The 121,896-nt window shown below is 37.3% G+C and overlaps 2 protein-coding genes across 3 annotated transcripts; one reads left to right on the top strand and one right to left on the bottom strand.

Annotated features, from left to right (window-relative positions):
- Positions 1 to 2,460: 2,460 nt before the first annotated feature.
- susd2 (sushi domain containing 2) lies at positions 2,461 to 61,025 on the bottom strand. Its single transcript, XM_028824100.2, has 15 exons — positions 60,454 to 61,025; positions 59,403 to 59,610; positions 57,778 to 57,926; positions 56,268 to 56,435; positions 53,735 to 53,906; positions 51,789 to 51,990; positions 46,480 to 46,565; positions 45,691 to 45,959; positions 45,303 to 45,440; positions 35,652 to 35,792; positions 33,231 to 33,476; positions 32,406 to 32,678; positions 31,465 to 31,641; positions 10,506 to 10,602; positions 2,461 to 3,282 (listed from the first exon to the last, which is right to left on the bottom strand). Exons 1-15 carry the CDS (start codon positions 60,524 to 60,526, stop codon positions 3,246 to 3,248), a joined length of 2,436 nt encoding a protein of 811 aa, XP_028679933.2. The 5' UTR covers positions 60,527 to 61,025; the 3' UTR covers positions 2,461 to 3,245.
- Positions 61,026 to 61,362: 337 nt separating this feature from the next.
- On the top strand, positions 61,363 to 74,387 carry si:dkey-174n20.1 (uncharacterized protein LOC796174 homolog). Of its 2 annotated transcripts, XM_051921578.1 has the most exons (5): positions 61,363 to 61,547; positions 68,304 to 68,546; positions 69,197 to 69,499; positions 70,996 to 71,225; positions 74,239 to 74,387. In XM_051921578.1, exons 1-5 carry the CDS (start codon positions 61,427 to 61,429, stop codon positions 74,284 to 74,286), a joined length of 945 nt encoding a protein of 314 aa, XP_051777538.1. In that variant the 5' UTR covers positions 61,363 to 61,426; the 3' UTR covers positions 74,287 to 74,387. The 2 variants fall into 2 exon arrangements, with proteins under 2 accessions (XP_051777538.1, XP_028679934.2); XM_028824101.2 differs by lacking the exon at positions 74,239 to 74,387 and having other exon boundaries at positions 70,996 to 71,851.
- The last annotated feature ends 47,509 nt before the right edge of the window (positions 74,388 to 121,896 follow it).

Genomic DNA, 121,896 nt, shown 5'->3' with positions numbered 1-121,896 from the left:
AAATGTCCAGCTACATGCCTACAATAGAGCCTGCTTTCCTCACCAGTTTGTCCAGGCGTGAGGCGTCCTTCTTGTTAATGCTGCCTCCCCAGCACAACATGGCATAGAAGAGGGCACTCGCCACAACCGTCTGATAGAACATCTGCAGCATCTTATTGCAGATGTTGAAGGATGCCACTCTTCTAAGGAAGTATAACCGGCTCTGTCCTTTCTTACACAGAGAATCAGTATTGGCAGTCCAGTCCAATTTATCATCCAGCTGCACTCCCAGGTATTTATAGGTCTGTACCCTCTGCACACAGTCACCTCTGATGATACTTACTATATGTGATATTGTCCTGTTTTATAATGTTTTCTTCAGAATGTTTCTGTGTCTGTTACCCTGGAAAATGAATGTAAAATATCACAGTAGAACTTCTGAATGAAGTGGTATTGGTACAAAAAGGGAAAATGTAAATTGGAATTGTATTGTACAATATAATCAATATTATACCATCCATCCATCCATTTTCCAACCCGCTGAATCCAAACACAGGGTCATGGGGGTCTGCTGGAGCCAATCCCAGCCAACACAGGGCACAAGGCAGGAAACAATCCTGGGCAAGGTGCCAACCCACCGCAGGACACACACAAACACACCCACACACCAAGCACACACCAGGGCCAATTTAGAATCGCCAATCCACCTAACCTGCATGTCTTTGGAATGTGGGAGGAAACCGGAGCGCCCGGAGGAAACCCACGCAGACACGGGGAGAACATGCAAACTCCACACAGGGAGGACACGGGAATCGAACCCAGTTCCCCAGATCTCCCAACTGCGAGGCAGCAGCGCTACCCACTGCGCCACCGTGCCGCCCAATATTATACCATTATATCACAAATTTAACACATTGGACACAGCTTACCATGCTGGCTTGGTACTATTTTGAATAGCTACTGAAGAAGCTTCATAAGAAGCTTTTGAAGTTTACTTCAGGTGGAGAGAATGAAAAGAAAAAAAAATGTTCCAGGTCTTCAATCGTCCAATTAAATTACAGTCCACCTCAAAGCTTCCAGCCACAACAAGCAAGGCTGTTTGTCTTTTCAAGGTATGAAAAAATGTTCCATTAACTGCCAGTTTTTTTTTTCTTTTCTGTTTTCATAAATGTACTGTTACAATGTATTGTGCTTGTGTGTGTATATGTGTGTGTGTGTATATATATATATATATATATATATATATATATATATATATATATATATATATATATATATATATAATAATATAGTATCTCACAAAACTGAGTACACCCCTCACGTTATTGTAAATATTTTATGATAACTTTTCATGGGACTGAAGATATGACACTTTGTTACAATGTAAAGTAGTCAGTGTACAGCTTGTATAACAGTGTAAATTTACTGTCCCCCTCAAAATAATTCAGCACACAGCCATTAATGTCTAAACCGCTGGCAACAAAAGTGAGTACACCCCTAAGTGAAAAATGTCCAAATTATGCCCAATTTATATATATATATATATATATATATATATATATATATATATATATATATATATATATATATATATATATATGTATGTGTGTGTAAATGTATATATATATATATATATGTAAATGTATATGTAATATGTATAAATGTATATATATTTATACTTATGATAAAACTTTACCAAAGTTTCCATTATTTCACTTGAGAGAAACAGCCCTGCTATACTATATATTATTTTGTTGTTAAATTTCTTTGGTGCAAATTAGCACAGTATAGTGGAGAACTTCTGTACCTCAAAAGGCCACATTTTAGGTGGTCAAAACAAATGTAAATCTAATGAGGAGTTAGATCTTCAAATTCTCTTGCTGGTAGTGAGATCACTAATGTCAGCTTTCAGTGTCCTTTGGTCCTCTTTACAGTGTTGTGCACATCACCAGTTGCAAAACCATTCATCAATTTAAATTCACTCCTTCATTTTCTGAATCTTCTTATTCTGAACTCATTTAGAGACCCTGATCCATTGTAGAGCACAATCACTTGTCCAGAGTCGATTAATCTAACATGCACATCATAGTAATAGTAATGTGGGTGCACATTGTAGTGCCTGGATAAAATCCCCACAGAATGGTAACATGCAAGCTCCATACAGACAGTAACGTAGGAACTAAGAATTGAAACAGAGTCCCTGGCGCTGCAAGAGAGTAGCACTAACTATTGTGCCACTATGTCACTTAATCATTAGAATATAAACTTATAAAATGGGAAGAATATGGCACTTGGAAACAAGTGTATTGTCTTGTGTACAGAGTACATTGTTTTATCATGATAAGAAACAAAACTCTTAGGAGACTTATCTTTTCCAAGTTGAATAGGGACCCTACATTTCCTATGTATAGGATGGCTGCAATTGAAAAATGACACCCAGTCCATAGCAAACACTACAGCATAAAGGAATGAATCAAAGAATACATTTTTCTTTTTATTTTATTTCGAAATTAGAATTGCAAACATATACATATTTTAATTTCAAAACAAACTTGTATCTCAAGTTATTTTTTGGCAGATTTACAGATAATCCAGGTTAGGTAAGGATCTGTGTTATCTTCCACTCCAAAAAAAAGCATCTTCATGTAAATCAATGTATCCTACTTGTATTTGCCTCATTTTCAGTATTTATTGACAATTATGGTCATTTTAAGCAAAGGAGGAAGACATAGATATGCTCAGAACTTCCTTATGATGTGAATTAAAAAAGTTTAAAAAGACGCTTTGTTTTTCAAGTACTTGCCTTCGAGTCAAACAATGAAACAATACATAAAAGCTAGTTCTCTGATCTGGAAATAAAAAACAAACTTGTTTTGTATGCTGGTGTTGTTTAGCAAGATTTTATGGGTCAAATCTGGCAACCAAAAACTAAAAATACATTAAAGCAAAAGAAAATAATACCAACAAACAATAGAAACCAAGAAAGCTTCCCACATCATGTCTAAATTTGAAAAACACCAGGAACTGCTTATGCGTGCAGATTGACTTTTACTGATGTGTGGTTTCGCTTACAATGAAGCGGAAAACAATGCTGGTATCAATAGTCAGCATCATTTTTTTTTTAATGTCATGGAAACTTAACAGGAGACTATTAGTCCAAGGGTATTCAGCATTTAATACTGAAAGTGCATAATGAACAAGTCAAGCGGTCTGATCTGAGCTGGACCGTCTGCTGTATTTTCATTTGCTTTGCTTGGCTTTTCTTTTCACAAACCATTTTTATCTGAGTCTTTCCTGCTCCTCCTATAAAAGAACACAAAAAGCATAAAATGGATACAACCTATTTATTTAACTGCCACTCACACATCATGCATTGTAACAAGCAAAAATGAAAAGCACGCCATTACAAATTTATACCGCCCAAGGTTTTTTTTTTACTTGCAGCACTATATTTTCCACATGCAAGGGGCTGTAGCATTTGCTAGGACATTTAGTACTATCCCATGGTGGCATCGACCTCAGTGTTTGCATAATTGCTATTACCTGGCTTAGTATGAAGTAGACAAAGGAACAACATGGCAGTGGCCACCATACAGCTTGGTGAGGCACTGACTGTTTTTGTGGAAGATCCAACCAAAGAAATAAACAGTACTTGATTTTTTTTTTTTTTCTTGACTTCACCTTTTGTGTGATTACCATCCGTTACCATGAAAGAGAATGCCCAGGTCATGGGCTGATGCAGGTTGGTTATTTGGTTGATGCATGACATCAAAAGGAATTTAGGTGGATTCCCAAGGTATCATAGTGTTAAACTTACTATAAATCTGGCAACAAACACATTAAGCACTGGAAGAAGTCAAAGCGTAGTCACAGAATACTTTTTAACATTATACTGTACATGAGTATAACTGTGAGAAGAACAGGAAATGCTAACTCTGTAATCATACCAGGAGATATTAGCACTTAGATAAGCCAGAGTGAAAAGACTTGTAGTAAAAGCCTACCTAGTCATAATCTGAATGCTGAATTATTTTTGTAATTTTTGTATTTTTGTCTAATTTTGTTGTATTTGCCATGAATTGTCCAAACACGATTTTAGAAAGCAAAGTTGCTCTTAACTGTACTTGATGTACAATACCTTGGTACCTCAATGATCAGCTTTGCTGGCATGTCACCTGATCTGAGAGTATGTTTGGAGCACGTGAGTAAAGAGAAGTTCTGTCTTGTCAATTGATGAATGTTTGGAGTAAGAGTGGCTCAACTGGGTAGGGTGTCATTTCTTCTGTCCAAGATGTCTTTAACTCTCAACTTTGGAAGAGCTTCTTCCATATCTCAGGAGTGATCAAGCACGTGAGGTCTGAATAGACACCACATAAGATATCAGCAGTGGAGGTGGATGCAACAAGCTGTAGGCTAAACATGGATGGTGCCCGCCATGGAACCATCTAGAGGTGAATTGGAATAAGTGGGTTTGGCAGTGTTAGATTATAATTACTAAGGCACTTGATGAACATTGTGATTTTGTTCATATTTTTGTATTTTTAATTTTCATTTTAAAAGCAACTATATTTAAGATAGGCAATTATTCTGTCACTTGACTTTAAAACTGAAGTACATTTTCAGTTTATTTAAACTAATCAGCATTAAAGAGGATTTGCAGCTCTGTAGTAAAGTAAGTTTCTCTATATGCAGGCCCTTGTAAGAAATTATTATTTCTGTCACTATTATTACTTCAAGCGTCTTCCACTCAGTTTTAGAAAGATTTGCATAAAAAAATGTGATTATGGCATCCATCAACAGAGTCACCTCTAGATGAAGGCTTTTTCTTCTCTTTACTTTTCCAACGTGGTAAGAAATGCCCCTATCCCCGCAGCTGAATCACATCACGCCTAATCATTAAAATGGATGTTAGAATGCTGTGCTGTCCAATATAAACGTGAATGAAAAAAGCAACAAAAATAGCTTTCATTCCTGGTAGGCAGTTTGAAGTAGTGGTTAAGATGCTGGACTGTAAAACGTAAGACTGGCACCTGTAATCCCACTGTTTGACCATGATTGAGTCTCAATTGCTGATCTGGTAGTAGTACAGAAACAACTATGTTATACTGTACCTGTAAAGTAACTTGGGATTGGTGTTCACTGAGTAAAGTCACTTTTTAAAATAATGAGGGAATACAGACTCACTATGTGTCCCTGAGAAAGTCACTTAATTCATTTCTGCTCCTATTGTTAAAAGTACTTGGAAGCAATCTACCTGTTATTCTATATTTGGAATGGAATTCACTTTAGAAAGATATTATATAAAATAAAATAAAATATTTTGTATTACTTATGAAAGAATTTGAAAAAAAATGTAATAATGAAGTAAAGATATTATCAGTCATGAATTACAAAACAATAGCTGCACTTCAATTTTGTCTGGAAACATAAAATGTTTTAAGCAGATGCATTTGTTTGAAATATACCCTTATTTCCCTATCTCCCTGGTCACTGTGCTGAATTTACAAGTCCTGAGGGGCCACCTTCCCAGTCACTCCAATTTCACTGCACACCTGCCTTTGAAATTTGAACATTTTTCACTGCTGCAGACAACCAGATGGAAAATGATGCCGTTTGTCAGTGAGATAAGGGTTCAGGTGGGGCTGATCTTTCTTCTGTTTGATCTTCCATGTGGCTTCCTGGGAGAGACATAACATTCTCCTCAAATGCAGCGCCCTGGCTTGTACAGGCCTGCAGTGAAACCCAATAGTTTGGCAGGCCTGCTGTTTGGACCACACGGCTTTACCTCATCGTTTTACACAGATACTCATAATATGCACACAATAAGCACAGAAGAGACATTATTGTGTTACAATGAGACGATAAGAGGGCTATAACCATTATTTACCTTTACAGAGAAAAACCACTCACAGAGGTATGGCACGATTAAGAAACTCCCCTCGGGGACTCATTCAACGACTCAATGAGGATCTGTGGGATTTTATGGAAAGAAGTTTGAAATAACAAATAATATAAAACAGGGCTTTTGGATTTATCTTTCTTGGCCATTTAAACTAAAGGTGTCTGGTCTTTCTAAATGTTTTCTTATGTTTGCAAGTTTACAAAAGACAGCTGATTTCAAGCAGCGTTAGGAGTAGCTAACATGGTTAAGGTAAGCAGGCAGAACTGCATTATCATCCGGAAGGACTTTTGGACTAGATAATTTGCAAACGGATCATAGAGGATACTTCTTTCTGTGTGCACTTCAGTTCCCGTCTTCTTAACCATCTAATTACATTCCTCATGTTGTAGTCTAATATGTGACAGATTAAAAGAATCCTTGCATCTAGCTCTCCATTAACCCGTAATTTTCACTACTCTTTAGTATTCAAAACAATTCCTGCAGTATGTCCATTTCTGGCCTTTTTGAGAGTCACAAACCCCAAATCTTCTGCTTTAACTGAATTACTGACAGATTAATAGGTTCTTCTTGCACTTCTGAGGAAGGTGCTAATCAGCCCTCTTATAATTCTAGTTGTGCTCCACTGCAATAATTTAGTCCGTTGTTTTAGCTCTCTGCAGTATCAAATCCCAGTAATCAGGTGTCACAAATGTGACTCCTGCCGTGATAGGAGTCTTTCTGCATTCTCCATAATCTAAAATCTAGTCCTTGGGAGTCTCCAATTTTTTCCTGGCAGATTAAATGTTTTATTTTATTTATACACCCTTAAACTTTGTCCCTCAGTTCTCCCAAATTCTATCCGTCCAAAGAGGCTGCTCTCTTATTCCTCCAGATCTGTAAACCACAGTCCTGAAATATCTCCAGTTCCAAGTCTTCTATATTGAATGCAACTTATATCTAGCTGTCCTGTATTACCAGATTTTTTCCTAGAGATTCTGCAGAATCAGTTTTTGGCATTCTGCATCTAAATTCAGCCTTTATAGTCTCAGATTCCAGTCCCCTGGGGCCTCATGCATAACGCCATGTGTAGAATTCACGCTATAACATGGCGTACGGACAAAAGCGGAAATGTTCGTACGCATAAAAAAATCCAGATTCATAAATCTGTGCGAACGCCAACTTCCACGTTCTTCCGCTACATAAATCCCAGTCAGCGTGAAAAGTAACGTATGTGCACGCGCCTACTGTCCCGCCCCAACTCCTCCCAGAATTATATCTCTTTGAGTATGCAAATCAATATAAATAGCCCTTAAGCTCAGCCCTCTGTGAAAAGACAATGGAAAAGCACGGGGGAAAGTAGAAGAATTTCAGCGAATACCAAGTGGAGGGGAGGAAAAACTTACTATTTATTGGTTTAAACAGTGATATAATCAACAAAAGGAAGTTGATCGAGTGACAGAGTGTCGGAGAAACTCGAAAGCTCAAGTTCACGAAGTCACACAGTGCCCAAAATAAAAAAGAAGTTGTCAGATATCAAAGTCGTCGTGAAAAGGCGAGTCGTAGCCCACTGTCTGAATGTCATATGAAAGATTATTAGTGTACAGAGAAAAAAAAAATAGGCACACAGTGGGGGGAAAAAAGCACGAATTGTCAACTTTAATCTTGAAATTTCCACTTTAATCATGTAGTTTATTTTGTCATTAAAGTAGAACATCATAAACTTCATCTTAAAATCGTTTAATTTACTAATCCCATCGTAACTAAAGTAGCACGTTAAATGCTTTGTTTTGTATTTGATCTTCTATGTGCTCTATGTGTTTGAATCACTACATGCTTCTTAAAAGGGCTTTCTCTTCCTCCGACAGGACACAGAATCCATTACATTCGTGATATTACAGCTCTCTCAATAATTAAAATACTGAGATGTATACTTGATATCATTTTCACAATGATAGGAATTAAAGTGTGTTATTAAACATGGGAACACGGTGGCGCAGTGATTGTTGTTGCCTCACGCAAGATGCTTGCTGCGCCGTGCGCGACCTTCGATGAAATAATTTATTGCAGCAGTACTGTCTCTTTCAAACGTACTAACCCCCAATTCCTGTCCTTACTTTTCTTTCTCCAAATACCCAATCGCCACACAATCAGCTCTGTAATAGACGTTAAGCCATCTGTAAGCTGAGAATGCCGATTCCTTCAAAACGTTTAAGGAACATTGAAATATCTTTGTAGTACATGTTTAATTATTCTATCTATCTATCCTTCCAGTGTCGCGCCAGCTCCTCGCTAGTGCTGCGGCACCATGTCCTCACATGTTTAATTATTTACAATATAAATTATTTAAATGAAGTTAAAGTTTTATCTGTATAATATAATATACATATTTTGCTGCATTTCATCTTAAAAATGATATCATATGTAAATACGTGCTTTATAAAGTGGCTCAGGTTGTGCAATATTATAAACTGTATCGCAAGTTTACAGTGAGGTAATTGTACTTATAAGTACAAAGCATTCTACAAGGAGCACTTGATGGACTGATTGAGTGTATTTACAGTTCTTGGGATGAAACTTTTTTTCAACCGCGAGGTCCATACAAGGAAAGGCTCTGAAGCGTTTGCCATATGAGAGCAGTTCAATAGACAGCATGGCTGAGACAGCGTGTGCTTGATGCTATACACTGATAATCACTTTCCAATCAGCTGCTGTAGAGCTGTGATTCCCCACTCAGATAGAGTGATATAAATATTCCGAGTGGTGCAGTGAGAGTAATATGGAAAAAGATGATCCACTGTGGCAACCCCTAACAAGAGCAGCTGAAAGAAGAAGAAGAAGGTGCAGTGAGAGGAACAACGCTAAAGCAGCTATGGTATTTAGAATAGTTTGACCATTCTGTGGACCATTATATTGTTACAGGTTAATTACAATCAGATGCATTAAACTAATAAACAATATGCGGTTAATTTCAGTGTATTTATAAAGCCGCGTCAGGGATGTGGATCTAGAAAAGAAAGGGAAACTACACTGAAACGGTAGCACTGCTTTGATGGTGGGTGCCGGCAGTTTGCAAAACAGAGCGGAGAACTTGCGTACGCCAAGCATTTAGCTACCGTGAAAATGTGCGTGGCTTTGCGGCAAGTTTAGGTTTTATACATTGCAATTTGAGCGTGGAAACGGGCTTATGCAACATTTTTGTGCGTATGCACCGTTTATACATGAGGCCCCTGGTATCTACAGATTAAAGTAGTTTTTACTTCCAGCTGTCTACACCGTCCGGTTTACTGTTCCTCTGTCTTTCAAGAGTCTGAATAACTAGTCCTCAGATGCCTACACTAATACTCTTCCCTTGGTAAAGGACATTTTTCATCTAGTTTTACACACTCAAGTTGTAGCTTGTGCATGTCTAAAGAATTGTTCCTCCTAAGTTAAAAGAGATGTTGATCTAACTGTGTGGTTCTGATCCTCCTGGAATAAGGGACACTTTTTTTATATTTATTCTCAAAGACTTATGTCTCAGGTCTCTGTTTTGTTCTAGGACTCTTAAATTAAAAAACGTTCACTCTAATTCCTCAGGATCCCTTTTTTTCTAAATTAAAATTTCTTTACTCTCACAGTGTACCTTTAATAAGAAACTTTAAAAAATGGAGGGAGAACATTCTATTAGGCACATTTGGTAGCATTGTCCAAATAGATTTTTGTTAGAGCTGTAAGGAGGTCTCTGTTTATTGCTACTTTCATTCTTCTAGCCCTTCGCAGTCTCAGTCTTAATGTTTCTCTAAACGCATTCCTTCGAAATTAAACAAACTGTATAGTCTAGTACTACAGGAAGTTTTTCACATCTACCTTACAGACAGCTCATAGAGTTCTCAACCACACACCTTCAGGTCCCCAGTAGTTTTAAATTCTTTTATGCTACAAAAGACCTTAATCTAATTTCTGAGTCTCTGATTTTTTAGGGATCTAAAACATAAACCAATAAAAAATGTAACACGTTGAAATAGAGGCTCCTATTGTCTAGCCAAAACCTGATTATAAATATAATAATAAAAAATACCCTGCCCTGTTAATAGTTATCAGTGGTAGGTGAAACATAATATCCCTTAATATTCAATTTGAGTATTTCCTAAATAGCACTCTTTACAGAGGAGAGGTTAAATATAAAAAATAAAATGATTATTGAGTGGTACATTTTAATTTCTAAACATCTTGGCCCAACTTGAGGATTCTTACATGCACATTTTTTTCTGCTTAGGAATGAGGCAGATTACTTCATGTGAGAATACAAAATGAAAATGTGTACAAAATTTGGGCAGTTCTAAAATGTGTGGTTGGTGCAATTGTTCTTTTGTTAGACACCATTGTAATTAAGGTGCCACCAAAGCAATTTTAACAAGTTCCCAGACTCTTGACTGAAGCAATTTATGCTTGTTCGTGTCTGTGACTTTATGAAAATCCAGGTAATATTTGGTACTCTGCTGTTCTGTCATCCTAATACATTATTGTCTTAATAGAAATGACAAAACTTGTAAACATGAACCATGTAATAAAGCGGTTAACACAAACAGGAATTAGAGGTGCTCAGTTAGCTGGCAAAATCAAAATTACCAAAGGGGGAAGTATGTTTGTTTTAATTTTTTCTTACCTTTTCTGCTTTTTGTTATGGTAAATAATAAACACTGCCATAACTATTAGAGTAAGGGAGGCAAACACACTTCCCAAGACAATTCCAAGAGTGTTATCTAAAAAAAGAAAAATATTAAAATCAATACTATAATGTGCAAAAGGAAAAAAAAATCACACATAAATGTAATTGTTCATTTAGACATACTTAGTTGCAGTTTCTCAAATCTTCACAAAAACATATTATAACACTGTTCAAATATATATATATATGCTGGGCTACATTAGTTTCTGGTTAATGTTGGACACCTTTGCTCTGGTAAACCAGCAACCTTTGATAGTTTATGTAAACCTGGCACCCTTGCAAACTGGTTCTTATGCTTCTGTCCATCTCCACCCATTGCCTCCAGCATACATTTATATGCTGTGTCAGCAACACAACTCTGGTGAAAAGCTTTAGCCAGATAAGATCTATAATAGCACAGAAGTGGAGAGTATTATGGAATATCAGAAGGAGAGCAAATGCAAGGCTGGATGTCACCAAGCCTGGTAGTCTAGTTTTATTGCCCGACTTATTATATAGTGAACTCAACTCCAGGTAAACAGCATACATTAAGCACATGAAAAATCACAGATTATTGAATGAAATAGTAAAGCTGGGTACACAGAAGGCATTCTGCTAAAATATACAGCCTGTTTACTACAAAATCTCAGTTTACAAATATGACATCTGTACTACAAAGTACTTGAGAAGTTTTCAGATTAGGTCTTTTCCTTCTTCACCCCATTAATCTTAGAATGAACCACAGGCTCTGTAATTGTTTTATGATCCATCTTAAAACTCCCGTCTTTCTTAAGAAAGTCATACTTTATTGGAATCTGTGTAAATTGTTTGTTCTTTGTCTTTGTATAAATATAAAGCATTTATGGGCATTTTGAAGTGTAAATGTGTATATATAAATGAAGTTAACAATTATAATAAATAAAACAAATATATTAAATACTAATTAGTAAAATGTAAAAGATGCAATACATAAAAATAAAACAAATCATTTTGTACATACAGCACTCAAATAAATAAAATCTATTTTCTCATTTTTGTAACAGTTCAAGGAGATGAAGGCATGAAGTGTCCCTAGCGGGCAAACTAGTCCTTTGCACAGCACGCTCATTCACACACACACCCCCACCCCACATTATAATCACCACTTAGGTTACTTAGCTGTGCAACATAAACAAGGCCACAGAAGCTTTATGACAAACCAATACAGCAGAATACATAGCGACATTGTCTGGGAAGCTCAGCAGGTGGTATTCTCAGTGTGTCCAGGTCTGGTCAGGTCAGGTTCGGAAGCATGCATTGTTACAGCACATTGCCGCAACCCCCCAGGCTAACACATAGTCCAGTCCCACCCTCCGGAAATGACATAATGTCAAACTAGTGATACTCAAAGATTCTCCTAAGAAACACAGTACCAAATAGTCCAGTCTTTGTCTCAGGTCAGTGGATAGCGTCCATGTCTCGCAACCATATAGCAAAACAGGAAGCACCAGGACTCTAAAGACTTGGACCTTTGTCCTTTTGCAAAGATATCGGGAGTGTCACACACCCCTTTCCAGCAACTTCATGACCCCCCCCATGCTCTCCCAATCTATCTACGTACTGCATAGAAAGAGTCACCAGAGACATTAATGTCATTGCCAAAGTAAGTAAACCTCTTGACATGATCAACACTCTCTCCACAGACAAACACACTGCTGATGGCTGTGCCCAAGAGGTCATTAAAGGCCTATATCTTGGTTTTAATCCAGGACACTCGCAAGCCCAGACATTCAGACTCGACGCTCAGTCTCTCGAGTGCCCCAATCAGAACCTCCATTGACTCTTTGAAGATCACAGCATCATCAGCAAAGTCAAGATCAGTGAACTTTTCTTCATCAACAGATGCCCCACAGCTGCTGTACCCCACAACCCTGTCCAACACCAAGTCCATGAAAGCACTGGACAGGATGGTACCAAGAATACAACCCTGATGAACTCAAGGATCAGCTGGGAAAAATGCAGTGATTCTGCCTCCACCCCGCACAGCAATCACCTTATCAGTGTACAGGCTGGCCATGATATCCAGCTACTTTGGGGCAGGGATGTCCCTTGAACGCTTTACAAAAATCAACAAAGGCTGCAAAGAAACTTTGCCGATCTTGGTGTTTGTGCTCGATGTGAAAACTCAGTGCCAGGATGCAGTCGATGGTAGACTTATTAGGCATATAACCAGAGTGCCCCAGTGACTGTCCAGTTCAATTAGAGTAAATTAAGAAACCTCTAATTTTGTGGTACAATTTTAATTTCCACAACACAATACACAAAGTGCATGTGACACTGTGATGACTGCCTGCAACATCCCAGCATTGCTTTTGCACTAATGCTATAGTTTTATACTACTGCCATTCCCTTACAAAATGGCATGATTTTGGAAAAAAGAAATATAGATATTTAACCCCCATTTTTTTCTCTGTCATAAATAATATCCCAGGTACAAGTATGATAAAGCCTGATACTGAGACGACCAGTATACTGTTTAAATGTCATCCACTATTATGTTTTTTATAATTACACAAGCAGATTACTTTGCTGCAGCTCTTAAAGTGTAACACAATGGAGCAAAGACTGTCTTTGTGGCAAGACATAAGTTATTTGTCAGACTTCAGTTTTTTTTTTTTTGTTTTTTTTTGCACACTCCATAAGGATGAGGAAATATGGTAATTTGTTAGATTTAACAATGGTTGCTTTTTACACTGTTTGTGTCATAATTATAGCAATGGGATGTCCCACTACTCCCAAGTTGAGCCCTGAAAGTCTGCAGTTTTTCAGTTTTGCTTGGCAAATTAATCACCCTATCATGAAAAATATTAAACTAATTTGTGAGAAAGAGGGATCCTGAAAATGGATTACACATAATAAAATACAGAAATATGCATTTATGGTCAAAAGTAGGATTTAAAAAATAAGCAAATCATCTGAGATATTATGCATAATGAGAAATTCAATCAAGGGTGCCACTTCCCTTTGTCTTCTTCAGAGTACACTGGTGTAAGTCAATAGTTATTTTTCTGTTTGATAAATTGGTTTTATTATTGTCATACAAGGAATACTAGCAACAATACAGCAAGTGTCAGTGCTGCTAAACAATAACCATGTGATGACAATGCCCCCCAGAAACAAATGAGTTGTGCTCCGGGCACTGCACAAAGAACAAGGAAGAGTCTATCAACTAAAGGTAGAATATTTACATCATTTTAGTGGGGGCACCCTGCCTTGACTGACTACTTCCCTACTTGGCATAAACTCCATTTCCACCAGACACAACTGTTGTTTAGCAATCAATTGAGAAGGTGAACTTTTTTAAAAAATGTCTTTACAAAGTGTCAAACCCAAAAAAAAAAATTAAACTATTAATACAGGCCATGAGATAAAAATAGAAAACTTTCTATTTCAACATTTCAACATTCTTAAGATATTATAAGGAGCAAACTCCCTTCTAGCCCATTTATTGGAATTAATTATCTTTTGCTTAACACAAATCACTTCAAACCTCATGAGTTACACAGTCTACCCAAAAGTAACAGCATAAATGGGTAAATCTAAACAATTACTTAAGAAGTCATTGTGCTTGTGTAAATAAATTTGTAAACAAAACACCAAAGAAAGCCTGTTTACTTCCTTAGTTTTCAGATCTTTCAAAGATTATTTTATACAGTATAAATTACAGGTATAACACAATTATTTACATTTACTCAGGGCCACACAGTGGATTGTGAGTGAAATGGAAACTATTCAGTTTACAATTCAATGCCTTAGCCTTAGCTGCAGTACCACACTGCTTGTATGTTAGTTAAGAGAAGAACTGCAGACTGGGGAGGATCACAAATGTGTATCTGGACATAAACTGAGACAATCTGGTGCTAACCAATGTTTAAATAGTGGTCTAAAGTATGTTCCTAGTAATAGGACAAGCTCCTCTATTTCCACTTGTCACTGTTCAGTGTGAACCCTGGCCAAAGTTACTCCACTGTCATATAAAAATAAGGTGCATTGGTTTGATTGTTCTTTGCAAGTCCAGTCTGCTTAGACTGAACAGTTGGATGCATCTGACAAGAAATGCAACCACTACTAACAACCCAACTCACTCGGATTTTCAGACACACCAAATGTAGTGCTTCTTCTTGCACAGGGCAGACTACCACATGAAAGCCCCCCTTTTAAGAACAAGGCACAATTCATTTTTTGCTCTGGAAGCAGCAGTCTTTAATTATATGTAACTACCACCCTGGCTTCATACCCTCCACGCTGCATTTTTGCATTTTTTTAAAATTCTTTAAAAACAGGCACCATGTCATTTGGGTAATACAACCTCAGTGGAGGCCTTTTCCAAGGACAAAACCTGAATAGCAACTTTATTATCCCCATTCCATCCTGGAGACCTTTAATTATGAAAGTAGGCCGCCCCACTTCCATATATGTCAACAAAGTGCCTGAAACATAAACACACTTGTTTCTATGCTAAGTCACGGTGTCACCTGAGAATGAAAAGGATTTATAGACTCAGTTTTAATTTGTGAAACAGATGGATTTCCAACCATTTCACCACCCTCTCTCTCCCCTTTCTCTAAATTTCCATGAATTTCCATGCATGACTGATTAAATGACTTACGCATTCCAGTCTAGGATGCAAATTGCTTTTATGCATTCTATCTTTTCTTCACATGAAATTTCTAAAGCACAGAAAATCTGAAAATTAGCAACTTAGTGCACTTGTCAAGTAGTACTAAAACACCTTGAGCATGGGAAAGACACTATATAAATACAATGTAACAGTGACTAAGCCTCCATTGATCGCCAATTTGTACATGCTGCCAAACTTTTGTCTTTTGGGAACTTTAAGATGAACATCACTCATATAAGAATAATGTAGATGAAAACTGACCAAACTTGGAACAAATTAAATTATTTATTCCGAACAAGCTGGGGCAACAGTTACTCTAACATGTATGCTATACTTTAATTAAACTATTAATCTCTTTGGTTTTAGATACACGTGTCACTTGGGCTGTGAAAACAGTGTTAAAACCATTAGTTCTGAGTATTACTCGGGCAAATGAATAGAAGCATCTCGCGTAAACACTGGACTCGAGGATTACTTGGGCTGTGAAAGTGCTAACACCTTTTTTTTCATTGTGCTTATTACTTCTTTCTAGTGTCCAGCAAAGGGCTGTTAGGGAGCGAATGTGAGGGCACATGCAAAACTGGAAGTAAGTCTATTGACATTTTTGGAACTACACATTCTGAAGCAGTTCCGAAATAAACTGGCTTGAACTTAGCATGTTATTAGTAATACTTTACCAAAACTAGGTTTAAAGTTGCTGCTTCTTGATTTTTGCCACATAATTTGGAATACTAGTTTTTTTTTCCTCACCCACTTGTTTTGTAAGTATGATTTGGTCTTGGGAAAGTCTGAGAAGTTTAACTTTTAGTACTCTCACATACTGTATTAATTAAAATGAACACTGTTCAACATCCATCCATTTATTTTTATCCCAGAAGCATTTTGTGTAAGGCAGGAACCAGTTCTGGATGGGGTGCCAATACTGTTTGATGTCATTTTCAAATTTATTGTGAGCAATTTTCAAGGATACAATAATATACAAGAAACATCATATATAAGCATTTAATACAGTGGTATAATAATGGGCAAGTTTATATTTTTATTCCACAGACATAGGGTATTAAATAGCTGAAATACAATTTCTTTTCCCTTGATGGTGACATGAAAGCTTTCTACCTGTCCATTTTTTAAGGTAGTAAATGATAGATAACCTCTAATTAGCTTAGGCTCTGCAAAATGCCTTTCTGTATACAGAAAGATTCAAAACTGAAGGTGTGCTGTGTGGCCCTGAGTGAGTTACCTTGACTTTAATACTCCCAGTATGCAAACCAATCTTGTATGTTAGTTCTGACTTAATTGCTTTTGAGAAGAGCAACAGCTCCCCAAGAACTGTAAATGACCGTGCTGTTTGGGTTTGGGGTAACTTTTTTGTATGATGCCTTTTTTTTTTCTTTCCTTTTGAAATCTCACCACACAGTACAACAAGAGAGTTGTTTGATTTTTATGACTTTAGCTTTAATGCTAGCTCAGGGCTTATTGTTGTCTACAATTTCATAAATCCTAAACCAGTATGCTCCAGGCAAATGATGTCAACATAAAGTATTAATGACAGTGAGCAATTTAAATAGAAATATGTGTAGTTGTAGCAAAATAATTCTAACTTGTAAATATTTATTGTAAAATCAGTCAGTCATTTTCTAACACACTTAGTCCTGAACAGGGTTGCAGGGGTCTGCTGGAGCCTGTCCCAGCTAGCATAGGGTGCAAGGCAGGAACAAACCCTGGACAGGGCGCCAAGTCCATTGCAGGGCGAACACACACATACTGTACATACCAGCTCCTTGCTTAAAAATAGAATGCATCTGTGTTTAGAAGTTCTAATTCCTACAGCCACTAGGTTAAATATTCAAGAGTAAGCTACAGGTTTTTAGTAATATCACAGTTACTTGTTCCAGAATATTTTTCTCATGGTAAGCACTTTTACGTTTACTGCAGCATTCTAAATTTTAGATTCTTTTCCTAGATGACCATAACATCACATTTCATATAAAAAATGCACTTTAGTAAAAATGTCCCTGGAGATATGGTCATTTGCCAAAAATATTTATCATGGTTTGAGCCTCATAGAGCAATGGATGTAGGGCAGGAATCCAGTGAACCTAAGTTAATACAAAAGTGGGAATTTACACATATCTGAAAGCAGGTCTTTAGACTTTGAGGGGAACTTAGAGTCATTGAAGGAATCACAGAAAAGGCAGGAAATATAAATAAGTTACTAACAGTGTATTTTTTTATCCTTTGAGCTGACAGTATGACTGTACTAATGAATATTGAATTGCAAACAATCCCTCTGGTTTATTTTAGCCAAATGTTTATCTGACACTTTATTTGATCTTAGAATGCTTGACTTTGTGTACAGAGTATCCTGGATGATGTCTATATACTGGCTTCCTTAACAGGTCAATGAGATTGATGTGTAAATATTTACACAGCTCTGTCTTTACAGATGCATAAAATCTGTCAAAAGGAGCAAGGTCAGTGATTTTAACTGATAAAATAGATACAGTAGAGTCATTAGATTAGATTAGATAAATGTTATTAATCCTGTGGGGAAGTTCAGATGCATACAGCAGCAGAAACATAAAAAAACAAGGATACAGACTCACAGAATAGATAATGCAGCCAATCAGTAAGTAAAAGTACACTGTGGTCAGGTCAATACACAGCACATAATCTTATCTTCAGAAATAATTGATGCCTCTTGGGCCATGTCCTCACATAGTGCTTATTCAGAAAAAACACAAATACTCTTACTTGTTGGTTTTGTTTTTTACACTATGAGTGTAGACAAACTTAGGGCTGGTTGGAAAAAAATGAATTTAAGGATTAAGAACAAACTGAATAACTGGTGCAAGTGATCTTTGTTAGCAACTTCTTAACCTTCCAGTGTTATCTCTGATTTTACTCAATTAATAAACAAATACCTCTAGCCCATCATGACATAGAGATAAGGGATGATATGATTTCATCTTTTACACATTCCACAAAGAGCGTCAATACTGCGTATAATATGCCTGTGCAAGCTGCGTCAAGGCTGGAAGACAGTTTTGACATGTCATAGCTGATAATTTGAGATAATCTGTTTTGAAAATCACCTTGTATCCTGACCTGTCAGAGGATAACTGAAGGGCCATGAAAAGTAATCCAGGCGAGTTTAATAATGCAGCAGGTGGTGCAAAAAAAAAACAACAACACACTGCTTATACCTGTCAGTTATATAAAACTACAACCACAAATTTCAAAATGCTGTTCTCCTTTAGCTTATTGATTATTCCTTTGCGTTGTCATGAAAGTGCTTCTTCAGTGCTGTTTTGGATGATTATCTTTTAATTTATAGCAACTGTAACTTTGCCTGGCACAAGTTTGGTCTAAACACTGAATAGATTATTTGTGTCGATTGTTCTGAAACGTTACGGGAAATTCAGTACATTCAGATATACATAATGATGTACGACAACCTACTTTTTGTATGTTTACAGATTTTAAAATAAAAATTGCTACTTTAGTTAAAGTGTGGCATTTATCCTGACACATGTGGTTATCCAGCAGAATCATGGTTCTTGAAGCAGCCAAGGAGAAACGGTTCTGGTGCAATTTGTTACTGATGAACAGTTCTTAAATGTAATTTAATAAAAAACATGGTTTCTATCATTATATCACAAACATGTTCTTTATTAACATTTGTCAATATCCATGCTTTTTAAAATCCAAGTGCTTGTCAGCAGAGGCTGACTCCTTAAGAGCCGCAAACACCAACAATCCCTAGTGCTTTGCGCCTTTCCACCTTTCCTGAAGAAGAATGTAGTGTGAACTGCTACCCATCCTGAATGAGCAGAACCACCAGAATTTGTCTTTCAAATGGAATAAATAGCAGATGTCATCTTCCATATGTAATAAAGAATTGATTTCAATCAGTAATTACAGCAATGTAATCATTAATTACATTGAAGACTTTCAGTTTTTGTACTTCACAATTTCTTGGGGTTTCCTAGATTCCAGCATAGTTTAAACTAAATAGATATTTTGAATTTGTGGTATATTTCATTATTCAGAATGCTTTCTGTGTTCACTCCAGTGTCATGGTTCAATCCTTGTAACTTTTTAGATTAAACCAATTTTCTTAATATCATGTGCAAAATCAGATGCATACAGCAGCAGAAACATAAAAAAACATGGACAGGACAGATGATTCAGTCAATCAATCAAACAATTGATAAATATATAAAAACTAAACTAGTACATCAGATGGAAGAATTCAATTGCCTGATAGCAGTGGGTAAAAATGACCCAAGGAGGCACTTCTTAGCACACAGTGGTGCAAAGAGCCTGCGGCAAAAAGTGCCCCAAGACAGCACCTCTTGGAGGGGATGGAGATTTTATATGATGATATCCAATTTTGCTATCATCCTCTTTTCCACAACAGCTTCCTGTGTGTCCTGGGTTTGCCTTGTGGTGGAGCAGGCTTTCCTGATAAATTTGTTCAGGCATTGTGCTTCTTTTGAGCTTAGATTGCTTCCTAAAGACACTGCTGTGTACAACAACACGTACTACTATGGTCTGGTAGAACATTTCCAGCAGCTTTCTGCACACAGACAGACCAGTCCAGTCACTGTAACATAGAATTTACATACTCTGTTTCATTTTTAGTTTTCTATACCACTTCCAGCACTAATAAAGGTAATTTTGGTCTTTTTATTGTTCTGTTTAGGTTGTGATAAGACAGCCCCCATACACAGTCAGACACGACACCAGACATCCAGAACACACACGTTTATTTTCTTCTTCTTTAACAGCACCTCACAATGTCCTACCATCCAAACTCAGTCCCTTCTTTCCTTCACTCTCCCAGTATTTCGGCCTCCTCTACTCCTCACCTCACAAGCTCCGTCTTCTTCCTCCCAACTCCGGCTCCTCTAAAGGAGTGGGGCAGCCCCTTTTGTAATGCCCCGGATGTGCTCCAGGTGCTTCGCTATGATCTTCTGGTGGCACTTCGTGGTGTGGCAGAAGTGTCGCATGAGCACCCGGAAGCACTCTGGCAGCACTTCTGGTTGTAAGCCAACTGAGTGGCTTAGTGTAGCAGGGGGGACTGGAGCGCGCTCCTGCGGAAGTCCAGGGAGAGGCAACGGAAGATGGATGGAGTGAGGTGAGGCTTGGATTGGGAGCCCTTCAGGAAGCCATGGACAGCAGTGACTCAGGACTATAAATGAAGTTTGCCTGTACCTGTCAGTTGGGTGTCTCCTCTGCTATGAGTCCCCGTGTGGGTTAAGCAGAGGTGATGACAGTTTTAAAAATGTTGCACCTGGGACTGAGATTTTAAGAAAAGTTTCCTGCTTTAAGATTTTGACCAGATGTTAACAGATATTTATTGAACATGATTTTTAACCTCCACTTGTATAAGGACTTTACATTGGATTATTTATTGATTGAAGATTTTTTGAATCGCTGCACTAACGAACACTGTTTGGTTGATTGGTTTTAATAAAAGTTCTTGACCACTTTTGCACCTACTCCTTGCTGCATGTGTGTGTCCTCATTTGCCTTTCTCATCTTGGTTATGACTATCGACAGTTGCGGGTTCAAGAGGCTCCTAACTGAAACGGAGCAAGGAGTCAACCCACATTGTCATACGTGTGTGCTGCACAGTGCATGAGTGTTTCCACAGAAAGGGCGTTGCCCTGTCTAATGCAGATTCCCATTTTGCACCCAGGCTGTTAAATGGTTATATGTTACATCCTTAACATTTAGGGACTGGACTCAAAGACACTGTTCATATATCTGCACTATGTATGGTCTTTTTATTGGATAGTTGTTTAGAGGTTCATAGGGTCAATATTGCCAAGTGTATAGAGGACAGTGAAACTCTTACTTGTGTGTACAGTAATCCCTCGCTATATCGCGCTTCGCCTTTCGCGGCTTCACTCCATCGCGGATTTTATATGTAACCATATTTAAATATATATCGCGGATTTTTCGCTGCTTCGCGGGTTTCTGCGGACAATGGGTCTTTTAATTTCTGGTACATGCTTCCTCAGTTGGTTTGCCCAGTTGATTTCATACAAGGGACGCTATTGGCAGATGGCTGAGAAGCTACCCAGCTTACATTTCTCTTTCTCTCTTGCGCTGACTCTCTCTGATCCTGACGTAGGGGGTGTGAGCAGGGGGGCTGTTCGCACACCTAGACTATACGGACGCTCGTCTAAAAATGCTGAAAGATTATCTTCACGTGCTACCTTCTGTGTGCAGCTGCTTCATGAAGCGACATGCTGCACGGTGCTTCGCATACTTAAATCAATACGTGCCCTTTGAGCTTTTTTCTCTGTCTCTCTCTCTCTCTCCCTGCTCCTGACAGAGGGGGTGTGAGCTGCCGCCTTCAACAGCTTTGTGCCGCGGTGCTTCACATACTTAAAAGCCAAACAGCTCTATTGATTTGTTTGCTTCACTCCTTTGAAGAGGAAGATATGTTTGCATTCTTTTAATTGTGAGACGGAACTGTCATCTCTGTCTTGTCATGGAGCACAGTTTAAACTTTTGAAAAAGAGACAAATGTTTGTTTGCAGTGTTTGAATAACATTCCTGTCTCTCTACAACCTCCTGTGTTTCTGCGCAAATCTGTGACCCAAGCATGACAATATAAAAATAACCATATAAACATATGATCAGTAAGTATTACTACTTTACGTCAAACTTCTGTCTTCCTTACTTAAAGTATTTCAGAACAATATGATTGATGAAAAATATTAGTTAATTAACATTATAATTGAACTCACTGTCATTTCAAATGACCTCATTCAGCTTCAAAATGTCACAAGTTAAAAGGGTTACAAGTCAATACTGATTGCTCACATCTCCATGCTCTCAAAATATATATTAAATGTATTGTTGTTATATGAAGCTGTCAATAACAGAAACCTCTTTTTATTTTGCTGAGTTTATGTTAAACCATGTTGGTTTTTAAAATAAAGGTCATGATTCATACAACAAATGTTATGAAATGCACATAGGTTCCAGCTCCTTGTGACCCTGCTTTGGTTATAATATGTTCAGAAAAATAATGGATTGGCAGATGGATAACATGAGGGTGTGCCTTTTTAATTCTGTTGTTACAGTGTGACACTTGCATCATAACTGCAGTTTCTTTAATTGCCGGCTCACTGATTAATTATACCAGCTATCCATGCTTTTACTAGTGTATCACATATTTCTGGATTTTGCTATTTTATTATATTTTTTTACCTCGCCAACTAGCTACATTTATAAATAAACTCTCACAAAATGTGGGACATCTGTCCTACAGCCCACTTTGTGAAGAATTATAGGAAAATTAAGTAAAGTGCTTGTAGACATTGTATAGTCATACTAACAATTTAGCAGTGTTACTCAAAAACATATCCAGGCAAACAAGACTTTTTACTTTATCAAGGTGTCCAGAAAGATCTGATGGCAGTGTAACTACTAAGAAGACAGCAAAAAATGTATTTTGTGAAATAAAACTGCACCCAACATAAATGACACTTATCTAGTTCTTTTCTCTTATAAATGCCTGTTTTCTCCACATTTTCTAAGTAACATGTTTCAAAACCTGCCATACATTTTCTTGTGGAAAGCAATTGGTCTGACTTGCCATATTGTATAACTGTTTTGAATGTCTATCTTTTGTTTCACTTTTTTTGTTGAAACCTGTCCTTAACTTTGCACCTTGTCTAATCCTGCATGTCCCCCTAGGACATCTTAAGCCAGGCTTTTATTTTTCACTCTTTGCAGACCCCTGCTGCACATTATTGCCAGCGTAAATTAATACATATTTTCCCCTGCTCTGTCTGTACTTTCCATAAAGATGAGCCTCTCTGGCTCATTGGCTCTGGTGTACATTTCAACTTTTTTTTTCTTCTAACCTATCATGAACTCTGTATGGTAAATTTTAATCTAGGATTCTCACCAAGGCACAATGTTTAATAGAAGTGCAGATATACAATAGTGTGCAATTAACATACTCTCCACATGCAATGCTCAATTAGCTATCTCTGTCTCACTTTTATATAAACATAGAAATGCTAACACCTAATCAAGCCTTCTTGCCTTGTGATTACTTTATACATTACAAGATAACAAGATGCGGATATTTATACTAATCTCTCACAGAGCACATCCAGTTCAATTTCTGGTGCCACTAAAGAGACTGAGATGACTTGGGAGGCTATAAAAGACTAGTTGGACTTAATATTATATTTGGACGGTTTCATTAAGCAAGTATTGAACACACAGATCACGCTAGAATAAGATGGCCGTGAGAACCATATGACCATGCTTCTGTGATGTCACAAACATTCATTTCAATAGGACATCATAGCAATTTTAAAATGGTGACACTACATGCAACTAAATAACAGTAAAATACAAAGTTGGTTGGGTTGGGAGCATGCACTGGTACAGTGTATTGCTACACCCACCACACGACGAACCACCTCAAGATCCCAATTTAGGGCTCGAGAGCAGCTGTGCAACAAGCGACACCTCAGGACCACACTAATTCCACACTAGGACCAGTGAGAGGTTTTTACTGTGGCTGAAGTGCCAACCCTGCCACCAACCCCTGGGTTTTCCCTACAAGTTGGAGAACCTGCATGCAAGACTGGATGCAGCTTAACATAACAAAATAAACAAAAAAAAACAAAAACAACATAACGATAGCAGTATTATCATCATATAATGAAATTCACTAAGACGGCAGGATGATGCCTTGTTTAGCATATTTCCCCATTGGGATTAATAAAGTATCTATCTATCTATCTATCTATCTATCTATCTATCTATCTATCTATCTATCTGTCTGTCTGTCTGTCTGTCTGTCTGTCTGTCTGTCTGTCTGTCTGTCTGTCTGTCTGTCTGTCTGTCTGTCTGTCTCTGTCTGTCTGTGTCTGTCTGTCTGTGTCTGTCTGTCTGTCTGTCTGTCTGTCTATCTATCTATCTATCTATCTACCCCTGTGACTGTGTGGGTATTCCTTTGTTTTCTGCTTTTTTTATATTTCAAAGATGGTTAAGTTAGTTTAAGTGGTGGCTCAATGTTGTCCTGCTAGTGAGTGACAATATTATTTGATCCGCTGACTTGTCTAGGGTCAGTTTCAGCCTTGTGCCCGATGGTGTTGAGATAGGCTCTGGTTTTCCCACAACCTTGTTTTAGAATTAGTTGGGTGAGAACATTGACGTATGTGAATCATTAAACTAGCCTTTCTAATTCTTGACAAATGTTGTACAGTTTGAAGTCTTTGGAACTCTCTCTCTCTCTTGGACCACAAAGTTCTGTTGACCATAACCTTCAAGTCTGGAGTCTGTATTTCATGCTACCTAGTAGTTCTGTCAAATTAGTCAAAAAATAACATTTTCTTATTCAAATTAAAAATAAGTAAATATTCAAACTTACATAAGTTAATTATTTTGGACATTACATACAGTATATATTTGTATGTGTGTTATTATATTTATTATAGTAATGAAGAACAAACACATACAGGAAAAAGGAAAAAAAATCCTAGCTGTACTCTGACCACTGTTATTTAAATAGAAGACTTATCAAAATCATGAGCATCTGCACCAGTCTTTTTTTGCAGTCTAGTACTTAGGGTGCAAAAGTCCTTTTTGGGACAGGGAGCCATTAAATCGGCTACAAAAAGGAGCTGAAATCCTTATGAACCACACATACTGCCACTGTCCATCACTACATTATTATTAATATATTTTACTTTTTTTATGCACTACAGCTTTTTGCTGTTAAAATATACTTTTACTATATTTATACAGTTTTTTTCCCATCAGTGTATCATCTAGACATTCATAATTCTTGAGGTGTAATTATAAAATATGGATTATCATTTTAATTATGTAGTACTTGTTTCTTACAAACACTTATGCTGTATGACACACAGCAACAAATAATAAACACAGTAAAAATCTTAAAAAAAAAAAAAAAGACTATTGTTTACTAAGTAGCAATTTCAAATTCGTCTTTATCCTTTATTTTTCCAATTACAAGTAAGTAAAATGCAGTAAGCTTCTGCTTTTTAAACAAGTTTGCTGTTCAAACTCAAGCTGCGTTAGTTTTAACTTAAAGGACAAAATAAAAGTCTAAATTAATTAAAGCAGCTTTTCTTGCCATTTGTCTTATTTGCACAGGACGACTTCTCCGACTACTTTTTTCAGTTTATCACTCTGCTTTCTTTAATATAAAGGCTAATATAACAGTCACCTCTCATCCACTGATAAAATAAGCCTCCACTCACAAAAAAATACAAAAAAGGGGCATGTGGTGGCTCAACTACCATATTATCTTGTATAAAGGAGCAACTAAATTACTGTAAAGATTAGAAAAGCAGGGGCTAAAGATATTGTTTTTGTGATCGTCCTTTTTACCGACCAGCCATCAAGTCTTTATTAGTGAAAATCAGCCAGTTCCATCCGGGGGCAGATTGATGGGAGCATCCCAAGTTGTAATGAAAGGAAAATCAAAATGATCACATTTATTTTCCATTTGCTTTAATGAGAAGATGTGAGCCTTAAACAGCAGTCAGGGATCTCAGGTTTAAGAGTGAAATTATTAAATCAGATGCAAAACAATCATTTTAGAGCACAGGAGTAGCATGTTCTGAATGCACTTGTAGATCAAAGTGCAATGTAATGGGACAGAAAAGAAACACTACTTTGTGAAGGGGTTAGGCTATAAGTTTTACTATTGAAGATAACAAGCTAACCCTTCAAAAATACAAAAAGGCTCATCATGGAAGTAAAGCGCAAAAACAATCAGTACTACAGCTTTTCATAGCACATCTGGAGTAACAGATGGCCAACATTAGTGGGGGTAAAAGAGAAAACAGTTATTTGACAAAGAGAAATATTCAAATAGAATTGTTCAGTCTAACAGCCTTAGTACCTACCACACTGATGTTGACTCTGCTGTTACATTTTTATGTTCTGACTGTCAGTTGACTTGGGTTTATATTCAAATCATTATTTTATTGTCTGATTTGATATCTTGACATTTACAGGCTCTACCTTTGAAATCAGGCTCCCTGCGGCTGAGTCTGATTGACCTTCTGTACCTTCTTGTTTATTGTTTTAAGTTGTCTCTTCTAGTGTTAATTATAAGAGGTATAATAAATATAAAACAAAGACTGACTGATAGTTTGATTAATTGACAAGTTCCACAGTCCCACTTAAATAAAATGTGTGCCGTTCAAAACTGGTGCCTGTGTCTGGTGTGTTTGGGGTGGCTGGAGCCCTGAGAGGGAGACACACACATGAGTCCCTGTCTTGCTCCCCAAAACACGAGTCTCAGTACTTTACCAAAACCCCCCTTATTCGGCTTGAAACAGGAACAGCATGGTTATTTATTGTAACAGGATCTACAATTCTCCTATACACAGCAGTCAGGCAGGGTCGTGGCCAGGTTAGTGACCAAGTAATACTGTTACCTGCATTTATAGTGTTCCTTGCATCACCCATCGACGACAGGCGCTTATAGTGCGACCATGATTGGCTTGGATTTGCTAGCTCGGTGCTCTGCTTCAGCAGTGTGAGCCTGCAGTTGCCCCAGCAATGGGCAAGAAATCTTCCACAGATGCAGCAATCGCACTTTGGGACACACTTCGTTGTGTCGTCCCATTGGGGTGGGTCCTAGAAGAGCTCAGAAACCTCACAATATATATACACACACACACACACACACACACACACACACTCTGATGGTCCAACAAACATGATTTGAATAAATATTATAATTATATTATATATAGGCATATATTTTTCCCCTTGGGATTAATAAAGTATCTATCTATCTATCTATCTATCTATCTATCTATCTATCTATCTATCTATCTATCTATCTATCTATCTATCTATCTATCTATCTATCTATTAATGACAATTGATTGGATTTTGTTCCTCTTATGAGACATTTCTGGATAGTGTGGCCCCCCCACCCCCAAATGAGTCTGCCACCCATGCTGTAGAACATTCCACTCCATTGTTAAAGAACTATAATCACATGAAATAACAAGCCAAACAAGGCTATATAGAATGTACATTGATTAGGGCTTACCCAGTCTATAATAAAAACAGTTGACAAGAAGGTGCCGACAGACATACTGTAGCAGGCAACTCAGCTCTCAGTTACTTGCTCATGTGTGGTCAACAGGTGAACCGCAAGTAAAATGTCCCCATACTGAGGTGGAGGCTGGGCCTAAAAATGGAAGATGGTCAAAGTTTAAGTTCACAGGCGGTCAAACCTGTCTATGGTTTTGGATGGTGAGGTGAACAAACTGTTCTTATTTATGCAGCTGCATTTAAGACAAGGCATTTGTAAGCCGATGGATTGCTTCCAGATCAGATAGGAAGTGAATTATATTCAGTAGATTTATATCAAGAGGAAGTTTCTGGCTGAAAAGTAATAAAATATTTCATTAAAATATGAGCGCTCATCTGCAGGGCAAAGCAGATGGAAAAAATTAGCTGTAATCTTGTATGCCATGATGAGCAGCTGCTGCTAACAAGAGTATATTTATCTATATTCTTCTCATTGTCCTTGCCATGAAACACTTCCCTCTGGTGGTGACACTGCAGTGCAAAGCTTGGCAATAGGCTTTTTAATGTGTGCCAGATTGTGCAGGGGGGAAAAGTCCAAAGTAACTACTTCCATTCACGAACAAAAGACTCAGAAGACAAGCCAATCTGTAGGAAGACCCTGGCAAAGCTAAAAGTCAGCTATTTGAGATTCCAGCGGCTTCAGAGCAGACCCTCACGTTCAGATCCATTGCTCTCTCCCAAACACTTTGCGCAATGCTTCACTAAAGGGGACCAAAAGGATAATTGCTGCCAAACAGGAAAGGTAGGAGAAAAGGCTTGGTAGTAAAAATTTGAAAACGGAAAAGCTGGTTTACATAGAAACACTAGCACAAAGCTGCTTGTTTGACAATTAGGCCTTGCACGAGCATCTGCGCTGTTGCAGCAAAGCATATTCAACAGTTACATCTATAAGTATTTGGATAGTGACACAATTTCCATAATTTTGGCTCTATATGCTGCCACAATTTTAGTTTTATTCTGTCAGTGACATTCATGTGGTACAACGAACTTGCCTCTCTTACTGCACACTATACACTCTTTTTTATATTTAGTTTTTTAGATCTCCTGATGCAGATTATATGAGATCTACTCATTTTCAAACTTTGAAAGTGTATTTTTTTTAAGGAAAATCTTAATTTGTTTAATTTTTTTTTTTTTTTTATACCATTTTAGTCACTACTTGAATTGTATTAGTAACAATAATAGCGGAAATAGAGATGGAGGTATTTCCATGTATATACTGCATTTCTAAAGCACACTGTTTACAACAAATACTAAACATCTATTATAGCAATATCTCAGATCATTCACTCAATAAGCAGCATGGAAAACCTTGATAGCTCCCTGTGAGCTTAAACTGGGAGTATGCAATTTAATGTCACTTTTAGGAATAAACAGATTTTGGCAATTGAGAGACCTTAATGATGACATACTTCTAATATCTAGCTATTAAAATATCACACTGACCAGGCTAGCAATCAAACCTGACTCATGGCACTGTGTAATAAAAATATTATTATTAATACATTTTATTTTTTATAGCACCGTCAAAAACAGTCAAAGGAATGCAATGGAAATAAAAGCTAAGATGACATTGAGTTTCAAATATTTATTAAAGTTTGATATTAGTTTGTATCCTGTGTTATCAAAGTTTTGAATTAGATTAAGAAACAAGCAGGAGAAAAAAATAAAGCCATAAACAATTAACACAATTATTGTACACTTACATTTAGGAGTATAAATGTTGATGTTACAATCACCCTTGACGATAAGGTTTAAGGAACAATGAAAATGACAAGAGTGGATTTCATTACCAGTTTTACAGCCATACAATGGGGCTGACATCGACCATTCATTGGCTAATTATTTGCTAGACCTCTGCACTGCGGTAAAGTAAACACTCCGATGGATATCCCCATTTTAAAACTTTGCAATACTTTGTTATTCTGAATATATTAAAATTATTGCAGTCCATCCATTTGCTATCGATGAAACATTGAAACACTGAACATAGAGAAGTTCATCATGATAGTGTGATAAAATGTACTCTGCAACACTGAACCGCCCAAATTTAAACATCAATTCTAATAACCTGATTAAAACTTAATGTAAACATATGTGCAACTTTGGGTCAGTTGATTGCATTGACTGCATGCTATGCATGTGCTTAATCTGTCACTGCAAAGGAACCATCAATACACAACCAAGATCTGTGGGGAAATAAGGTTAAATGGCTGAAATTCCTACTTTTTGTGGTGTATAAAGATAATTTTTTTTCGGTCTAAATACCGACTGAATCTGAAGCATGGGAGTGACTATTTCCATGGCTCTAATTCAAACTGTTTAGCTGTATCTTCCAAACGTGGCATGTTTTAATTTAAGCACCTTTTTATTGAAGTTTAGGGAAGATTGCCTGCCATTCACTGACAATGGAACATCTATGACTAAAGGTCTGTTTTGGCCAATGAAATTCATAGAATAAGTCATTGACAAGTGATGAGGATTTGGTATTTGCTCTCAGTCCTAGAAGGGAAATCAGACTGGTGAATACAAAAAAACAAAAAAAGGAAAGATTCAGAAGCTAGCAGTGAGAGGTACTTGCACATCTGTACAAATGAATTTCTTGTTCCTAACAAAATTTATGACTGTGCGGACGTGTTGTAATAAATATACCGGCAACTGCATGCTCGCATATATATTATGCAAAAAGATTAGTGTGGTGAAAATTAAAATTACAAAACCTAGTTTTTCATTTAGTTATAGTTTTGAGACAGTTTGTATTTTTGTTTTAGTTAGCAAATTTTTTTTCTTTCATTCACAACATATTTTGTTTGTTTTTGTTAATGGGAGTAACACTGCACTAGAACCCAGGTATATAATTACCCAAGTCACAGTTTCTTCACTAAATGAATGTGCCCACAAATGTATGAAGAATGCTGGCAAAAATTTCAGTCAGAAGTTAGGTCATTTGGCTATTTTGTAAGCACAACAGATCCATATGCAAAATTTACTTTAACTATCTAGTTTATCTATCTATGAATGAATAAGGCCAGGAAGCAGTGGCATAGGTGGAATTTGTGCTGCTCAGGGCGGTGCGGTGCTTCAATTTGCCACCCTCCAATATATCTGAATATGTTAGCCTATTTAAATAGAAAATTAAAATGATATATAGAGAAAAATTAAGATACATTTTGCATAGATTTTTTTCATATATAGAGAAACAGCAATAATTTTTCACATATTCTTTATAAGCATCAACTAGACAAGAATACAGTATAGATGCACTGGTAGGCCGTGTTCTAATTATTAATTTAATATAATTACGCTGCAAAAACCAGAACCAGCGTAGTGTACAAGTGATAGGTGGGGATGTTTTCTGCACAGAGCAAGAACGCATTCGGATTGATAACGAAACAAAATTATAAATTGAAAATTAATTTTTTACCTTCCTAGAAATTATTATCGGTGTAATGTTTATGTTTATTTTTGTTATTGCATCATAAATTTCAACTGCTATGTCTGATGCAGTATGAAGGACCGTCTTAAAGTTATTTTTGAAGCATTTGTAGATAAAAATCAGAGAATTTTAATTTTTTCATTCATGAGTGATATTTTTCCGAACCCTGCTGCTTACACACGAATTGGCCTCTCCGCCTGCCCCTAGCTACGCCACTGCAAGGAAGCTAATAGGCAAGTGCTTGCAAACCTCATATTTTCAAAGAATCACACTGGTGACTGACTAGCATTAGAGGCAATTTAGAGCTGGGGGCTAAAAGAAGAGAATTTAGTATGCATGACAACTGACAATGTCTGCTAATACATTTAAAGCCATGAATATCACCAATTGTATGAAATTATGGTGTTTTAGACATTGTCTCCATGTGGCTATTGGTACACCAGAAAAAAAACGCCAAAGGGCAGAGCCTACCCAATCTGCATCAAACCTCTTGGGGTTGTGAACTAGTCTCAGCAGAAGTCTTTAGAGCCCCAGATAACTGTGTTATATAGATCATTACCATAGTAGGTGAAGGATGGTAGAAGATGATGACTGCTTTGTTCTTCAAAATCTCTGAAAAGACTTGATACATCTGTTTTTTCCCTGGGAATTCTCAGTGCCTATTCTTAAATTCTCATGGGACCACTTACCTGATACACAATCAGTACGGCTCCCAGACCACATTCCATTGGGCTGGCATGTGCGTTCTGTGGGTCCAGTCAGCATGTAGCCACTTTTACACGTAAAGTTCACAGTTGCACCACTGAGGTAGGTTGTCCCCTGTTTGTTGCCATTTGTAGGAGCTCCAATCCATCCACAAGACAGCACTGAAATGAAATAAATAAACTACAAAATAAAGATAATACAAATTGGATCAAGCATACTCGTACTTCACAGTGGTCAACTAATCCTTCTCACACCCCCAGTTACCACACTAGGGAAATATACACTGAGCAAAATAAAAAGTCCTACATTGATTTAATATCCTGTCAGCTAGATAAACCAGTTTATCAAGAAAGAAGGAAAACCGCTTTCCAGTTTGTTGCTTCTTCTTTGCCTTAAAGCACCATACATCTGCAAATGTCTCTCACTACAATCTCCAAAAAAATTGATATGACTGTATGAATACTCCTCACAAAACTATAACACGATGGAATGTGTCCGTCTTTCTGAATTTACTTATATTACTGAAAACAATAGTGCATAACAAAATATTAACACAAACATGATACTATTACTGTGTGGCTTGTATGTGCACACTTTTTAGAGCTAAGCTTTTGCCAAAGGATTAATAAGCTTGTTAGTTACTATCCACCTCATAACAAATCAACAGATCAAATTCCACAAGAGGTAAGCAGAAATTGAGTTTGGGTTATCTCCTGCTCATTAAATTGTATTAGAGTAGCAGTGTAGTAATTTACCAACACTAAAGAAAAATACAGGATTAAACAGTGAGTAGAGGAAGAAAATGGGCTTTAAGAGTTGAGATGATGGAACTGTGGACATCCTTGGAAGAATTTTCATGGACCTCGGCCATTAAGGAGTAAGGATAGACTTAAACACTGGACTTTTTACTGTAGTTAGTGCTCACCTGGTTCTAGGTCTTGGGTTAAAGACAGGTAATTCTCAAGGGCAATTTTAGATATATTTCCCACAGTGAAATTCCTTGAAACCAATGTGTCATATTTGCAAAAGAGATTTAAACCACACAATTTTAACATCTCTTCATAGATGGGGTCCTCCTGGGAGTCATCAACTGTGAAAACTGGTATGAAAGCCATGTCATGCTTTTCAGCAAATAAATAGTTCTTCTGCAAATCCTCAGTGTCATATGTAAAGAGGGAGGATTCATTAGTGATTGCCCCTAAAAAAGAGCAAAAATATATCCACAATGTAATGAAAACAGCAAAAGATGATATGCCCTTATCACAAGTAGAATCAATGGACAAAGAGAGGACGTATATTTAAATCAAAGTCCTGTCATACAATTCCTTTTTTTCTTATATAATTCCCATCTGCCACTATTGTTCACCTCAATCCATTACAAACGTTACGTAATAAAGCCAATAATTTTAAAGAGGGTTGCTTTTCCTTTTTCTAAAGTTAGGACACAAAATTATAAAAACTGAGACTTTGTCTACTGCAAAATGCCCATTACATTTTCAACAGAATCTGTGACTTGTTCTATAAAGCAGACATAGTATATTCAAATTGGATTGCATGTGTGGTCCTTCAGTACTTCAGGTACAACAAGCCAAGTAACTGGGCAAGCCATGCAAAGGTTGTGCTGTGACAACACTGTCTGCAGGGCAGTTTGTCTGTAAATGTGAAGTCACACAAGTATGAGAGTCAGTGATGGAAAAGGTTTAATGAGCTACATATAACAACATAAATTTCAGAACTTTTTAATACTTACAGTTGGCACCAAAATTAAAGTAGTCTTTTGGGCTATGAAGTTCTGCATTTGATCCGTTCGGATAAACAAAGTCATCTGATGAGTTGCCATTCATAGTTCCCAGAAGCCCTGATGTTTGGTTTTCAAAATCAACTGAGAGCAGGATGTTAACTGTCATCAAACCTCCTGTCTCTCGCACTTCCACACCTGCCCCAGATGGGAACATGACACTCACATTATTGAGTGAAGATGAATAGAGGAACACCCCTGAAAAAATTAAAAACACTCTTATTATTGTTCTGCGAATTAGGAACCTCCTTCATAAGGGGATTTTTTTTCCACTTTAATGTAAACAACACATAATTTTTCCATTGTGATACTGGTGGGTGTGTGGATTAGGATTTTTCTAGTTGAGCAATGTAAGCAGCATGGTTGTTATAGTTTTGCCTTTCCCTCATTCCCGGCTTTTGTCTATATTTGTTTGGTTTTTTGTTTTTCTTTGTAAATTGTTCCTTTTGTCAATGTCATTGCATATATTAATTACTTCTTTTATTTAATTGTTTTTGCATTAAGTATCCTCTTCCTCTGCTCATTACATACTACATCAAATCTCTACCCTTTTTAATGTATGCTCAAAAGGAATGAGATAAAACAAAAAATAATGATGTATGGGAAAGAGTTGCTTGTTTGTGTGATATCCCCAGTGAGGCCAAATGCATGCTTTGTATTTATTTACTGCTCCCTTTGTGTTTCTTAAAAGAGGAAAGATAAATAAAAATGTCAATGTATCTTGTACATAGAGTGTATTAAAGATTCAACACATTTTATTTTTATCAGTTTTAAAAATGATCAAATTAACCCTTCTTTTGTGAATATCACTTCAAATCACTTACAGTTCAATTTGTTTCTTGCGATTTACCCTCTAATGCTATACCGCTAGACCATGCTGCTTGACTTTACACATTGCCAAGTAAGCTTCAGGCTTCTGTGCTACAATGATTTATCTACAATGACCAATTTATTTTCATTAGAGAGTGACATGGTGTGAAAATGGAGTATTGGAGTATGCTGTAATCTCTTAGCGTCAGAGCTCTAGGTTTTAAATCCAAGCAGGCTAACTACTGCGTAGGTGCAGTTTTCATGTTACTTCCTCCCACAATCCAGTTGTTTGACTCCTTAACTGTGCCCTAGTTTCAAAGTGCATGTGTGCAGCTGTGTTTGTATGCATTCTCTAGTCTAAAGGACCATAATTCCCTCCTGCCTTGGGTTCAGTGCTGGCAGATTAGGCTCTGGCTCCATTTAACCCCAACCATACCTCATATGGGTATACTATTAAATAGTTATTTTGGTGTTCATAGGAACTCCTTATGAACATTCTGAAATCATTTCAAACTGTCCTCCGCCTCTTTACTCACCGGTATGAGAAAACACCCTCAAATTATATACCGTTTGACTCGTCTTGATGTCTAGTACTTTCCCCACTATTTTTGGCCATCTAGACCCCAAAACCCTAATATTAGGCCATTTTTATCATATTTTTTGTAGGAAATTACACCCTTATGACAGTGAGTAAACCAACCAGTGTGTTCAGCAAAAACAATCAGAAGAACCTGAAGTTGTACATGCTCTAATGATTTACACTGTAATGGGATACAAGGGTCAAAGTTACTCATTTTCACAAAAATGGGGATTGGTAATATAAGCACATGGAATGTTGTTTTATTCTATTTCAAGTTTGCTGATCATGAATATGATAATATTTTTAAAATTTGATTCTTTACATGTAGTCCTAGCCTTCTAAGTGTCACTCCCCAGAAGGTTAAAACAGACAACTTTCTAATATAACCATTTTAGACTAGGTCAGTGATCATGAAAATGTTACCTTTGGCCATTTGCTATGCAGTCTGTAAAGATATTTCTGATTCAACAAGTAATTGTTTAGGTCTCCTGTGACTTGTTTACTCAGGAGTCACACCAGCAACTGCATATGGCCTAAGAATACAACACAAGCTCACTGCTGATAATTGAAGTGCACCCCTGCGTCATCTGCACACACTGTTACCTTCAGACCCTTTCAGAGCACCTAAATGACTTTCACATTCTTTGCATTGCTTCTCCACCAGCAAAAAACAACAGTTTTATATATATATATATATATATATATATATATATATATATATATATATATATATATATATATATATATATAATATGGCTGAGGGCCAGAACGTGTTTTTCTCACTGTCTCTTTTTACTTTAACATGTGACATTTAAAGTTACTGTATCTGCACAGCCTGGAGGCTCCTGGCTTCAAAGCATTTAAAATCCATTTAATCTATGATTTTCTTTGATGTTTTCCTTGGCTGTTACAAGTGCTGAGAGGCATAACATAACTTAGTCCCTTACTTTGGCGAACAAGCTTCCTCAGCAGATTTGTCTTACCCTTCAGGTCCATCCAGTTTTGTTCAGAGAAAGAGAGGACTTCTTGGTTTAACAGGACCTCCAGATAACCAGACGTGCGCACCTCAATTATGTCAGAGCCTGCCTCCTGCATAACCACTGATGACAATCTGGTAGCATTGGCTAATGCATATGAAAGAGAGAGAGAGAATTTATTACAATAGACATAGTAAAATGTTACAAGTGTACGTCAGAAGGAATTTGTGTCCTTTCAGGATCTGGTTACTTCTTTGTACTTTGTGTAGCAGAAGTCGCCTTGAGCTCCCCAATACTGTGTAATGAATAAAACAAGGTTAGAAAATGGATTTTTGAAAATGACATTGCAATCCCACGAAAACCAATAACGATGTTGGTGAACAGGCCTAGGCTTAACAAACTTTACATTCCTATTTGCTTAATATTACTTATATTAAAATACAGAGTAATGCTAGTATAAAGTAACATAATCATTTAATTTATTTAATGTAATATATACAGTAGTATGTCTATACTATATATACACTTCTCTTTATAGTATATCAAAATATAAGCCTTAACAAACTTTACATTACCATTACTTAATATTGCCACAATTAATAATATTGAGTGAATGCTGATGTAAGTACACAATCATTTACTTAATGTGATATATAAACAGCGTAATTTAGATTAAAGTGTGTGTGTATATATATATATATATATATATATATATATATATATATATATATATATATATATATATATATATATATATATAATGTAGCTAGAGAACCACAAAGGGAGAAAATGAGTCATGTATCTTAAAATAGTTTTTTATTCTTAAGTTTTCGACAACCTGCCGGGTGTTATCATCATTGTTAAAAGCTTAGGAATAACAAACTATTTTAAGACACATGACTCATTTTCTTCCTTTGTGGATCTCTAGCTACAAATATGCAAACCGTATCACAGACCTTCATGTGTTTCCACATGCAAATAAACAATTATTGCCCAGATAATTAACTTTAAAATAATTTCCTTAGGTGGCCTATATATAAGATACAGTCAAAATATACTAAATATTGGGGACTGCATAGAAAAGATAACAGTAAATATGAATGTTTATGAAATATTGGTGCACAAGTTTTGAATGGTTTACCAGGTAGCCAGCAGATGGGAGAAAGTATATACTGCCTGATTACAGAGTTAAAATATTGTTATCAGTGTATAAACCTAAAATTTGTGTAAAACTTTCATTACCTATCATCTTTCTTTTTAAGCTGTACACATTTAACTGCCATATAATTATTGATGCATGTAATACTCTCAGCTAAAAATATTGTGAATTTGAAATTTAAAATGCATAAACTCCATAATGTACTCATACACACAGTACTGACACATAACACAACATGGTGCATTCTCTCCACGATTATCCAGCATTAAATGGTACTCTGCCAAATGATGCTAATCCACCTTTTACATCTGAAAGTCAACAAATGTCCTCCATGCAAAGGTTTGTTGATTTTGTTTTATATTGTATTTTGTATACCAATGAGTCTATGCATGTGTCGATGTTTTTGTGTCTGTATTTGAGTGTGTACAATTCTCCTAGCATGTGAATGAGAAATGTTTCTTACAAAAAACTAAAATGAACAAATTAAAATTATATAAACATACTGCAAACTGAAAGAAGGCAAAAAAAATATCACAAAACAAGAATAAATAAATGTATTAGTGGAAGTTCACTTCTCATCCTGTGGGATTTCAGGTGGGTTCTACCACTAATACAGAAGCTGTTGTACTGATTAATGGCTTTAATACCTGAAGTACTGCTTCCTGCCTTTGTGTTGTGATGACATGTTCTCTCTGTTCATGACAACTACATATAAAAGGCTTATGTTGAAGACCAGCACATCACTTTCTTAGAGCTGGGCCAGACCTTATAATGTGCATAATTCTGTATGCCTGTGACCCTGCTGAGTTTTGTTTTGCTTCTTATCTTTAACTTTTTCAGCGGAACAAATATTTAACTTTTTCACAAATGTTGGAAGAATGTTGCATAATTTAGGGTCCCTACACTAAGCGGATTTACTACTGGCGTTGTTTATAACAAAGCTGCACATTTTAAGATAGCAGGATGTATTTGACCAAAGTAAGATATCTGATACTTGGTCTAACCCCAGCTACCCATTTTGTCTGAATGTTGCCCCAGCCCCTTGCTGTCTAACATGAATTAGGTTGCAATCACATGAAGGGAAAGACACAGGTTATGAAAGTGGGAGCCTAACTAGTGGCCTTAACTGTAACATTGTGCATCTTGGCCCTGCAAAGACTTGTGCTCTAATTGTTCTAAGTTTTGTGATTTTTTTTCCCCTTTGCTTGTTTTTCCTGATTTTAATATATTGTCTCATGCTTTTGATTGTGATTATTTGTTTTGTTTGTTTGCTGCTTGTTTTTTCATTATTGTTTTTGAATTATGGATTTGTACAAGATACCAACATTTTATTATTCACTTAATTATGCCTGTTTCATTGTTGACTCATACTGGGTACACACATCTGGTCATGCTTCACAGAACGCTATGGTATGGTCAGACATGTTGACTTTTCCTCTAGAAAGGCTGCAGCTCGAAAGCTATGTAGTTTGAGTACTGATATAAACCTATTAAATAAAACTGCTTTGCAGTTTAATATCACAGAGTCCAGATATGAAAAGTTAAAGAATGCTAGTTGAATAAACCAGATGACATACATGATTTGTTTTGTCAGTGGAAAAGATTTCAATTCTTGATGAGATTAAAATGCACACAACACACACTTTAGTCACCTAGCATCAGGAGAGTGGAACAAAACAGCCAAACAGATGGAAGCAATTCAGGGACCTATGGGAGGAGTACTGACAATAGCTTGGAGGAAAGGCAAAAAAAATAAAAATTGACAGCTCAGAATCTTAAATGCTAAATATTCAAATGACATTTAGCGCTAAAAATACAGGAACTGCTCCATGGCAATCTATCAAAAAAAGTTTGTTAATGTATGCATAACATGTGTGTATAACCCGGATAAATGATATGTTTCAGTCAAGCATCTATTAGTATTTGACAGAATTAATCAGGCTATGTTATTAAAGTAATACTCAGCCCAAAAATATGTGTGTGTATGTGTGTTATGCCATGTAGTTTGTTGTGATGGCAGAGAATAACTTTTAATCTTAATGTTTTCATGCAGAATGGAAAGAACAAAGTTTATGATGTAATAGAACCCAAAGTTGCCTACTGCTGTACAACAGCAAATAATGTGAAAAATGCCCATGCAAAAAGCAAAAATAAAATCTCATATTGCATGCGTCAGTTATCACGTTCAATGCTCAAAATGTGCAAAACGCATTCATTTTTGCTAAACTATTGTTAAACACATACTTGGGGGAAAGTCATGCACATCATAAATAGGAAATACATTTACATAATACTGCACTTTGAATTGAAGAGCCACCACTCCCCTCATTCATTGGTCAAGAGTCCTATCTTCAATTCAGCACTCCTCCTTTTTATAGCATCGCCCTCACTTAGTTGTGTCTACACATTCAATCCTGAACGTTTTATTAAAATGTGATCTGAATCACCATTACCCTCAATCTAGGCTCACTACATATTAATTTGACAATCTAACCATTCATCTTCTCAAGTCTTATAGTCATCTTTTTGCACCTAACACTACAGTGCTCTGATTGAGTCAGTTCAGTGTATCTGAGCTTGTAACTCCCTCAGGCTTAAAATAAGATCACTTTTGTCCCATCTCAATTTGCCTTTTTTCTGTCTACAACACTTTGTTTCCTCTCAAGTAATCCAACAATGAAATGAAAAACATCTGTTTGAAACTGAATTCCAACTTTTGTAATATAAATGAGCTTCCTCTATAAAACAATAACCTAACACACTTTATTTTATATACCACCTTTTCACCATACCCATGCATTTTATATAGAGTATAATTATTAACTTATTTCTGCAGTAAATTTGCATTATATAGATTATATAACTTGATAATAGGGTAGTGGGTTGTACTGAACATGCATTTTATGGTTTCTCTATTAGATATTTAGCTGCTATGGCACACCAATTGTGTACAAATTTGTCTCATGATTATCTGTGCGATTTCTTTTTTTTCTGTGAATCTCTAGCACTTTGTAGAACTTGCTTTAGGTTCCTTCTCTCTCTCTCTCTGTCTCTGGTGTGGTGCCTTTAGGGTTTTCAGTCTAGAGGCAATCACTGCTGGGGACAAAGGCCCTACATGATCCTTGACCTTCAAACACTAGCATGCCAGGTGCTCTGCTACTGGTAGTGTGGTTTTCCCTATCTCCTTTCCCTCTTTCAACAAAGTATTCCAGTGGACACAATCCTGCTAGAACTTTACAATCTCAGTAACATAAACCATCTTTTGTTGAAGAGTGGTATATAGACAGCATTACTACTTACTGCAGTTCTCATCACTCCAATCCTACTTAATCACTCTCTAGTCTTGTTGAAGCCCAGTATTAGCGTGTTTCAGCTTTTGTTCTCTCTTTACTGTAGCTTTGCAATGCACCCATTGGGTAAACTTGAATACAACACATGAATTGTAGCAGGACTTAGAATATCCATTAAACTTTTAGTCTGTTGAACTCTTTCTCATAGGTGGGGGTTGATTTGATTCAAACCTAGTTTTGTAAAATTTGACTTGCTTGTATGGAATGTTATTTGATTTTAATAAATTCAATAAAATGTTAAAAAAGAATATCCATTAGACAAATGTGTAATTCAGAGAGGAAACCCTTTGCATGAAAATTTGAAGTAACATACATTTATATTATAAGAATACAAAAATCTTGTGGTCCATCTTTATACCTGAAGGTAATACTGTCACTGTAATGTTCAGTCACTTTAGTATCTGTTGACTGCACCATTTTCCTAAGGGTCCTCAAGAATTATGGCAAACTGGTGAGAAACTTCTATTAAAGAAAGTACGCGCTTCTCTCAAGATCTTTGCCACCCCACTTATGCAATATCCCTAAAGGCTGTGCATTTGTCAACACTTAACAAACGTTTGTTGAGACACCTAATTCAGCAACATAACATATACTGAAGATTCAGTGGGTGAAGCACAGACCAACTACATTATACGAAAACTTGAGAGTCACATTTCTAAAGCTGTATTTAAGATTAACTGCTTTTTATAAAGTTTTTAACACAGTGCAAAAATGTTTGATATTTTTCACTTTGATCCCTATAATATATGTTTGTGATTGCTTTGCTTTTCAGTGACTGGCCCTGGAGTATTTCATGGAAGTAAAATTGGAGACACCTTTTTTATTTATAAAGTCAGTTTCTATGTATTTTTATTGCTGTTGAAAATGCACTTTGTCATTTATTTTAGTACCTCATCCCCAAGATACTGCAATTTTGGCTATCCAGCAAGACTAACTAATGGACTACAATAAAATTGCTGCTGTTGGAAGTGTAGACACATACCCAAAATCAGAACCACCTAACTATTCAGTAGGCAGGATGGTAACAGTTTATTTTTTTCCCCACATAAACCTTAAAATTCTACCTACTTCAAAGTTATACTTCTAACAGGTCTGGGAATTTGCCCCTACTACACTTCTTTACCATTCTTCTAAGGTGAACTACAGAGTTAGTACGGATACCTTAGACAAACATAGCTAGAGGTAGAAGACTTGTCTCTCCCAAACTGCACCAAACCTTTACATGCAGTTTTAGCTTATGCATTTATTCAAAGCCACTAAGAATACATAGTACAATTGTTTCCATATTTTACTTGCCTTGCGCCCTGTGTTGGCTGGGATTGGCTCCAGCAGAACCCCATGACCCTGTAATTAGGATATAGCGGGTTGGATAATGGATGGATGGATGTAAGGCATACTGAATAAAGTGAAAAGTGTTAGTGTTGAGGATCTGACATAGCTTCCTTCTGCTTTACAGGTAATTATTTACTTGGCATGTATACTCCCAATTTTTTATCTTTTAATGAAGTATAAAGAAACAACCAAGTTAAATTTGCCACCATTTTTTGAGGGACAAATGATACATGCAGAGAAGAGGCAGGTTTTGTTATGTTTATTGATGGTGAGGACAGAAAAAAAATAAGATGTTGTACACTGCTGATTTGTGAATTTATGCTGCTGCTAGAAAAGAAGTTATACAGCCCTGATTCATGCAATATATGGTATGCTGAATATTAATAACATACTAATGATTATGTAAAAAGTGTAATTATAAATATATTGTATTGGTGTATGCAGATGAGAGCTGTGGTGTTGATATCAAATAGGCATACTCTTTAATCAGTTTTACTCTTTTTTTTATTATTGGTTTTAAATAGTGTAACTTTGGTTAATATAATGAATTGATTTATAATAATTTGTTTAATACATGTTCAGTAACCTTAGCGACTATTGATTGGATTGTCTTCATTAAGGTTTTAAAAAATTACTGTAACCTGACTGGAAACATGCAACATTTTTTTAAACTTTCACTTCTGAGTGTAACCTCATTGCAAAGGAAAGCTGCAGTTCTTCTTGTTGTATACCATCTTTGGGGTACTGAAAGATTTTGTAGAACTTAAGACCTTAACCTCCTTAGCGTTAGACTCGAACATCAGTTGGGCTGTGAAAACTGTGTTGAAAGCTTTAGTCCTAATGTGTTACTCAGGCAACTGTATAGACACATCTCACATAAGCATTAGATTCAAGGATTACTCAGGCTGTAAAAGTACAAACAGCATTAGTCCCGAGAATTACTGTAGCAACAGTATAGGCGTGTCTTAAGTACGCATCAAGTCCGAATGTTACCTGTGCAACAGTGTAGATGCATCTTCTCCTACACTCATAATGGCTTGTCGTAAGAAACGTTTTTCAGCAGCCCAGGTATTGCACGCTCTTGACAGTGATATGAGCTGTGATGTTGAGGGGCCTCTCATCAGCAATAATGACAACGTGAATCTGTCCTCATTCAGTGAAACTGAAGTGAAACCAAAAAGGGATTCTGAAAGTGATGCTTACATTTGGGTTTTTGTTGACCTTGCTGCAAATAAACCAGCACCACCTCGTTTTGATTTTATGGGGCAGACAGGAATAAAACTGAACGTTGACAGCCAAGATCCATTTACTTGAAATTATTTCTTGATGATGACGTAATTGAAAGAATTGTTGTTGAGATGAACCGTTATGCTGAACAGAGTTGGCTAGATGACAGTGTACACCTAAGCAGTTTTCCTGTACAAAGATATACCACACCAAAAACACATTTTCACAGTATATACGGTATTAGCATCATCATTAGTATTATTAATTTCATATTATTATTATTCATCATCATTATTATTATTTGTGTGATTATTGTACTTTTTATACTTCTGACTTTGTACTTTTAATGTTTTGCATGTTTTACAGTAGAAAGAGGAGATTTAATAAAAATGTAATTTTTCAAGCCAAAAAATGCAATGTTTTTTACATTTTTTTAAAAGAAAAAAAAAGAGGATGCTAGAAAGTTGTATTTGGGGTTAGGAAGTCGGCGATTGTTCAAGTAAAACTTTTGTGACACTTTATCATGTCAGTCGCTACAGTATCAAAGAAAAGATAGAAAAGATTGCATTACCACAAACAAAAGGTGAGTAATCATCAGAACCAGGTGTAATTGAAAAAATAGCAGGACAAATCGAGGTCAGAAATAAAAATCAAAGAGTAGACAACAAAGTCTTTTCGCATTTGCATCATTCAATGCACAAAACGTGGATTTACACAATAATGGATCATACGCTATGAGAATCTGTGGTCCCAAAACAGTTAAAGCAACAACAAGTTAAATTTCAAAGAATACACAATTCGGTCAGGTGTATATTGATGATTACAGAGAAGCGATGCAAATTTTAACAAGCAAAAAGACAGGTAATGTATATATTCCGCGGATAACATTACACACCAAAGGAGATTGTGATATGTCATTAGTATTAAAATGTTCACAGAGTACCGTGAGAATAGCTTTTGCTATGACAATCAGTAAATCACAGGGACAAACATTAGAAAAAGTCGGATTATTTATTAGAGAAACAGAAACAATATTCACTTACGGGCAGTTATACGTTGCATTGTCACAATGTGTCTCCAAAAAATATTGTTTTTAATGAAGCTTTAAAGTAAAAGTGCAAATAATGAAATTGAAACAATTCCAAAGAAAAAAAAAAATTAAAATTGTATATCCGATTAACCAACACAGGGGTTGGCGAGCGAAGCCCCCTAGTTTCTATTAAAAATATGAACATTTCTAGGTGATTTCAAACTTTTTAACATTGGTGTATGTGTAAAGGGGTAACAGGTTTCATTAGCATTGATTAAGTTCAAGGATCCAGTGTTCCAGTGTATGTATGGAACCTGCATGCTATGCCTCTGTCTCCATATAAATATAAAAGCACACTACCTCAGATACCTAAAATGACAATCAGGTGCAGATTGTGTACATGAGTAGCAGATTATAAGAGAGGAACTTGGATAATCCTGTTTTATTTAAACCTTAGACATTTAGTTTGGTTTGCTCTTTGCTGTTGAAGTGTGTGTTATCACCATGCTTAAATGGAGAGAGTTCTCTGAGGCCTTTACAAAGAAGATTATAGATGACTTTGGGCCGGGGAAGGGATTTTTAAAGATCCCCAACAACTAGAAAGTAACCGTTTCTCAGTGTGAAACACAATTTTACAGAAAACTCTATTCCTTTGCACTTAAACAGGTTATCAATAGTAATAATGGGAATTTTGAATATGTATGTCCACCTGCTTTGCACATGTATGATGCTGGGATAAGTTCCAGCTTCCCTGCAACCCTTCTGAACATAAAGCAGGTTTAGAAGTTGGATGAATAGATGGATTAGTAATGAGTTGTGTTTTACTTCAGCTTAGTACAAAAAGCAATGATATTTTACAGGCTGCATGCAATGAATTAAATGTTTGAAGTACTTAAATACTAAAACACATACACGGCATACTGAAATACAACCCCCCCTCCCACCACCTCCTTCAGCTTACAGCCCAGAAATTGAATTAAGCGGTTTTTGAGAATGAATATAAAAAAGTAATGGAATATAAATCTGTGTTTAATGGAACCTATCTGTAACATACCAATGAACAGATTTTTCTGTTTTATGAGGACAGTAATATGTGCCATGAAATTTTCAGTACAACATCACACCATGGTGTGAGTCAAATTAATGGTCATGTCTAGATGCTTCTTAGCAAGAAATTTACAGCATAAAACATACAAATTCACAACCTTATCAATTTCTTTACCTGTTACAGGTCTATTACAGCCAAGTCAATGTTTATTGTGTATGAGATTTAAAATATCAACATATGTTTTAACATATGTTTTATGAATTGTGGCAAGTTGGATACGGCTTTTTGTCTTGGGTCAAAGAATCCAACTCCTCCTGTATTTCTCACTACCTCCCTGGTAGCTGGGCTCAAGGTCTATAGCATACCTGATCATATGGTTAAAGATGCAGCTAAATTCTCCTAGCATTATTAGTTTGTGTTTGTGATGCAAATCTCATTCTAATATAATTATTTCAAGGATGAACAGTGCATACAACAAGAAACAGATTTTGTCTACAAAGAATGCACTTACCATCAAACAAAGTCTGAGTTCGCCCTTGAATGGTGAGGTTTTTGTGAGTAGCCTGAAGGAGATAGTACTCGCCTTTTCCATTGAATGTGAAATTGGAACCATCAAATGTTACAAAATGGGGATCTCCAAAGACAGTTCCTGCAATATCAGATATCAAAATTAAAACAATAGTTACTTAGCACAGAGAGTACATGCATCAGAAAACTGATGCAGGCATCTTAGACATATTTAACTCCTACAGCTGTCTACTGCTGCCTAGTGGTTGCTTTTCTTGATTTTTTGATACTTTAGTCACTTTCAGAAGTTCCATTCCACATTTTTTTCTTTTGAAATAAAGTCCCCACACTTCATAATATTTCTGTTGACAAAATGATTGCTAAGCACTTACCCACTCTAGGAGGCTTGTATGTCCTACAGTCACTTGACGGCCGATGTAGGAAGTATAAGTGACAGTTGTTAGACCACAGGCAGCAGTAGTAAAAACTGATGACATCGTAGAGCCAGTGGGACACCCCTGGAATTCGAGGAGGCTTTTTGAAAGGTGGTGAACCCCAGTCATGGCCTCTGTCAGGTGTGCTTCCTCCAATGGAATCTGCTGTCAATACCTGTGCTCCAGAAGCATCATAGCAGCACTGCTGTCCCGCTGCATACTTAGGGCTTGAAAGAAACAAAATGGTTTAGTGAAGTGTATGATTTATTCAGAACACCATCCATCATAATAAGAGTGAGCTATATAGAAAAGGAAGAAACTAAACATTTAGACTAACCAAATGAATGATAGGCTATTTATTTAGTTTTGTGGCTCCAAACCTGATGAACTCTGTAATAAGGTCTGTTGTAGGACTCTATCAGTTGTAGAATTTAAGGTTTGTCAGGTTTTGCAACCAGTTCATTTTTTTACACTGTTACTCTACTTACTGTTTTTTCTGATTAGAATTATTCTGTCATCTTTCCTGTTTTTGCAAAACAGCCTCCTTGTTATGACATCACTGAAGGGGCCATTGTACGTCTGGATGCTTATTTATAATATGTTTACTTACTTATAAATATGTTCCCAGGATTAAGAGACTTTAATAGCCACTGATAGACTTTATGAGAGTAAACATAAATACAGAAAAAGAAAGAAGAAAACTCAGACAGGTCTATAAAGGTGCCATACATAAACACTATCACCCACCTGGCTTGGATAGCTCTTACACAGTGTACTGCTCCTGGGTGGTATGTACACACACTGCCCTTTTCAATGTCACATCCATAGTCTGTCTGCAAAGTGACAACAAATACAGAAATAATTACTCCACAGAATTACTCAGTATTCCAGTGTAACAGGCAGAACGTACAGTCAGGTGGCCAGTTCTTCCAGCAGATGACAGAGATTTTAGGTAAGCAGCACAATTTGCAGGTCTGATTCCAGAGATTTTCAGCCTTTGGTTAATTTACTAATTTTCCATCAGTTTCCGATGGAGAATATAGTACAAACAGATCGAGCAGGAAATTCCAGGCACTATGGCAAGCTGAGAAATTCAGTTCTTTCAATTAGTGCTACATGTTTTCTTGAGTGTCCCGGTAAAGTTCCTATGAGACGTTCCCTGTAGCATTTCCGTTAAACACTCAAATCCCTCAACCATTCTCTCTTTATGCATATGGCCAGTGGCTCTGCTAAAATGTTCTACTGGATTGTCAAGCTCGTCATTCTGCAGTGAAAAATTAGACCAGCAACTTTATCCAAGAACCTCATTTTAGTCACTTGTACCTGTCACTTTAGTCAATATGTGAATGTGGCAGTGTATAGTATAAAGCAGGAAATCGACTTTGCTTTACTTCATCACAAATGTCTTGTAAAAATGCCAGTAGGACTGCCACCACTAAACTAATTCATATACTGTACGAATCTCATGATCACCCCTGCTCCCTTTAGTGGAAAAAGCCATGAGGTCCTTCAACATCTCTACCTTCACAGCTGCCATCTGACACCTGTAAACCATAAATGTTTTTTTTCCCTAACAGAGTAACTTGACCTCCTATTTTTTTTATCCTGTTACTCAAGAAATTACAGTATTAATAAGGCGTAGGGGACAATATCATGTCAAAATAGTAAGAATGTAGCCTTCCAGCCCCTGAAGTATCTGCTGTATCTAAGAAGGCAGAAAATTTTAAGTAGTTGCTGTGTATATACACACACAAACAACTATTTTTTTTTTCTGTGCAGCTGAAAGTTGCACTCATGTGACCCTGTCCTGCGGCAAACCGACAATGCCATTTAACAAACATGGCATCTTCATGCACATTCTTTTGGCTGAGCTATATGGGCCACCAGGTGCTCACCAGTGAATATAATCCTCAATATGGTCTCCAGGAATGGGTCCTAAATACAATATAAGGTGGAGCACAAGGCAAAGTCTAAAATAACATCCCATATCTTAAAAACAGTTAATCTGAAAAATGGATTTTATACTTATAAAAATAACTTGTGTATCAAGATTAACTCTCTGTGGCATTGTAACCCCAAGACTTTTTTTTGTTGTTTTTTTTTTTAAACATGCATGGCTGAACATCTGTCTGTAGCGCTTGAGAATGAACAGCAAGAACACATTCACGGCCTGGTACATGGCTGGTAAGGAAGAATTCATCATGGAAAATTAAAAATAAAAGTTGAGATCTAACTGATATTGCCACAACCAGTGAATATGTAACAGTAATGAAAGAAAAAAGTTTATCAGCAAAACTGAAGACAAAAGAAGCAGCATATGGTGTTATAAAATACAACAGGCACAGCCAATATAAGTAGCTGCCCATATACAAATGAATCCTTTACTGGCAAAGAATGCTACAATGCCAAATAAAATAACAAATACATTTAAGAACAAATGGTGCAAAAGAACATGCAAATGCAACTCAATATGAGCAAATGTATACGTCAGTCAACTCCTTTTATATTATTGTTCACTGAAATCCATGTCACATGTCAGCTGAATGATGCCTTATACAAATATAGTTTGGGAATCAGTATCTAACATAACTGAGTTGACGTGATGAATCGTGTAGTGGAGAAATAGGTTGTGTTGGACTGAGCAAGTGGACTTGTTAAAGGACAATGATTAGGTGAAACAGTGTATTCAGAGAGTGACAGTGGACAGCAAGACAACAAAGAGACTAAAAAAATGGGATGGAGGCCATAGTGGATGAAATAAGAATTGGTCTTAACACTAATAACAACATGAAATGAGGAAAATGTAGGAAGGTAATGTTGGGGAAACCAGCCTGCTTATGCAGGCCTACAAATCAGTCATCGCACAGGTTTGTGTACTGTATGTTCTGTGTCTTTTATAGGTTAACTTGATTTTTAAGACATTTGCTTGATGTATATTTTAAAATGTTACAAAACACTAGGACTTATTTTTTTGTCTGTGGTAAGTATGCAATGCTATATAATGCTCACCACAAGGATATTGGAGAAAAGAAGTATTACAGTAAACTCAACAAAGGTCACAAAACCAAAATAAATACCCTTGTGAGTCACTCTAGCCACACTGAAAAGTGGACTAGCATACATTGGGAGACCTGCTTCTTAACACTAGGATTCCTGAAACCTACAAAAAAAACTTGTAATCCTGGCCCACCTTAAATCCCTTTGCACCTCTCCATAAGCGTCTTTTGTTTTGTAAATGTATCGATCACCACAAGCAGAAAGCAGCCTGCTGTCCCATCCCCCACCTTGATGGAGCTCAAGCCCGTGCAAAATGTTCTTCCAGCTCAAACCAAGGCTCCTTATTATCTGCGTGTGAGATCTGGAGTTGTATAGGGTAAATTATACAGTATATCATTATTTGGAATACATGCATTTCATGTGTGTTCCGTGTCTACAAAGATCTGGGTAAGTGTAGGATGAATGGAAATGCGAGAAATGTAAGAACTGCTGAACACATACCTAAAGCAGAAACTAATGACGTGAAGTGTATAATATGTGAAGACTTTAGTCCAAATATCAAATAAATGTGTGCTTTTATTCAAGAATATAACCAAAGAAAAAAAAAGCTTTCAGTTTACATGTGGCTGTCAATGAGTTAAAAACTCAAGCTTAAATGTCAATCGACATTTGAGTACGCAAGCAATTCGCCATGCTAGTGTTAATAAACCAACTACATTCTACATCTGTCTTTACCTTCAAAAGTTATCTCTTCCACATAGCAGGTGTCAAAACCGATTTTGTTCATGTATAATTTTTTGGAGGGCATCTATTACTATTTGTGTTTTTGATTATTTTTATCATTTTTTTGGGTGATATCATGTCATTTTTATGTCTTATTTTTCTTTTTCTTTTTGTGGACACTACCATCTTGCCTTTCATTGGCACCTCTGTGTTGTTCATGGCAAAGATAGCCTTTGCTACTCACATGTGTTGGTGACACAGAGCATGTAACATCATTATGTTGCCAATATAAAAGAAGACAGCACACCATGTAAGAGGTCCACACTTTGAGAAATATTAGAAAAGATCATCAGACACTTTAAAATCAATATGAGAATTTTGTTTAGTTTTAACCTCATTTTGATAATAGTTTTCAGAGTGTCTTGGTTTAGTTTACTAATGACTCTAGATTTTCTGTGTACCAACCCGTTGGTAGGTCTCTGAATTTCATTTTTTTTTTATGTCCCCAAAAACAAGTTAAATCTCTGCCGCTCAAATATCCAACCAATCCATTTGGACCTTCTTTTGTCCAATATGAACTGTTTCCTGTATCTCTGTTCTCTTAATTATTTTCACTTGGCTGGAGGTTTCTGGTGGTGATTTCATTGTTAGAGGTTGTCCTCAGTTTACAGCCCCAAGTAGCACAGCCTCCTGGGGGTACCGCACATTTGATCCCCAAATGCTGCACTCTCAGTATAGGCCTGATCTATATGAAACAGGTTATTGCATCACTACCAACTCTCCACTCAGACAGCAGAGCATTCTGTCTTTATTGGTATGAAACTCAGTAATAGGCCTTTCTTCAAGTTAATGAAAGCCCACTGTCTAAATTTCATTCAAGCCTATTTTATAATTCAGCATCATTTCACAAGAATAACTTTTTAAAGACATCATTTTATTGCCTGGACTTATCTATAGCCACATAGAACTTCTTCATATATATATATATATATATATATATATATATATATATATATATATATATATATATATATATATATGATATAATGCCAGACTCTTCACAGTGATCACTGTTTAGAGTGTTTGGGGGCAGCCAAGAATGAAACAAGTTTAAAGGTGAACTCTTAAAAGTACTCCAACTAGCTAGAGACAGAAAGTGCCAAAATATCAAACCAAATCAACAACCCAAAAATCAAAGGTAGAATTTGATAAGCAAGCTCTTACTCCTTAATCTTGTTTAGTCAGTTGTATATTCTTTTTCAGATGGAGCCTTTTCTTTAAGATATTTAAAGGTTGGATGTCCTAGACCAGGGGTAGGCAACGTCGGTCCTGGTGAGCCGCAGTATGTGCAGGTTTTTGTTCCAACCCAGTTCCTTAACGAGAACTCAATTATTGCTGATGAAGCACATATTGCTTAAGTGACATTTTGATGCTTCATTTTAGTGGTCTCGCTTGTTAAGGTTCTCCAACCTTAATTGCTTATTTCAATCTTAAAGTTAAGGTTCTCCAACCTTAATTGCTTATTTCAATCTTAAACTGCTGCATTCAGTGTTTTAATTGCTCCTTATTAGCAATAAGATGTAAAAGACAAAGCAGCCAGCAGTTCTCCAGCTAGCTTTTTTCCAATTACATCTGTGTGTGTTCATCATGTACTGTTTGATTTAATAAAACACTTAATAGAAAAATGTGACAGACTGAAAATGATCTGTTTTAGGCTTCATATCATTTGGATGATATCCTTGGAAAGGAAAAAAATCTACGATATAAGAGCCTTACATTGCACAGACTAACAAGCCATAAAATTAAATAAGGTCTGAGATTGGCAATGATTGGTTTCTAATTAAGCAATTGGGTTGGATGAAAACCTGTAGCCACTGCGGCTCACCAGGACCGACGTTGCCTACCCCTGTCCTAGACAGCATAATGGCATCCTAAACAGCTGTAATACAATGATGCCAAGTGTTGTGAATGTCAGAATCACATAACTTTCAATTAGAGTTGTTGCTATAAACAACATGATGGTGTCCGTGGCAAACAGACTACAAAACAGAAGCACCTCAGTTACCAGGATGATGTCACAAAAACAGCATGGAAATAAGAAATACTTAAAAATTTAATTTTTCATGCAAAAAAATCTATAGGAATCTAGGCCTAGAAACAATTTTAGGCTGTCCCATTTTCTAAATTTCTTAAAAATTTACTTGTAAATTCTACTACTAGAGTGTTTTAAAATGGTTGCAAGCTAAGCATGGAGAGATCTGAAGTCAATTAAGTAAAAATATTTTACCTTACTAATATTAGGCCTCCTCATATGCCATATTCATAATTATACTTACATGAAACCTGCCTGTATCAGCCCGGGCCTGGGCAAGTGTACATGGACAGTCAATAATCTCGGATAGAAAGTTTGGGAGTTTCTCCTCAGCTTTGTGCCAACTGTTACACTTCTCCTGAGCCCAAGCAGCAGAATTCTTCCTAAATATTTCCTCCAAATGCCAAGCTAGAGCATGAACTGGGGACCAAATGGCAGTGACATCCCTGAGTGAAGCAAACAGTCAGATGTGAATTAAGGCTTATGTGGCAGATAGGCACTGGTGGTGGCCAGTAACTGTGAAAAATATAATAAAAATGAATGTTAAACAGAAAAGGAATGGATTTTGATTGATCCAGCTATAAAAAATGAGTAGAAACACAAATGTATATGACTGGTTAGGGATCATGTCTAGCAAATAACAGCAAATGAAAAACAAAATTTTCAGTTTTGGAGGAGGTTGGCCAGTTGGGTTTGGTCTGCTGTTCCAAATCTTGTAAACATATATTTGCACATTGGTGATGTAAAACACCTAAACAGTTTCCCATTTTGAGAATGAGTCTATTTCCCTTAAATGTAAAGTGTCCATCAAGTCTGCCAGAAAATAAATAGTATCTGAGGACAGCAACATATAGTTAACCAATGTATTTTCTAAGGTCCCATATTCAACTGAGAGTCCGTACCTGTCTTACACAAGCTGCTGTTGCAGTAGCCTGTAGCTTCCTCTGATCTGAATTGAAAAAGATTGTTCCACAAAAATAAAGGATAGCTAAAAAGCAGAATATTAATTGATTTGCATAATATGCTGTATTTTTTCCATATATACTTCGTACTAACTGTGTTACCCAGCTTCGCATGGGATACTTCATAAGACAATGGGCCTCAGTTATAGTGCTGTCGGTTAATCAATTGTATTAGAAGTACTATATAACTAACTAAGTACTTTTCTGTATACAATATTTGTAGGTTTGTTTTTTTAATCATCTACAAAAGGTTAATATTATTGGCAGGCAGGGTGGTTTAGTGATTAAGGCTTTGGATCTAGGACCTCAGACTCAGAGATTGTGAGTTCAAATTCTGGGACGGACACTGTGTGACCATGAACAAGTCACTTCACCCGTCTGTACTCAAACTGGAAAACCAAAAGAAATGAAACTGATCGTATCTCAAATGCTGTAAGTCACCTTGGATAAAGGCATCGGTAAAATAGTAATCGATAATATTATAAGGTCACTGACACCACTTACTGTTGAACATTCTATACACAATTGTTGATAAATAAATCCTTCCTGCATTAGATCATTTAGTCCTTTGGTCATTGCAAAACATAATTTTACAGGAAACTATTTTTTGAAGGGCTAATTTAACATTACCAATTAACACAGCATGAATGACTTTGGGATGCGAGAAGAAACTAGAACACAGAGAATAACTGGGTCAGGATTTGAATCAATACTTGGATTTGTTAGGGAACAACAGTGCTAATCATTGATTAATACATTATAGCTTTGATTATTACAAATAAAGCAAAAGTCCATTTAGAATATTTTTGTATGTTATAAAAACAATATACTTGCATAACAGAAATGTTATATTTAAAATGTAGACATCTTTGTTTCAGTTTATACAATGCACATCAATATGGCTTGCATAAAATTACTATACAACACATATTAAGTATTTTGTTGAGATTTTTCTTGTTACAGAGCAAATGAGCACCCTTTTAATTAACTTTGCTGTGTTTCTGTTACTGCGCAACCTTTATTGTATTTAGTGGCTTTCATAATGGACATCAACATTTTTACATAGTAGTGTGACTACTTAGAATAAATGTGCTTCAAGTAAAGAGACTGTTTAAGTACTGAACCTTAAGTCTTGTGGTTGTCACTAAAGCATCTTATATTTTAGACCACAGTTTCTATATAATAAACACAGTGCTGGTATTAAAATTAAAAACAATGTTGAATCTACCTCTCTCCATCTTCTGCTTTACTGGGGCTGAGCCTTAACACTCCAACTTCAAAGTCTGAGGAAACCTTGGCAGGTTGTGGGAAGAAAGTGAAGGAGGCATTGTTGGGGACAGCTTTTCGTAAGCTGTATAAATATTTCCATTCTGGAATCCAGTTATCTGAGTAGGGATGACCTTCACATCAGGGACACAACATGGAAACATTTATCGGTCATTTTGAGTATACAGTTTTAATGTGTGTAATTCAAAGACATAAATTTTTAAATTTGCAATTATAACAAGCAAAAACTGATGCTGCTTGGAATTATAAATGTATGCATAGCTATAAAGTAAAACCGATTAGGCAAGGAGTTTTTTCACAGACACTAATCAAACATCTGGTAATTAATAATACACTATCTGAAACATCTGTGACTGAACTGGATCACCCTTGCTTAAATGTTAATATATTAATGCATACAGGACCTGGTATTATTGAACACATTTGACTTCACGTAACATGCTAGGCCAAAACATTTCACCAGAACCACATTTATGAAGAGTGACTAGGCTGATTCCAGGCTACAGGGGAAGAATTATGAGGAAAGACTAAAAGAGTCATTTAAGCAAAAAAAGACTAAGATGAGACATGATTGAAGTGTTCAAAATTATTAAGGGAATTGGATTGAGACTGTGACTTTAAAATGAGTTCAACAAGAACACAGGGACACAGTTGGAAACTTCTTAAAGGTAAATTTTGCACAAACATTAGAACGTTTTTCATTACAAAGAGAACCATAGACTCTTGGAACATGTTACCAAGTAGTGTGGTAGACAATAGGACTTCAGCGACCTTGAAACTTTTTAAACTAAACTTGATCTTTTTTAGAAGTAGAAAGTGGATAGGACTGTGGAGCTTTATTAGGTTGAATGGCCTATTCTCGTGTAGACTGTTCTGATGTTCTAATGAGCACAATAATTGTCAGGTTCTGGAATTCTGCACAAGGGATCATTAACAAAGAACTAAGAGAAGAACTTGAGAGCTCCCGCCTTGCTCATGAAGGTGGAAAGCACTGTGTTTTTAATCAAAGTATCCTAAATACAATCAATTGAGATGAGTTTTGGTCCTTGACATCCAGATAAAAATCACACACACATGACTCTGCATACACTGAGGATGGCATTTTTTTATTGGGAGAAATACTAGAAAATATGATAAAGGTGAACACAAAATTATTAAGTGGTGATTAAAATTGAACAGTGTCTTCTGTGAATGTGAGTGCATCCAAACAAAGCTGAGATACAAAAAAGAAACCAGAAAAATGTGCTATGAAAACTACAAAATATTTAAAAAGGAGAAGTGGTAGTGTATTAAATTAACAAAGTAAAGTGCTCTGTTTACTGAGCCAGAATCTAAATACACTAAGCTATGCAAACATGTACTGTAAGCCATGTACATTTTTCAATAGCATACTTGTAGATAGCTAGATAGATAGATAGATAGATAGATAGATAGATAGATAGATAGATAGATAGATAGATAGATAGATAGATAGATAGATAGATAGATCTTTATTGTCATTGTCACTTTTACCAAGGAACAACGAAATTGAAGGTGCAATCGACTCAGTGTGAGGAATAAGAGTTAAAAAGACAAAAAGACAAGAAGAGAGAAAATAATAACAAACCTAATAGTAATAAATATACAAATTGCACTGGTTGACTTAAGGTCTATATTGCACATTGGTAGAATAATATGGAGCAGTTTTATTCTGAGTTCAGGGCCATGATTGCTTTCGGATAAAAGCTGTTTTTAAGGCGGTTTGTCCTAGTTTTCATAGCTCTGTATCTCTTGCCCGATGGCAAAAGCTGGAAGAGGCAATGACCGGGATGTGATGAATCCTGTGAAATGTCAATTGCTTTTTTGCGGCATCGGGACGTGTAGATTTGTTCCAGAGTGGGGAGGGTACAACCAATTGTTCTCTCCTCTGTCCTGACGACCCTGTGAAGCACTTTCTTTTCTGAAAGAAAGACTAGACTAACTGGCACTCTAAATAGGCCCATTGTAGATGTGTGCATGAGTGTAGCTTCCAGGTTTCTCTGCTGACATGGACCTAAATTGTCAGAGATTTTATTACAACCAACCAAGCATTAATTAGATAAATGAAAATGAGCAAATCAAATAGAGCTCCATGTAAAAGTCAACATGGGTCAGCATCCCTGTGCCACACTTTCAGTATCTCATTAAATCCATGCCCTAATGAATTCTGGTTGTTCTGAAAGCAAACAGGGGAATGAATTGCTGTTTGATAGATGTACCAAATAAAGTTGTCACACAGTATATGGGCATATCTGTGCAGAATTTCCAGTGTTGCATCCTGCCTTGTACCCATTGCTAGCTGGACAGGCTACCAACCCTAAAAACCAATTAAGCACATTCAACAATGGATGGGTGGATAGATGGATTGTATATAATGTCATTCAAGTGAACATCATACTAAGGTCACAGCAAGGAAAATGACTGCCTTAAGTCTTACACATGACATGTATACGTACCTTTTTCCCTGTAACCCCAGAGTTCCACATTCAGAGACGATTCCATGATGAATGATGAATTCCATTTTAAGGTGAGGGATCCTCCTGTACCAGGAGTCCCATAGTACTGCCATTTTGTTGAATTTTCAAGTATGCTTTTAAATTGAGAGTTCACTTTACTATGATGAACTATTGGAAACAAAGAGAAATAAGTATTGGGAGGTTATAGAAAAATAAATAATTTATTTTATAAGTAAACGTTGAAGTGTGTAAACCAGTACTAATTTTAAAGGCCAAGTTATATTAAGTTTTTTATTACTTTTGTCAATAAAATTATTTACTTTCCTATATTTAAAGTATCCTGTTTTTGCCATGCTTTACTAAAAAATTATCTGTTTGTTGTATTAATTTCTTCAGAGAGTCATCTGCCATTTCTAAAACTTAAACTGGTTCCCAATCTTAATTCAAATATAGTGTCTTAGGAAGCTTGAGTTGATATTAATATCCCAGTCAGTAAAACATACCCAATTGTTCCAATTTCTGTTGTATTTAACCATTTTAAAACTATCTGAGTATACAATGTGAAGGATGAGTTGTTTGGGTGTACAACTGCACATTATGTTTTATGGTGCAAGACCAGAGACAGGTTGTAGATTAATGATAATAATAATAATACATTTTATTTATATAGTGCCTTTCTTACCCTGACATACTATATGATTGCCAGTTCATACTGCCCTTAGGATTAGTTCATTACTGGGTCCTAAAAACCTTTACAGGACAGTGCTTCAGTGAGTACAGATCCAAGAACATTTTTGTGAACAAGCACTTGACTGACAGAAGAAAGTTAGATGAAACAGAGAAAGTTGGAAGTACAGACAGAAATTACTTTAAAAATAGTACACAAAGTTAGGCCAATGAACAAGTTACCCTGCCAGATGAACAGGACACAGAACCTGCTTCTTTGCTTGTTTTCTGCTGTGTGCAGTCTCCAAACAGCCGTTTACTCATAAGTATATTATTATTTTGCTTATGTTCCCTCAGTGTCCATATGGGTTTCCTGCAGGTGCTTCAGTTTTCTCCCACTGTTCAAAATATGCAGGTAAGCTGGACTGGTGATACTAAATTGGCCCCTGGTATGGGTGTGTGTGTATGTGTGTGTGTATGTGTTTTCACCCTTTGAACTGGCACCTGTCCAGGTTTTTGTTCATGCCTTGTACCTGATGCTTGATGGAATAGGCTCCAGCTTCCCTGCAACCTTGCTGTGTATAAGTGGGTTTGAAAGATGGAGGATGGATGGATTATTTCACTTAATTTGGCCTTTAGCATAATTTTGGGTTTGGTCATGGCTCAAGATCGCCCCCGTGTGTTTACAATAGATATTAAACATAAACGTTTTCTGTAAGTTTGTTTTCTCCTAAAAAATGCCTTTTTCTGTTTTTGTCAGATATAACTTACCAATACTTTTCTTGTTATATACAGTATATATATATATATATATATTATATATATAAATTAAAAGTAACAGTACCTGCTAACCAGGATCCACTCCTGTTATATGTTGTACCATCGGAGGAAACTTCAAAAGGAATCCAGCCAGTTTCATACAATAATGGAGAAATGCAGTGGCCTTTGCCTTCCTGGTCTACATAGCCAGTTGTTATAATTTCAGAGTTAAACCTAAAATGCACATTTATGAAGAAAGCAGACATAAGAAATTAGATATGTTATGTACAAACACTTTACCATGTACCATATACAGTAGCTTGAATTAAATGCTAAGCTAAATCCATCATATCTGTCACTGGGGGGTCTTGTCCAATGTTCCCTCTAAGGAGTAGCATATAGTGAGCAAAAAACATTGTTTATGAGCGACATTTTGTTTAAGCCAAAAATTTATGAGCACCAACTCCGACGGTCGGAGTGAGCAATCGTGCGATAAGTACGAGCGACGCCGTCGGAATGAGTGATCGTGCGGGAAGTATGAGTGACGCTCTGAATTCGTGTGAGCGATCGCTCACGTGCTTAGCTTAGAGGGAACATTGGTCTTGTCTTGGTTTTTGCTTCTCTGGCTTGAATTTAAAAGCATGCCTTTTCTAATTATTCAAGATTATTTCCCAACATTGTACAACAAAGAAACAAACAAGGAACCATTTAGACATGCGGCATATAGATGCCCATACCTCTCCTATTTACAAAAACGACAGAAATAGTGCCTATTTGGTAAAGTCATATGTGCTTTTGAAAGGAAGGTCTGACATTTGCAAGTGTACTGACTCAGCTGCAATATTTCACATTTCAAGGTGACGTGAGACCTGTCAAGAACATGTGCACCATGGAATGATGATGTGGTCAGAACAGGCTGGAATGCAGAGAAAATTCTGATGAGTACTAATACAGACAGTGGACAAAGGTTAGTGTGCAGAATATGTGTGTACCTCAGAAAAAGCATTCAACTATCCAAAGTCATGTTGGCATTTTGACAGGTGACTCTAAATTGCCTCAGTGCCTCATACACCAGACCTATTACTGCCACTACAGTAAACTGTTGATTTAGAAAATAGATGAATGATAGGAGTGTGTCCAGAACAGGAAAAAATTGGTGTTTGCTTGTCTGCTCATTTGTAAAAGCATTATGAAAACTAAGAAAAGGAATGTCCGTCCAATATATAATACACTTGCTGGTGTGAATGAGAATCCAAGTACATAAGTGCAGTGCAGTGCAGTTCTTTTTATTTGTATTGTTTCCTTCAGCTGTCAACTTTCTGTACTAGCCTACGATAAATGTAACATCAAAGGGAGTCAAAATTGATCTCAACACCCCAGTCAATGAAACTCCACAAATCCAACCTGATTGTTCACGTTAGGTTTTGGGTCATAATCTGGATATTTTCTTTAGCAACTCTGGCCCCAAAACAACCACTGAGTGGGATTCATTCATTTTCTAAACCAGCCTAATACCATACAGAGACATTGGATCTGTTCATAATGTGTTGCAGGTCACACTCACACTTACACACACCCCACATTCAGAACAAATTGATTTCCCAGTAGAGTAACACAAGGATACAATAGACGGCAAAACCCTGATACTGCACATAGTAGTCAAAAAATCTGGTGTGGACTCAGTATGAAGAGTATCTATTTGCTACTCACCTGCAGTAAACTTTACCAAGTGGAGGAAATTCAACCTGTAGGATCCTGAAATCAGTACCCCCCATGACAGTGCCAGAGTAAGGGGAAATCTGCAGGCAGAACTGCCGGTACCCTTCGCAACACTCGAACAAAGACTCGCAAGTTGTGTGGCAAGAACATGTCTCTAACCGATGGCCACATTTGTTTGCACACAAACTCTGTCCACATGCTGAAAAGAAAAGTTAATCCGGATTTAGTAAACAAGCAGGTGCCACAGATTCAGAAGAGTTGCTGTCTTGAGGACAGTCTTGTTCCTTAGCATGTTAATTCAATGACTGGTTAAACAAGGCCTTTGTATTCATAAACTGACTTCTGCACTTATCTGAGCTCATTCACTTATTTTTAAGAACTGTGAGAAAGAAAAGTATTTTGTCAAGAAATGAAAAATGGAATAGGCCTTTTATTGCTTCCCAGTATGGTGAGCCCTTGATCCTGGGGAGGTACCCCCTGACACCACATTTAGTGGATTGAATGCAGGGTGGTGGATCTACATGACACTTAATGTGATTTTAATAATTTTTAAGTGATGTTACTATTTGAAACCTTTTATTTATTCATTTAATTTTTGCATCTCCAATTCTCTGTACAGTCTATTTGCTGAAGTGATTTTTTCTTACTCTAGAACTGTTTCCTTTCCTTAAACACATAAAAGCTACTAGTACCCATACAGTCCAATGTGTGAATTTTAGGAGTTAAAGCAGTGTGTCACAGACTGATCACCTACTATTTATCTACCGATTATTTCAAGAGAATCTGAAATAGCAGGTGTAAACCTCCAAATTAGGCAAACTAATTTCCATCAACAATTGTGGGATGTCATTCAGAAAAAAAATATGGATATGGAGCAAAGGTAAGGGGGTCTTGTCTCATTTTTTTTTGCTCCACAAATAACCCATGTGACCCGGCATGTCGTTCGGTGGTAGAGACGTCGTCTATTGTTCACAGTTAATCCCACACCCACTGACCGCGATTCGTTTACGAAACACACAGGACGTTCGGCCAGCACACTTACCCAGGGCACACGAGGTGAGCAGTAGTACCACGACCGCCAGGCAGAATCTCCTAGGTACTGGCTGCTTGGACATCTGTGTTGCCGATTGGTTGCCGTTTCAGTGGACCGCTACTGCTGAAGTTGTTGGTAACAAGTACAGGTAATTGTCTCAAAGGTTACTTTGGTAGGGCTTCAATCGCTGACTCATAAGTTAAATATTAAACATCCCTTTAAACCAGAATCTGCACATCAAACTGCTGGTTCTTCGGTCGTTATCTCCCGATGAATGTCTTTTTGTTATGTTGTATTTTTACACGCACATGACACGCACATGCTGTCACCCAAGATCCATAAAACCTGACAGACAGCGGGATGGGAAAGCAAAAAGTCTCGATCAAGTGGACAGCCTAGTTTTCTTAAAACGCGTGTACACACAAAAATGGTCACATAATATTAATCTACCGTCTGATTGGTTCCCACACGTGCAACGGCAATGGTACGCACTACGAAAAATAACCTCTATCCAATACTGTACACATGCCAGAAGTTGATTTTGAAATATAGCGAACCCTGGTGCTTTTTAACTCAAGAGACTTTCCGTCGTGATGGGCGTGTCCCCCCCCCCCCGCTTCATTTATGTGAAATGTTAAAGCGTTTAAAAATAACTTTTGATCATCTATAAATAATGCTGTTTACGATCAACAAACAAAGCCTTTATACATAGATACGTAACATTTGATAACAAATGTGTACTTACTGTAAGTGTTAACATGTAGAGATGGTATTTACTATTCAATAAATGGTCTACTATTGAGAGAAGGGTCTGTCGCTACCCGATCTGTGTAAAAGGCGGGCCTGCTGGAACGGCGAGTAACCATTGGCACAGCGTCTTAATCATGTGTGTGGTGATTGGACACGTTGGACGTAGTGGGTGTTTTCTGCGTTACATCGGCTGGAGCTTCTTTGATAAACCAGCCTTCACATTTTTCCTAGTATGTATGTACTCGGTACTGTCCTTGCATCTTTAATAACATTTCTCTTTCTGAAATGGATGAAGAAAAGAAAATTTTGCGTGGATCCCAAACGGCTCGATGGAAAGACCGTGCTAATTACGGGTAAGCGCTTGTTTCAACGGCTGGCTTAGTGGGGTCAAGTGACAGCTACTTGTATGCTATCAGTATCGAAACGTACCAGTAGAATAACGTGAGTGCGAACCTATTACTGATTTAACTCGCTCATGTGACAACAGAACATATTCCCTCCAGAATTAGGTTTCATCTCAACATCAAGGGCATTGAGGCCAGCTATGACAGCAGGTTTTCATTCCTGCTACTGTCGAGTTGGTAGCCAATTACTGCTGCTTTTAGTACATATTTGTACTTTGTCACCGTGATGCAGTGTTTTTTTCATCCTTGGAGCCTTTTGAACCCGCTACCACCGTTAACGTACAGAAGGATGCAGACTGCGGATGAAGACACAATACAAAGCAAGGGGATAAGAAAGAAGCCTGCTTTCTTAAAAAAATAAGTACACAAGCACGAGTCCACGTATATCTTTTGGCAAAACGCTTCGATGTCACAAAGTGCGGTAAAAACATCATCAGCGGGCACCATGAGTCCGAAAACAAGCATGCGTTACAAAACGATGATACGCTGTGACAACCCCTAACGGGAGCAGCCTAAAGAAGATGATTTGTCATTACATCCTTGGGCTATTTATGAACCTTCATGAAACTGACCAAAACACAGACAAAAGTGAAATCTTTCACGTTTTTTTAAATAAATGCGTTAAGACATAATAAAATTCATCCCTTTTTTTACATACCTAACCTGAGCCCCCAAGGGGAATGTCTGTCACCCGACCACACTGTTTAAACATTTCTATAGCAAATAACTGGATTAAAGCAAAACGAGACACTTTATAGTTTTGTTGAATTTGCTTGCTCGTAGCACACTCTTTTCTGCTTGCCTGTGTGAACTTTGTAAAGGAGTGATGTACTTAGGGCTACCAACTCTCTTTCTCTGGAAATGAGGACATTTGGGACGAAAAATGAGGACTTTTGAGGATGCATTTTCCTATGATGTCATAATACGCCTTTACACTGTCTTATGGTTTTTTAAAATGATACAAACTTTTAGTAGCAGTTTATCAATATAATTATGATATGATGGCCACAGTCACTGGCAAACTAATATAAACCTAATGGTTTGATACACAGTGTTTGGCACTACTTGAAGACTGAGCATCTTGTCACATATGAAGGGAGCAAGTTTTTAGGGACTGGCAGGTTATTTTGCCCATGATGTTGAATGGCTTATAGGACAATTTAGGCTTCCAAGAGCCATTCTCTTAGAATGCATTAGCCAACAGGGCAGAAATATTGCAGCCAAGCTTCAGATCTGTCATGTCCGCTGTGCTGGAAGCCGTAAACCAACTGATGAGCCGCTTCATTCACATCATGACTCGGTGGCCTGATTCAACCCATGGTTCATTTATTTTGAGGCAAAATAGCATTGGCAGTTCACTTGTTAATGACGCTGTACATCAGTGGTCCCCAACCGTTTCGACACCAAGGACCGCTTTACTAGAAGCAAAGATTTCCAGAGGCCATTTTTTTTTGGGGTGGAGGATTTGGGGCTGTTTCATAGGGCAGTTTTATACACAATTTACATTAAGTTATAATATCGTAATAGAAATTATACAACTTACCATAATGCAGAATCAGCGGAAGCCCTGCAGAATACTCTGCCTCACAAAGATAGGATGTTGGAAATGGAAGCAGACTTTTCAGTGCTTTTGTGGCAACCTCAGGATATTATGTCTTGACTTTAATCCAAAACGTATGGAAATTTGAAGTTGTCTCAAACATACTTTTAAGGCCATCATTTGCAACCTCAAGCAGTTGATCTTCTTGAAGCATAGACAAAGTTGATTCACTTGGCTTATTCACAAATGGGTCACGGATCCATTCCATCCCATCTTGGGGGTCTTTTGTGGTTGGGAATAATGCTCAAACTCTATTAAAAGCTGAGATAGGTGATCATATACCTTGGTATCTTCAACAACCTCTGCTAACGTTTGAAACATATCAAAAATCCCAATGTTAACTTGTTGGCCCGATAAATCAAGTTTGAATGCGGCCACTTTATCTGCCAGCTTGAACAACAGGTATCTTCTGCCTCTGCCCCACGTGCTGCTGGCCCACCACTGCCTCAGATTTTTCTCCTCAGGCTCCTCCAGCACTCCTTCAGCCTGGCAGGATACTGAGTCTGCAGAGTGGGTAAAGGTGGGGTGCCCAATAGTGCATTTATGCCTGTTCATATTGTGAGGTTTCTGAACTCTTTTGTGATCCCCACCCAACAGGAACGTCACGCTGAAGTGCGTCCCGAAGCGTGATTTCCATGTTTGCGTAAGATTGTTTGTCCGTTGCCGGGGCAGGGCAACAACAGGCTCACAGCGCTGCAGTGAAGCACCACAGAAGAGAATCCTAAAAGATCATGGCCGCGCTGTAAGTTCCTGTCTTACATCCCAAAACACGAGACTGAATCTCAGTCCTTTAGCAAAACCAGCTTTATTCAGCTTGAAACAGGAACAGCACGGTTATTTATTGTAGTGGGATCTGCCGCTCTCCTATAAACAGACACAACAGTCAGGCAGGGTCGTGACCAGATTAGTAGCCAAGTAATCATGTTCCCTGCATTTACAATGTTCCTTGCATCACCCATTCAGATCTTTTCTGTTTGCTTTGGCGGAGAGATGCAGCAGAGCTGTGAGCCTGCTGTTGCCCCGGAAACAGATAAACAGTCTTCCACAGACGCGGTGATCGCACTTTGGGACACTCTTCAGCGTGTTGTCCCAATGACGGAGGTCCCAAGAGAGTTTATTAACCTCACATTTTCTTGAATGACTGCCGCATTAATAGGAATGTTTCTTGAACAAGCATCACTGAACCACATAAAAACTGTCTTCAAATGCAGCAGTTCGCATACATTTGCAACCTGAGATTTTTCTTCTTTTTTTTTGCATATAACAAAGGCATATGTCATTTGTCATTCCAACAGATTGCCCATCACAAACATTAACACTGTTATAATTTTTTCTTGTCTGCCATTTCTATAGGAGGGTGACAACGAGTTAAATTCCAATGAATGTTTTTCAAAGGTTGACGAGCAATAAGCAAAAGGTATCACTGAAAACCACAGAAAACAAAAACAGCAAAAAAACAGTACGATGAAAGTTCGAAAAAAGAAAATTTTTTTGCAATGTTTCTGTTTATGGATTGTTGTGCAAATGTGCACAACTGAGCTGCGACCACAGAACTAACTGCTCTGTGGATGATTCATTCAAGCATTTCAAGGTCACTTCGTTGTAATGAAAGTTTCTGCTGAATGTATTTTATAGTAACGAGATTTCTATAGACTCGTGTCATATGGGGTAACTATTGGGACCATAAAAATACTTTGTTGTAATACTCTCTCACCTCAGTCTCTCTCCTCTCTTTGTGCTGCTGCAAAGCCCTTCCCGCCTAGCATTCTGAAAAGTGTCCTCAGTGAAGGGGGCAGTCATTTTGCAGTAGCCCTTCACTGAGTGAGTCTCTATTGCTGGCAGTTCTCTCGTGGCCTGGCTGTCAGACGGCCACGGCCTGCGGACCAGGGGTTGGGGACCCCTGCTCTACATGATGCCTGGATTCATCAGGTGGGAGGCAGTTCTGCCAGTCAATGAAGGCCTGCAGCATTATAACTGCATATGTACAAGCATGGTCCATGTATGGTTGTTTCAGTGGCAACCAGGTGTAGCTTGAGGTGCTATATACATATATATATATATATATATATATATATATATATATATATATATATATATATATATATATATGCACCCTTACAAAATTATTGTGATCTATAAATGGTAAATTGTGTACAAATTTATGCAAGCCAGGTTTTCATTTTATATTTTTTGCTGTACGTGTACGCATTTTCCTTTTTTGGCATATACATACTTTCATGCTCAAGTTTTATAAATGAGATCTCTGTTCAGGAGCATTATGTGCCAAATGCTTTTCCTCCTTCACTTCTGAGGTATACATTGTTTATATTCACCTACATGATTTCCCAAAAAAAGAAAAGACATTTTAAGTGTAACACCCTTTTCTTGTTTTATTTTTTCTCCAAGCATTACCAACCACTCATCCTCTGGAGTCTTGCCTCAATAAAGGAAAAGAGGAAATCAGCCCTAAATCAAATGTGATATTTTTGGCTAGCTGAGAAAGAAAGTTGATTAGATTTGCCTTATATAGTAGGCATCTATTCAAATTGAGGGGGGAAAAAAAGGTGACAAAAAGTTGTCACCTTGTGATTCACCCTTTTTAAAAATCATTAATTACATGTTTCTCTCTCAATAAGCAAGTTTAACACATGCTATTTTATTTAATGGAGTCTGATGGATGTTGTTTGGTATTATAGAATGGTCAAGAAGGGAAGGGAGGCCATTTGGCATAGTTCAGCTCAAACATTGACTTTGTTCCTTTTGAATAAAGTTATAAATTACCATTTTTGTTTTCATCACAATAAATGGACAGATTTTCTGCTAGCAGTATTTTCTTTTACAATTAAGACAAGTATTATATATGTAAGTATCTTCATTTTTGTGGGTGTGTTAATGCGTGTAATTGTTGTATATTTACTGATTTTATACCGCTATGTTTTTAAATTGTACAATAAGTGCTTTGCATGCACCTTGACAGAGTATTGCTATTGAAGAATAATTTAATTCAGCTTTCTTTCAATCAGAAGTTATTTCTCATTTATTTTTCCATAAACTGTAAACTGAAATTATGTTCAAAATAACAATTATCCAGGCTAACAGTTTGTATGAATATGTTCTTTTTCAGCCTTTTTACAATTAAAAACTATGTGTAAATGAGAGTTTCACATAAACTACAATCTATAATATATAGAGGAGCATGGCTCTGTAGGGGATGATTCTGCTAGTGCAAAGTCCTGGTTATAAGGAATCTGCACACTTAGAATCCATTTGTGTGTTAGAATTAGAGTTGTAAATGACTCCTCCCTTAAACTGATTGTAGATTTCATTACTATTTTTTGGGATGGGATTGTGGAAGCGTCATTGAAAAATTTTATTGTACTTGAATGTTGTGTGTGGGTCACGATTAGCAGGGCAGCAAGTCTGGGACAGAGCCAGGTCTGCTGGTATATTTGGAGAGTTTGCAACTAGTAAGCTTTAGCAACTTTCTACATATTTCAGTATAGGGAAAGCAGAAGGCAGAGTGGTGGCTCTGAGGCTAGGGATCTGCACTGGCAATCGGAAGGTCACCGGTTCGAATCCCGTAAGATGCCAAAAGGGACTATGCTCTGTTGGGCCTTTGAGCAAGGCCCTTAACCTGCAATTGCTAAGTGCCTTGAGTAGTGAGAAAAGCGCTATATAAATGCAAAGAATTATTATTATTATATCTCGGTTTTGTGACAGTATTTTTATCTGCAGAATATTTTTTTTAGATTTTTACACATTTGTTTTAATTTTTATAATGCAAATAAAGCAACAAATGAAAAGTCAGTCAATCAGTCAGTCATTCTCCAACCTGCTATATCCTAACACTGGGTCATAGGGGTCTGCTGGAGCCAATCCCAACCAACACAGGGCACAAGGCAGGAACAAATCCCCGGGCAGGGTGCCAGCCCACCGCAGACCTAAGAAAAGTGATTTGGCTTATTTCTAAGTAAGTCCTTCTCAAAACGTTTTAACATTGAGACGTTGCTTAGATGTGTGCTATGTGTGTGTCAACTTTATTCCTCAAACATTACACCCACTTATGTGGAGGTACAGTGAAAAAAGCACATAAGCACAGCATCTAGAGTGGATGGGTGGCTGGCAGGCTGTCCTAGTTATACCCATTCATGAGGAGAGGATGACCTTAACTGCCAGCAAAGGTAAATAGCATGGACACATTTTATGAAATAGTGTTATGCAGCATATATTTTCTAAAGACAGTTAAGTAAAAAATGTGCTAAAATCATGGTAGCATTCACAATTGCCATTATACAGCTCCCACTTCTGATATGGACTAAATGATTTCTAATCAACAGCAGCCTTTAACTAATCACTGTGAGGAAATGGAGTGATGTCATTTGCATCTTTAGTTACTTTAAAATATTTTATTGAAAAAAAAAAAGTTTGAAATGTGAGGTTACTTCTTGCTTTGGGATATTTTACATTTTGAGTGAGCCAAAAATATAACTGTTGAAGAGGCCTGGGTGTGAATGTACAAAATGTTTACATCTAAGTTGCCTAAACCCCATTAGCAAAACTGGATTCTGCAACATCTTGTTTGTTCTCTTAGATGTCAGAAGAAAAGTTGATACACCAATGTTTGCTATCAAATATTTACATAACAACATAGAATTCTGCATAGAGCATTTCTACTTGTACTGCTCATTTTTCTGTACATCTCTTGTAAATAGTACAGGCTTCATATACCATCTCCCAATTATTGGTAATGTGTTTGTGTCTTGAGTCATAAATTGTAATTGTATGAAAATAAAACATTTGTGTCTAAGAATTGCAGTCAAGTCTGAATTACAGAGCAAATGTCTTGCATTGGATACTAAGTATTTTAAAATCTCATTCCATTTTGAACTATTGTGGTTACCTAACAGTGATTTATGCATTTCATAAATGATAAATTTCATTTTTTAGCGATGGAACTTAACATCAGATGTGATTCTAGCGTAGTTATTTCTTAATTAACCAATTCCTAATTCAAGTGTCATTTTGGCTTTTTTATACATCTTTTGAAGAGTGAATAAGAAAAGGAAAGTCACCATTATTGTATTTTATGTTTTTGATTTTTAAAGGAGGAAACTCTGGAATTGGTAAAGAGACTGCTGTTGCTTTGGCCAGGCGCGGAGCCCGGGTGATTATTGCCTGCAGAGATGCACAGAAAGCAGATGCAGCTGTGCGGGAAATCAAGAGTGAGAGTCACAGTCTCAACGTGCTCAGTATGCCTCTGGACCTGGCCAATTTACAGTCTGTCCGGGACTTCTGTCGAACTTTCCTTCAGATAGAGAAGCGACTTGATATACTGATCAATAACGCTGGTAGGAAAATTAACATAGCTATGTTTTTCTGAATTTGTAGTATCTTCCTTTCATTGTAATTTGTGATTTCTGATGGAAATGAACTTTGCTGTTGTTATTTGTGTCATCTGAGTCATCATCATATCATCATACTATCAGCATATGGTAGAATTAGCATTTGAGGACTTCCTTATTAGCTGTATACAAAACAATGGCTGATAAAGGTTTCTGTTGAAGGAATCATGGATTTGAAAGCTTGAAGAGGTATCTTCAATGGGGCTAAGGAAGAACACTAATGAAGATTTGAGGCAGAGAGAGAGGGTGACTTGGAAGGAACTGAGACACTCTTTGTTGCTGTGTAGAAACACATTTCATTGTTCGAGTTCAGAACTGATGAGAAGTGGGAGGAAGTGATTTAGTAAACCTAGTCTTAGTCTAGTAAGCCTTCATAGTAATAAATAATAATAATACACTTTATGTATAAAGCGCCTTTCCCATGCTCAAGGCACTTACAGAATATAAGAAAGAATGGCAGGGTATACAGTATATAGCATTGTACAAACCAGATAAGTAAATGAAGAAGTTTACGACAGTGAATGTAGCCTTAAGATGATTTAAAACCTCCAAACTAAAATAAGGTATTGTCGCATGTCTTCTCTGTCTCTTTTCAGGTATACAGGGTGTACTGGATTGGACGGATGATGGGTTTAGTATGTGCTTTGGTGTCAATCATTTGGGTCACTTTCTACTTACTAACCTCTTGCTTGGTCGTTTAAAAGAATGTGCCCCATGCCGTGTGATTACCCTCAGTTCTACTGTATATAAGTACCAGAAGCTGGACTTTAAAGATTTGAACTACAATATCGTGCCTTTCTTCACCTACTGCCGCAGTAAATTGGCAAATATCTACTTCACTCAGGAGCTAGCAAGACTTATGGAAGGAAAAGGAGTCGTGGCCTACTGTGTACATCCAGGTTAGTTTTCATTTTACTTACAGTGTACAGTTACTCCGTATTTGACATTTGGATTGTTTGTTAAACAAAGTGGTAGAAATACATGTCTTATTATTGGTAAGCACTGGCACACACAACTTCCTAAGTGACACCTTTTAATATTATGATGCCCTGGATTAAGTATATGAGGAGTACTTAAACATGCTTATAATGGAATGATGTGAGTACATACATAACATGGAGGAGGCTGTAGGGTGTCATCCGGCCTGCTTGGGGTGAATCTAAAAAGTTACTATTTGAGAGAGAGAACCCCACACAGAAAACCAAAGTGGTGTTTAAAGGAGGATGTAATATAACATTCTTATTCCTACTTATTCAATTCAGGGTCTTAGGCAGCTGGAGCCTATCCTGGCAGCACACTTGGCAGAAGTGAAGAATGACTCCCAGACAGTGCACCAGTCAATTTTAGGGCCCACTCACACACATAGAGGGACCAGTTCCACATAAACCTCAATATTAATTATGAGTTTGTATTGAAATATGACCATTGCACATGTGTGCTCTTATTCTGTAACTAATGTCATTCTAGGGTAAAACTTAATAAATACACTGGCAGCTACTGCATTGGACTGTCAAAAAACTGATGCCATATTCTGGTTTTGCATATGCCCAAATCTAATGGACCTAATCCTAGTTTTGGTCTAGTGGCACAGTATTCTAGCTACTAGTATTTAATCCTAAAATGATTTCAAGAAGTTGTTTTCTGCATACATTCTTAAGTTTAAAACACACACTTCTGCATCACTGTAAGAAGGCTTCAAATATGCTACCAGTTGTGTACATTCTTTTAAGATTTCCCTTTTTTTAACTCATTAAATTCTTAACCAGTGTTGTTTCCCAGTAAGATATTTTATTTGCCATTTTTTAACTACTTGTATGGTGCACAGTAGAAGTATGCTTAATACAGTTCTTTTCATTCAGTTTATAGTATACAGAGGGCTAAGTTAGAGAAGACAGAATATCTATTTATCATCTTAAAGATAATTATTAATATACTTTAATTTACATTTAGTTCTGATGGGAATACTTTCTTTAATGTTACTCTGCATACATAGTTTTCTCTGCCCAGAGGGGACTGGGCGGTCTCGTGGCCTGGAACCCCTGCAGATTTTATTTTTTTCTCCAGGCGTCTGGAGTTTTTTTTTTTGTTTTTTTCTGTCCCCCCCTGACCATCGGACCTTACTCTTTTTCTTTGTTAACTAATGTTGTCTTATTTAAATTTCTTATTTTGTCTTTTATTTTTCTTTTCTTCTTTTTGTAAAGCACTTTGAGCTACTTTTTTGTATGAAAATGTGCTATATAAATAAATGTTGTTGTTGTTGTTGTTGTTGTAGGTTTATTATTATTTTTAATAATATACAGAGGATGAAAAGTTTTTCTTGTGACTAGTCTTAGTTAGTGGGCCAAATGTTTGCTTTTACACTATAAAAATATAACCAATGTGTTTCTTTTAACAGGGTATGTCCATAGCAATTGGACCTCCAACTTCTCCATTCTTTTTCGCATAATCATGCATGTCATCATGTTGATGTTTTTTGTGTCCCCTGAAGTTGGTGCACAAACGGTTGTCCACTGTGCAGTCAGTGGCGAGGTGCTACAGCATAATGGCGGCTTCTTCTCAGACTGTCAACTTGCTAAACTGCGTCCTTTTGCTGAAGATGCAGGTGTAGCTAAGAAGCTTTGGGAAGTGAGTGAACAAATGGTGAAATTAAAATCTTAGAGTATGGCTTATGTGCTTTCAGAGTGATGGTCTTATAGTGGTTAATTTATTAAGATGGCATGATCAGTAAAAGTAATTGTATTGGTTTTATCTTAAAGCTCAAAACACATTTTATTTTTGTGATGTGGTGTCACTTGTATTACAAGTTTCTATTTGTGAATCATGAGTACAAAGAAGGGACAGTTTGAATGGTTTAATTCAGCCAGTCTCATTTCTATACTTGAATACCATGACTGGATTTACTTGGCATTCTTACAGATCACCTGAATGATGGCTGATTTGCGAAGACTCTCAGAGACTGACATGATATTTAGAATAAGGTTGGGGGTTGCCGAAAGCTTTTTAAAGAATCTCTGATGGGGTTATATTTTTCTGAGAAGGAGCTCAAAGTTGTCTTATTGAACAAAATAATGTTTTAAAAGAAACAAATCCATTGGGTGAGCCACTGTGCCAGGTAGACCTGGTTCAAGACCTGGGAAGGCCCAGATTACTTCCAGAGTTGTTTTTCTGTTCACGTTGTACTTTTATCTTTTTACTTTGTTCATCCCTCTTTATGTGGTGTATTTATTTAATAAAGGAAATACTTTTGTATATTTTTGTCTTCTTGGAATTATTCTGGATTAGGGCGTTTGTATAAAGTCCTTTCTAATACCTTTACTTAATATTTCTCAGCCTATTTACAGATTTTCTTTTTTTCAATGTTAATTCAGTTTTTCTTCTCAGATATTCTTTCCTTTTGATGTAGTGAACCTTTAGGTAAAACTCATTCATTTAAGAATTTTCTGAGTTTCTCACCTGCTTTTACCCCAGTACAGATAACATACCTGTCCTGCACAGTCTAAATAGTCCCTACTGCCGTTCCTCTTCTTATCTAACCCAAGGTTCTCTTCTCTCTTTGTTTCTTTTAATCTTATGCAATCTGCTTACTTCCCTACATATGATGCCAGCCATATGCAAGATATATATCACTTACCATTCATGTACTGAATTATTTCCTTATATCTTCATGTTCTCTTGTGCAGTCTTTTTCCATCCATCCCATTATTAAAAAGTCATTCCTATAGATTTTATTTATCTATTCACATTTTTGCCAGCCTTAATAAAATTTCTTTTCTGACATAGACCATGTGGCCCCAGTATGATCAGACTGCTGTCAAAGAATGAATCCTCCCCCTGGTCCATTGATGAGTTAAGAAAGCTTAAGACTAAGAGACAGACGGTAGCAAAGATGGAGATACATATGGTTTTCCATATTTGGACATTTCCCAAAAGTCATTGTTGTTGCCAGAGTGTTTTTGTGGTGATCTCTATGAGACAAAGCAATCTTGATGATTTTTAAACATTGCTAAAACAACTGATGGGATCAAATGAACTCATCCAAACACTGCTTGCTTTTTTTGCTTTCCAAACTAGCATTTTTTCTTAGGAATCTGTCCCACTCCTCTCTCCCAATTATTTTAGTCCTCTTCTATTTTCTAGTTTCTATTACACACATACAGTAAGTACACCCTCTCTCAGTCTGTCCTTTCCTTCACGCTGGGTTCCTGCTGTCTCAGTGTTTGAACAGCAAACCTCAGCACTTCAGTTTCTTCAACTTTTCTCTCCTCTAATCCTTCTTTCTTGATGAAAACCCTTGAATGTTTTATTTGCTTGTAGTCCTTATTTTGATTTCAACACATGGTTTATGACTTTGTAGTAAATACTGATGCTAGTTCTCATTCTTCATTCTCCTTGACCTCACTACTGCTTTTCATATAGTATGCCTCAAAAAAAACTCAGAATTGCCTGATGAGCTATGGGTCAGCTACAGTATTTGGGTTTTACCACACGTAGTTGTGTTTCTATCTCTCTGACTACATATAGCCATTTGTGGATCGCATCTTTCATGTTTCAGTGCTTTCATTATTTAAACACTTTTTCTTAAGTGTCTGTGATATTTCAGCTGCTTTATCTTATCTACCAGCCTGGCTTCATATTCTTCTTCAGTCTGATAATATCCATCTCTGCAAGAAAATTATTTGTCATTGTGTGTTGGCTGTAGACGATCTTCCCACCTGACTTAACTAACTGGATAAATGCAAAATTTATATAAGTAACTTATAACAAGGCAGAGTTGCTTCTTGTATGTTCTGAAGCACAATTCAAGACACTTGACTCTTTCAGGTCAAATGTCTGAGCAAATCAATACTGAGGGTTACAAGAGTCGACACATTTCTTGAATTCTGAAATTGTCTTCATCTGGATGTATTTAAGCCCTAATATGCCTGTTGAGTTTTGAGGCCTTAAAAGCATTCATGAATCTAACACTTCGTTCACTGAAATCAGCAAATGGTAACTGCACAAATACGACATGTTTGTATAACTCGGTGAAATGTGATTTGACTGGGGTAACCATACAGGACCTTTGGATACAATTGTGTTTTTCTTGGTTAGGAAGCAACTGCATCATTTTATTTATTAATTCTCTGAGACTCAAATCTTTATCTGCACCACCATTAGTTTAATGCCTTTGACAATAATTATGATATTTGTTTTTTATGCTTATTAAATGTATAAGTAAAATGTTGATATTGGATATGTATAAAAGGGAAAAAATGCTATTATACAAGTATAAAATGAAATGTTTAAATGCTGATAAAAACACATTTCAGAAGCCCCAAAAGAAACAGAAAACTCACATGCTAAATGTTAACTTGCATTATTTTGCCTGTCATATTGTAAAATCAGAGTTGCTCAGCATGATGGGCAATTAATTGGTTTACAACTAAACTACTGGAGAAGCAGATGGTATTTTGAGGCCGATGGAGAAAAATAAAATAAATGAGATTTTTTAACACGTTTTAGGTTTTATTTAAATGCTTTCCTGTATGTAAGATTTTATGTTTTACATTCTGCTCATGCAGTTAAATAAAGCACAATAAATGTTTTATAGGGACCAGATGTACCATATCAATGGAAACCATGTGATCTCTCCTTTTAGACAAAGCAACTGTATTGGACATGGCTGATGGTTGAAATCAGGTGGTGAATGAATACGAAGAAAGTCTACATGAAACCCTAACTCTTGCCAGGGGATTCTTGCCTTCTTTTGGCCAGTGCATTTGAATGGGCGGTGCATCGGTTAAGGTACACCTCTTCGATTAGGATGTGGTCTTATGCAAAAAGATTTTCAAACATGTCTTAAGGTGTAGGCAAGATGGAACTTTGTGTTTTAATATCTTGAAAATGTTTTTGATAATAATGTGCTTTAAGTAGCTGGGTAGATTTAATGCGTGGCGTTCTTTTTGTATTACTCCAACAAAATGTTTTGTTTTTTTTTGCCAAGCTTTTCCAAGCTGCAGCTGGAGTTGGAGTTGTATGTGAATCTTAAATCCTCTTACAGTATGTGTGCACTGCAAAGTCTGTGTTCTATTGTAATAACACCTTTGCTAACCTTCGAGAAAGTCTGTTTTAATACTTTGCTTGCTAAAGCTTTACTGCGTTGTCCTGAGTACTGCTTTTATCTTTGAGGACGCTAGATGGCAGACAATTGCCAGACAAATCATATGGTCTTATTTAATCTCCTCCATTTAAGAGGTCAAAATTGCTATATATGTTAAAGAAAGAAATGAGAGCAGGAAAGGCCTTTCATGTAGGTATTATTTTAATGCAATGCCCAAACTGTGATTTAAATAACTTTTAAAGAACAGAAGGACCCTGATGTCTATATCATAACCTTTTATCTGGTTTATGATCAAAGTCCACAGTGTGTCTTATTGTTAATTTTTAACACAGTTATTGCAACAGTTCCAAATCCAAATGTTAGTTATACTGTACTAGCAGTATAAAAAGTGTTGTTTAAGAATGGTGTCTCTGCATATTATTTTGAATCTTACAAGTAGGGGAAAGTGTGCAGAAATTGGAAGAACTTAGAAAATGGAACACCATAAAGAAATTAATTATGTCTTAGCCTCTTGACTGAAGCTTGTTTGGGTAATAAGGGACCACTTTTATCCTCAACAGAGCACTCCTTGAAAGACAGACTATAAGATAGTTTTAAACAATTCTAGTGTTATTGGCATGCATTTGGGTGGCACATTTAACAACGTTGTAGAATGAATCAGACAGTATGTCTCCATTGTGCCCTGTGTGGCTCCACAACCATCAAGGTAGAAGACAGGGAAATTCAATACATACTGTAATTTTGATGGTGATTACAAGCTGCAGAGCAACAGCTGCAAACTTTAATGGATTGGGACATCTTTTAGCCCAAAATCATCTATAGTATTTGAAAGGTTTGATTTCTTCACGTTAGGACCCCTATCCTTATGTTTTTAAGGTAAGGGTAGGGGTTGGTTTGTTGATAACCCAAATATTCACTGGGTTAGGATAGGAATAGGTCTGGTCATCTTTTAACCCAAAATACAATACTCTATTGCATCTGAGCAGATTGATTTTTTAACCTTAGGGCCTCTAAACTGAACGTTTTAAGATAAGGGTAGGGTTATGTCACAAGACAGCCTTTAGCTACTACCTGTATGACATCAGCTTTTGCTTCTAAGTTTTAGTGTGACATCTTCCTCCACTGTTTGAGCACAGATAGCCTGATATTGTTAGGCAAAAGTGACCAGTACAATAATGCAAATGCATGTAATAAGCTTTGGCTTTGTCAGGCACAGAGTGACGTACGGTGGCACAAGTCCTTGAGAACTTGCTCTTTCAAATATTATTGTCAAGAAGTATACATAGCAAGGATCTGACACTGTGGATTATAGTGATACTGTATATAACATAACAGAATCCAGTTGGTTATCTATGACATCTCAACAGCATGTCTATAGGTTAATCATTAATATTGTTGTACCCTTTATGGGCTCCAGCAAAAACTAGATACAACATCATGAGAATGCATGGCAGTACACTTCTGCTTGATTTTCTGGCGTGGATCTGTTTAAAACCAGATAATCGGAAGGTGCCTTGATTCTTGCCTAACCACAATGTTGGCTTAACTGAGTCTGACTATCAAATAAGTTAAGACAAAATCAGACTTGACTGATTTTGTTGTGGTGTACCAAAGATTGGCATGACTGAGTTGCTGGAAACATTACACTGTATGACCAGAGGTCACAGGCACATGCTGCCACTCACAATGTGTTTCTGAGATCATGTACTGTAAATGAAGGCTGCGATTGAAAATCACTAGATAAGTCAAGTAGTGTGATGCCCTGTCTTACTCATGTTGTATTCTGTGTAGAGATGGTTGAGAAGAATTTTTTTTATAGCATGTTTTCATAGAGCACAGGGATAATAGGTTTCCTGATACCAGTGCTTTCAGTGGGGTCCCAAATTGAACAATAAAACATATCAAAAGTCCATTAAAAACCTCAAATTATCCAAATTTCATGTATCCGATTTTATGCCCACCACATCCCAAACAGATGTAGTTGACCTAAAATACTGTTAAATGAGACATTTCTGGAAATTCTCTTGTGTATGACAGTGAAGTACAATCAAACGAGACAGAGTTTTGGAATTGAAGACCCACCTCTCTCGTAAAGGACTCCTACCCAGTCTAGGGTTGGTTTCTGCCTTGTGCCACAGTGTTGCCAGTATATGTTCTTGCCCCATCCCCATCATCCGGAACTGGATAAGTTTGGGAATGTTATGTTATGCTATGTCAGGAAACTACTGTACATTAGTGTTCTGCTTAAATGGCGAATTTTGTTTCATTTTTTTTCAAATTACATGTAGTTTGTTGGCAGAATGGTGACACGGTGGCATGCAGCTTCAGGTGACAGAATTTGAATTACCTCCTGGTCATTTGCTATATCAAGAGTGGTGCAGAATGAGTTTGTCTGTATGGGCAGTGGTGCAGATTAGGTTCAGTTACTCTGTAAGGAGGCTGCATGTTCTTCTCGTGTGTTTGTATGGAGTTTTCCTCTCAGTAGTCTGCAGAGACCTGTGGGTTAAGTTATCTGGTCACTCTAAATTGGCCTTGTCTGAATCAGTGTTGAGGTGTATACATATATGATGATGACTGTGAAGGAATCCTCATTGGTAACACAAATGGTGCCCTTGTGGGACAAAGAAGACTGTTCACACTCAGGTATGTTTTGTAATAATCTATGCAGCAATGGAATTTTCTTAGTAGTATTAGTAGACATTATTTTACCTTTTCCCCATGTACACCAACTATCATTTGTCTGCAGCCTTGAAATGTTTCAGGGTGTAAAATATCCTCCTTCTGCATCCTTCTATTTCTGTCTCTCTCTTTGTTATCTTATCTTCAGTTTGTTGTAGTTCCTTATCCTGGCTCATACAGGTATGCTTCAACAACAAGGATGCACAATCTTTCATCTTCATAGTTGGATATTTCCATGGTATTAAATGACAGCTTATTTGTCTGAATCATCAATAAAAATTTTAACTGAAAAAAGTATAGCTGAGTGATAATTCGACCACATAAGAAGAAAGGGAATGAAGGGTACAGTATTGACTTTGAAGTGGACATATTCAACACTTTTTGAGGTTTTTGTTATACATTAGCTCTGGTGTCCCATAAATCACCATTGCTGTGTTCACATGTTCAGACAGATGTTAAATCTGAGGTGTCAAGATGGAAATGCCACATGAATGCTTTTTCAGCCGAAATGCATTAGGAGCAATGTGGTATATACTCTCTATATTTGTCTTGCTCTTTAATTCTGCAAAATATATCACTTATCTTTAATTGCTCTTTTCTGGATAGATTGACCGGAAACCCACATGAACACGCTGAAGTGAGAAGGCGGAACGTCACAACTTGGAGCTCCAAATAGTCAGAAAGCACATGTTTGTGGCAGAATCCACTAGAGTAGACCTTATCTTTATTTTAAAAGTAATGCTTCACTCAAGACAAGGTTTTAGGGCAAATTAATGTTCACATTTATGGAAATATAAGTACACCCTAAGAAATACTTTTTCTTTTTTAATATATGTGGACATATAAAGATATAAACTTCATTTAAACAGTATCAATAGACGATAGGTGATATAACAAACATCATGCCACATTTACATTCGGTTGTCTGTTGTATAATTTAAATAAACCTGTCTTGTTTAAAACTCATTTAATTTGTTTTGCTGTTTGTTGCTAAAGTGTGAAGAGCTCTTTGTGGCCCCCAGAAAGAAGGTTATTGATGCCTATGAGCTTGGGGATTGATTTTGAAAAGAACTCCAAAGAAATGGGGTAAACATTCCACTGTCAAGAAGATCATCTACAAGTGGAAAACACATCAAACAACTGACAACTTGTTCAGGCCTGGCCTTCCCAGCGACTTCAACTTGAGAGTAGAGCACAAAGCTGAAAGAAATCTCTAAAGAACCCCAGAATTTCATCATGGGATCTTCAGGTAGCTTTTGCCACTGTTGATGTAAAAGTGCATGACTCTACCATTAGAAAGAGTATGCCCACATTTGTTCTACACAGGAGGTGTGCCAGGAAGAAACCAAGACCAGGGCAGGACTAAAGTTTGTCCATGACAACCTAGGCACAGACCAAGACTTATAGAAAAATGTGCTCTGAACAAATGATGTTAAAATGGAGTTATATGTTCACAGTACCATAAGACATGTTTGATGAAAGCCAAAATGGAATTTAAGCAGAAGAACTTGATACCAGCTGTAAAGCATAGTGGTAGAAATATTATGGTTGGAGCTACTATGCTGCATCAGAGCCTGAACAGCCCACCATCATGTCATCCACAATTAATTATTCATTGGGCCAGAGGGTTATGCAGGCAAGACTCCTCTCAAACATAATACAGCTGAAATTGATGTCCAAGACTGGTAATCACTTATAGGAACTGCCTATTTGAGGTGGAATTAACCATCTAGTAGAGCCAAGGGTGGACATGCTATTTACACAGACAATAATGGCATTTCTGTTCAGTTATCATTTAATAAATTATTGCATTGTCAATTTTTTGTTTTTTCTGTAGTTACATCACCTTTATTTATAGATACTCTTAAGTGAAGATCATCTTTTCATATGTCCATCTATGTTAAAAAGAAAAAAGAATTTAACTGGATGTGCTTACTTTTCACATCTTTATACCACAATTTGTCAAAACTAACTTTGATTTCAAGAATACCAAGCTAATCTTTTAATTAGATCAAGAGCTTTTCAAAATGGAAAGGTATAAGTCAACTCCCAGGAGTAAGAGCTGTTGCATCATTCCCAGTTATCCATAGCTGGGGGGTGCTTACCTTCTAAGGATCCTTCTGAAAGTCTCAAAATCAACATCACCTTCCTGACCCCCCACTACTCTTGTTCATATTGCTGTTATCTGCTATTGTGCCCTTATTCTGAACATTCTGGCATCATTTAGAAATTGATGCTGTGAGCACCATGTTACTTCTCAGTTGATTATTTCCAGATCATCCTGTTCATCTTAGAGAGGGTGATGATAGTGGTGGTAAATATCATAGTTTTTGTAATGATTCTTTATTAATGCATTAACTAAACCTTTCCTCATGATTCTGACTGCTACTGAAAAACAAATATTTTGTTGTTTGTTTAACTTTATCTAAGATGTCACAGATTTGTAATAGATGGCCTGAGAGATTAATTCAGTGCAAAACTGAATGAAAGAGCAACATTGACCTTATACTCTGCTTATTTCACTTTAAATCAGATAAATGTAATATAGGGCATAAAAATAAAAGAATACGAAATTAAATTGTTAAGAAAAATCATTGCTGCCTTACTTGGGTGCCTGCCCTCCATCACACAAATCTGCCCCTGTCCAGTTTTGTTGCAGCATGATGGGGACACCAGCCTTATCTATCAGAACAGACCTTTTTCTTAACAGCTCTCTGAGGAAATGCAGATTAGAGCTCTTTTAATCAAATCCGGCAAACCAAGAGGCGCCTCTCAGCCAAATGTGAATGAATTTTTTTTTTGCTCAATTCCATCAAATATTTAAGTAGAAAATGATAGAATTTCTGTTCCATCAGCTGGTTTAAAAGAAACAGTTGTGCCTTCCTTCAGTTCTGCTAAAGTGGGAGACCTACTGAGGTCCTGGCAGGTCTGCTGGCATACAGAAACAAAATTCCATTTGGGCTTTAGTTTTTAATAATGATGAGTGTGATTTTTTTTTTTTAATTTATTACATGTATATTCTTTTTCAGCTCTTGTCTAAGTGAGCTTCCACATGATGTTGGTCTGATTGTCTGGCATTGTGAATAAGGAACTGGACTGTTTTTGTTAAAGTTTCCAGTTCAAATACTGGCTCAATCCCACTGTGCATCTCTGAGTATGTCTCTTAACTTGCCTTTGAAACTGTAAAACAGTATGTGAAAGCATGCACACAATTGGTGTGAGGTAGTGCCTTGGGATGGTATCTGCTACAAAAGGATAGTTACTTAGATAGATTACACTTTATTTGTCCCAATGGAGTAATTTAGATTTTTGTGAAAGCTTAAGAAATATAATAACAAGTAACATCCCCACCCAACACACACGCAAATTACAAAAAAGAAGACAGCTACTGATTTGTGTAAAGATAACAGTTAAGTCACAATAAGGCTTTATAAAAACATATTCCCGCAGGTATAAAGACGCCCCAATAGCATTTGTTGACACAATTGTTTTGAACAGTGTGTTAGTTAGAAATCCTCAATGCTAGTGTGTCAGAGAGTAGATGTGCAGAATTATTCATTATGACCAAGTTTTGTTGTTTGTTAATTTAATAAGTTTCTTTAAACAGCATGAATTGGATTAAGGGAATTTGTGGATGTTCAGTATTAACAATAAAAATAAAATATTTGTGGTTCTATAGCTGCTCACCAGAGGGCAGCACTGTATCATTACACTGTATACTCACTGTGCCTTCTCAAGTGCACAGTTTAAGTTTTAAGAAATCGTTCAGATCAAGATTAGACATATAAATGTATATTTTATAACAGGAGATAGCTTGCGTAGAAATGTACAGAAATGTTTCCTTAACAGACCTACAAAATAATAGATAAATTAAGCTTTAGAGAATCTCAATGAAGTTCTGTGAGAAAAGATTTGTCAACAATGAGGATCCTTCAAGCCGGATTATCCTTGGGGAATCGCGCCACATGGCCGTAGTGCAGTAACTGACGCCCCCCCACAATGCAGGTAATGTGCTTCATTCAGAACTCCATGAGTAAATTCTCATTCAACTCAAATTCAAACCAGTAGTACCCAAGGATTCTCCAAAGAGACACAGTACCAAAGGAGTCCATTATTCATCTCAGGTCACTCGATAGTGTCCATGTCCCGCAACCATATAGCAAGATAGGAACCACCAGGACTCTAAAGACTTGGACCTTTGTCCTTTTGCATAGGTATCAGGAGCACCACACACCCCTTTCCAGCGACCTCATGACCCCCCCATGCTCTCGCAATCCGTATATTAACTTGATAGGAAGGGCCACCAGAGACATAAATGCCACTGCTGAGGTATTGGTGCACAATTTTACAAATTATCTCTACCTGTTTTATTTACTGTAATGTTACAGCACATTAATCACTGACAAGAAAACTGTCATCTGAAATTACTGGAAACATGGTAATTTTACTAAGTGCAGTATACATATAGTCAAAACCTTAACTTCAGTGAATCAACAAGCTGATTAAAAAAGTAAGATTCTTTGGACCCACTTTCAATAGTAGTAGTGAAGGAGAAAAAAAAACAAACATGAGTGCTATTATGAACAATGCTGCACATCATCTCTCTGACACACTAGCACTGAGAACTTCCAAGCAACAAATCATTCAGCAGAAGTGTGTCAAAAAACGCAATTGTGGCTCCTTTATACCTACAACAATATGCATTTATAATGCCTTGCTGTGACTGTTCATTTATCTCTTGCCAAGTCATAAGTTTTATTCATTTTTGTAATTCTTGTGTGTGTTTGAACTGGGCTTATATTGTGTTTTATAATACTTACATATTTCTCGAGCTTCTTTAAAAGCTAAATTTCCGCTTAGAACAAATAATGTGCTACCTAACTAATCTATTTATCTGAGACCATTTTCCAAGGCAATTTACAAGATCAGTATGTGTTACACAATTAGAGCACAGGTAGTTAAAGTAACTTACTCAGATGCAGGAACGAAACCAGGAACCTTGTTGTTTAAAGTGCAATGTCTTGGCCATTACACCAGGGGGCAGAAACGTATCCTGGCACCATGTTATGCAGTATTTAAACACAAACCCTATCAAATGTAAAGGGAAAAAGTCTAATATGGGATTATTTTTTTTAGTGTTAATTGGTTAAGAATGTACTATATTAACATGAGGTAGAATAGGTGTCCACAGAAGAGGTGCTGAGATTTACATTTAAAAATAGTGTTAGAATTAGTAAGCAACTGGTTTTATTATTTCACTCGAGGAATTCACTCTCTCATGTGGCTGTTAGCTAGCCATGAACCAGCAGTCTTTGGGATATAATAGCTAGCCATGAACCAGCAGTCTTTGGGATATAAACATATAGTCATAAGTGAGCAACAAGGAGACTCCTCTTGTTCAGCAGGCAGGAAAGTTTCTGAGCCAACAATGGAGTGTGATCTCAGGCTGAAGTCTCTCCCAGGTATCCACTCGTGTGCTCCGAGATGGTTACATCTTTGTTTGACAGTTTAAATCCACTGACTCTTTCTATAAATAAATACATTTTAAATGATACACTATAAACAAATATATTACTGTATGAATCAGATGTCCATTGTATATTAGTTAGATACCAGTAATGTAGTGAGGCTGGCCTACAGCTTCAAACCTACAAACACAGCATTTGTCAAGCCTGACAATGACAGTGTCACAAAACCAGTGGAAAAGGCCAGTATTTTTTTAATGCAATGCAAATACAAAAGTTTTACATGTTTTACTTGATCAGGTTCACGGGAGTGTATCAAAACCAAACTTAAAATTTTAAAAGTGTGAATAATTGAAATTGTAAACACTCCTGCCATGACTAATATTTGGTTTAGTTTTTTAGTTAATGTTGGTGGTAACACAGTGGTTAATGCTTCTCCCTCACTGCTCTATGGACACTGGTTTTCTCACTGAGTGGAGTTGGTCTGGTTGTCATCTCAGATCCCTAAGATATGTACAAGTGAATATGACTGGTGACAGTAAATCAGCATAGAATGAATAAGTATGAGTGTTACTGTCCTGGCCTAATTTTGCCTGTCTAGTCTGATGTATATGGTTTTCCAGGTTTATGAGATGAGGGGATGTTCGCACTACACTTTTTACACACACATATATATATATATATATATATATGAATGGAAGAGAAGGTCTGTGATACGGTTTGCATATTTGCGGTTGGAGATCCACAAAGGGAGAAAAAACGAATCACGTATCATAAAATAGTTTTATTCCTGAGCTTTCAACCCCTATCAGGGGTCTTCATCAGAGGATAATGCTTAGACTTACAAGAATCAAAGGCAATATATAGCAACACATTCAGTGGGGGGTGGGGTGGAGGTGACTAAGTCAGTATGATCAAGGGGGGGGGGGGGGGTTGTATAGTTTAATTATTGTGTACATGTCCTTCTTAAGTTGGCATATGCTGGATTTATGTCCAAGTGTCTGTTGATGGCGTTTTCATTTGATAGCCAAGACTTGGACAACTGTATACATAGGACAAACGTCAAAAAGAATCTCAACACGTGTACAGGAACATCGCAACGCCGTCAGAAGAAAGGACGCACTATCTTTGATATATGCACATACTAAATCGACAGGACACACATTCAGCTGGGACAATGTAAAAGTAAAATTTAAGGCCAGTACAAAAAGTGCCAGAGAGTTGGCCGAGTCTTGGCTATCAGATGAAAACACCATCAACAGACACTTGGACATAAATCCAGCATATGCCAACTTAAGAAGGACATGTACACAATAATTAAACTATACAACCCCCTCCCCCCTTGATCATACTGACTTAGTCACCTCCACCCCCCCCACTGAATGTGTTGCTATATATTGCCTTTGATTCTTGTAAGTCTAAGCATTATCCTCTGATGAAGACCCCTGATAGGGGTTGAAAGCTCAGGAATAAAACTATTTTATGATACGTGATTTGTTTTTTCTCCCTTTGTGGATCTCCAACTGCATATATATATATATATATATATATATATATATATATATATATATAGTGGGAAATGGCCTAGACACAGACAGACGGACATCGTGTTTGCACCCAACACACGTTTATTATACAATATGTACAACAATTATAAATGCACAACCCAGTGCCGCAGCACCAATCACCCCAATAGTCCAGGCCTCTGTCCACACTGCAAAAAATCAGTGTGAAAAAATGAGAAAAAATAAATAAAAAACAAGAAAAAGGTATTAGAATCAAGCAAAATTATCTGCCAATATAGTGAGAAAGTTTAACTTGTTAACTTGTTAAATTTTCTAAAAATGAGATTATATATCTTACACATACAAATCTACTCAAGTCAGTTATTCTTAAAATAAAAAAACAAGATCTATTATTTCTTTTCAAGATTGTCTGGCTTGTTAAGATTTCATTTTTTGCAGTGCACAATGTCTTTCCTTCAGACCGCCTCCTTCTCTCTTCTTCCAGACCTCGTCCTCTTCCACCCGACTCCAGCCTTGAATGAAGGGAGGCGGCCCCTTTTATAATCACCCGGATGTGCTCCAGATGGTTCCCGGTATTCTTCCACCGACACACCCCAGTGTGACGGAAGTGCCGGCTGCATCCCCAGAAGCACTCCGGGTGTCCTTGCTCCTCTTCCCCCCAGCACTTCCTGCTGTGGTCCAGGGCTTTCCACAGGCCCCCACAGGGTTGGGCTTCACAGCCCTGTACCCGTGGTCCCCAACACAACCAGGGCAGACCTCTTGGGCGTCCCGGCTGGGTACCACCCCCAGCCCTGTGCCACTATATATATATATATATATATATATATATATATATATATATTTATATATATATATATACACACACACACACACACACATTTTTTGTTTCCTTTTTGTATTTTTATTTACGTTCTGCTCCAAGGGTAACAAAACCCTCTAGCCCCAGCAACTTTTTTTCATCTTAAGTCATCAAATGGGGAGCCATTTTGTTAAACTAGATTCTGTTTAGAATAGATGTAAAGATAGATATATAATACTTTATTTTTCCCAAGAGTGAAATTTAATTTTACAAAAGCCCAAGAAATGTAATAACAAACAACTCCTTCAAATGCACACAAAGTATTATAAAAAAGAAAAAGAAAAATTCTGGCTTGGCTAAAGAGGAATAGCCATCTGAAATGATACTACAATGAAGTGTCTATCACTGTTTGTGTGAATTCCCAAAGACTGCCACATATTTCAGCATCAAAATGAACTTCAATTGAGAGTAGCTGCCCATCACAAGCATAAGATACAAAAGAAATAAGCAAACAGATGGGCACTTAGCAGGTAAGTTAAGAGCAACTTAAATTATTGATTTTTTTTGTCTATTTAAAATGTTTATTTTAAAAACGCCCTTGAATTGAAAGCGTCAAACATAGACGAGTGCAGGGCAATCATTTTAGATAAAGAAAATGTTGGGATAGATGGCATTGAGGTAATCGATGTGACACAGCAGACCGACAAACAATGAGACAGCTGGTATGATTCAACAGTGAAGTTTATCCATTGTGACAAGAAGGAGATGCTCTCTGCCATATCCTTTTCTAATTGTTACCTTTATTAACTCAACAAAACCCACTTGCATGAGAAACATGCAAAAAAGGTGCCATCATCAGTGTGGCCATGTGCGCACAAGTCTGCTGAGTACTGCTGATAATTAATGTGAATAATATACATTAGAACAATCGACCATAACTATTAGGTTATACTAGACTCTTCCAGAGTTACTAAAATAGAGAGGAGTGTTGGTTATCATCTTGGGCACAAGGTGCAGTCTGAATCACATCTCATTTAAAACACATTCTGCAAACATAGTAAGTTCAGCACATGTGACAACCTACTGACTGCATGTCCAGTTAGTAAGAGTAGCAGTGCTACTGGTAGTATTGTCACATATACAGAGTACAGTGAATTCCTTACTTACACATTTGACCAACATGCAATCCATAATAAACAAAATTGTATTAAAATACATAACGTTACCTTCTTTAATGCTAAAAATAAATCGACTTACCTGGTTAGCACAATCTTAAAACATTATTATTTGATATCACAACATCTAAAAAAGTTGACCTTTGCACGCTGCATACCCCTTTCCAAGTAAAGCTGCTATTGACTCCTGTCTCCCCATTTTCCCTTTAAATTCAGTGCCATTACTCTTCTCACATGAGTCCTATCATTTTTGAGAAATTTTTAGAGGCCCATTAGGATAAGCGTCTGCATGTCTGGATTGTTGGTCCTTAGATCAATGAACACCAATTGCACTAAAAATATAGATGAAGATGTGCCTATATATTTTGAGAGTCTTTGATCTTTAAGATGATGTGCAAGCAATATGCAAGAACTGTTATGATTTTATCACAGAAGGCAAGGCCAAAATCATAAAACCCTTTCAAACTTAATAACACCACTAACTGTGTATTTGTTGTAAAAACAATATCTGAATAAAACCAAATAACAAAAATATTAAAATTATGAAACCTAATTGTAACAATGAACAGATGAAATAAAAAACAATCTAAGAGACTAGAAAAATATAGCATTCATAAAGTAAGAACTAACAAAATAGCCTTCATTGACAAAGCAAATTTTTTGTGCAAATAATGAAGTCCAACAAACACAGGTAAGGATCAAAGCCAGAAATTAAACAAAGTGTAAAGGTTTTATTAATAATCCAGATTTTTAAAATGCAAGGGAAGCAATTACATATTATTATGTAATCCCAAAAACCTAACAAACCCATACAAGTAAGAATTTCAATATGTAGTACACTATATAAATGACAATACTACTGCTTATGCCACAGCAATATCTTCATATGGTAAATGTGACCTTAAAGACTGCAGCACTTAAGGGTTCAACTTTAAACAGAGGCACAACTAATGGTAAAGGATTGTGGGAAAAAAAAAGCTAAACGTAGACAGGGCAATGATAAGAGATTAGTAGGAAAAACCAAAACAGTAGAAAACTGCAAAGTACAGATGTAGTTTTGACAATTCAGTAACCTTATAGCGGATGTAGTAAAGATGCAGAGGGTAATATGTTTTTTATTTTTAGAATATTAGAAATGTATGTGCTTTGGCTTCATATGGATTTTTTCAGATGATTTAAAGCATTACCCAAAGGAGAGACTGATTATTTCATTGTAGTAAGAGACAACAAAGAAGGGTACATTGTAGATATCCATTCATTATCCAACCCGCTATATCCTAACTACAGGATCTGCTGGAGCCAATCCCAGCCAACACAGGGCACAAGGCAGGAAACAAACCCCGGGCAGGGTGCCAGCCCACCGCAGGGCCATTGTAGATATGAATAAAGATAATCTTTATTGTGTTGAGGAGTGCTATACAATAATAAATAGAATTGACTGTAAATCATATAAAGATGATGAGAACCCAGAAAATGAAGGAGATTAACAAATAAGAAGGAATATCAGCCATTCATTTAAGTTGTTTACAAAAGCATGCAACATATGTCAACAAAATACACTTTATATTATTTACTGCATGACCACCACTACCTATGCAAAATAAGGTGACATACACTTATAGAATAATGAGTAAGAACAACAAACTGTAAAGAACACAAGGGAAAAGGTGACACTGAGCCCAGTCCTCTTCTAACCTCATGATTTAGAATTAATGTGGAAACTTGAAGGTGGTCTGAGGAGATTAAGATTTTTTGGGGGGTTAACATTAATTACAGAGTAGTTCCTGAAACTTGTGAATCAAAGCCATTCTTTGTGGAATGAAACTGGTTACATCCAGTCAGTAATCTGCAGATATACTGTTATTCCTGAAGCCAATACCATTTGGAAGAAAAAAAAAACAAAAGAGATATGATCTGAAAAGAGGGAGAATACTTAAAATGATGTTTATAGAGCATTGTATTACTACTGGGTGAGTCTCCAAAAGCAAAAGACAAAAGAAATGTGGGACAGTCCTCACTTCCCCTCTTCAGCGGCACAATCCATGAGGCATCTCCATTAGACACAGTTTATGTTTAACCTGTTAAATAGAGATTTCTGTTGAGAAATTGGAGGAAGGACATTATATGCAAGAATGACAGGTCTAAGTACAAGGGCAACCTCTAGGGGTCTTTCAGCTGTCAAGGGTGAGTCTGCATGAGGAAGAGAACCAATTAATTTCTCTGTCCTCCCATTTCAGCTCCTCTTAACCCAAATCAGACCTGCAAGGGTCCCTGGGCTGCCCCTGTACTTTATCACAATTGCTCCTTGTAGTAACAAAATTTGGAATTCAGGAATTTCACTTTCAGTTCTTGGAAATAGGCTGGGAATAAGTCCTGAACCTTAAGGACACTTTTACTCATAAAATTTAAAGTCACTAATTAGTCTACTTAACATGTCTTAGGGAAAATCACAGTAGCCACAGGAAAAAACAATTCAGAAGTCGAGAGAATATGCATACCCTACGGTGGTCATGCTAGAATTCAAGCCCAATCATTCTGAACTTGTGAGGGGGGCAGCACTAACTACTCTCTCCATCATGTTCCACTATTAGTTTATATTTATCTGTGTACACGGATCCTCCCCACTGAGAGGCATATAACATCAACCATTGTATTTCGGATGACTATAACCGGCATTCACTGAGAGTGCTCATGATGGAGAAGTGATTAATTCAGGATGCAAATGATGTCAATGAATGAAATTAGCTCTGAGGCTAGGGACCTATGTTGGCAATCGGAAGGTTCTTGATCCGAATCCATTAAGTTTCAGAAGTGATTCCACTCCATTGGGCCCTTGAGCAAGACTCTTAACCTGAAATTTCTCCATCCTGGGTATGACGTTAATCTTCATCTAACTCTGCAATCAGGTCCTCCTACTTGCAGGGAAAACTTGTGAGTTGGTGGCAGCCACTGTAAAAAAAAAAAAAAATCATTACATTAAAACTAGTGTCACCCGTTGCACGGCTGCACTTGGGTCCTAATTTGGAATCATGTGGTTTGGCGTGTGGTGAGCGTGGCAACACACTGTATCAGTGCATGCATCCAACCTCTACCTCTTTTGAAGTAGTGTCAGTGAAGCAGTCCTGAATCTGTTGCCAACTTGTCTACTTGCTAAGAATGGTTATCCACCTCCTGTCTAGATGGTGCTGCTGCTTAATTAAGCCTATTTTTTTATTTCTTAATACAGTGCATGTATAACACATCCTTTAATCTTGAATCAAGAGCTTGTAATCAGTTGTGTTCGAGTCAAACGTTCATGATACTTTCCACATGTTTCCAGTGTGTCAGGAGGTTAAATCAGAATAGGGTATCATAATTCTCCCTCACTGTCAAACTTAATATACACAAGGAGAAGAAAATGAAACTGTTCTTCATCTCTTTAAGACAAAGTAGCAGTGTTAAAAAGAAAAAATAACAGACATTGGTCAGATTGTGTCCAGTACCATAGGACTGCAGGTTAAAACCATATCACTAACCCAGAATAAACAAGCCTGTGTTTCAGTTGCAGAAATCTAGAAGTGATTCTGTCATGTATGTAAAGGTACAGAAAGTTTCAAACAGTTTATTAGCTTGGCAGTTAAAGAACCATCATCCAAATACAGGGCAGGGATGCAAGCTCAAGCACCTCGTGAAGTCCTTAGTGATGTTATAGACGTGTGGAATTTACATTCTTTTGTTTGTATTTTTCCTCTCTCCTTCCCCCTCTCATATCTGACAGACTGGTTTGTCTGAAGAAGCAGACCTGTCAAATGAAGAAGCAGAGCCTAGCATTTATATACTTCAAGGCATAACAATAGTGGAAGAGAAAATGTATTTGTCTTAGAAATTAGTTTCATAAATCACCCGGCATTAGTATATCATGCAGGTTGTCTGGCATATGATTTCAATGTAGGTCACTTTGAGTAAATAAATACACAAATAAATTAAAGGGCAATAGCTTTCAGTGTGCACTGAGACACAATTTCTACTGTTTTTATTTGGCACAGGTGATGATGACCTAGAGTCAGGATAAAATGTGCATGTGTGGCTACATCTTCAGTTAGGGTTAATTCACTTCTGCCAGCAGTGTCAGATGGCAGTCATAAAAACACTGGCTGGTATGCCAGTCAGTCCATCATAGGACACACGCAAGCATACAACGTACACTGAGCCAAAGTAATGTTGTCAGTAAGTCTAACTTGTTCATTTGTGGAATACAGGAGGAAAACAAAGAATTCAGGGAGAATGTCCCAACTCCACACTGATTGAGGGTGGCACAATGTCAGAACTGTAGCAAATTCTTTTTACTTTTTTAATTAGTTTTTTGCACTTGTAGATGATGCCTACTCCAGTGCCATTTTGAGCATGATGACATCTGACACCAAGGGACATGCCCTAAATATGTGTGTATGACTTTATAGGGTGTGGTCACATGGTTTTGACAAGGCTTGTGCTCTGTATTGTTAACACTTTGTTGTAAATAAAGGAAGGACTTGTTGGCTGCAATATTTTCTGAGGGATTTTATTTTTTATGTTAGGGTTAAACTTTTTGCCTGCTTACTAATTTCCAGTTTAACTTTTCCTTTTGTTCTCGTTATTGAACTTTTGGTTATTTTGTATTAAGAACTTTTCTGTATTTTGACTGATCTCTTTACAGTAACTCTTCGGAATTTTCACTACTTACACACTACTTCTCTGTATTGATCTAGCCAATACATTGGAAAATGGTATAAAGAATCATTATTTTAAAACATATTTAAATTCTTCCAAAGTCAAGTTGAATTTTACGTACTGTAGACTCATTACAGAGTGCAAAACCAACCAGTTGCTTTGCAACAAATACTGTAGAATCCTAATCCAGTCAATGCTTTTGTGGATTTTACATATTCTGGCTATGTCTGTGGGGGTAATTTGAGTGAGTATAAATATGTGTACTGGGAAAAAATATCAACTCCAGTTGATTCTTAGGTTTGTCAGGGGTGTGTTCTTGCTCCTACCCTGTTCATTGCTTGCTTGGACTGGGTGTTGGGCAGGGTCGTGGGGTCCAAAGGCTGTGGTGGATAAATATTCACTGATCTTGACTTTCCTGATGATGCGGTGATCTTTGCAGAGTCAATGGAGTCTCTGATCGGGGCTCTCGAGAGACTGAGTGAGGATTCTGAGTGTCTGGGCTAGCTGAGTGTCCTGGATAAAAACCAAGATCCAGTCCTTTAATGACCTCTTAGGCACAGCCATCAGCAGTGTGTCTGTCTGCGGAGAGAGTGTTGACCTTGTCGAGAGGTTTACTTACCTTCATGTCTCTGGTGACTTTTCCTATGAAGACAGTAGACAGATTGGGAGAACATGGGGGGTCATGAGGTCGCTGGAAAGGGGTGTCTGGTACTTCCAATATCTTTGCAAAAGGAAGAAGGTCCAAGTCTTTAGAGTCCTGATGCTTCCTGTTTTGATATATGGTTGCAAGACATGAATGCTATCCACTGACCTGAGACAAAGACTGGACTTCTTCGGTACTGTGTTTCCTCAGAGAATCCTTGGCTACTGCTGGTTTGACAACGGTTTGAATGAGCGGTTGCTCATGGAGTCCTCAATGAGGCACATTACCTGCATTGTGAGGGAGCATCAGTTACAGCACTATGGCCATGTGGTGAGATTCCCCAAAGGTGATCCGGCTCACAGGATCCACATTGTTGAGGAACCAAGCGGCTGGACCAGGCCAAGGGTATGTCCATCTTAACACTTGGTTAAAGCAGATAGATGATCATTTCTGGGGGGTGGGACTGGACTGTGTGTCTGCCTGGGGGGTTGACAACCGGGATTCCAAGCTGTTTTGCCGTGTGGTGGGCATGGCAACGTGCTGTACCAGTGCATGCTCGCCAATCTGACCTGACCTAATGAATATGTATGATTGAACAATGCAGTGGACTTGTGTTCCATCCAGAAATGGTCTCTGCCTTGTAGTTGATACACCAAAAATAAACTTCAGAGCTCCGCAACCCTGAACTGAGTTAAATAGGTTTCAGAGAATACATTACTTAACAGAAACAGCAAGCAGACTTATTGTGGAGGACAGTTAATTGACTTTATCGGGTGCCTTTCATAATGAGAGCTCTTAAACAAATCTTTCAATCACAATATTCTACAGATGATATTAAATTAGTGCAAACTTGTCCACAAGTGTGTCTCAAGAACAGGTGGCATGCATGTGAAAAGAGGAAAACATGATGCCTGGGAAGGAGGATCTTGTGCATTGCTTATGGAAGGCAGCCACTAAAGTGAAAAAATATAGATCGGCTAAGGAGCCCTGTGATAAATGAGTTGGAAGAGGGCATCTTTTTATAGAGACTCCCAAGGTTGTGAATAATGGTATCACCAGCTTTGTAATTATTAAATGACGATGATGTTTCCTTGCATGTGACAGTGCACTATTAATCTGTATTTTTTATTTTAATCGAGTTCCCTTTTCAGCATGCTCAGACACATTTATGATAAATTTAATACTTTCTTACTTAATTTGCCTTGTGCAAAAGACAAAGCAGCTGCTGATTGATATTAACTTGAAAACTTTTCTTTGGCACTGATTTCCTCTCTGTGTCTGCTACTCAACCTAGCCTCCAACGATAAGACATGAAGTTTTTGCCAGTTTCTAGATTTTAAACAGTCAGAAATAGTAGTAGAAATAGTACTGTTTGGAGACTTAACAAACAATATTGCATTATAATGAATAATTTCATTTATTTTGTAACAAGCACAAATCATTTTATGGTGTACTCCTTATGCCTGTTTCCATAACCTTTGTTCATTAATTAGCAAATCAGATGTCCCAAATACTGTATTCTTTTGACTTTCAAAACTCTGCCTAATCTACTTTGAAACAAAGGATTTGCTTATTTAACTGATACTTCGAAGCACAGCGACATACAATTGAGAAAAGTACAGCTTGTATCGTATTTCTACAATGTACCTTGTTCAGGAACATAGACATGTCAGTGACGGGTTGACCTGGATACCTTGTGCTTGACTGTTCAATGAGTTAACCAGCAGGGGTCAACAATACATACACATTCACAACCATTGCAAGTGGAAGCCATAGTAGGGACTTGTATTAGGCATATTTTAGGGTTTGGTGGCTGAACTGGGATCACACAAATAAGATAAAGAGAGTTCACACTGCATGGATGGTCTCCCACAACTACATTGCGATTTCTATTTTCTGAGCTTTAATTAAACCACTGTATAAAGTATGTTGGTGCAACAGTGAAGATTCATTATGGATCCACCATCCTAGATTTGAATCTCAGCCTGATCACTGGCTGTATGGAGCCCCGTGTGAACATGGATTTTCTTCCCACATACCAGTGACATTTGTATTAGGCTGATTTCCATGCAGGTGTATGTGTGATGGGCCCTGTCATGGACTGGTGCCTGGACAAGGCATAATGTTGCTGTTGGGATAACCACAAGGCCCTCATGATCCTGAATTGGAATATAAAAGTTTGACACTCTCTTGAGTTTTGCTAAAGTTGTTATTGTAAATTTAGTTTCTAAAACTGATATAATTCTGTATACAGAATGGTCACCCAGAACTTAAGATACATGAATCAATGTTCCAAGCAAAAATGAGGTTTATTAATAAAAGAAATAATTGCAGAAAAGGAAAAGGAAATGCTACAGAAAAGGATAAACAAAAAAACACATGAGCCAAAGGGATTATCTACAAAATAATCTGCGTATAGTCCCTACAAAGTAATGTGCCTAATGAGCTGGTGAGGTGGCTGATCCACATACCACTGCAGTCCCCAGTCCTTCATTCACCCTCTAACACAAACCACTTTCCTTTACTAACTCTGGTCTTTCTTCCTGCCATATGAGCGATAGTCAACAACTTTCTGCCAACTCCATGCTTTTTGAAATACTATTCAGTGCTGTTCAGTACATGACCATAATCACTTCAAGGTTATGTGGAGGTCATCCAGAATCCTGGTGCTATGTGTGCATCTGTTTCCTTCACCACAGAGTATTACTTTGGGAGACCCAAATTTGCTTTCATCCCCCAGTACCCTGATCAGATCAGATGGAAGTGCAATTGTACGGGGAATGTTTTGCCTATTAATAACTACTGAGTGTCGTCGTTTATGGTCACAGTCTACACTGTACATCTGTGCATATAGATCTGACTATTGAGTCAACATGGACCAGAATGCCTAAGGAGTGTTTCTAACAATGATGTTCAGTCTACACTTTCATGAACACACGCTGTTTCAGGGCAAAAAGGGGTACTACTTATTACAAGTTAGAAGAACCTAATTAAGTACCTGCTGACTGTATACACCTGTCCACTCATTTTCCTGTTCAGATACACAGGGAGTACAGAGAACCTCATATAATGAATTACCAAGTATTGTGATAGGCCTTCAAAATGCTTCTTGGTGTTCTTTTGTAGAAATTACATGAATATGAGTACTAGGTTTGTTGGGGTGAATGTCCTTTTCTGTTCAAAACGGTTGTAATAATCAGCAAGCACAATGCAGGAACCAAGTGCTGATAGGGCAGCAGTCCAGCACAAAGCATACTCACACATGCACCTATGCTCATTTACATAAGGGTTACCAATTAGCCTACACACAGATCTTAAGGATGTAAAGGGACACTTAAGCACCTGGCATCATTACTTGGTTCTGAATTTCCACACATAAATAAAGTATCTGATGTCTAACTGTAACTTACCTGTTTAGCTGTGAAACAAAAGAATTATGAAATATGACGAGTTAGCACAACATACTCCAGAGTGAACTCAATCAGAAAGCATTCTGCATTATCAGCATTTTACAGTACCTTTTGTAGTACACACTACCAGGAGATATCCTGGTATGAACTTTTAGCATCTTAAAGAGGAAAGACTTTCTAAGAATTATTTAAAAAGAGTATTCTATCTGCTGTCTGCAACAGTGAGTACTATAACAGACTGTTTTGTGTGTGTGTGTGTGTGTGTGTGTGTGTGTATATGCACGTGCGCGCATATGACTGTGCCCATCACTGGACTTGCACCCCACCTCTGTCTCTCTGACTCCATAGGACTAATCAGGTTAAGGAGATTATTGAATGAAAGGAATCAGGACTCTCGTCATCATGATGGTTTATAAAGTCAGTTAATCCTTTTTTATGCAATGCATTTCAAAGGAAGCTCAAAAAACTTTTCAAATTCAGTTAATAAACTTTTAATTTTGAATATTGTGGATGCTAGTTTGATAATAACTAAGTCACTATTTGGGTGACGTTTGCACATTCTTCCCACATCTGCTTTCTGTTACATCCTAAAGATGTGAATATCAATGCGGGAGTGAATTTATCCTGAATGAGTGAATGTGGGTGATTGTGCGAGTGTGCAATACAAGAGACTGACACCCTAACTGGTATTTGTTTTTACCAGACCCCATGATTCTATATTCAATATGGGGATTTATAAAATGGTTAGATGGTGTAAAGTACAGTATATACTGTATATTGCTTTTATAAGTTCTATCAGACATGGATTACAATTCACTAAAATGTACAATCTTGAGTTGATATAGTGCTGCAGATATTGATTGCCTCCCCAAAACACTTAACACATTCACTGTATATAATATGAAACTTTCGTTAAAAGTAAAACAATATGTTTTATGTGAACAATTGGCAAATTCTTATTTTAGGCTTACACCTGATATTCTGTAAGTTATTAACAATGAAATATAGTAGGTATGTAACAGTTTGACTATTTATTATTTACAAAACCAAACAAGCACAAATAAATACAAATGAACTGTGGACACTATTTTATTGCTTTTGCTCTCTCCTTGCCCTTACCTCTGATATCCCTGGCTGTGCTTTGATTTCCCAAGAATGGGCCCACGCAAGTTACTCAGAAATGTCATGTTTGTCACCAGTGGTGCTTGTAAATAGGTGCTGTGGATGGGAGCTCACTGACGTATGACGTATGAAAGTGCTTGGCTGCTTCTCTTAGCCATTTCGAAATGCCCATTCATCAAAGTGACAGTTGGCCTGGAGGAAGGCAGTCACTGGAGTCAATACCTCAACCTGAGAGAGATTCTTAAGTTTGGAAGTGGGGGGAGGTGGGACAATATATCTGATATTAAAGCGCTAGATCCTAAAAGCTAGTGACGACTAGTTAAGCATAAATAAATCTCACTGCACACACTGTGAATGCCCATTCAGTCTATTAATGGGAACTCTCCGGTCCATTTGTCAGCCTCCATATTCAAATAAAAGCTGACTTCTACCACTTTTCTGCTGCTTTTATAAACTTTCCCTTTAACTTAATCTTTCTACATTTTTTTAACTGAGAACACCAAAGGCAAATTTAAGCAGTGATCAGCTTTTAATTACATCTTTCCCTTCAAACCTCATGCAGAATGAGCCACGTTTAAATGTACACTTATACGTTTGTGTATCAGATGAGGACTGCTTGACTGGCAACCATTCATTACTGTAAGGCCATATAGCTGCTTACCATCACCGAATCTCATAAGATTAGACAACAAGCTTGTCAGTATAGTGCTATAATTTTCAACAATCAGTCTTGAGCGTTTTGTGTAGGAATGTAAGCAATAGCAATGCAAAAATGATATCTATAGTGTTAAGTAAACTGAGATAATACATGGATAGTCTTTTGAATAAAATTAAATATTGTAGGGTGAACCAAATGTATATTGTGTTTGGGCTGCTCCTCCCTGTTAATTATACTTTTTGTTAAAATTCACGTTAACCTTGCACGTTTTGAACTTTAATTTTCTTTTATTGTGTGTATAGTTCATGGATGCAATGAATTTGAATTGTATTGATTTTGGATTTATTTTTATGGACTTTGTCTTTACTGGTTTTGCAGCCTTGAGGGCAACTGAATCTTCTGTGGTTCAATGAATGAAACTTTCTTTTGATTTCTCACTCCTGCCTGATGCTTGATCTACAAATATTTTTTCTTTCCACCAAGGAGATCTCCGAGCTGGGGGGATGTTCTGTCTCCTTGATTATAATGGATATACTGGATTGCTGTTGATTTCTTCTGTATGTGCTTTGACTGGGAATGCCAGAAGTGATTTGTCACATGGCTTGCGGCTTTGGGGCGATCATGCATTTAATACCCAGCATTATATGTATGAGGTTGTATGTTAGAACCTCCAAGTTCTGGTAGCTATCTTTCATGACCATCTTGTAATATCTCCTGCTAAGCTTCTTCTGGATTTTTTGTGGCTTTGCTTTTGCTTCTGATCTGTGCCAACCCATCCCACCCCACCCATCTTACCTCCTCCGCTCTGCTGCGCTGCTGAAATGTGCTTTGCTACTGTCAGATAAGTATTGCTCTGTACTGTGTTAAAATACTTTTGTGATAGACTCCTTCATATTAAACGTTTTTTTCAGAGCAAGTGGTCAGACTATAATGTCCTAAAAGACATTGGCATTGTGCAGCACCCAATATACTTACATTGCAGGACAGGTCATCACCACTGCTGGACTGTGAATGAAAAGTTCACCTGCAGCATCTGTTCAGGAATACGCCGTCCTACTTCATGGCTTTGGAAATGTGCTAAATTTTTAATATGCTAAAATAATCTCTGGCAATGGATATGTACACAATGAACCATCATTAGCTAATATTGCATTGTTTAACACAAGACCTTTTAATGGCAAAGCATTGGTGCTATCAGAATTCATTACAGATTCCAAGCTTGATGTTATATTCTTAACAGAAACTTTGAAAAAAACGAATAACTTTTCGTCTTTCACAGAGGCGACACCATCTGGATACATGTACTTCTCAGGGGCTCACAGCTCAAGACAAGGTGCACGGGTCGCAGTAATTGTTGGATTGGAACTAAACATCAAAAAAATCCCATTTGTCTGTCCATTGTGTTTCGAATGTTTGGCTCTTAAAGTAATAATGAAATCTGGTATTGTCTTACTTATTGTTGTCTATCATCCCCCAAAATACAACAGATCTTTCTTAACTGATCTGACTGAACTTTTAACCCACTTAAGTTCACTTTCCCAGCGAGTAGTTCTTGCCGATTTCAAAATCCATATTGACACTCCTACATGTTAACTGAGGAATGAAGTCCTGTCCATACCGGACTGTTTTGACTTGGCACATCATGTTAATTTTCCTACCCACTCTAGTGGGCATATATTGGACCTGATCTGCACATCTCGCTTATCTCTTTGACCATAAAACAGTACCTTTCACTGTCACATTAGCTCACCCTCTTTTTACCTGTAAACGTCAAATTTCTTTCAGACACCTTAAAAATATTTGTCCCTCTATCCTTGTTGGATCCATTTCTGATCTTTTTCTGTCTTCCCCTATTCCATCAATGCTAGATAGTTTTGTTGACTACTATTACTCGGCCCTTCATTCAGCACTAGATAAAACAGCTCCTTTGAAACATAAGGATGTTTTCTTTAAGCAATTCAGAGTTCCGGTCTATGAAAGCAACTGGCCGACGCCTTGAGAGAATGTCACGTAAGACTGGCCTCACCGTTCATATCCTGGCTTTCTCTGACCATCAGAGGGCTTACAGAGAAGCACTAACTGTAGCCAAGAACATGCATTATGGCAGAATAATAGAAAGTGGCCATGATAACCCAAGGGTTTTGTTCTCTGTACTTAATAAACTACTTCAAACTTTATCTAGCTCAATTACCTCCTCTACTAAAGTCAGTGAAAAATTCCTCTACTTTTTTCATAATAAAATTGAATATCTAAACAATTCAGTAGTACTAGGGTGTTGTACCGTGTTAGCCATTATGAATGTAGAGAAAAGCCAAGCAAAATGACACCTTTTATTGGCTAACTAGAAAGATTACAATATGCAAGCTTTCGAGGCAACTCAGGCCCCTTCTTATCTTGCCTGAAGAAGGGGCCTGAGTTGCCTCGAAAGCTTGCATATTGTAATCTTTCTAGTTAGCCAATAAAAGGTGTCATTTTGCTTGGCTTTTCTCTATAAACAATTCAGCTAACATAAATCCACCATCCATTTCTATCTTTCCCTGTCTTCCCACTCCATCAGGCTCCTTTTCTAAATTTTCACCAGTCACATATCCATTTCTTAACAACATGCTTTCTAAGATGAGGCTAACTACGTGTGTACTGGACCCCATCCCCAACACACTTCTTAATCCTGCATATATGCCATACCCCTGACTGTTATGACAATAGTAAATACATTCCTCGACACTGGCTTCGTACCAGCCACTTTTAAAATCACTTCTGTAACCCCAATGTCTTAATGCTGACAACCTTAATAATTTTCAGCCTATCTGTCACTTACCTTATTTGTCAAAAGTCCTTGAGCTTGTTGTAGCCTTCCAACTCACTAATTCCTTAACTTCTAATAATCGGATGGAACCGCATTGCTCTAGTTTCAAAGCATAGCTCTTCCTTGTCTATAGGCTTCCCCTTGGCCATATTATTCAAAGCTATGGACTGGGTTATCATTTTTTTGTGCAGATAATACTCACCTCTGTTTCAATGTTAAAAGCAAAAGTTCATCAGAGCTTTCTCAGCTCACAACTTGCATGACTGAAATTAAAACTTGGATGGAGCAGAACTCTTTTAAATTAAATTGCAACAAAACTGAACTCCATTAAATTGGCACTAAAGCGCAACTTAAGATGGTGATTTCATCATACCTTCTTCTAATGCAAGGAATATTGGTGTCATTCTTGATTTCTTCCTTTCTTATTCCACCGACATAAACCACATTAGGAAACTTTCCTACTTTCACTTCCATAACATATCCTGCATTCGTGCATTACTGTCCTTTACTAATGCTGAGGAACTTGTCCATACTTTTATCACATCCCACATTGATTATTACAACTCCCTCCTGGCAAGTGCTGCTTCATATCTTATATCACAGCTCCAGCTGATTCAAAACTGTGCTGCAAGAGTCCTTACATGAATCAGCAACAGTGAGCACATAACACCCATCCTACTTCACCTTCATTGGCTTCTTGTATCTTATGGGATTGAATTTAAAATTATATTAATAACTTTTGAAGCTTTAAATGGCCTTGCATTGGACTACATCAGTGACCTTCTCCATCACTATGCTCCTCTTCACCCACTAAAGTCTTCTGATTCTGGGCAACCTTGTTGTGCCCCACACTAACCTGCACTCTGTTGGTGACAGGACCTTCAACTGTATAGGGCCCAGACTTTGGAATGACCTCCCTAAAATTATTAGATAAACTGACTCCATTCAATCTTTTTTTAAAACAACTTACAACTCATCTGTTCAGGAAGGCTTTTAGCTTAACCTAACATTATGCCACTTCTTTCAGTTCACCTCTCCGTCTAGATGCTCAGGATAATTTGTATGTGTGTTATATTACAAATGTTATTTGTTTTAGGCATTTCTTTTAAATTCTGGTTTATTTTTTCTTTTATTTGATTTAATACTTTGTATATTCTATATTTATATGTTTAGTGTTCTATGCAGAAAATATTTTTATCCAATATTACTTATACCCTGTTGTTCCCTTGAGTATGGGGGAAAGGCGCTATTTGTTATCTTATATATAAACATCTACGCGTGGAAGTGTGTGTGTCTGTCTGGCCTGGAATTAAGAGGTGGAGTTGGGGTTAGTGCTCCTCCTCCAAGGATACCGAAAACTCGCTCAGCCGCTAATAACACAAGCGAGGCGAGCATGTCTGCAAAATGAATCCTCAGAAGAAAGACAAAGTCGCTAAGCCGCTAATGCACAAACAGTGCAAGTATGTTGGCAAAACGAATCCTCCTAAGAGAAAGATGCCCAGAGTAGTTCTTTTCAATTAAATGAAATCTATGCATTTCAGTTTTTTTTTCCTGACGATTTCAGTAGTTTCTAGGATTCCGGGCTTTGTTACAGCACGGGCTTCCACAGCTCATTATTATTATAAACAACAAAGAAGCAGCATAATCAAAGTAGAGCACTGAAGCCTGAATGTCAAACAAATCAAGTACAGGAACAGAGAAGATTTGACTCTTGATTTGAATCTTCAAACTGATAGTTATAGGTAAGGAAGAGCTTCAACACTTTGGAGTACTGAGAAAGAAAACTGATGTCTAAAATACAACTGTCACTGGCATTCTCCAGGCTATTTTTGTGAATGACTGTGATCTTTGCATATTGTTTTCTGTTACTTGTACATCATAGCCGAGTTAAGATTTGTATCGAATGTAATGTCACAATGAAAGGACATAATTATCTCAGTAGCCAAAGATCAAGAAAGACTTTATATAATAACTCCATTTACTGTGTATATATATAAATATATAAAATATATGCGCATATATATGTATCTGCATGTATATTGCCAAACCTTCTCATTCCAATTAAAGGTATTGACTAACTCTGTATGGATCAGGTTATAAATCTATCACAGGGACCATTCTCACAAACAACCACACTTCCACTCACGCAGGGTTAATGTCAAACTACTGATTAACCAAACGTGCACATCCCTTGTATTTAGAGAGAAACACTATAATATAATAAGAACAGGGTTCAAAGCAAGGATTCTGAATCCATTAGAACAAACTAGACGAGAAAAGGCCATTCAGCCCAACAAAGCTCCCCAGTCCTATCCACTTAATTCTTCATAAAAACATCAAGTCTAGTTTTGAAAGTTCCTAAAGTCTTACTGTCTACCACGATACTTGGTAGCTTATTCCAAGTGTCTATGGTTCTCTGTGTAAAGAAAAATGTTCTAATGGTTTTGGGAAACTTACCTTTAACAAGTTTGCAACTGTGACCCTGTGTTCTTGATGACCTCATTTTAAAATAACAGTCTCGATCCACTGAACAAATTCCCTTGATAATTATAAACACTTCAGTCATGTCACCTCTTAATCTTCTTTTGCTTAAGCTGAAAAGGCTCAGCTCTTTTGATGTCCATGAGACATCAGCATTGATCACTTTACCACTGTGCTGCCCAACAAGTTTATAATTCAGACAATTAATCAGCTGTTTTTATAGTAAAGCGTTTGCATGTTCTCTCTGTCAGTTTTTCAGTAAACTCACTTTTGTCTCACATGCCAAAAGCGTTTGTCCATGAGTTGTTCCTGGCTGTTGCTGAATGCTTCCAGGAGAGGCTTTAGTTCCCTGTGAACCTGAAACTGATTAATGTTATGTTATTCAAATAATATGTATTTTATTACTTGTTTGTATATTATAGTTCCTTTGAGTGATGGCTTGTTGCATATTGCTCTGACATGCTATAAGAATACCATTGTGTTTTGTAAATTTGATAGTACTAGGGTGTTGTACAGTGTTAGCCATTATAGATGTAATGAGAAGTCAAGCAAAATGACACCTTTTTTTGGCTAACTAAAAAGATTACAATATGTAAGCTTTTGAGGCAACTCAGGCCCCTTATTCAGGCAAGATAAAATGACTAATCGAGTAACTATATGAGTGACCACCATCAGCAGTTCCAAAGTACACCTGTACATCTATTTTATGTGCAGGCAGTGTGGTGTAGTTGGTTAAGGCTTTGGCCTTCAAACCCTGAGGTTGGGGGTTCAAGTCCCCCTACTGACACTGTGTGAGCAAAAAATAATGTTAGTAGATTAGCGAATTTTTTATTGGGCCAAGCTAAGCTTGCCATTTATATCACCAGGAAGGAAAAAATTAAGAGTGACAGGGAGTCTGACTTGGTGGGGTTCTTTAAAGCACAATTAAAAATACGAATTTTATTAGATTTCAAGTTTTATAGGATGACCCACAATTTGCAAACATTTATAGAAAAGTGGTGTGCAATGAATGCAATTTGTAAAATTGTTAATGAGGAGTGTGTTTTTGTTTTGTGAATTACTTATTATGAATCTACAGCAAATTACTCATTACTAGGTTACATAGGATGTTCTTTTTTTTGTTGGTTTGTTGATTTTTGTATTGATTGTTGAATGTTTAATAAAAGGTATATTTAAAACTCAAACTCTTCCTATGTAACCTATTAATGAGTAATTTGCTGTAGTTTCATAATTAATTCACAAAACAAACCCATATATCTTTCTTTCTTTCTTTCTTTCTTTCTTTCTTTCTTTCTTTCTTTCTTTCTTTCTTTCTTTCTTTCTTTCTTTCTTTCTTTCTTTCTTTCTTTCTTTCTTTTTTTACCTAACATAACACACACTACTACCCTTGAAAGTGAAATTGAATCAGAAAGGTTTGTTATGATGCTGAAAATAATCTGTATTCTTTTATCTTACCAGTCTGAATGCAACGGGGATGAATGGTAGCTCACAAATGTTCACATACAGCCCCATATAAATTGGAGGTTATCATCAGTGTCCTATAATTGCCAATTATAATACTGGTAAGAGGGCTATGCCGCTTACCTACCGAGAATGAGACAGTAGAGCTGCCTGAGGCAAAATGTAATAACAGAAGAAATTCCTTGAAAATGTGGAAATAACTAAGCATATGCCAAAATGGGGGAAATGAAAAAGCAGGTTCTTCTTGTGTGTCTGATTACAACCTTCTTCCATTGTTACTGGTGCAGGTTTCATCTGTGTTTGTTATTAGTACAGGCTCATTACAGGCTTTTTGTGTTTTTTTTGATTACTGTCAAACTTTGCAGATCTGATCCATGATGATTTATTTTTTTTGTATGCTAAAATTTATTTCAAAATTTATATTTTAGGATGCAGATTTAGATTTGCAGAAATCTTTGAAGAAATAATCATTATCAGACAGGCCTATACCATGCAGCGATCCTTTGCAATTAAATATATAAGGACAAATCAAGATCAAGGTCAAAGTCTGTAGCTATATGTTAAGAAACCAAAAATGACCTAAGAGATGCAGAGAAATACCTTTTATTTAATACTGGGCTAAGTAACAGATTGCTTATAGAGTCGTGGCTTCCAATAAGCACTTCCACAATGATGGTATTGCCATGTACAGCAGACAGAAAACATGTCATTATATGTAAAATGCTTGTGTCTAGAAACAATAGACTTTATTGAAAGAGATGGGGTTCTGTCACAAATGCTGTCTGTTGGTGCATCAGATCTAGCGTTGTTAGATGCAGCCCATGAACACTTTCATGAGGTTTATTTGGAAATTTTATGCAAAAGCCTGAACTACTACACTCACATGAAGGCATCCAAGAACATTTCTGTGAATCATATACATTCCTTTGTACCAAAAATACACTGCACATTCAGCATCCTGCACCACAAGAGTCAAGAAATAGAGGAGATGGTACAGAGGGCAGAAAAGGATGGGAAACAAAAGTTTAAGTCATGACATAAGTGCGCTTCAATGAACCTGTCATGAATTTTGCAGAGACACAAGTTAAGGTAACTGGGCCAACTGCAACAAATTCTTAGTGAAGTGACTACTCTTTTTGCTAAGATAAAAATGCCAGCTTCTTACAGTGTATACTGATGATCTAAAATTGTCATAACGTTTATTTTCCCCAGCAAAATGTTCAAATCAGGAGCTACAGATTCTAAAAAATAAATGAACATTATGAAGGTTTATTCGTATTAAATTCGTACCTTTTAAATTTGACTTTTTTTTGTTCACTGCATGTGCAAGTTCACTCTTGTGCTCCAGTCAGTCCATGACACGTAAGTGTATACTCTGGTTAAAAAAATGGATGGACAGATGAGAAAATTTTGTCCAAAATTCTTTCTAGTGATCCTGAATAGGTGACACACAGCAGGCCTCTACGTCTTAGTTCATGATTTCTGTCTGTTCATTAAGACACTTAATGTAAGATAAACAAAGACATGATTCAAACTGAATTAATCTGTATTAATGAAGTTTAAAAGTGATTTCAATAACATATTTACCAGTCCCTTTGATTGAGTAATATTTTAAGTGAATAACATAATCTTTAGAAAACCTGCTCACAAGTAGTTTAGTGCTATAGTCATTTGATGTGGACGGATGAGTGATATTTTGGGCAATATGAGATTAAGAGTTTCTGGGAATTGGAAATTGATAGAAATGGTCAGCAGGATAACAATTTAATTGCTCCATTTTTATTACAACTTTTCGTGTATTATTCAATGTCTTGGCTTCCGATAATGTCTGTTGATTAATTCAAAATGTCCAGGATATCCCCAGGTGTCCAATGAGCTGTATCCCCAACTAAGCACCACTGCATGAATGGTTTCCAGTAAAAAGTATAGTTCATTAGAAGCTCTGAGGACTAAGCTTATTTTTTGAGATTGGCGAGGATGCTTCTTAACACAATGATTTAAAAGACACAATTATTGGGTCTCGTTTACTTTTAATGTTTTAAATTAAACTACCTGGCCTGAAATAAATGCAAATGGCAATTGAACCTTTTTGGGTTCATTATTTATTGTTGGTAAAATAACATATGATAGCCAACAACATAATTTGATGCTGGTGCCGATAATTTAATAAAGTTAAAAGTCACCCAGGTGAACAGTGTTTTGTCCTGTGACCCCAATTCAAATTAGTACTGAATAAGAATGTTGCTTCATGAATGAATGTTTGCTGATGCTCTCAAAATGACAATGGGCTAATAACACGTGAAGCAAAAAAACACACATACGGAACTGAAACAAAGCCCAAAAACACCTGTGCAATCAGTGTACATCCCTCTATTTCCCAAACTCACAATATCTTTTACGTAAACACATGATGGCAGAACCAGACACACTGTCTGTGGACATGTCATATTGTGTTAGTTACAGAGTTCCTTTGTTGTCCACAAGTGTGGGTGTGTATTTTTTCTGGTCTTCCCCTTATTGCTGGTTTTTTGGTTTCCATGGTTGTCAGTGTCTTCAACCTGTGACTTACGCTGTTCACAAGCTTTTAATGTCTTAACTAATTAAACGTTTGTCCTTTTACCATGCCCAGATGATTAAATTCTACTCATGATTGCCTTTTTTTCTTTATATTGTTATGCATTTGTTGTGGGTGTGTGCATGCATGTGCCCTGCCTTGGACTGACGCCATGTTCAGGACTGGTACCTGTCACATTACCATTTTTACCAGGACAGACTCCAACTCCTTGACCTTATGTATTGTAACCAAGTTAGAGAAAATAAATGAATAGAGGAATGAATGTGTCTTTGTACTTCACATAATTTGAGAACAGTATGATAGTCTGTGCTATTGTGATTCCCATTCAAATACATTTTTACATATGTGGTCCACAAAGAACAGGGCAAGGTGGTAGTGTACTACTGTAGTTTACCAGGGTGAAATACTACACAAACATCTATCTTTGGTTTTGCTTTCTCACTGAAGCTTGAAAATATCTGCTTCAAGCCTAGCTTTAGTTCAGTAGGCAAATTATTATTGATTCCTACCCTATGGTGGGGTGCAGTAACCTTGGAAACGCATGTTTCGCTTGGCTTAACTTTAGACTAGTGTCACTGAGGGTGACAGGAGCCGATGGCGCACTAAATAATAGTGCAAACCTTGTTGGATTATCAGTTACAATTTACACCTTTATAGACGGAAGATGTGGCTAAGTTTATAAAAGTATATCTAACATATTTTGAAAAGTTCAAAGTTCAAGCAGCCAAGTCATTTAATCTGTATTAATTAAACAGGGCAAAAAAATTCCTTCCACACGGATTGTCACACCACGTTACCTGTCATTCAGTTTTGTGTTTAGTTTAGTAGCAGTGTGATTTTTAACTCAACAAAACTATATTCACCAACCTGCCATAGATAACCTGCCCACCTTCAGCAGGAGCCTTCACTCACAGTCTGAACAGCAGGCCTGCTTTTCAATCCACACCATCCAAATAGGAATGAAGTTTAAACAAACCCACTCACACCTAAAAAAAACCTTACTGTTCTACCTCCTTAGCTTTTGTCTTCTTTTCCCCTTCACTTCAATTGCATCTGTACATACTGTATATACAGCATGCTAAATTTAGTTATTTTAATCACAAGCCTAAAACTCTGAGTGATTGAAAGAAAGCAAAAAGAAACACTGTAATGATGAGGGTCCTCTCTCCTGTTTGTGATGGGTCTTTATAGATGGTGCCTAATTTACTTCATTCCACCTCTTATAATCATCCTGTGTATTAGACACACAGTTGCTCTGCACTCAGGGCAGATGACCACAGAGTTCTGGAAGAGGTCAGCCAGTCAGTCAGTCATTTTCCAACCCGCTATATCCTAACACAGGGTCACGGGGGTCTGCTGGAGCCAATACCAGCCAGCACAGGGCGCAAGGCAGGAACAAATCCTGGGCAGGGTGCTAGCCCACCGCAGGGCACACACACACACACACACCAAGCACACACTAGGGATAATTTAGGATTGCCAATGCACCTAACCGGCATGTCTTTGGACTGTGGGAGGGAACCGGAGCACCCAGAGGAAACCCATGCAGACACAGGGAGAACATGCAAACTCCACGCAGGGAGGACCCGGGAAGTGAACCCAGGTCTACTTACTGTGAGGCAGCAGGGCTACCACTGCACCATCTGGAAGAGGTGTTCATACTCAATAACTAAAGTCTACTTTATCATTTTCTTGGGCTGAAGCCCTATGGCAGCCTTTTTATGAAACTGACCACATACTAGGTACAAGACTCTGGTACAAGACTACCAGAGTACAAAAGTAATACCCTGATTCATGTTTACTGTACCATTAATACATCCCTGTTTATCATAGTGCTGGAAAATGGTGATATGTTTTATGCTGGTCATACCTGCAAGCAAGAATTTCACTGTATTCTGAACACAATAAAATGTTCTGCTACCACTACAACTACTACAGCTTCCAGGGCACTTTTGATTTACACACCTTAGAAGTCTTACCACAAGCAATCTCCTCATTCAGTTACTGCTATTTAGAAATGACCACCCTGCTCAAGGTGCGACAAGAAAAACTAGGCCTGTGCAATACTTTGGATCTTCATTGAAGAAGGGCATCAACATGGCTCTTTCATAGCAGCTTTCAGTAAGGGCTATTACAAAACAAATGGCCCTAACTGGTGTGTAAGTTTGAACAATAAATTAAAGGTAGACTTCATCACCACTTCTTTAATATTATAACAGAGTGACCAGTAGCCAAAACAAACTTGAGCTTCTCTTCAGAAGAAATAGGCTTCCCTCATCCTGCTCACTGCTACTGCACCATTCTGATTTGCTGTTTGTAATGAAGACTACCATAAACCCCCTACATCTCCCACTGAAATGACCACTAATGAGATCCGGCTGTTAGTTTCCTTTTACGAATCAGCAGTTCAATTCCAGCAGTGCAGATTCCGCAGGCTTCAGATAGAAAAGAACCTCGACACAGAAAACATGAACGTGCTCAAAAGGGAGAACAAGTGAAAGCTTAAAAACCTTTTACATGGCTCCATGCAGCTGCAAAAAAAAATGAGGAATGCTCTCATTTATCTGCTTTCATTTCATAAAGTCACAATTGAGCACTCTATTATTTTGGGGCAGGATGTGAATTATAAATGAGTATCAAATACAGTATGATGCTAAGGAGGTGGCTTTCACTGTGCATATTGCAAAAGGAAGGCAGTGTGGCAGGGAAGAAGAATGTGAATGGGAAGCTAAGCATTACAGCATTACTTGCTGTAATGCAAGGCAAGCTGCATAGGGGATAGTGTTGCTACCTCACAGCTCCGGCCTGATGGCTGTCTCTGTGAAACTTTGAATTTCTCCCAAAATTCGAAAAGAACTGCAGCAGTAATAACTCTATGAAGGCTTCTGCTCAGGTTGGGTTAGCAGACATTTCAGTTTTTGGTAAGCACTTTACTTGGCAGTGCTCATTCTCCCGTGAAGGACCAGAAGCTCTCTTTGTCTTGGGTACTGTTTGCCAAAAATTAGATTACATTGCCCCCTAATGTTACATTTCTGTAAGCAATAAAAGCAAAAAAATCTCTGACAAGATCAGTGTGCTACACATATTTACAATTAAAGCAATACTCCATCTAAAATTATACTTTTTATGTGTTACTTACTCCATGCAGTTTGTAGTGATGGATAAGAAGAAATTTTAATCTTACTAGGGGGCTTCGCTCGCCAACCCCCATGTTTGGTTTTCCGGACACACTTTTAAGATTTTTTTTCTTTGAATTAGTTTCACTTTTATTTCAGAACTTCTGTAAAAATAATATTTGGAATCTTTCGAGTCCAAATATGCTGAATCTTTTAAATGAGGTCAGTGAGACATGTGTTTAATGACTTTGTCAGGTTAGAGATAATGAAAACTGGAATTCAAAAGACCCCAAAAAAACGTAGGCGTGAAACACATGCAGAGCAAGATACAGAATATGAAAGTAGCAAAAAAACAACAGTGTCAAAACAAAGAAAGTAAACATCGCATTAGCGCAAAAAAAAAAAGAGAAATTATTACTTGGAGAAATTACTAAAAGGCGAATAGAGATCGAATATATGGACACAGGTGTTATGTCAGAAGTATGTAAATATTGTACGGCTTTGAAGTTTAAGTCAGAGAATTTCAAAAATTGGGTTTACCTCACATGCATTTATTGGTTACTTTGCAAAAAAAATTATTAATTGCTGATGACGTCGATCGCTTTGTCTGTGCTGGAATTCCAAACAGAGAAACCTATCTAGAATTATCTCTAAACTGCTCTGCTGGTGTTTGGCCCTTTTGTTTTGTAACCTCTTTATGACTTTTCACTTTGTTTTCTGCTCTTTGTCTTTTATCTCTGACCTCGCTTTGTCCTGCTTTTTTTTCAATGACACCTGGTCCGTGGTAATTATTTTCCCTTTTTCGAGTATTAATTTCCGTTTGTTTGCGCTACTGCGATCTTTACTTTCTTTTTTTATACTTTCTAATTTTCCTACTTTCATATTGTTTTACTTTCTCCACATTTGAATCTCGCATACTTTTTTTTTTTTTGAGCCTTTCGAATGCTCTGCTGTCATAATCTGCTCTGCATGTGTATAGCGCCAAAGTTTGTGAACGTGTTTATGAAGTTCTACTTTGTCTTTTACTCTGTCTTTTAATTCTGAGCCCGTTTGGACATGCTTTGTTTCATTTCCTCTTGTTACAGACTGATAATTACTTGCCTTATTTTCTGAATTTGCACCTAGATTATTTTTTCTTTTTCCTTTCCAACACTTTTGAGTCGCTTTTCTTCGTGCTGATTTCTTCTTCGCTTATTCGTCGACGTTTCATTTATAACGTATATCCTTAATGGATTATTATTATTATTATTATTATACGCTTTATATGCGCTGAGACCCTGGATCTGTATGTGCTCAAATCCTTCACAAGACTGAATGTTTTGCTGCCCCGTTGTCCTATTTGATAGATTGTAAGTAGGGCGTGTCTTGCAAGAATCTCATGTTTTACATGTCCTTGTAAAAATCTCACAAAACATGTATTGCATTATTCACTTGTGAAGTCATACGCTCACAGTGTGCCATGCGCATGTATTTTTATTAAAACTAGGGGCTTTGCCCCCTGCTCGCTTCACTGACCAACCCCCAAAACCCTGGGGCGCACTATGCGGCAGCCACTTCACATCTCTGCCACTCGCGTTGTGAAGAGGGGGGCTGAACGCACCCCAAGGAGACGCGGTCACTCCTCTGAAACCCTTCTATTAAACAATGATACAATGGGAAACAAATTTTTTTTTTTTTTTTACCTCCTCTATGCTCGATCAGCTGGCTTGCTGCTGCTGCTGCTTGTGCCATGCTGCGTGATCTGTTTGTCACGCAGCTCTTCGAACATTTAAAAGCCTGTACAGCAGCTGTCCTCCCGGAGCTGTCCTCCTTGTGTCACAGAACATTAAAGTCATGTCTCGACCAAAGATTTTTTTAAATAATAGATATTGTTATATGAGTCACTTCCAAAAAACTCTGCAGTGAACTAAAATGGAACACCCGAAACAGAATACCTGAGTGACATGAGATATTTACATGTATGTTCTGATATACACTTGTCTCTTTTCTGCAGGAAAACGTAAGATTAAAACTTATCACAGCCATCACTATGAACTACATGGAGTGAATAACATATTTTTAAAAAATAGAAACATCGGTGGGTGGAGTATTCCTTTAAGATGAAACACACAAATATTCAGTATAATACAAAATAACATGTAATAATATGTACATAAAAGTGTATTGATATTAATTAATTTAATTAGTTGCATAGCATTCCTAAAAGGTGAAACAATGTAAGTGTTGAGCATTTTACAGTTATTATTATTATTAAAGTGTCTGGCTGTACTGTGGCAATTCTACTAAAAGTAATTTCACAGACTAAGAATTATGAGTCATTTATTATAATAAGTCTCTGTGTTTAGAAAGAAAGGCATTTAAAGTACAGTCTCTCCACTAAACAAGTTCTGTTTTGCATGAGGTTGGCTCTGAAAGAGTTCACTCTGACATAAATCATTGAGATGCTAGACACAAAACCACACTACTCTCTGTATTTTCATGTTTCTGCTGTTGTTTTTAACATCTCTAGACCAGTGGGAAGCCATGTAGGGAGACAGGGAGATCTGCAGTCCCAAAGGCTCCACAGATGTTGTCTGAAGCCACACTTTATATGCTTAGCCTTTGTGTCCAGATATACAAGCACCTGTATTTCTGCTGACATTACCTAATCAGATATGAGGAAAAGACCACAAAATAGGTCAGCAGGGATGCAGGCACTTGATGTAGCTCTACACTAAGCCACTTCATGAACCATTTACACTACCGGCATTATATGTACATGTATATTGTACTTATGCCTTCATATTATTGTTTTTTTATCATATTGTTATTTATTATTTTATAGGAAAATAAGTTTATGGAGGATTTGCATATTTAATATCATTGTACCATACAATGACAATAATGGAATTCAATAGAATTCAATAGAAGAGAGCGTGTATTTACAGATGATGATGACTGGCAAGAACAATCCCTGGATGGTGAGCCAGATCATTGCTACCATTTCATCATGAAAATGATATCAAGTATACATCTTAGTATTTTAAAATTTTCAGAGAGCTGTAATATCATGGATATAATGTATTTTATGTGGACATCAGTGCCTGCATGCTCCTGTCTACAAAAGATAAAGCCCGTTTAAGAAGCACGTAGTGATTAACACACATAGAACACTTAGAATGCGAATCATTTAATGTGCTATTTTAGTTACGATGGGATCTAAGAAACTAGCAAATTAAACACTGATTTTAAGATGAAGTTGACAACGTTCTACTTTAATAACAAAATAAATTATGAGATTAAAGTCGACATTTTGAACTTTTTTTCTTCACCGTGTCCCTGTTTTTTTTCTTTTCTTTGTACCCTAATACGCTTCTCTATGACACTCAGACTGTGGGCTACAACTCACCTTTTCACAGAAATTTTGATATCTGACCAGTTCTTTATATTTTTTCTGGCACTGTGCGGCTTTCTAAACTTGAATTTTTGATTCTCTCCACCATTCTGTATCTCTCAATCAACTTCCTTTTGTTGTTTATACCACTGCTTAAACTAACAAATAGTAAGTTTTTCCTTGCCTCTACTTTGCATTCACTGAAGTTTTTTTTCCCCCCTTGCTTTTGCCATTGTCTTTTCACAAAACATTGAACATAACAGGCTATTTATTTTGATTTGCATATTCAAAGGGGTATAATTCTGGGAGAAGTTGGAGTGGGGCGACAGGAGCATGCACATGCATTACTTTTCACGCTGACTGGGATTTATGGAGCTGAAGTGCGTGGAAGTTGGCTTACACACGGTTTTGTGCATCTGAATTTTATTGTGCATATACACATTTCCACTTTTGTCCGTACGCCATGTTTTAGTGTGAATTCTACGCACAGTGTTATACATGAGGCACCAGGTCACCTGGATAGGTTCCTTTGCAGTGTTCTAACATAGTTTGTTATCCTTGCCATGGCTGTGAAGCAAATTGGGAGCAAAACAATGTAAGTCTTTGCAAATGATGCAGAGCACTTGGAGACATGGCCAGCAGGGTAGAAACACAGGGTGAATGATGAGTGATAGTAATCAACAAGCACAGCATCATATTGAAAAGATGCATTCCTTATGCACTCCTATTATTGAAAGGCACTTTCCAAGGAGGTAATGCAGTTGTTCTCTTTTTCAGTGAAGTTTTACCTATTCCCGTATCTAATACCATTTTCAAATCCCGTTATTTATCAAGAGTGAATTCTCTAACGGCATCCTGAAAAACAACTTCTGGGATTAAGGGAAACTCCCTACGTGTACTGCAGCATTCAGCCCTAGACACTTCTTTACATGTAGGTAGGGCCTTCAATGCCACATTTATTTTTGTAAGAAATAGTGTAGAAACGTGTGTGGTCCCATCTGAACAACCTACTGATTTTAGGGTTTCGTTTTCAGGAGGATTTAATTTGGGTGTAGGCAATTTTCTACTGATTTTTTTTCCACATTAAAATTATTTAACATTAGTTTGGCTGACAGATATAGAATAGACAAGATTTGTCTGAGGAGATATGACTGTAAATCCTAATAGCTAAAGTTCAAAGCGTATTATGGCTTTACCTGTTATTACAGAAATTCCTTAAAATAAATGAATGCATTTTGTGGGTATCAGAGTAGATTCATGTCCTTTAACAAAATAATGTCCATTCCCCTTGACCATCATCACAAAATTTAAGGTTACAGAATAGGACACCTGCTTTAAAATGTGTGGTACAAGTTTAGCTATCGTAGAGTTAAAATGTCTCAAAAGCTCCAGGAGAAAGGTGTGTAAGACTTACCATCAGGAGGAATCTTCTAATTGAAAGGTTTTTTTCAGCAAAACTCCTCCAGGGAGCAAGAGGCTGGGAAGCCAATTTGACGTTTATCAGGTGATATCTGCCAAAAGTATTAGAAATAATAGGGTGTCAGTGTCTATTCTCAGGCACGTCTCGTATAACTGAAAGCTACCCAGCTCATTCTGCTGCCTATTTGACTGGTCAAAATCAGCAATTAAAGGCAAAAGTATACATTTCACCACTCTCACTTTTCTTAGGTCCTAATGAAAAGTTTCAGGCCCACAGAACTTTGCTAGCAGCACATCAACAATGTGAAAGAACTGCCAGGGCTTTGTACAGTATAGTGCATCCTGCCAAAAACTGAGGGAGAAATCTCAAAGTCGGTGAACTTCTTCACACACCTAACTAGCACTGTAACTCAATTTTAAAAGACCAACTGATTCCACTGAAACTCCTCACTCTTCAGACAGGCATGGCAGATCCTTCTTTGGTGTTTCGTTGTTTCATTAAATTAAAGGACGCACTACAGACTCATTTATACCTGTCTGGATATTAAACCAGCTCGCCCTTCTGTTATCTCAATAAACAGTAAAGCTTCCCTCACAACCTGTAGCTTACTATCCAATACTCAATCCACCTTCAGTGAATGTCCTTACACACTATATTTGCCTTGTGGCTTGCCTCCATTGTATTCCATTAAGTCCCATTTTATTGCACAGCTCACTTTGTTAAGTCTGCCTAACACAAGTGAAGTTCCAGAGACTACCAGTTGATACACTAACTAATGCTATGAAATGCCCTTAACTGCACAGAAGCTCTTCTCACCTGTTATACTATTTACTCCAATAATGCTCCTTATATATTTCAGCACACTCTATAAACCTCCTAGATTTCCACCTAGTCCAGCAGTTCACTTTGTGAAGCCAACAAATTCTTTCAAGCATGCACAGACACTCAGAGAACATCCAAACTGTTTTTGTACCTGGTAAGCACTGTGTACTAATGTTTTTATTGCTCATCAGTGCTGCCCTCCATTCACTCAACATACAGTTAATTTTATCAGAACACCTCAGGATGAAATCAGGGCAAACAGCTGACTCACTGGTGTCATATTAACTAACAACACTGCCTTACCACCCAGCTAGAATCTCAGTTGTTATCTGGTCCAATAACTTCAGAAAATCTCCACACATAGCCAACAAGAATCTCAAATCATTTTGAAAAATGTGAATAAAAGTTGCTATTACCATACTTCCGTTAGTTTATTTGGTTTACTAAATGTCTCATATCTATATATATAAAATCCAACGCCTGTCCGTTTGTCTTTATGTCTGTCCGCTTTTCACGAGAGAAATACTTAACGGATTTAGATTGGGTTATTTTCTATAATTTGCTTGAACATTACATTTGATTTTGTGACTTCTCTCATTGCGCTAAGTATCATATTTTGCTTGCAGTACCGATTTATTTGCTAGTTAGCTGATAAAACTCCCCACTACTCAGCTAACAATGCAGATAATTACCTGTTCTTTTACTGATTCGTTTTGAAATCAACTCACATCTTCCAGATGTGCATCTTTTGTCCCATTAATTCTAATGAAGCTTCCTTAAACACATTTGGTACTGCAAGTGCATTGCTAGTAGTCCGCTTATGAGATCACCAAATGCCTAACTGGTACCACAACTTGGGGGTTCTTTGTAAATATTAATGCTCTCCAATATGGCTGTGACTAGCATTTCAATTCATACTAACTAAGAAATTAATCCTTCTGCTGCACCCTTCTTCATTAATTCTACTGTAGCTATTCATACACTCACGTGCCCAAAAGAGCATTCTGTTTTTCTCTTTTGTGTGTTACTAACTAAACAGGCTTTATTTATACCTACTGTACATATTAGTATGAGTTTTACCACTGATTCTAGCAAAGCCTTTCACAACCCCATCTGTCACTGCAGTTTATCCTTTAGTATTTTGTTAAACAAGAATTCACCAAGTACTTATTGCATTGCTGCAGATCAGCATCTTTTGTTTCTTTTAATACTAGTCAAGCTCCTTATGTATTTACTTTGTACATGAATAAATAATGGGCAAATATAAGTCACACCACCTCATGTTTCTGAAAAGGGATCTGTGCAATAGAGCAGAATCAGGAAATATATTTATTTTAATAGTGTAAAATATAATTAAAATATGAGTAGGGAACTTTGTTTTCTTTTCTTCATTTCAGAGTTGAATAAGGTTAAACCAAACACCATTAATGCCACCCTGCCACAAACCAGCAACTCTAGTTAGTTAAGAACATAGATGGCAGAAGCACAGTGTTTTCCACTTTAATCTCGTAGTTTATGTTGTCATTAAGGTAGACTGTCGTAAACGTCATCTTAAAACCAACCCAGTTGTTAATCACTATGTGCTTCTGGGGCTTCCTCCTGAACTGATAGCAGCGGCAGGCAGCAATCGCAACACAGAACACATTAAATTTATGGTATTCCACCTCTTTGCACATTTAGAATCCTTAGATTTATACTTGATACCACTTTCATGATGAAATGTGTTAAAGCATGTATGTTACATTTTACAGACAAGTCATTAAGTTCACTTAAATAATGAATACTGTTAATAATTGCACATGTGGGGGCGGCACAGTGGCACAGCAGTAGCTCTGCTGCCTCGCAGGGAGTCACGTCCCTGGTGTTCACTGCCTGGAGTTTGCATGTTTTCATAGTGTGTTTCTAAAATGTGCTCCAGTTTCCTTCCAAAGACATGAAGGTTTGGGGATTTGGTGATGCTAAAATGACACTAGTGTGTGTGAGTGTGATTCCATTCACCTTGCAATGAGCTGATGCCCCATCCAGGGATTGTTTCTGCCTCGAGTCTGATGCTTGCTGGAATGGGTGAATCCCTGGATCGATGGATGTAGTCAATAAACATAATGGATGTTTCAGGCAGTTCACAACACAGGAAAACCAAATGTTTTCTCACCATTATAATATCTCAGACTGCCACCTGGTGGAATCTTCCAGATTTATGTAAAGTACACACACAAGTATAAATAGTACAACACTTGTGTAGCAGTAGCGTCCGCTGGAGCACACATGACATCGTGTGAAGTTTAAACCTACGCCTAAGTCATCATGCATTATGGCAGGTGCAGATCCATAGCTGATATCTAAATATGCAGCAGCAGTGGACACTGTAATCCATCAGTCTTCTCTAATGAAGGCATTCACCATATTGATGTGGGCTTCTCTTCACAATGTTGATGGTCGACCAGATTGAGCTTCATCAGTTACATTTGATTTTTCCATTGAGTCATGCTATTTTAACTTCCATACTGAGCCAAATCCTTCAGTGAATTTCAGCAGGCTTCATCACTTCCTCTGCCCTAAGAAATCTCACCATGCCGTATTGTTCAACAAAGGTGCAACCCCGCAGCAGAGCGTCCTATGTTTATTTGATATTACTTTCAACTAGACTAACTGCCAAGCGCTGCGCTGTGATGTTCAAACTACCCATAAATGATCACAAACATGTTGTATTGTGTCTGCTTCTGTCCATTTCAGTTACTGAATAATTTTCAAATTGCCTTTACTTTATGATTTACAGCAGTTTAATTGGTTCAGCAGCAGAACTGTTTGTGTTCCATTATCTTAAATGAAACCTGAAGCTGATGTTCCCTGACATCACACCAAACCTGCCTATTCCTTCTATAAAACTGGTAGTACAGCTCTCCCATGATCTTCTTAAAGTTCCCCCTAATAACCATCCTGCCATTTAGGAAATTGACTCTGCTGCCTGGCCAACCCATGCTCTGGAAAAGGATGTTGATTCTATCATCACAGTTCAGGAATGTAAGACCAGAATGGATTGAATTTCTGTTTTGGAACATCATTGTGTTTACTCTATGAAAGTGGGAGCTCAGAGGCAGATTAAATAATCTGCTAATAAATTAAAATTCAATAGCACTTACTTGTTGGCTTTGAAGCCCCAAGAGTCTAATGGCTTGTATAAAAGCTTATTACATTTAATTAATGCATTGTATTTACAAGCTTGGCTGTCAAGAAATACTGCATTTATAAAACAGAAAGTCATTTGTTTCTGGTTGTAATACAAGTTAGCAGCCGCCTCACTGATCCCATAAAGCAGTACAGATACTGTATTTTTAATGACATGCTGCTCATTCGGCCCCTAATATTGATGCTATGTGACCGACTGTAAATGTGGCACTGCTTCCCACATGCTCATTTGAGCAAAGCCTCGCAGGCACTTTCTTGCAAATTGGAAAACGGCGAGGTTATCCAACTTTTGTCTTTCCATTTCCAAATTTACTAAGGATATTAGGCTTCTCTCACAGATGGAGGAAAAATAACAAGCTGGCCAATTTTACTGATTTTATACTAGTGCACCTTAACAATAGTGCAATTCAATCCCATTCCATAATTTTCTAATTCTGCATTTTGTCTTCCAACAATTACAGCCATATTTTCAGCTGACAATAACATCAAACACATTGTGGGTCGCTGAAAGTCGTTGCACTGTGATCTCTAGTGTGTGTGTGTGGCTAGAATATGCAATGGTTCTTGCTCTGATATCCGCTCTTTGTTATCTCTAAACCAGCTAATGTCCGTTTATCTTTTTGATGGTGGAGAAAGACTTCTCGAGTGGACAAAAGTTTGGACCTCTAACAGGGTTTTATGACTATGTGTGAACTCCATGGCTAGATCTTTGTGCAATGAATAGGCAAGCTGCAAAGGCGCCCTGCTTCAAAGCAATGATAGCACAAAATTCACAAGCTATAGGATCTGGGAATTTTTATTTGTGCGAAATGTCCTGCACCATGTGCCACAGTTTCTTCTGTTTGGAAGTGGTTGCCCTACTCATATTTATGGTTCTTATCTGAAGCTGCAGAAAACTGGATCCCTAGAGTGAAATATGTATTGGAGTGTAAATGGACATTTATCCATTAGAGGCCTGTCTTTACAGCAGTAGCCAGAGGGCATAGCTAAGGAAAATGACCTAACTTTGCTGTAATATTTTACAGCCTTCCCTTGAAAATTTGTCTATACATCAAGTGAAAAGCTTAAGGTCATCAGAACCCTATAATGTCATAATATACAAAGAATTGCCTTCATAAGGATAGGGCCAAAAATGAGTCAATGAACTGACTGTCTATGAGTAGAGAGCTCTCTAAAGGTCAGCTGTCTCATCAATGGTCTACCTGTGGTAGAACCCAACCTAACAGAAAACTCTCAAAAAAGGGAACCTTAGAAGACCATGACAGTATGAGTTCACACTAGATGAAGGTACTTTAACATGACATGGGCTGAAGCTGGACATAATCTCTTTCAAAGTATGGTGGCCTAAACATAGAAGATTAACCAGAAAAGGTGCCACCTAACATCGTTTGATAAAGAGTAAAAGTCTATGGCTTCTCATTAAAAAAAATGCCAGATACCTACCTGGGCAGAAGAAATTAGGGGTATTTTGCTCCGTAAAATACAGTAGAATTGCATAAACATAATAAATAAGATCTGCTACAGTATCATTTTTATCAGAATTGTGAAAATTTGAAATGGCACCACAGAACAGCTTCTTAGAGTATCTACACTGTGGAAAGACAGCCCCCGGGCACAGACAGACACCAAATGTCCCAAAACACACGTTTATTATTTTATATACTAAACAGCACCATAATGCCTAAATCAACCAATCTCTCAAATCTTCTGCTGCCTTTACTCCTCTCCTCCCAAGCTCTGTCTCTTCTACTGGAGTGAGGCGGCCTCTTTTATAACAACCCGGATGCTTTCCAGGTGCTCTGTGACAATATTCAGGCGACATTTCATGGTGTGGCGGAAGTGCCGCATGAGCACCTGGAAGCACACCGGGTGTATTTGCCTTCTGGCCTAGCAGCACTCCCTGTTGTGATGGAAGTGCTGCATTCCATGTCTCCTGGAACGTCTGAGCAGACCCTGGTGGTGGCCACGAGCCCTAACCGGGTGGAGCTTCCCAGCTCCAAACATGTGGCCCACATGTGAACCAGGGCATTTGCCCTCTCGTGTTTCGGGGAGGTATTGGTCCTCTCCCAGTCCTTACACCTTTCAGGCATCCCGGCTGCGCAGAAGCCCCAGCTGTCTGTGTCACAACACACATTGAATAATGCAGCAGAGCATTTCTCCAATTGACTTCCTAACTGCAGACTTGTTGTTCCACTAGCAATGAAGACCTTCTGAACCTTATCTCAAGATTAATTACAAACCAAGGCTCAGAACCACTCACAGACTCTTTAGTATCCTTTTATGCTTAGAGATTTACTACAGAGGAGGTATATCCTGGCACTCCTAAACCCTGTTCAGCTTTATGTCTTGGTCCTGTCCAACCTCCAATTTCACTGGGTGTCTCTGCCTGTTCCTGACATTATTTTGGTTTTCTGGTGTGGTTGTCAAGACATCTTGTCCAATTGATAGAATTTCAGACTGCTTAAGTGGTTCAGAAATTGGTCTTATTTTTTAGCATGCACCTGTTCAAATCTCCATCCCCCTTTAGAACAGTAGTAACCTGAGTCATCCTTTTTTCTTGTTTGAGTTTCCTACTTTGTGAATCAAAGTCATTTTCAATTTGATTACAATGGCTATTATGTGTTACAGTTAAATAATCTCATTATTGGCCTTTTCGGAATAAAGGAGCTTTAGGTTCTGCATTATTGCATACCAGACAGTGTCCAGTGCTTTATTAATACCAAGCTGTCATTGAAAGACAATAGTCAAGCCAATCATATTGTCAGTAAGTTCATTAACAGAGACACACCAGTGCCAATTGAAAAATGTTGCAAAGAATACACACTTCTCCAGAATGCTGGAGTCATTCTCCAGTAGTACTTAGTTCTGATTTTATCCTTTATTTTTCACTGTAAAAGTAAAAGGTAACATTTCTAATTACTTTCACATGGAAAGACAGAACATTGAAATCCCAAAGAGAACTGTAACCTTGAGCACACCATGTTTCATTTCAATATAATAAACTAGGGGGCTTCTCCCCCTGCCCGCTTTGCTCGCCAACCCCCGTGTTTAGTTTTCCAGATACACACTTTTAAGATTTTTTTTTCTGTGAGGTAAACCCTGTTTTTGAAGTCTCTGACTTCCAAGCCTTACAGTATTTACATACATCAGACATATCACCTATGTCCTTATATTCGATCTCTATTCGCCTTTTCGTTATTTCTCCGAGTAATGATTTCTGTTTGTTTGCACTAATGCAATGTTTACTTTGTTTGTTCTGACACTTTTGTTTTTTTCTGCTTTCATATTCTGTATCTTGCTCTGCGTGTGTTTCGCGCCTATGTTTTTTTTGAGTCTTTTGAATTCCACTGTTTTCATTATCTCTAACCTGCTCTGCATGCGTTTGGCCCCCTTGTTTTTTAACCTCTTTATGACGTTTTACTTTGTTTTCTACTCTTTGTCTTTTATTTCTGACCTTGCTTTGTCCTGCTGTTTTTTCAATTATACCTGGTCCGTGATGATTATTTTCCCTTTCTTCGAGTAAAAATTTCCTTTTGTTTGTGCTAATGCGATCTTTACTATCTTTTTTTGATACTGTAGCGACCTCCACGTCCGGCTCAAAAAGAGAAGTTAAAAAAAAAACCAAAAAAAAAAAACAGACGTAGTAAAGTCTCACAAGTTTTACTGAAACAATCAAGAAAAAGAACGCCGACTTCGTCACCCCAAACACAACCTTCTAGCACCCTCTCCAACCCCTCCTTCTGTCCCGGCCCCCCCTTACCGCATCAATCAATACCCCACTGTCAGTCTT

The sequence above is a fragment of the Erpetoichthys calabaricus genome, chromosome 18 (assembly GCF_900747795.2).
Source record: "Erpetoichthys calabaricus chromosome 18, fErpCal1.3, whole genome shotgun sequence".
Classification (NCBI taxonomy): Eukaryota; Metazoa; Chordata; class Cladistia; order Polypteriformes; family Polypteridae; genus Erpetoichthys; species Erpetoichthys calabaricus.
This window is presented reverse-complemented; position numbering and strand designations above follow the sequence as displayed.

Coding starts and splice junctions, on each gene's coding strand:
- susd2 (XM_028824100.2), bottom strand. CDS start 60,526: ATGTCCAAGCAGCCAGTACCTAGGAGATTCTGCCTGGCGGTCGTGGTA. Junction 57,927..59,402: donor CTTGGTAAAGTTTACTGCAG/GTGAGTAGCAAA, acceptor TGTGCATTTTAG/GTTTAACTCTGAAATTATAA. Junction 45,441..45,690: donor ATACAAGCCTCCTAGAGTGG/GTAAGTGCTTAG, acceptor CTGATATTGCAG/GAACTGTCTTTGGAGATCCC.
- si:dkey-174n20.1 (XM_051921578.1), top strand. CDS start 61,427: ATGTATGTACTCGGTACTGTCCTTGCATCTTTAATAACATTTCTCTTT. Junction 61,548..68,303: donor AAAGACCGTGCTAATTACGG/GTAAGCGCTTGT, acceptor TGATTTTTAAAG/GAGGAAACTCTGGAATTGGT. Junction 71,226..74,238: donor TAGCTAAGAAGCTTTGGGAA/GTGAGTGAACAA, acceptor CTCTCCTTTTAG/ACAAAGCAACTGTATTGGAC.